The 132,726-nt window shown below is 41.4% G+C and overlaps 3 protein-coding genes across 18 annotated transcripts; 1 reads left to right on the forward strand and 2 right to left on the reverse strand.

The window, feature by feature from the left end:
* Positions 1 to 900: 900 nt before the first annotated feature.
* Positions 901 to 46,775, reverse strand: ZNF268 (zinc finger protein 268). Of its 5 annotated transcripts, none has more exons than XM_036823390.1 (7): positions 46,592 to 46,775; positions 46,194 to 46,275; positions 32,438 to 32,638; positions 20,518 to 20,644; positions 20,138 to 20,224; positions 13,842 to 13,904; positions 901 to 935 (listed from the first exon to the last, which is right to left on the reverse strand). In XM_036823390.1, exons 2-7 carry the CDS (start codon positions 46,224 to 46,226, stop codon positions 910 to 912), a joined length of 537 nt encoding a protein of 178 aa, XP_036679285.1. In that variant the 5' UTR covers positions 46,227 to 46,275; positions 46,592 to 46,775; the 3' UTR covers positions 901 to 909. The 5 variants fall into 5 exon arrangements, with proteins under 5 accessions (XP_036679285.1, XP_036679284.1, XP_036679281.1 ...); XM_036823389.1 differs by lacking the exon at positions 901 to 935 and adding an exon at positions 9,547 to 9,849; XM_036823386.1 differs by lacking the exon at positions 901 to 935 and having other exon boundaries at positions 9,547 to 13,904.
* Positions 46,776 to 54,297: 7,522 nt separating this feature from the next.
* On the reverse strand, positions 54,298 to 121,102 carry ZNF10 (zinc finger protein 10). 12 transcript variants are annotated; one of them, XM_036874432.1, is made up of 8 exons: positions 120,973 to 121,102; positions 120,631 to 120,683; positions 118,924 to 119,050; positions 118,452 to 118,547; positions 64,292 to 64,378; positions 62,597 to 62,723; positions 62,086 to 62,253; positions 54,298 to 58,451 (listed from the first exon to the last, which is right to left on the reverse strand). In XM_036874432.1, exons 3-8 carry the CDS (start codon positions 118,942 to 118,944, stop codon positions 56,989 to 56,991), a joined length of 1,962 nt encoding a protein of 653 aa, XP_036730327.1. In that variant the 5' UTR covers positions 118,945 to 119,050; positions 120,631 to 120,683; positions 120,973 to 121,102; the 3' UTR covers positions 54,298 to 56,988. The 12 variants fall into 12 exon arrangements, with proteins under 12 accessions (XP_036730327.1, XP_036730328.1, XP_036730330.1 ...); XM_036874433.1 differs by lacking the exon at positions 120,973 to 121,102 and having other exon boundaries at positions 118,452 to 118,544; XM_036874435.1 differs by lacking the exon at positions 120,973 to 121,102 and having other exon boundaries at positions 118,452 to 118,544; positions 118,830 to 119,050; positions 120,631 to 120,650.
* ZNF891 (zinc finger protein 891) lies at positions 76,272 to 97,312 on the forward strand. The gene is made up of 2 exons (XM_036874444.1): positions 76,272 to 76,522; positions 95,432 to 97,312. Exon 2 carries the CDS (start codon positions 95,547 to 95,549, stop codon positions 97,182 to 97,184), a length of 1,638 nt encoding a protein of 545 aa, XP_036730339.1. The 5' UTR covers positions 76,272 to 76,522; positions 95,432 to 95,546; the 3' UTR covers positions 97,185 to 97,312.
* Positions 121,103 to 132,726: the final 11,624 nt, after the last annotated feature.

Raw genomic sequence — 132,726 nt, forward strand, 5'->3', positions numbered from 1 at the left:
TGTCCTTTTCAGAAATGTCCTGGCCATTCATGTACTTTCCCCCATAGTGAGTAGCTGAACACATTTTTTAAAATCCCTGATCCACGGAAAGCTGCAAGCCCATCTAGATACAGCCTCCTAAGAACCTCTACTTCACCCTGAACCCTTCTTCCCTCCAAGGAATTACCTTCGTTCCCAGAGGTCCCACTGAGGGAGTTCCTCGCCCACCTGCACTGCCCCATGAAGCCTTCTCGAAGCCCCAGGGTAAGTACCCCCTGGCAGATTTGTCAGATTTGTCTAATCTGTCTGTATATTGGGGTGCTTGTAGCCATTGGAGACCAGTCCTTTGGGCCGTTCGTTGGGTTCACAGAACTACGGGGAGCAGGCTGTCTAGGGAACACCCTTGGGAAACCAATGCCTGACAGAAAAAGAGAGGGGATGTTTGACGTCCTGGGTAGAATGCTGAGAAGGACAGAGGGAACGTAAAGAAGAGCTTGAAAGAGTGACTCAGCTGTCCTTCCTTTCTTGGAAGATGGCAGGTGCAGGTGGGGTAGGGAACAGGAAAACCCTCCCAACATACTGACCCAGAGGCACTAGGAATGCTTCTTTTTTTTCTTTTTTTTTGCTAGAGAAAATATTTAAAAAAAAATTTGTTTTAAATTAATAGCTACTCTATTTCTTTATTTATTTATTTTTAGCTTTATTGGGTCTTCGTTTCGTGCGAGGGCTTTCTCTAGTTGCGGCAAGCGGGGGCCACTCTTCATTGCGGTGCGCGGGCCTCTCACTATCGCGGCCCCTCCCGTTGCGGGGCACAGGCTCCAGACGTGCAGGCTCAGCAGTTGTGGCTCACGGGCCCAGTTGCTCCACGGCATGTGGGATCTTCCCAGACCAGGGCTCGAACCCATGTCCCCTGCATTAGCAGGCAGATTCTCAACCACTGTGCCACCAGGGAAGCCCTAAAAAGGTTTTAAAGATGAGATGAGTATTACCGATTTTTCCTTCTGCTTCAGGGTCAAAGGTGGCTGGGCAGTGGTGCTGTGCCCAAACAAGGCCCACTTCATCTGCTACAAACCTTCTTTCCCTCTGGTGGTAGGTCAGGTGCAGGGTGGGGACAGGGACTCAGAGCCCAAGGTCTATTTACTGAGCATACGGGACTTTGTGAGGTGGGTATTTTGCCATCATTCCCATGTGACAAGATGCCCATCAGAGAGGTTAAGTCACTGGTCTACTCACAGAACTGGTAGGGGGTGGGTTTGAGGTTAGCCCACTCCCATCTGGCCCCCAAGTGTTGGTTTTCACGTCACCCAGCAGCACACTGACTCGGAGGGTGGGAGAGGAGGGAAGCCTCGCTGCGCACTACATTCTCGTTACTCAGTAACCGTGCTTGTTACGCTCCAGGCCCAGGCTGGACACTGACATCACAGATGAGTGAGTGTCCCTGCGTTTGAGGAATCCATCCTCTCAGGACCTGTTGATTGCCTACTCTGTGCAGAGCTGGAAAAAATCAGTCTATCTATTTTTGTCGTTGAAAAAAGCCTAAATAGATATTTAACCAAAAGCATTTTAAATTAACATAATATTACATGTGAAAACTTGCACAGACATACAAGTCCAAGAAAATGAAAGCACATTGTAAAAGTTCTTGATGATTTTGATTTTCTATCCTTGTAAGTTACATAAAGTGCACAGATCTTCAGGGTTTACCTCTGATTTTTCCATACGTGCAGATACTGTGTCCTCACCATTTCCAGCACGCTTCAAGGCTCTCTCGTGCTGGTTTCCAGTCACTACCCCCCCCCCCACGGTGACCACCCTGGACTTAAGTCACCAAATGTTAGCTTTGCCTGTTTTTGCACTTGATCTGCCTTCTCAAATGCTACAAAATTTCCCCCATGTAACCTTCTAGAAGGTCTATTTTTTTCCCCTTTACATTCAGGTGTACAATTAATCTGGAAATAATTTTAACTTATGGTACGAGGTATGGGTGTGTCAACTCCCCCCCCCTCAATAGGACATCCAATTTACCTGATTTATTGAAGAGTCTTCACTATTGCACTACAGTGGCACTTTTTGTCTTAAATCAGATGATGGTACATGTGTGGGTCTGCTTCTGGGCTCTCTGATCTGTTGTTCCATTGGTCTGTTTGTCCAACTTTACACAAAACCATACTATTTTAATCATGGGATAAGTCGATATTCAGTGTGTATCCTTCAGTTTTCCTCCTCTTTGTCTTTGCTATGCTTCACGCTTTGCATCTTCACAGGAATTTCAGAATCAGCTGGTTAATTTTGACAAAAATGCATCTACTAGGACTTTGAGATGGTACTGAATTTATAGATCAATTTGGGAAATTTTTTTTTATATAAATTTAGTTAGTTTTGGCTGCCTTGGTTCTTCGTTGTTGTGCACGGGCTTTCTCTAGTTGCAGTGAGTGTGGGCTACTCTTCGTTGTGCTCTGCGGGTTTCTCATTGTGGTGGTTCTCTTGTGGAGCATGGGTTCTAGGCACGTGGGCTTCAGTAGTTGTGGCACACGTGCTCAGTAGTTGTGGCTCACGGGCTCTAGAGCACAGGCTCAGTAGTTGTGGTGCACGGGCTTAGTTGCTCCGCAGCATGTGGGATCTCCCCAGACCAGGGCTCGAACCCGTGTCCCCTGCATTGGCAGGCAGATTCTCAACCACTGCACTGGGAAGTCCCTGGGAAATGTTTGAGAACAATATTGAGTCTCCCAATCCACAAATACAAAATAGATCTCGTTTATGAAATTTCAAGCAATATTTTGCAGTTTTCTGTATAGAGGCTTTTCACACCTTTCTTTAGACTTATTTCTAATCATTTAATATTTTTGATACTATTGTCATGGTACTTTTAGTTCAATTATCTAATTGTTTTATAATATACAGAAATACAGTTGACTTTTGTATACTGACATTCTACCTAGCCACTCTGCTAAATTCACTTAATTCTAACAGTTTATCTTCAAGGTTTTTTTGGTTTTCTAAGTACATAAACATATTGTATAGGAATGGCTAAGTTTTCTTTCTTTCTTTCCAATGTTGAATTAAAGAGGTAATAGTTGTAATTTTTTCTATTCTTATATGCAAGGAGAGAGCATTAAGTATTTCACCTGAACTGAAATGATGTGTTTGCAACATGAAGTGTCTGTGATAGATTTCTTTTGTAAATATGCTTTATCAGATTAAGGAAGTTCCTCTCTATTACTAGATTTAAGAGCTTTTGCTATAAATACCTGTTTAATTTCATCACTTACTTTTTTTCTGCGTCTCGGGTTGGTTTTTCTCCCTTATTCTGTAACTGTGATGGATCTCAGTGTGTGTGGGTTGTTTGTTTGTTTATTTTGGCTGTACCACGCGGCATGTGAGATCTTAGTTCCCCGAACAGGGATCAAACCCGTGCCCCCTGCACTGGAAGCATGGAGTCTTAACCACTGGACCACCAGGGGAATCCCGTTTTTGGGGTTTGTTTGTTTTTTTAACAATAAACCATCCTTGCATGGATACAATAAACCATACTTGATCATGATATAATTTTTATATATCACTAGATTCCATCTGTTAATTCATTGTTTAGGATTTTTGCATATCTGTTCATGAGAAATAAATGTCCACATTTTCATTTTTTTCTAGTGTGTTTGTTGAATTTTGGCACCAAAGTTATGCAGGTCTCAAAAAAAGTATTGGGAAGCATTCTCTCACTTTTTCTATTCCCTGGAAAATTTTATAGAATTGGAATTATTTCTTCTTTAAATTTCAGAAGAATTCACTAGGGAAGGCATCTAGACTTCAAGCTTTCTTTGTGGAAAGGTTTTTAATTTTGGATTCAATTTCTTCAATAGATTTAGGACTGATTTGTTTTTTATTTCTTCTTATATCCAATTTAAGTTGTGATTTCTAAGGAATTTGTCCTTACTATCTAAACTGTCAAATGTGTTTGCCTATTGCATAACCTTCTTTTACATTTACTTTATTTACTTTCATGTAAAATCTGTTGTGATATCCCATTTCATATTGGATACTGGCAATGTATTTTTTTCCTCTTTCTTGCTTTTTCTTTTTCTTTTTTTTCCCAGTATTTTATTTTAACATCTTTATTGGAGTAAAATTGCTTTACAATGGTGTGTTAGTTTCTGCTTTATATCAAAGTGCATCAGCTATACATATACATATATCCCCATATCTCCCTCTTGCATCTCCCTCCCACCCTCCCTATCCCACCCCTCTAGGTGGTCACAAAGCACCAAGCTGATCTCCCTGTGCTATGCGGCTGCTTCCCTGTCTTGCTTTTTCTTGATCAGAAGTGAATTTTATTAAACAAAGAATCAACTTTCAGTGGCAATTTCTCTTTTGTACATTTGGTTCCTATTTAATCAATTTCTGCTCTTCATTATTGCCTTCCTGCCACTTTCTCTGAGTTTAATTTGCTTTTCTTTTGTGGCTTCCTGAAATAGAAGGCTAGATAATTGGTTTTCAACCTTTTTCTTAATACATTAAAGCTATACATTTTCCTTCACTTTTTACCATTGTATTTTACCATCATTTATGTAAAAATATTTCCTAATTTCTGAAATTTCTCAATCTAACATTACTATTTTTGTAATTAAGAAGTATCTGAGAGGAAAATACTTTGAGACTAATACTTGTTCCTCATAATATTTTTGCTTACAAGTTTCAGTATTCATTACTTCCTGCCTGAAACAATCTTTACTATAGTGGCTGCCTAATGACAATTTTCTAATTTCATCATTTCTTCTGCATTTATCAGTTGGAATTCTCCCGCCATAAATGGTTTTTCTCCAGCCCCCTCCATTATTTCAGTGCAACCTATTTATATTTATTTTTTCTTCTGTGTGGTTCTTTGTTCTTTCAAATAATTTCTTTTGTAATTTAGGCTTCATATTGTTCCAGTTGTTACTTTTATATCTTCTTATCGTGCCCTGAATCCCACTTTTCTCCATCTTTTATTATCAGCCTAACAGTTAAAGTGGTATCCTTTGCTTTCCTCCTAATATCAATGGCAGTATCTTACTTCCCCCAACCCTCTCTTTCCTCTTCTTATGCTCACTTCATATTCTTACTTTACCAGAAAATATCTTTATAAAGTATTCTTCCATCTTTGCTCAACCCTCATTTTAGTCTTAGATGTAAAATTAAATATATTAAATGCTCACCATCAGCCCTTTAGCTGGAAGCTCAACCTCTAGTATATTCCTCAAAAAATTAATTTTTGTATATGGTGTAAGTATAGACCAAGACACATATTTTTCTCAGATGTGCAAGTGTTTCAGCACCATTTTCTTTGTAAAGACTATTCTTTCCAATGAATTGATTTTGTAATTTTGACAAAAATCAGTTCACTATGTAGTGTGTAGTTTTATTCAGGACTCTCTTCTGTTTCACTAATCTATGTCTGTCCTTTCACAATACCACAGTCATAGCTGCTGTAGCTTAATGACAGGCCTGGAAATCAAAGAGTATATGTCTTGCAACTTTGTTTTTCCTATTCAAAATTTTGAGTATTCTAGTTCCTTTGCTATTCCACATAAATTTTAGAATCAGTTTGTCAGTTTTCACAGAAAATCTTCCTGGGAATTTTATTGGAATGGGATTGAGTCTAAAAATCCGTGTGGAGAACACTGACACTTTAACGACATTGAATCTTCCAATCCATTAACAGGGCACCTCCTCCCATTGTCCAGGTCATTATTATTCCCTTCTTCATTGTTGTTCTCAGCATACATTTCATGTCACTCACATTTAACTATTCCGTGGTTTTTGGTGCTATCATAAATAGCTGTGCATTTTAACCCTAATTTTCCATTGTATATTGCAAGTATGTAAAAATAGAACTGATTTTTGAATATTGATTTTACATTTTGCTGTCTTGCTAAATTGACTTGTTATGTTGGCTTTTTTAGTGTGTGTGTAAAGTTTTAAATGGTGTTTGAGTGAAGGCAGTCATGCTGTCTCTGAATAGTTGTCGTTCTTCCTTTCCAATCTGTATCTTTTTAATTTCTTTTTCTTACCTTATGCAGTCAGCTAAGTCTTCCAGTACAATGCTGAAAGAGTGGTGAGAGTGGATATAATTGACTTGTTCTCAATCTTAAGGGAAGCTATTCACTCTTTCACCATTATGACATTAATTGTAGACCAGCGGTCCCCAACCTTTTTGGCACCAGGGACCAGTTTCACGGATGACAATTTTTCCATGGACCAGGGGGCGGGGGGATGGTTCAGGAGGTAATGTGATTGATGGGGAGTGATGGGGAGCAGCAGATGAAGCTACGCTCACTCGCCTGCTGCTCACCTCTTGTGTGGCCCAGTTCCTAACATGCTGCAGACCAGTACCAGTACTATGGTGCCCCCTGGGGGTTGGGGACCCCTGCTGTAGACATTTTTCAGATGTGCTTTATTAGTTTGAGGAAGCTACTTCCTATTCCCAGTTTTCTGAGGTTTTTTATCATGAGTGCTGTGGAATTTGAACAAATGCTTTTACTACACCTGTTGATGTGACCACATGATTTTTATTTTTTAGTTGGACAGGTATGAATTAGTGATTGGATTTTGAATATTGAATCAGCCTCAGCTTTGTATACCCAAGATAAACTCAAATTTGCCTTCATGTATTACCCTTTTATATATTACTGGATTTAATTAACTAATATTGAGGCTTTTTACATCTACGTTCATGAAGAACATTTGTAGTTTTTTAAAATTTTGTAGTTTTTTCTTTTAATCAGTGTGACACTGATTTCATAAAATCGGTTAAGAAGTATTTGTCATCTATTTTCTGGAAGAGTTAGTATAGAATGGCTATTACTTCTTTCTTAAATGTTTGATAGAAATCACCAGTGAAATGATCTGAGCCTGGATTTTTCTTTGTTGGGAGAATTTTAACTATGAATTTAATTTCTTTAATAAATGTAGCACTATTCAGGTTACCCATTTCACATTGTTTTGGTGGTTTGTGTCTTTCAAGAATTTAGTCCATCAAAGTTGTCAAATTTGCGTTTTGTGTTGCTTACCCCTTCCACTGTTTTTGTTTCACTGGTTTCTGGTCTTATCCTTACTATTTCATTCCTATTTACACTGGGCTTTACTCTTCTTTTCCTAGTTCCTTAAGGTAGGACTTTAGATTATTGATGTGAGACCCTTATTCTTTTCTAATGTAAGCATTTAGTGCCATTAATTTCCCTCTACACACTGCTTTTTCTGCATCTCAAAAAATTCGATGTTGTATTTTAATTTGTACATGTTGTATATAATAATTCAAAATATTTCCCATATTTTTTTTGAAATTTCTTGGAGCCATGAATTACTTAGAATTGTGCTGCTTAATTTCCAAGTGTTTGGAGATTTTTCTGTTCTTGTTGCAATTGGTTTCTTGTTAAACTGCACTACAGATGGAAGAAATTTTTAATGGTTTCAATTATTTAAAAAATGTTAAGATTAATGACTTAGGACATGACCTGTATTGATGAATGCTTCACAGGTAATTGAAAAGAATACATACTGTGCTGTTGGATATTCTAGACATGTCTACCAGGTCTAGTTTATTGATGGCATTATTCAGTGCTTCTATAGCCTTGCTGATTTTTGGTCTCCAAGGTATGTTACTGAGAAATAACTGTTGAAGTGTCCAACTAAAATGGTAGAGTATATTTCTCATTTCAGCTCTGTTTTTGCATGATTTTGAAGCTTTCTTGTTAAGTACATGCACATTTAGGATTGTCTTTTTGGTAAAATGATGCTTTTCATTATATAAGGTACCTATATATTCCTGATAATTTTCTTTGCTCTTTGAATATATATTTACTTCCAGAAAAGGGTACATATTTTCTAATGTCAGCTCTTAGGCTGGGAGATAAGGTGGAGCTGAATCAATCTGATCTGTATTTCAGCTGACTGAGCTTTGTTGAAGCTTTTGGTTGAGTTAGTGCAAAACTGCCTTCAGATATTTTGAGGGTAAATCACAATGTTTCCCTCAGCAGGGCCTGGAATCTGAGCATGGAGACATTGTAGAGATTTGCTTGTGCTCACAACCAAGCTGCCAGCTCTCAGAGCTGTGCAAAACAACTCCTTGCCTTACAGCCTGTAGTTTAAATATTTGCCTGTAGTTTATTTTGGTTTTTCTAAATAGACAATCACATGTGCAAACAATAGGATTTTTGTTTCTGCCCCAAACCCCAATTCCTTACAACATTCTGTTCTCACATATTGGCTAGAACTGCCATTATATTGCTCAATAAAATTGATGAGCGTTCTTTTTCTTAAAGGTATACATCTAATGTTTTATCATTAAATATGACATTTGTCAGTTTTTGGAACATACTCCTTGCAAAGTTAAAGAAGTTAATTTCTATCTCTAATAACATTTTAAAATCATCTATGGGTATTATAGCCCATCAAATGATTTATCGACACATACTGAGATACTCATATGGCTTTTTTCTGGTAGTGTGGTTAATTTTACAAAAAGATTTTCTAATATTAAATCTTCCAAACACCCTAATGTGTTTTAATTAGGATCAGATTCAGGTGCACATAACAGAACCAACTCTCCTCCCAAAAAGAAAAGATGCCGTGAACAAGACAGTCCATCTCTCTTTTGTGTAAAAATATACCCAGACTTGGTAGTCCAGGGCTGGCACAGCAGCTCCATCATTACCAGAGAGCCATACATCACTCTTTATCTCTCTACTGCACTCCAGCAGACAGCTTCCATCCTCAGGAGGAATTCAGATTCTAAGATGGCTGCTGAGTCTCCGGACATCCAGCGTGTTGCACATTAAAAAGAAAAGATGAAAGCACACTAGGGGGCTTTCCCCACTTGTTTTCCTTTTGAAAAACCTTCCCATTATCCCTCTCGGTAACTTCTATGTCCATTTCATTACTCAGAATTAGCAGCATGATCACATTTAGCTACAAAAAGAATGGAGAAATGCAGCTTTTTAGCCGGGCACATCACCATTATGAAAAATACAGTGATTCTGTTGGTAATGAAGAAATACTGGGTTCACTACTAACAGTCTGCTACACTTAATAATGTCATGACTTAAAAAAATAAAAACTCTACATTACTAGATGCATTTTTGCTATAATTCCATTTAGGATTTTTAAATCTATGTTCACAAATGACTTTGTCATTTCCCCCCAAAATGTCTACTTCCTGTGAAATATTGTAAAATGTTAGAATTATCTTTCCTTTAACTTTCCTGAAAATTATCAACTATTACTGAAAGTCTCTGGAACCTCTTTCTTTTCTGGGGCTGGGGCAGAGTTAGAGGAACTAGGTAGATTTTCAAGCCAGAAATTCAATTTTAACTTTCCTATTTTGTTTACTGGTTGCTGATCTATTGATTTTTGTTGTTTCATTTATCTGGAAAATTTTCCATTTCATTTAAAATCAGACCCAATCCAGCATTATCCTTTCACACAGTATTTGATTTATGCCTTCAACATTATGTTGACATCTCTGGCTTCTACTGGGAGAGGCTGAATGTGGATTTGTGTCACACAATACAGCACCTTTAAAATCTAATTGACCCTGGATAGTGGTAAACAGAATATATGTTTATTCTTTATTTTGTGTATGTATCTTCCTTGAAACATCAATGACAAAATACATATTTATGATATTTTCCAGGTTTAGGGGATAGACTGAAGCAGATATCTGAAATTCTTTCCTTATGCAAGCCTTCTCTTCCCTTCTGTAAATCATCATTCTTCACCCCAGGTCTCTTGACATTGGATAATAATAATGAGCTGAACACATAAGGACTTGGGATTCAGAAATCATTGACTACGTCCTTCAAGGAAGATGCAGTTTCTTTGGGTAAGAGATGGGATTCCCCACTGAAGTAAAGAGCACAAAGTAGTGGGTGTTTCAGAAATATTTGCAGTTTTGAAGCCTCATATTCCTCCAAGATAGCCTAACCTAATTTTCAGATTAATGCTCATTCACATAAGGTAATTGGTGAGGCTGTGAAAAAAACTGACGTTGTAAGTAAGCAACTGGTAGAATGACTTTTCACCATCCTGAATCTATAGCTATACATACACACTTCAGCAGCATCACTTAAAGGTATCACTTAAATGTACTGAGAGGATACAAGATAGTTCAAATTAACAGAGAAGTGAACTAGGATTAAAAAGGGACAACACCTAAATCTATTCTGGGTAATCTATATAGAAGGAACTAATTAATACTAACAGTAAGATGCTACCTGAGAACAAAAGCTAAGTTTGATTTTCTGTACTAAGGAGTCCATTAAAAATTTATATTCTGGACTATCTCAGCCAACTCCTGGCAGGGCACCTTGAATGATGATCCCATCATGACTGCATACACTGTGAATTCTCTTAAAGGAAATCAAGGTGTTCTAACCAGAGAGGGCAGAACAGATTGCAGATACACAATCACATGAAACGTGCACTATATTGATTATATAACTAAAGAGGTAGCTTTCAGTACCACTTACAAAGGGTACAAAATAATAAAAAAGGTTTAAAGTATTGAAATGCATTTTTAATGCCATATTGTTCTAGTAAGAAGTTGTATTTTTAAATAAGAATGTTGCTATGCAGAGTAGAAACCCCTGGAAAATGGTATTGTTATCTAGCTAATTTATCTATCAAATGTGGCATTCACAAGAATATGCAAAACTACAAAAAACATATTTTATAGTATAGAAAGGAAGATAACACCTAAACATCCCTGCAGGTCTTATGATGTAATCCTTATTGTTATCCTGATTATTACATTTATTTACACAGGTTAAAAAATCTTTATGTTCTACTATGAACATGCCTATCATTGATAGTTGAATACTTTCTCCAATCGTTTCCTAAAAGTTTGGACCATTTGGAACATAATTTCCCTTAATTTGTAAAGGAAATTATTTTTTTCCAAATGAATCAAAATAATAGTAAATAAACCTTCCTGCTGAGGCTTTACCCCATCTGAAATATTCATAGATCTTCATTCATTCAAATATTTTTTTTCTTTTTTTTTTTTTTACTAGAAGTTTGTCATTCCTAGATGAAGAATTTCCCTAACTTATAGCATGGTTTCTCCAAGGTATGAGCTTATGATACCTGCAATTCATTCATTTATGTTTTCTCTCATTAAAATCCTAATTCTTAATAAATTATGAATTTCAAAGGACTATATTCTATATTCATTTGCATTATGGAATTTCCTCTTTGTGGATGTTAGTATATTAAAAAATGACTTTCTGACATTCATTTCATTCATAATGTTCCTCACCTGCACAAACCTACAAGACTTTCTGCTAAGAACTTTCATAGGGTTCACTGAATTCATAGAGTCCCTTGTGCACATGTACTGATATTTTTTGTGTGTATAAAGAACAGTGTTCTGTGGATGCCCCTCCACATGCCACATATACATGGTGTACAATGAGATGATTCCATTTACAGAGTTTCTCTCTTGTACAATTCTGGGAATTCCTGTGAATTGACTTTTGAGAGAAAGTTTCTTACATTTACTTCACCAACATGGTTCTCATCTGCGTGAGTTCTCTGATGCATAATGAGCTGTGACTTCCAACAAAAGGCCTTCCCACATTCACTGCACTTACAGGGTTTCTCTCCTGTATGAGTCCTCTGATGTGCACTGAGAATTGATTTCTGAGAGAAGGTTTTTCCACATTCACTGCATCCATAGGGTTTCTCCCCTGAATGAGTCCTCTGATGTACAATGAGCTGAGACTTCCTAATGAAGGCTTTTTCACACTCATTGCATTCATAGGGCTTCTCTCTTGTGTGCATTCTCTGATGTACAATGAGCCGTAATTTTCCACTGAAGGACTTCTCACATTGACTGCATTTATAAGGGTTTTCCCCTGCATGAGTGCGCTCGTGTACAATGAGTAGCGACTTCCAAATGAAGGCTTTCCCGCATTTGTGGCATTCATATGGTTTCTCTCCAGAATGAGTTCTCATGTGTATAATGAGGTATGACTTGCTACTAAAGGCTTTCCCACACTCACTGCACCCATAAGGTTTTTCCCCAGCATGAGTTCGCTGATGTGAGATGAGCTGATCTTTTCTATTAAAGGCTTTCCCACATTCACTGCATTCATAGGGATTCTCCCCTGTGTGAATTCTCTGATGTACAATAAGTTGTGAATTGAAACTGAAGGATTTCCCGCATTCACTGCATTCATGTGGTTTCTCTCCTGTGTGAGTCCTCATATGTATAATGAGGTAGGACTTGCTCCTAAAAGCTTTCCCACATTCAATGCATCCATAGGGTTTCAATCCTGTGTGACTTCTCTGATGTACAATGAGCTGTGACTTCAAACTGAAGGCTTTTCCACACTGATTACACCCATAGGGTTTCACCCCAGTGTGTGCTCCCTGATGTACAATAAGCTGTGACTTGAAAGTAAAGGATTTCCCACAGTCACTACAACCATAGGGTTTCTCTCCTGTGTGGGTTCTCTGATGTACAATAAGATTCGACTTTGTATTAAAGGCTTTCTGACATTCACTGCATTCAAAGGGTTTCTCTCCTGTATGAGTTCTCTGATGTATCACGAGCTGTGACTTCAAACCAAAAGTTTTCCCACAGTCACTGCATTCATAGGGCTTCTCCCCTGCATGAGTTCTCTGGTGTGAAATGAGCTGGTATTTCCGACTGAAGGCTTTCCCACATTCACTGCATTCATAGGGATTCTCCCCTGTGTGAATTCTCTGATGTACAATAAGTTGTGAATTGAAACTGAAGGATTTCCCGCATTCACTGCATTCATGTGGTTTCTCTCCTGTGTGAGTCCTCATATGTATGATGAGGTAGGACTTGCTCCTAAAAGCTTTCCCACATTCAGTGCATCCATAGGGTTTCACTCCTGTGTGACTTCTCTGATGTACAATGAGTTGTGACTTCAAACTGAAGGCTTTTCCACACTGATTACACCCATAGGGTTTTACCCCAGTGTGTGCTCCCTGATGTACAATGAGCTGTGACTTGAAAGTAAAGGCTTTCCCACATTCACTACAACCATAGGGTTTCTCCCCTGTGTGGGTTCTCTGATGTACCATGAGGTTAGACTTTGTATTAAAGGCTTTCCGACAATCACTGCATTCATAGGGTTTCTCCCCTGTATGAATTCTTTGATGTATAATGAGTTGTGATTTCAAACCAAAAGCTTTCCCACAGTCATGACACCCATAGGGTTTCTGTCCTGAATGAATTCTCTGGTGTGAAACAAGCTGGTCTTTCCTACTGAAGACTTTCCCACATTCACAGCATTCATAGGGATTCTCCCGTGTGTGAATTCTCTTATGTATAACAAGTTGTGAATTGAAACTGAAAGTTTTCTGACAAACACTGCATTCATGCAGTTTCTCTCCTGTGTGAGTTCTCTGATGAACAATGAGGTAGGACTTGCTGCTGAAGTCTTTCCCACATCCATTACATTTGTAGGGTTTTTCTTTTGCATGAGTTCGCTGATGCACCACAAGGTATGACTTGCTGCTGAAGGCCCTCCCACAGTAACTGCATTCAAAGGGTTTTCCTCCCATACGTATTTGTTGGCATATGAGCTGTGACTTTCTGTTGGCAGTCTTTCCAGATTCATTACTTTCACAGTATTTTATCCCAATAACAGCTTGCTCATGTTTAGAATGGAAGGACGATACCCTATGTGCATGAAACCCATTAGGATTCTTTCTGGCATAATTATTACCGAAATCTGTATTATATTTCAAACTCTTTCCATTTGTGACACATTTATGAAGTTTTTGTTTTGAAGAAACATAATCTGTACTAAGAAGACATAGTTTTCCAAATGCAGTACACTGATAGCCTTTTGACATACTTCTTAGCTTGCCTTGATTTTCCTTATGCCATTCCATACGACCATCAATTTCCCAGACTTCGTCTAGAAATGAAAATACTCATGTTATAAATAGTAAAATGATCCTAGTACAGCATAAAATTTGCCTTAAAAATGCCATATCATGAGGTTTTCCTTAGTTTCAGATATCAGTTCTGAATATAAATAAAATCTCAAGTGTAAATGTACCCAAACTCCTGGGCACTGGGGAAAACAAAGCAAATCAAAACATGAAAATAGGCAAAGGGAACTGACAATAAATAAAGGTAGTCTTAAGTTTCAAAATTTTGCAAAATGCCTTCTTTAGAAAGCACAAAGAAAAATGAGCAAAATATGAAGACGTGGGGTCTTCCCTGGTAGCACAGTGGATAAGAATCCGCCTGCCAATGCAGGGGACATGGGTTCGAGCCCTGGTCCAAGAAGATCCCACATGCTGCAAAGCAACTAAGCCCACGTGCCACAACTACTGAGCCAGCGCTCTAGAGCCTGTGAGCCACAACTACTGAAGCCCATGTGCCACAACTACTGAAGCCCGTGCACCTAGAGCCCATGCTCCGCAAAAAGAGAAGCTGCTGCAATGAGAAGCCCACGCACCATAAGGAACAGTAGCCCCCGCTCGCCACAACTAGAGAAAGCCTGCGTGCAGCAACGAAGATGCAATGCCGCCAAAAATAAATAAATTTATTTATTTATTTATTTTAAAATATATATATAAAGAGGTGGGAAAGGATCTCTGAGCATTATCTTCATTCGACGAATAATCATTAAATATCTATTATGCGCCAAACACTGTGCTGAGCTCAGGAGAAAGCAGAACCACTGCAGATTGGTTTACAGTCCTCTTGGGAATAAAGTTCCGCTGAATACCCAAATAGATGAAAATAAACTCACAAGAAACATCATCGAGATGTTTCAGAACACTGACAAGCAGCAGCTAATAAAGCTTCCAGAGAAACCAAAAAAGTTTCATATAATGGGTCAAAATTTAGAAAGGATCTGACTTCTCATTAGCATCACTAGGAGAGAAAAAACAGAGCATTCAGGAGTAAAGTATAAACATTTTCAGAGGCACAGGTCTCAAATTTTATATCAAATGCACCCTTTCACAGGAAGCGACTATGAAAGGTGTTCCTTCCATGGGAAGCTACTATGCAAACAAACCAAGAAAAAAGATGACACAAAAAAATAGAAAAGAAAATCTGAAAGGAGATTCCAGGTTAAAAACTGTACAACCAGGTCTTGAGAAAAATCAGGTTACACTGGAGCAAGTCAAACGACATGGGAGTGATGTCACCAGGAAGATGAAATTGACAGAATCACTAATTTAGCTGAATGTACCAAAAGAATATTTAGACATGTGAAGAAGAGTCTGGGGTTAAATTAATTATAAATACATTATGATAACACCAAAAACTGGGCAGGGAAGTAAAACAACTCAAGAGAAAAAAATTTTTTTTCTCTTATGAACGAAAACTAACCATTGTACACTTGCATGATTTACCTGTGAACAGAAATTACATAGTTGTAAAGATATAAAAACTGAAGACTGATCTAAGTATGAAACAGCTTGATTAGGATGATGGAGGTATGGGAAGAGACAGTGTGTATATCATGGGGAGTATGAGGAGAGGAGGATGAAAGAGAATTAAATCTTTACCCTTCACACTAAGCAATTAGGAGAAAATCAAGGTGCAAGAGAATAAGCTGATTATTTAGAAAACATGGAGGTAAATACCATAAGAAAGAGCTAAAGAGATGAAATTGTTTTTCTCTGAGGGGAATGAAAAACAGACGGGGCAGGGTGGCCAGAATGCTGTTTAAACATAAACCCAACCCAACTCCCACCCCCCAACCAAATTCCAAAAATACAAAGTAGATAGGGAACTAGACACAGGAATAAGTCCTCACTCATAATGACAAATATTTGGAGGTTGAACAGAAGAGAGAATGGGTAGAGTTGACCTAGATGTCCCAAAGTAATATGCTGACCAAGGCAATGGACAGAAAAGAGTATTAAGAGAACACAGAAGCAGGTCAGGTTTGAAGACAGCAACATCACAGGATCTTAATACCTCACTTCAGGTTTCCCTACATCCTAAATCTGAACCCTCTTATTTATTTTGTACACAACCTCCAAATTATATTTTCCCAAACATCAGTTTCCAACTGGGATAGTACCCACCCCCATGCAGTGAGAAATGAACATGAGCATGTTTGACTATTACAGCGGCTCTGGAGGGAGTATTACTGGCTATTACTGGGTTGGCCAAAAAGTTCCTTCGGTTTTTAAGTAAACATAAAAGATACATTTTTCATTTTCACCAAGAACTTTACTGAACAACATACTCACCATTTTGTTCCACTACCTTCTGCCATTTTTCAGGCAACTTCATAATTCCATCTTCCCAAAACTTTTTATCTTTTTGAGCAAAGAACTGTTCCAGGCACCTTTTACCATCTTCCAGGGAATTAAAATTTTTTCCATTAAGAGAATTTTGTAAAGACCGAAATAAATGGAAATCCAAAGGTGCATTGTCTCGTGAATATGGCAGATGAATCAGAACTTCCCAGCCAAGCTGTAATGGTTTTTGCCTGGTCATCAAAAAAACATGTGGTCTTGCATTATCCTGATGGAAGATTATGTGTTTTCCGTTGAGTAATTCTGGATGTTTATTCTCGAGGGCTGCTTAGAATTGGTCTAATTGGGAGCAGTACTTGTTGGAAGTAACCATTTGGTTTTCCAGAAGAAGCTAATAATAGAGGACTCCCTTCCAATCCCACCATATACACAACATTACCTTCTTTGGATGAAGACCAGCCATTGGTGTGGTTGGTAGTGGTTCATTTCGCTTGCTCCACGATCTCTTCCGTTCCACATTATTGTACAGTATCCACTTTTCATTTGCCCGTCACAATTCGTTTTAAAAACGGAACGTTTTCATTACGTTTAAGTAGAGAATCGCATTTGGAAATATGGTCAAGAAGGTTTTTTTCCCTTAACTTATATGGAACCCAAACATCTAAGCAATTAACATAACCAAGCTGGTGCAAATGATTTTCAACGCTTGATTTGGATTTGGATTTTGCATATGTCGGCTATCTCCCTTGTGATATAACGTTAATTGTTCTCAATTAATGTCTCAATTCGATTGCTATCAACTTCAACTGGTCTACCTGACCGTGGAGCATCGTCCAGAGAGAAATCTTCAGCATGAAACTTCGCAAACCACTTTTGACATGTTAGATCAGTCACAGCCCTTTCTCCATATACTGCCCAAATCCTTTTCTGCATTTCAGTTGCGTTTTTACCTCTCTTGAAATAATACAGTATAATAGGCCAAAAATGTTGCTTTCTTCCATCTTCAATATTAAAATGGCTACACAAATATTCACCAATTTTGATAATTTTTTTTTAGTGCACACTGATACGACAACTGTCACAATACAATCTAAAAAACTGTTTCGAATGAAGTTAAAGACAACTAAGCGCTACTAGAGCCATCTTACGGAAAAAACCGAATGAACCTTTTGGCCAACCCAATACATGGTCTTAAAGTCAGAAGTGTTTCCATCAAGAAGACAACAGGCCAGTGAGTAATTAACCTTTGCCCTCAAATCATATTTGTTCATGTTTGGCTGTCAGTGTTGTCCCTGTAGACTCTGAAAGTTCATGGATACTGAATCTGTCAATTTCTCTACTTCACCCTCCCAATTCTTCTGTTGCTGCCACCACACTCCTGCTTATTTTCCCTTGGTTCCCACATCTCTGGCTTCCTTCATTTGATTTCCCAGGAAATCTAATGTATTTGCTGTTGAGCATTTTCTTTACAACAATAATTGCGGGAAATTAGATCATTGCTGGTATCTCAAGGGAGAGCACAAAGAATTCAAGAAATAAGGACAGAATACCAGAGCCAGTGAGTAGAAGACAGGAATTCACAAGATTAAAGATTATTTAAACATGATTCAAGACTGTATTAAACATGATTACTGGCTGTGGCCCATCTTGAGTTTAGCCACAGAAAACAATGGAAGAGGAAATCATGCTAAGACAGCAGAACTCAGGCTCACCACGCCACGGCAGGAAGCCCCAGCACAGCCTGCCCAGCCCGGGTTCCAATGCTTCTCTGTGGTGCCACTGCTGCTGCACTCCCAGAACGACGTTCCTGTTGTACCCACCCTATACTTCTCTCTACCACTCTACCTGTCTGGCTGGTTGTACGTGGATAACTTATCCTTAATTATAGATCACCAGACCATGAAGAACCACCACGTCTGATTAGAAGCAAAGATCCTAGACTTGCATTAATATACTAGAAGAATAACAAGAGGGGTGATAGAATATTTTTGAAGACGAATGGATGGAAAGAAGGGTGTGACTGGATGATGGCTAACCAAAGAGGTAGATGGAGGTGAACAGTGCTGCCTACCAAGCCGTTCTACTGCCCTTTTCGTGGCTGGCAGAAACCTGATTTTATTTCCTACCTCCACTTGTAAGGCCATGTGCTGCAGTTAGGAAAATGGGGACCCACCTCCATACCCCTGCCGAGAGTGAAGCATGATATAGCTGAGCCAACAGTGATAGCCCCGTTTCCCTCACCAGAGTCTTCTTTACACAGGGATATGTGATAAGAATCTAGCCTGCTCAACATGGTAAGTCTGCTGGGGCTTCCTGAAATAGATTTTAATGCCTGATTAAAAGGGCCATGTGGGAAGAAACAGTCTTTCTTATTTCACTGCCCACTGGTATATCTGCAGGTGTTGGCTGGAACTGTAAGAGCCATCTGATGATCATGAGGGGAGGAAATCTGAGAAATACTGACATAGTTAGAATGGCAAGGCAGAGATAGACGTTTGGGGATTTAGTAAGTCAATCAGTCCCACATCAGGACATTTTGTGATGTGTGGTAATAAATCACTTCTGCCTAAATAGTTTGATTTAGGATTAATCAAAAATTGCAGCTGAAACAATCCTAATAATACAAAGATTAACTTGATTTATCCTGCCACACTTATGACGGAATACATAGTTGCTTAGGGAAATATATCTGACAGTAACATCAGGATGAACTAACAGTATTAAAAAGAGTAAAAGGTATAAATTTGGCTAATAAGTAGAACAAGCAAGAAATGAAATAACGGAATTCCCTGGTGGTCCAGTGGTTAGGACTCCATGCTTTCACTGCCAAGGGCCCAGGTTCAATCCCTGGTCAGGGAACTAAGATTCCATAAGCCGTGTGGTGTATCCAAAAAAAAAAGAAAAAAAAAGATAATATTGGGAATTATCTCATTCCCAATGAGAAGAAGGTGGGAATTGAGAAGATGGAGGCCTTAAAAGAGTTATTTTTGAAGGACCAAAATACTAACAGATTATAGCAAGACTAGTGAAGAGAACTGCACAAAAAGGAGATTTAGGCTCACGCCCCAGTGCCAGGAAGAAGAACCAGGAGCATAGCAGAACTAACAAACAGGAAGGTGAGAAGAAGTTATCATACAGCTACAGGGCAGCAGAAGAGACATTCCAATTCCAGTTTCTGAAAAATGAGACAAGGGAGTGGCCCATGCAGGGAAGATGCCCTGTGGACCAATCAAACCCAGTACCAAAGGCCAGATTAAAGAGGGATGGGGCTGTCAGTCACCAATACAGAAAGAAAAAGCTTAAATCTTCAGAGTGGAAGTCTTTTAAAACTTATAACATACGAGGAAAGTGGGGAATATAGGAAAGACCCCTTTGCACTCAGAGGAAAGAGCATGCGAGGGCAGTAAAGCATAAGGAGAATAAGCACTGTGTCGTGCAGTGTGAGAGTGGGTTCCATGGGGTTCACTTGAGTAAGGCGTAGGGGAAAGGCTTCAGGCAAGAGAACTGATATTATCAAATGATGCAGGAATACACTCAGAAAGAATAGTGATGACAAAGCCATTAGGAAGGAGAAGCAGAAAGGGTAGAATCTCCTAACACATAGGTTTCAAGGAGAAGGAAATCGGAACTGTGGTTGTTGAATATGAATGGAAGTAATTTTTTAAAAATAGAAAAAAAGTAGAAGGGGTGTGAAAGTCACATGAAAAGAGGTAAAGAGGAAAAGCTTGCTTAATTGCATAATGAAATGAGTCTAACACCACGGGAAAGTAAGAAGGAAGCTGAGAATGCCACAGAGGAGATTAACTAAGAGACAATGGTTACAAATGACCCAAAAGTACAAACACGAAGGGAACATCATGTCAGAACTCACACCAATTCTGAGTAAGAAGGAAAAGATCTAAATGTCCTGACCACTCACCCGGATGGCCCTCACTTGGAATTTGCATCATCCACAGCTCTTCTTGTTCCAACTGGAAAATGATATTCGGTTTGGTGTGTTGATACCCTGTGAATAGAAAATCACAGACAACCTGGCCCAAACCTGCCTAGGACCCAGGGATTCAGCAGAATGGGGAAGACTCGGTTTAGAGGCAGCGTGATGAAGCTGCCCTTTTGCACTTTGGCAAAGTAAACACCATTCAACCAGCAGATTCTGATGCCAAAGGGGGAATAAGAAAATCTGGCCTCTAAATATAAGCCCGAAATCACCACGCATTATACAAAAGTGCCCCAGCTTTCAGCAACTAACAAGGGGAGCCTGGAGATGACACACACTCCTTTCAGGGAAGTGGTACTTACCCAGGGACACCAGGTTGCTATAGTTCTCCAACATCACACTCCTGTACAGGTGCTTCTGAGCTGGGTCCAGCAGCTGCCACTCCTCCCAGGTAAAGTCCACAAACACATCCATGAATGACAATGGTCCCTGAAACAGCATATCCCCACTGAATTGCAAATCATTTTACTGAGTTTGTAGTAAACAAAAGGCTGCTAAGGGTGTCCATTACTTACATTCTACTTTGGGAGAAAAGCAAACGTTTACTGAAAATATCCCATCAATATACATTAAATCAGTCAACCTCTCATGCAACATATAAGAACACCATGTGCCAGGTATTCAACTAGGTGCAAGTAATATAAAATGGATGAAAGACAGAAGTGTTCAGCATTGCAGAGAACAGCAAAGATTAAACCCATAAAAATGTAACAGGCAGTCAAAGATGCTATGACAAAAGAACATGCAGAGAACATGGGCACAAAGGGGGAAGCAAGCAATGTTGCTTGAATGCACCAGGAGCTACCACTGAAGAGAAGACGTTAAAATTTCGTTAAATAAAAAAGGCAACAGCTGTAAGGAGCAGCCACGTTGTGGGGCGACAGATCTGAACATGAAGATACACAGATGGTAAATCAGCATATGAAAAGATGCTCAACATCATATATCATTAGGGAATTGCAAATTAAAACAGTGAGACACCATTACACATCTAGAATGGCTAAGATTTTCAAAAATGGACACCAAGTTTGAAAATGAAATTCCAAATTTGATGAAGCCATGAATATAAACATCCAAGAATCTGAACAAACTCCAAAAACGATGAACTCAAAGAAACACACATGCTCAAATTTTCAATAGACAAAGAGAACCTTGAAAGCATCAAGAAAGCAATGACTTGTTTCCTACAAGGGCTCCTCAGTAAGATTATAAGTAGATTTCTCACCAGAACCTTTGGAGACCAAAAGGCAATAAACCCATATATTCAACGAGCTAAAAGAAAAAAAAACTACCAGCTAAGAATCCTGTATCTGACAAAACTGTGCTTCAAAAGTGAGGTAGAGGGCTTCCCTGGTGGCGCCGCAGTTAAGAATCCGCCTGCCAATGCAGGGGGCACAGGATCGAGCCCTGGCCCAGGAAGATCCCACATGCCGTAGAGCAACTAAGCCCGTGGGCCACAACTACTGAGCCTGTGCTCTAGAACCCATGCCCTGCAACAAGAGAAGCCACCGCAATTAGAAGCATGGGCACTGCAATGAAGAGTAGCCCCCACTCGCCACAACTAGAGAAAGCCCACATGTATCAACGAAGACCCAATGCAGCCAAAAATAAATAAATAAATAAATAAATAAGTGAGGTAGAAATGAAGACATTCCCAGAAGAACAAAAGGTAGTTTGCTACCACTAGACCTGCTTGGCAAGAGATGCTCAAGGGAGTCATGCACGTGAAATTAAAGAACACTAGACAATATCTTGAAGCTGTTTGAAGAAATAAAGATCTGAATAAAGGTAAATATCTGGGCAATTATAATGGTAGTATATTTGTGCCTCTACATTTCATTCTCTACATAATTATAAGAGACAAATGCATTTGAAATAATTATTAGTTTACATTTCGGGGCACACAATGTATAAAGATGTAATTCTGTGACATCAGCAATCAAAAGGGGTGGGACAGAGCTGTAAAGGAGCATAGTGTTTGTATGTTATTGAAGTTAAGCTGGTATAAATTCAAATCAGAATGCTATAACTTTAGGAAGTTAAATGTAATCCCATGACAACCACAAAGAAAATAGTTATAAAACTTACACAAAAAGCAAATGAGAAAGGAATTTAGACATTTCACTACAAAAATTCAACTAATCACAAAAGACAGTGACTGCAGGAACTTAAGGACCAAAAAGCAATAAGATATATAGAAAATAGCAAAATGACAGAAATAAATCCCTCCTTATGAGTAATTACTGTAAGTGTATATCAATAAAATTCTCCAGTGAAAAGACAGTTTGGCAAAATGGATTAAGAAACATGACTCAAATATGCTGTCTATAAGAAACTCACTTTAGATCCAAAGACACAAACAGATCAAAAGTGAAAAGATGGATAAAGATATTCCATGCAAGTAGTAACCGAAGTAGAGCAGGGGTGGCTATACTAACATCAGACAAATCAAAAAGGTTATAAGAGACAAAGAAGGAAATTACATATTATTAAAGTTTCAGTACAGCTAGAAGATAGACAATTATAAACAGTTACACCTAATAACAGATCATCAAAATATATGAAACAAAAACTGACATAATTGAAGGGAGAAATAGTTTTATAATAATAGTTGGAAATTTCAATATCCCACTCCCAATAATGGATAGAACAATCAGAAAGAAAATAAGTAAGGAAACAGAATTTAAATAAACTAACTCTAACAGACATATACAGAATATTCTACCCAAGAACAAAATACACATTCTTCTCAAGTACACATGAGACATTTTCCAGGACAGACCATATGTTAGGCCACAAATTAAATCTCAATAGATTTAAAAGATAAATATCATACAAAGTATCTTCTCTGACCACACAGGATGAAGTTAAAAATCACTAAAAGCATCAGAAAAAAAGGAAAATTCACAAATTTGTGGGAATTAAACAATATGGTCTTAAACAACCAATGGATCAAACAAATCAAAAGGGAAATTAGTAAATACTTAGACATGAATGAAAACAAAACACAGCATAAAGTTGTTGGGATGCAGTAAAAGCAGTGTTAAGGGGAAATTTTACAGTTAAAAACACATATTTAAAACAAGAAACATCTCAAATCAATAATCTAACTTTACAACTTAAGGAAACAGAAAAAGACCAAATTAAACACAAAGGTAGCAAAAAGAAGGAAATAAGATTAGAATACAAATAAAATAGAAACTAGAAAAACAATAGGAAAAAAAAATCAATGAAACCAGAGCTTAGTTCTTTGAAAAGATCAACAAAATTTGATAAACCTTCAGGTAGCTAGACTGAGGAAAAAAAAAGAGAAGACTAGAATTACTAAAATCAAGAATGAAAGTGGGGAAATTAGTACTGATTCTACAAAAATAAAAATGATTATTGGAAAGTACTATAAACAATTGTATGCCAACAAATTGGATAACTTAGTTGAAAGGAATGAATTCCATTTGTGTTTCTATCAAGATCAAATCACAAAGAAATAGGAAATATGAATAGATCTATAACTAGTAAGGAGATTGGGTCTGTAATCAAAAATCTCCCCCCAAAGAAGAAAAGCCCAGGCTTCACTGGTGAATTTTAACAAATATTTAAAGAAGTAATAACATCAATCTTTCTCAAGCTTTTCCAAAAACCTAAAGAGGAGGGAACACTTCCTAAGGCTCTGATACCAAATCCAGACAAAGCCACTGTAAGAAAACTACAAACTAATATTCCTCATGAACATAGATGCAAAAATCTTCAAAATAATAGCAAATCAAATTCAGCAGCTTATTAAAAAGATCATACACCATGACCAATGGGATTTATTCTTGGAATGCAAGGATGGTTCAACATTTGAAAATTGCTCAATGCAATACATCACACTAACAGAATGAAGTTAAAAAAATGATTATCTCAATGCAGATTATCTCAATTGAAGCATGTGACAAAATTCAACACTCTTTCATGATTAAAAACACTCAACAAAGTAGAAATAGAAGGAAAGTACCTCAACATAATAAAACCCACATCTTAAAAACCCACAGTGAACATCATACTCAATGATGAAAGACTAAAAGCTTTTCTTCTAAGATCAGGAATGAAGCAAGAATGCCTGCTTTCTAGACTTCCCTGGTGGTCCAGTGGTTAAGAATCTGCCTTCCAATGCAGGAGACATGGGTTCAATCCCTGTTCAGGGAACTAAGATCCCGCATGCCACAAGGCAACTAAGCCCATGCACTCTAGAGTCCACACACCACAACTAGAGAGAAGCCTGCGCGCCACAATGAAAGATCCCACTTGCTGCAACTAAGACCCAATGCAGCCAAATAAATAAATAAATTTTTTTTTTAAAAAAGGAATGCCTTCTTTCTCCACTTCTATTCAACATAGTGCTTCAAGTTCTTGCCAAAGCCATTGGACAAGAAAAAGAAATAAAAGGCATCTAAATTAGAAAAGGAGTAAAATTATCTCTGTTCATGGACAATATCTTCCTATATTATATAGAAAATCTTAAAGATTCCACACACACACACACACACACACACACACACACACACACACACAAAACCTAGTTAGAACAAATGAATTCAGCAAATAACAGGATACAAAGTCACACACCAAAATCAGGTGCATTTCTATACACTAACAATGATCAATCTGAAAAACAAATTATGAAAATGATTCCATTTATAGAATCATCAAAAAGTAATAACTGAACCTAGGAGATAAATGACTTGTAGAATGAAAACTGAAAATCTTGCTGAAAGAAATTAAAGAGCACATAAATAAATAGAAACATACCCTATGTTCCTTAATATTAAAATGTTAACACTACCCAAAGTGATCTACATATTCAATGCAATTGCTAATAAAATTCCAATGATGTTTTTTGCAAAAATAGAAAAACCCACCCTAAAATGCATATGGAAGCTCAAGGGACCCTGAATAGCCAAAACAATCTTGAAAAAGAACAAAGCTGGAGGACTCATACTTCCTGATTTCAAAACTTACTACACGGGACTTCCCTGGCGGTGCAGTGGTTAAGAATCCTCCTTCCAATGCAGGGGATGCGGGTTCGATCCCTGGTCAGGGAACTAAGATCCCACATGCTGCAGGGCAACAAGGTCAGCACACCACAACTACTGAGCCTGCACACTCTGGAGCCCACGCACCACAACTAGAGAGAAGCCTGTACACCGCAACTGGAGAAGACTGCATGCCACAACAAAAAGATCCTGTATGTCACAACGAAGATCCTGCATGCCACAACTAAGATCCAATGCAGCCAAATGAATAAATAAATATTTAAAAATAAACTTACTACAAAGCTACATTAATCAAAACAATGTGGTATTGGCATAAAGGTGACAATGGAATAGAACAGAGTCCAGAAATAAACCCCTGCATATATGGTCAAATGATTTTTGACAATGGTTCCAAGACCATTTATGGGGAAAGTCTTTCCAACAAATACTACTGGGAAAACTGGATATCCACATGAAAAAAATGAAGTTGGACCCTCATCTAACATTATATAAAAATTAACTCAGAATGGATCAAAGACCTAAATGTAAGACCTAAAACTATATAAACCCTTAGAAGAAAACATAGGGCAAAAGCTTCACAATGTTAGATTTGGCAATGATTTCTTGAAAATGACACAAAAGGTACAAGCAACAAAAGAAAAAACCAACCAATTGGACTTCATGAAAATTAAAAAATTTTTTGTGTCAAAACACAACATCAACATAGTAAAAAGGCAACTCCCAAAATGGGAGAAAATATTGGCAAGTCATATATCTTATAAGAGATTAATATCTAGAATATATAAAGAACTAAAACTCAACAACAAAAAACAACCTATTCAAAAGTAATCAAAGGATTTGAATAGACATTTCCCCAAAGAAGATATACAAATGGCCAATAAGCACATGAAGATGCTGAACATCACTCATCATAACAAAAATGCAAATCAAAACTACAATGAGGGACTTCCCTGGTGGCGCAGTGGTTAAGAATCCGCCTGCCAATGCAGGGGACACAGGTTCGAGCCCTGGGTCAGGAAGATCCCACATGCCACGGAGCCACTAAGCCTGTGCACCACAACTACTGAGCCTGTGCTCTAGAGCCCAAGAACCACAACTACTGAGCCCGTGTGCCACAATTACTGAAGCCCGCACGCCTAGAGCCCATGCTCTGCAACGAGAGAGGCCACCACAGTGAGACGCCCATGCACTGAAACGAGGAGTGGCCCCAGCTCGTCACAACTAGAGAAAGCCCATGCAGCAGCGAAGACCCAACACAGCCAAATTAATTAATTAATTAATTAAAAAAAAAAAACCCTATGAGAGTCCGCTCACACTCATTAGGATGGCTATCAAAAACCATGAAAATAACAAGGGTTGGCAAGGATGTGGAATAACTGGAATGCTTGTACACTGCTGGTGGGGATACAACATGGTGTAGCTGCTGTGAAAAACAGTTTGGTGGCTCCTCAAAAAATTAAAAATTATTATTACCATATGGTCCAGCAATTTCATCTCTGGGTATATCCCCAAAGGAAGTGAAAGCAGGGTCTTAAAGAGATATTTCTACATCCATGTTCACAGCAGCATTAATATTCACAGTAGCTAAAACGTGAAAGCAATCCACGTGTCCATGGATGGATGAATGGATAAGCAAAATGAAGTATATACATACAACAAATTATTATTCAGCTTTAAAAAGGAAGAAAGTTCTGCAGTATGCTATAACAAGGATGAACCTTGTGAACATTATGTCAAGGGAGATAAGCCAGTCACAAAAAGACAATTACTGTATGACTCCACTTATATGAGGTAACTAGCGTAGTCAAAATCATAGAGACGGAAAGTAGAATGGTGCTTGCCAGGGGTTATGGGGGGGGGAGTTATTGTTTAATGGTATAGAGCTTCAGTTTTTCAAGAGGAAGAGCATTGTGGAGACAGATATGGTGGTTATGATTGCCAGTGTTATGAATGTATTTAATACCACTGAATTGTCACTTAAAATGGTTAAGATGATAAAAGAAAATATGTGTGCAGAAATACGTATGCTCCAAAATACAAACAGTGGTTTAAAAAATCAAAGATCTAAAACATGGAACAATATAGGGTGTTCATGGATTGGAAAACTCAGTATTGTTAAGATGTAAATTTTCCCTAATTTGACTCATGGATTCACTGTAATTCCAATCAAAGTCCTAACAAGTTTTTTTGTAGCTATCCACAAGCTCTTCTATAATTAATACGGAAAGGCAAAAAACTAGAACAGCCAAAACAATTCTGAAGAACAAAGGTGCAGCACTCCCACTAGCCCACTTTAAGACTTTCTATAAAAGCAAGATAGCATGATACCGGTAAAAGATTAGACACAAAAATCAACGGAACACAAAAGAGAGCCTAGAAATAGACCCACATAAACACTGTCTCTTGAAAAAAAAATTCTTTTTTTCATAAACACACAAAAGCAATTCAATGGAGAAAGGATCACCTTTTCAACAAATGGTGCTGGAACCCTTGCACATCCATACACATAAAAAATGAACCTCAACACATACCCCACACTCTATACAAAAATTAACTAAAAATGGATCACAGACTTAAATGTGAAAGCTAAAACTTTACAAATTCCAGAGAAAAAAAATTTTTAATTTGTGCACTTTTGTTTGGGCAATGAAATTTTAGATATGACACCAAAAGCAAAACCCATTTTAAAAAATTAAAATTCAGAAAATAAACTTTATCAAAATTAAAACATTTTGCTCTGTGAAAGTTGGTGTCATGGAAATGAAAACACAAACCAGAGACTGGGAGAAAATATCTGAAAATCACTTTTCTTATAAAGAATTTAAATCTAGAATAACACAGAATTCTTAAAAATCCATGACAACAGATGGCCAAAAAGCACATGAAAAGATGCTCAACATCACTAATTACTAGAGAATACAAATCAAAACTGCAATGAGGTATCACCTCCCACCAGTCACAGAATGGCCATCATCAAAAAATCTATAAACAATAAATGCTGGAGAAGATGTGGAGAAAAGGGAACCCTCCTACACTGTTGGTGGGAATGGAAATTGGTACAACCACTATGGAGAACAGTATGGAGGTTTCTTAAAAAACTAAAAATAGAACTACCATATGACCCAGCAATCCCACTCCTAGGCATATACCCAGAGAAAACCACAATTTGAAAAGATACACGCACCCTAATGTTCACTGCAGCACTATTTACAATAGCCAGGACATGGAAGCAACCTATGTGTCCATCAACAGAGGAATGGATAAAGAAGGTGTGGTACCTCTATGACATAAATCACAGCAAGATCCTTTTTGACCCACCTCCTAGAGTAATGGAAATAAGAACAAAAATAAACAAATGGGACCTAATGAAACTTAAAAGCTTTTGCACAGCAAAGGAAACCGTAAACAAGACGAAAAGACAACCCTCAGAATGGGAGAAAATATCTGCAAACAAAGCAACTGACAAAGGATTAGTCTCCAAAATATACAAGCAGCTCATGCGTCTCAATATCAAAAAAACAAACAACCCAATCCAAAAATGGGCAGAAGACCTAAACAGACATTTCTCCAAAGAAGACATACAGATTGCCATCAAACACATGAAAAGATACTCAACATCACTAATCATTAGAGAAATGCAAATCAAAACCACAATGACGTATCACCTCACACTGGTCAGAATGGCCACCATCAAAAAATCTACAAACAATAAATGCTCAAGAGGGTGTGGAGAAAAGGGAACCCTCCTGCACTGTTGGTGGGAATGTAAATTGATACAGGCACTATGGAGAACACTATGGAGGTTCCTTAAAAAACTAAAAACAGAACTACCATATGACCCAGCAATCCCACTACTGGGCATATACCCTGAGAAAACGATAATTCAAAAAGACATATGTACCACAATGTTCACTACAGCACTACTTACAATAGCCAGGACATGGAAGCAACCTAAATGTCTACTGACAGATGAATGGATAAAGAAGATGTGGCACATATATACAATGGAATATTACTTGGCCATAAAAAGGAACAAAATGAGTTATTTGCAGTGAGGTGGATGGACCTAGAGACTGTTATACAGAGTTAAGTAAGTCAGAAAGAGAAAAACAAATACCGCATGCTAACACACATATATGGAATCTTAAAAAATGGTATCGATGAACCTAGTGGCAGGGCAGGAATAAAGACGCAGACAGAGAACGGACTTGAGGACACAGCGGGGGTAAGGGGAAGCTGGGATGAAGTGAGAGAGTAGCACTGACATATATACACTACCAAATGTAAAATGGATGGCTAGTGGGAAGCTGCTACATAGCACAGGGAGATCAGCTCAGTGTTTTGTGACAACCTAGATGGGTGGGATAGGGAGGGTGGGAGGGAGGCTCAAGAGGGAGGGGATATGGGGATATATGTATACATATAGCTGATTCACTTTGTTATACAGCAGAAACTAACACAACATTGTAAAGCAATTATACTTCAATAAAGATATTAAAAAAAAAAAAGAATAAGAAAGCATGATTTTGTAGCCCCAAATCCTGAAGAGCCGTATGTAATATCTTAATGTCATGCCCATCAAACTCAGTAAGTTTGGCTTCTGCCCTCTCAAGACAAAATAAATAAGTTAAAGAATAAAAAAAAAATTTTTTTAAATGATGCGGTACATATATACAATGGAATATTACTCAGCCATAAAAAAGAACAAAATAATGCCATTTGCAGCAACATGGATGGACCCAGAGACTGTCATACTCAGTGAAGCAAGAAAGACAAATGTCATATGATATTGCTTATATGTGGAATCTAAAAAAATGGTAGTAATGAACTTATCTACAAAACAGAGACAGAGTCACAGATGTAGAAAATAAACTTATGGTACCAGGGGATGGGAGGAAGGATAAACTGGGAGATTGGGATTGACATATACACACTAGTATATATAAAATAGATAACTAATAAGAACCTACTGCACAGGGAACTCTACTTAATACTCTGTAGTGGCCTATATGTGAAAAGAATCTAAAAAAGAATGGAGGGACTTCCCTGGGGGTCCAGTGGTTAAGACTTCACCTTCTAATGCAGGGGGTGCGGGTTCAATCCCCGGTTGGGGAGCTAAGATCCCACATGCCTAGGGCCAAAAAAAAAAAAACCAAAACATAAAACAGAAGCAATATTGTAACAAATTCAACAGACTTTAAAAAAAATGGTCCACATCAAAAAAAAATCTTAAAAAAAAAATTAAATTAAAAAGAGTAGATATATGTATAACTGATTCACTTTGCTGTACACCTGAAACTAACACAACATTGTAAATCAACTATACTCCAATAAAAAAATTTTTTAAATATTAAATTAAAAAAAAATCAATGACAAGAAAACAGATACTTCACCAAAGATACAGAAAGAATAAAACACATATAGAAATATACTCAATAACACTAGCTAGCCATTAGGGAAATGCAACTTAAAACCACAGTAAAATATCACCTCACATCTATTAGAATGGCAAAATTTTTAACAACCTGACAATACCTAGAACTGGTCAGGATGAGGAACAGGGACGCTCATTCACTGCAAGTGGGAATGCAAAACTGCAAGGCACTCTGGAAGACAGTCTCTTAAAAAGCTAAACATAGAATCGCCACACAATCCAGCAACCATGCTCCTAGGTATTTACCCAACTGATCTGAAAACTCACGTCCACACAAAAACCCACAGGTGAATGTTGACAGCATTCATAATCACCCAAAACTGGAAGCATCCAGATATGAAGACTTATTATAAATCAAGATAGCGTGAAACTGGCATAAGGATAGAAAAGTAGGCCAATGGAACAGAATAAAGAGTTGTGAAACCAAACTATATTTATGGGCGCCTGATATATGACAAGGTGGCACCGCAGAGCCATAGGTAGAGGGTCAATCACTTCAGTGGCACTGGGGCAATTAGGCAACTTGATGAAAAAAATAAAGCTTGACTCCTACTCACACTAAACATAAATATTAATTCTAGATGTATTGTGAATCTACATGTGAAAGGTAAATGTGAACAATGAAAACTGTCTTCATGAGCTTTGGATAACAAAAAAGTTCTTAGATTGGACACAAAAAACACCAGTAATAAAAGAAAAAATTTATAAACTAAATTAAGTTAAAATTAGAAATAGCTGTTCATCAAAAGGCAGCACTAATTAACAGAATGAAAAGGCAAGACAGGAAAAAAAACCCAGCTTGTAAACAAATACTGAACAACAGTTAATGCTGTGCATACTGAAGTATTTAGAGGGAAGCATGCTGATGTCTAAAATATATTAAGAAATACAGCAAAAATAAGATGGGGTAAGAGAGGCAGAGGGATGGAAAGATGGATCATGTGATAAAGCAAGTACAGTAAAATGTTAAAGGTAAATTCAAGGTGATGAGTATACAGATGTTCACTGCAAAATCCTTTCGACTTTGCCCTGCGTTTGAAAACCATCATAACAAAATACTGGAGGTAAGAGAAGCACCCCAGGTAAAACCTGAGTATGGATTTGGTATCAAGTTTGCTTTAAACTTCAATGTGCATGAATCACTGAATCTTGTTAAGATGAAGTCTTGATATAACAGGACTGAGGTGCGGCCTGAAACTCAGCATTTCTAACAAGCTTCCAGAAAATAAATAACTCCTTTCAGTCAATAAGAAACAGACAGAAAACACCCACAAAAGGTAACAAAATGTCCAAAAAGCATGCTAGCAGGAAATGCAAAGTAAGCCCATACAGAAACACCACCATACCAGAATGGCTCAAATAAAAAGAACAACAGTAATTAAGAGCTGGCAGAGAACATGAGGCAAGTGGACACCCAGACACTGCTGATGGCCGTACAAGAGGACGGTGCTTAATGAAAAATATAAGCAATACAGCAGGATACACATGTGTACACGCCACCAACATAAATTAAAAATGCATTCACACCAGAAACAATACACAGTTTGTAAACACATATAAACAGAACAATATCCATTAAAAAATTTGGGGGGGGGGCGTGGAAAAGGAGCTGAAAATTGAGTCTGGGGAAACCAGGAAACAGGGACCTCAGGGACCTTACACGACCTCCCACCTGAGGACCTCCATCCCTCTCCCACCAAAAAAATGAAAAAGAAATAAAGAAAAGAAGTGGAAATGAACAAAGCAGTAACTCACCCAGGTCTTCTTCGCTTTCGGCTGCTCCTGGGAAATAAACAGCCACTCTGGGACCTGCTCCGTCCCGGGACTCTTGTGCCTCTGCCGGGGTCCTCCAGGGAGAGGCCTCTGGTCAGGGGTCTTTTGACCCAGGATGGATCCCTCCCCTCGGAGCTTTCTGACGCCATCGTGCGTGCTGTCTCGCTCCTGGAGAGGTGGGACCTGCAGACCCAAGAGCAAGCTCACTTTTGCGAGCACTTTTCCTCTGGGCCCCGACCTTGGTCTCCTTTGCTGGAGAACGCGCTCACCCAGGCTGGGCTGGGGGCTCTGCAGACTGTGGTCAGTGCGGCTGGGGGGGGGGGCACAAGAGAGAGGAAACGGAAATGGGGAACCCAGCACACGACCACAGCCACCCCCCACCGCCAAGACTCTGCACAGGCCCCCAGGAACCCTGGAAGTGCAGCAACCACCCAGAGATTTATTAAACAACTTCGGGCAGACACTCAAGAAGAACATGATGCCAGATGGTAAGGAGGGAACGACCCTGCTGGAGGCGATGTACACGAGAAATAGGCTGTGGACAAAACAGTCTGTTTCAGTAGAGCTTCTTCTCTCAATATCTGGATGTCCATGAACAATTCACTTCGTCTCTCTCACTGAGTCTTATTTTTGTTGTTAAACATTGAGAGTAGGATGAGATCAGGGGAACAGTGTAGTCTTTTAATCTCCCAATAAAAACAAAAGAGGCCTACCAGAATAGCAAGAGAAGAAGCCCAGAGATGTCCACAGACAGACAAATGGACCCAGGTGACAGGGCTCCTCACAAACCTAGGATCCAGGCAGATGTGACCTAACTGCAGAACTGGGGCGGGGGACCGGGGGCCACATGCTGCCGATCTCCAAAGTCACCCCCGACAGGAGAGCACCTCCCGAGGGGAATCTGAGCCTCTCAGGCTCAGAGGTGCAGGTGACTAAAAAAGATGTTCCCAAAGTCGCTAAGTGACCTAACAGTGCTGTGGCCACCTAGGAACACAAAGGTCTGAGAAATAATGGGCAAACCGTCCCTTCTACAAGGACGGGTCTTCACTGCGAGGGAAAGCTGCTGGAAATGGAGCCCAAATTTATCAGCACAAGTGAGAAAAAAAAGATTCAGGCAAAGAGAGGGACAAGAGAAAGGAGATTCTGAGAATGAGAGGGGAAGGAGAGAAAAGGGAAGAGAGAAAGGCACTCGGCAGTCAGGGGGAAGGGTCCAGAGGATGCTCATTCCAGAAGCTATTATAACAACAAAATACAAGGGGTAAAACTGAGAGAAACATGTTAGGATACAAGGCATGCTGAACTCTAGGAAACACAAGGCTAGAGGCAGAAAAAAGCCTTCCTGACAAGGCTTAGCGTTGAGTCAGGTCAGATATGTGTGTATGTGTGTTTGCTTATATTTCCAAAAGAATCACTGAGAGGATGAACTAGAAACTGTAAAAATGGTTCCCTCCAGGGGAGGGAGGGAAGGAACAGAGCAGGAGGGATGGAGGCTTGTCTGAATGACACTACGTACTTTCTACTTTGAATCATGTAAATATTTCACATGATCTAAAAGAGGAGGGAGGGCAATCCCTAACGCTGAAAATAAATGTCAACAAATACATTTATTTATACAATTGGAAACAAAACTACAACGGACAACCATTTTACCAACTGACTTAACATGCGGTATTTAACTGTGTATTCTTTGGATAAAATGGGCTACAAAGACAGACTGAACCTCATTTAGTACCCTTGTTAATGGTAACAAATTGTTGTTTTAAAACCATCTTATGTATGCTATAGGACATGACAGTTATATCACTCTTTTTAAGAACCAAGATATCTAACACATGACAAAAAGTTGCAAGAATAAAGTTTTTAACCCTCACGCACAGCTGGTGGGAATGTAAAATGGAGCAGCCACTTTGGACCCAGCTTGGCAGTTCCTCAGTGTTAAACCCAGAATTACTGTATTACCCGGCGATCCCATTCCTAGGTATCCGCTCAACAGAATTAAAAGCCTACATCACAGAAACGCTTGCACACAAATGGCTCTAACAGCCTGATTCCTAATAGCCAAATACCCGTCAACGGATGAAGGGATAAACCATATGTGATCTATACATACAAAGGCACGTTATTTAGCCATGAGAAGGAATGAAGCACCAAAAAATGCCACTACATTATGAACCTTTGTACTATAGGTACCTGACAGTTAGCTTCTTTTGACTGTAATGCAAGTGCCTGATCGTACTGAAAGCTTCTGATTTCTGAGGCGCCACTTCAAAGACATCCGTCTTAGATAAGCGCACTGCCAGCCACACGGCGGGATAAGGAGTCAGGCCGCCCCACCTGACGTTCCCCTCCCAGAAAGCCCTGGGTGACCTAGGTAACTGCTCACTGGAGTGACCCCGCTCTTCCCTTCCAGTGCCTGAATTCTCAGCCTTATTTTAAATTCACCAATAAATAATGAACCTGCAACCCCCCCTTGACCCCAATAATAAAGGCAGAACCTCAACCCCCCTTGACCCCAGTAAAGGCAGAACCCCAGGTCCACAGTCTCGTCCTCTCCCTCTCTCTGCTGTGTGGCCCCCCGTGTGCCACGTACCCCGCAGGGTCTGTGAGTAATAAACCTTAAGTTTTCAGAGTTCCCGACGGTTGCTGAGGAGATGCGCCTTGCAGTCACAGTAAGAACCACAAGGGCTGGCCCAGCCATGACGCTGGCTCCAGTCAGGGAACCGTCTGTGGGGCTGCCACAAGCAGCACGGTCCCGGCGAGCCCCGCCCCAGGCGCTCTGCGTCACAGCGTCATTCCTGCCAGGCTGAGACCTTGAAAACACTACGCTAAATGAAAGAAGCCAGATGCACAGGGCCACCTCTGACATGATTCTGTTTACACAAATGTCTAGGATAGGGAAATTCTTGAACACACCAAGTAGATTAAATGGCTGTAAGGGGATAGGGGGAGGAGGGGATGGAGAGTGGCTTGTGAATGGGGACAGGGTTTCTTCTGGAAGTAATGATAATGTTCCGAAATTGGATACGGTGATATTTAGGCCGCTCTGTGAATACTAAAAATGACTGAAGGCACACCTTAAAAGGGTAAATTTTATGGTATATAAATTATACCTCAATAATGCTTCTATATAAAGAGTAATTTTTTTTAACTTCAATGACTTTTAATAAATTGAAAGTTTTGCAACAGTCCGCTCATGCAGGTTTACAGCGTTCCTACTGCCTCAGACGCTCCTCCGGAGCTGAGGCCCACGCTCACGCCCGACGCCCAGACGCCCACTGCTCTGCTCCTGTGCACAGACCTGCCTGTTCCGGACATGTCACACGACTGGGGCCACACGAGGTACTGCGTCTGACTCCTTCCGCTCAGCACAATACTTTGGAGGTTTATTCTTGTCACACCAGAGGCTTGCTCCTTTATTGCTGACTAGTGTTCCATTTTGTCCATACGTTCACCACTTAATCCACGTCTAGATTCTTTTTAGTTTTGAGCTACTATACAAGTCTTTGTGTGAACATGTCTTCCTTTATCTTGGGTAAATTCCTAGAAGTAAAACTGCTGCACTGTACAGTAAGTTTATATTTAACCTTTTAAAGAAACTGCCAAAACCTTTACAAAGCGACTGTACCACTTTATATTCCCACCAGCAGTCTACAGTGGTTCCAATTTCTCTACATCCTTGTCAACACTTACTGTCTGCCTTTTTGGTTATAGCCATTGGGTATAAAGTGGGACTTCATTATGATATTAATCTTATTTCCCTAGTGACTCATGATGTTAAACATCTTTTCCGGTGCTTACTTGCCATCTATACATCTTCTTTGGTGAAGTGTCTGTTCAGATCCTTTGCCCATGTTTTAAATTGGGTTGTCTGTCTTCCTACTGAGTTGTAAGCATTCTTCATATATTCTGGATATATCCTTGTTATCAGGTACATGATTTGCAAATACTATCTCCTGGACTTTAAATACTTAAAGTCCCGGTCTGGGACTTGTGTTTTCATTTTCTGAATGGTAACTCTGAAGTTCAAAAGTTTTTATCTTGATGTGGCCCAATTTCTATCTCGAAAAGCACAACCTATAAAAGAGCTTTCTAAGAACTTTAGCCTAAGAGAAGGTCATGAATATTTTCCCCTATGATTTCTCCCAGGAATTTTATAGCTTTTGCTCTTGAAGTCTACGCTCCAACTGGAGGTCATCTTCTGGTATTGGGTGAGCTAAGAGTCACGGCTCATCTTCTTAGAAGATTTTTACTTGTGAAAACATAAAATACATAACATAAACTTAGCATCTTAACCATTTTCAAGTGTACAGTTCATTGGAATTCAGTACCTTCACAGTGCTGTGTAACCATTCCCAGCAGGTCACATTCATCTCCAGAACTCTTCATCTTGCAAAACTGAAACTCTGTATCCTCTGAGCAGTAACTTCCCATTCTCCTCCTACCACGGCTCCCTGACAACCAGCGTGGACCACACTTTCTATGCTCTTGACTACTCTAGGAACTGAAACCATGCTCCACAGGGTTAACAAACAGTGGTGACTAACAGAAATTCTCGAGCTCGTCTTACAGAGCAGCAGCCAAGGGGCAGCTTGTTAAACCCCCCACCTGAACCCGCCCTCAGTGACTAAGCTTGCCTGAATTACTAACTGTCCCCTAGAGGTAACACCTCTGACGTATGGGTCACTATATCAATGGGCACTTAAGCGGTTTTCCAGAAACCTAGAGTCAGCTCTTGTCCAGTGCAAGGCAGCCAAGACCGGTTGGGACCGCTGACCCTAAAAACCGGGCCTGCACACATGTCTGATGAATGACCGCCTAATGTCAGAGGGCCAAAACCTCCACCCTCAGATCATGCTAAGTGTCTACATTTTTGAACACGTATCCCACGAAGAAGCATGTACCCCGATACGCCTGCACAGAACACAGATTACCTCACCTTTTCCCTACTTCCAATCACTTCCCCACACCTAAGACTTCCCTACTTCTTTATCCCGTGAATATCTCAAGTCCCTCACCTGCGAGGAGACAGATCTGACATTTGTTCTCCCATCTCCTCACTTGGCTGTCTCGTGAATAAACTCTTTCTCTGCTACGAACTGCAGCGCCTCAGCGTTTGGCTTGCTGCGTGTTGGGCGAACAAACCTGGTTCAGTAACAGAACCTCACGTAAGTAGAATCTTACAGTATTTGTCCTTTTGTGACTGGCTTATTTCACTGAAAACAATGTCCTCAAGGTTCACCCATGTTGTAGCATGTGTCAGAATTCATTTCTTTTTAAGACTGAATATACACATACACACCCACACCCCATTTTGTTTATCCATTCATCTCTTAGTGAACAACTGGGTTACTTCCACCCAAAAAAGAGTAATTTCAAAAAAATAAATCTTTTAAACTCTGTAATTTGAATTGGAAATATCAAAATGAATCATAATTTTTTTCCTTTCCAAAGATCCCTAGGTCTGCCTACTGAAACAGCCCAGAAGTAATGACATTCCGGTATCAACTGTGGTCCCTGAGCACACTCCCTACGAAAAGACACAGGCTCCTGGAGAAAAGGTTGATTCCAGATCTGGGACGGGAAATACGCAAATGAGCGGAGAATACCTTCTTGGGTCCAAAAGCAAGGAAGCCAGGAAGCCAGCTAAGACTAACAGAGTCTTTCCAAAAAGCCTCAGAGCCAAGCTGAAAGGCTCCCTTTGGCTAAGGCTGGGACAATGAAACCCTCTAAAAGAATACTGACTGCAACTGATTGAAACTAACTGTGAACAGTATTAAGATTTACGAGTTTCTTAATCATACTCAAATTAACAAAAAGAAAAAAAAATCAAATGAAAAACTCACTGCTGTCACCAATGGATGTAACTAGGGCATCATCTCCTTAGTGAAAACTGGCAATTAAAGGGAAAGAGTTAAGCATGGATCTGCCATCCCTATACAAATCGTGTCTCTGGGTAACCAAACGGTTCTGTTGATGAAGAAATGTTCTTTTTTAGAGAAGCATTCTGTAAATTCTTTCAGAAAATTCCTGCTACAAAAATGGAAAGAATGATAGAGTTAGAAAGTCACCACTTTGTAGATGCTGTGAAATAACTGGCTGAGGGGAAGGTCATAATTGATGAAACCGTTAGAAAAGGCTGATGGGAAACTTCACAACAACAATACCACACCGTCACCCCTGACCCCACCAATCGATCTTTGCATCACCTAGAGCGAGTCAACCAGACAAACGTGCCTCCTGAGGTGACAAGACAAAGCACTATCAAGTATTCTTGCCAAAAACATTAATAAATGAATCTAAAGTCTCTAAAGATAAATTTCAGTTTACCAGAAATACTGGTGACAGGAAACATGTTAAATGTGACCACAAGGAAACAGAGATAAATCTAAAATGAAGGACATTCTAAAGGACAAATGGCCCAGCATCTTTAAAAAGTCAATGGGGGAAAAAAAAGAAAGAAGGATGGGTTACTCTGGATTAAAAGAGACTTAAAGTATGTAACAGTAAGAAGTGTGTACCTTGTTTGGATTTTGATTTGAACTTGCCAACGTTAAAAAGGAAAATGAAATCTGAACATGGAATAATTCCACGATACCAAGGAATTATTCTGTTAGGTGTAATAGTGGTAATATAATTATATTAGAAAATGTATGTCTTTTAATGCCTAGTGATGTACGGATGAAATAACATGAGAACTGAAACTGCTTCAAAATACTTCAGAGTATTTTGGAGTAAGGTACCTTTATCCTACGCCTTAAATTTTTCCTTTGAAGAATTTTTCGAGAACAGTGACCACCACACAAGAAAATAAAGCTTTCAGAAAACAAGACAACATGAACAAGAACCAATGAAAATCAACAAACAACAGAAAGAAAACCTTGTAGCCAACAGACAGTGCAATTGATGGACACTGGTTATAAATCAAATATTATATTCAAGGAGAGAAAGGCAAGGCTTATGACTTGGCAAGGACTTGGACAAATAACTTAGCAAGCACATTTGAAAAAGAACTAGAAAGAATTTATAGGAATGATAAAAACACATCAACTGAAGTCTCTTTAATAGCAGGTTAGGAAGAATTAGTAAACGAAAGGACTAACCGGAAGAAATTATCTAGAAAGTAGTATGGAGAGACAGATGGGCAAGAGAGGAGAGCAGTGACACACAGACTGAGAAGGTCTATCATAAGCTGCACTAGAGTCTAAAAGGAAACAACAGAGCAAATTTTAAAATGGGGGGTGGGGCACAGCTTTCTGACAGCAGGCAGGTATCTAATGAACGTAGAAAGAATAATGAAATTAGATAAAACTCATTTGTCAACTAGCATAATAAAAACGCACACAAGAATCACCCATGCAGGCTAAATGAGTGGGTGAAAGTTTGAGGACTAAACGGTATTTATTTCATCCCAGTATCTCCCAACAGATACTGACTTACAAAGGGAAGAGAGAGTGACTACAGGGGAGGGAACACAGACACCACCTTCACCAAGTGAGGCAAGTTCACATCAGCAGCCACGAGTGCCCCTGACGTGACGCAGGGAAGAATGCATCACTTCTGAAACGGATCAGGAGGAGGAGCAAACAACCCCAAACGGAGGGATACTCCACAGGATGCCCTGGACTCCAGAAACACGTCATGACAAAAAAGACTGAGGAACTGCTCCAGGTTAGACGAAAGAGCCAGCATAGCCCATCGCAACACATGATTCAAGTTACTCTTTCCCCATAAAGGACAGTATTTCCAAAATTTCTACAAAGAAACAATTGGCAAAATCGCAATAAGACCTGTAAATGAAATAACAGCATTGTATTGATGTCAATTTTCTGATTCAGTGGTTATGTAAAAAACTGTTCTTGTTTGTGAGATGTACTGCAGTATTTAGGGGTAAAGGAACATCATGTCTGCAAATTAGTTTCAGTTAAGAAAAAAAAATGTGTATGTATGAGGAGAGAGAAAGAGGAGAGGAGCTGGGAACAGAGAGTGAGAGAGAAAATGATAAAGCAAGTGCAGTAAAATATTACTAATTGAGGAATCTGGATGAAGGTATAGAAGAACTTTTGTATTATTCCTGCAACTTTTTTAAGATCTAAAATTATGTCAAAATAAAAACTTAAATTAAAAAAACTTTACAGCATAAATAATGTGTATAATGCCCAAACATCTCTACAGAAAGAAAAAGAATAAAAATTATCAGTCAAAAAAGAGCCAAGAGAAAAAAAAAAACAGATCAGGTACAGCAAACACAGTATAGAAAAAACACAGTAAGATGGTAGATTTAAACTCAAATATAACAGTAATTACGTTAATCATAACGGACAAAGTGTCTAAGTTAAGTACAAAGATTGACAGACTGATTTAAAAAAATGATGCTATTTAAAAAAGACACATCTAAAAGATAAAGATACAAAAAAGTCAAAAGCTGAAGAAAAAAAAAAAAAAGCTAAAGAAAAATATATGACAAGCAATTAACCAAAAGGAGGCTCCTACACCTATAAAAATATAAAACAGACTTTAAGACAAAAAAAGGATTCCTGGACATAAGGTGACTCCACAATCGTCAAAGCCTCGAGTCACAAGGAGAATGCAGTGTCAGCTTGTCTGGAAGGGGTGAGCAGCCTGCTCAAAGCCAGCCAAGCGGGTGACAGGCCGCCGCATTACCTGGCCGCCACCTAGCCCGACAGCCGAGCGCTGAGCCGGCTCCAGAGGCCTGATGGCGGCCGGCCACTCCCCGCCCACTGCTGGCAGCGCACAGGGCTGCCTCTGCCCGCAGCCTCCTTCTCCCTCGCCTTCGCACGGCTAATTCCACAGGTCCTCTGAGAGCAGCTGCCAAGGTCACTTCCTGGGCTTCCCTCTGCCCCAGCGCGAATCCCGTGGCCACCTGGCCTGCCCTCTGTCCCCTCTCTCAACTCCCAGGGCTGCCTTTGACCCGTGTATCCTCAGTGCCTAACAGGTACCTGGAATATATAAACAAGGGTGCATGAGGGTTGTTAGTTTTGAAAGAGTAATTCATGAACACTGCCACATTTTAACAGGAAATTATCGGGGCTTCCTTGGTGGTGCCGTGGTTAAGAATCCGCCTGCCAGTGCAGGGGACACGGGTTCAATCCCTGGTCCGGGAGTATCCCACATGCCGCAGAGCAGCTAAGCCCGTGCACCACAACTACTGAGCCCGCGAGCCACAACTACTGAAGCCCGCGTGCCTAGAGCCCGTGCTCCGCAACAAGAGAAGCCACCGCAGTGAGAAGCCCGCGCACCGCAACAAAGAGTAGCCCCCGCTCGCCGCAACTAGAGAAAGCCCGCGCACAGCAACGAAGACCCAACGCAGCCAAAAATAAATAAATAAAAATTTACATATAAAAAAAAAACCTGGGAATTATCATTTTAACCTTTAATTCGCCAAGAGGGTCAGTCTGGGCGCAGCTGAAGACATTCAGCCTGGTATGCACGGGAGCGCTGGCCAACCTTCCTCTGAAAGGCCCCGTCAGGCAGAATTCCCTTCTCTCTCCCACACCCCCTCGCGTCAGTCTTGAAGCCCCAACTCACTGCACTGCAAACTATGCTATTAGCATGTCGTGGTGGTGACCGTGGTGACGGTGTTTGGCGGTGGTCCATGGGAGCAGAGGCCCTGCCCAACTCCGGAGAAAAAGGGAAACGAGGTTCCCTGGTTTAAAATAAGTCAACTCCTACATGAGAGGAGGACACGGAAAATCTTTCCAAGCCCCTAGGAATGCAGACTCCCTGAAGTGAATTTGTAATGACACATTTAAGGGAGGGAAGTGTCAACAGCAGAAAGTAGCCAAACTGAAAAAACAAAACCTGCCAGTAAGTGCCCAGCATCCTCCGAGGAAAGAAACAGAGACTTAGGGGCTCACAGGCCTCAGTGCTACGTCACCGCCAAGGACCACCTCCCTCTGTTCTGAATTTGCACTCATCTACAGCCTTCTAATTACTAGGTATCACCCTGGATACCCAGGAGGGGACACCCAGAATATGGGTCGAGGATGTCACCGGCCACGGGAAAGGGACTCCTGTGTTGCACGGTTTTAAAATGTCTTGCATATGATATCCTTTCCGCTTTCAGCGCACCCCTGAGTGGGGTCATCCACATCCTATCATTCCCCAGCGACTGGGCCACACACACCCACTGCGTCCAGGGCACGGCAAGGGACTTAACTGCTCCTGAGTCCAAGGAGCAGCTGATAAGTGACCTATTGTGGGTAAACAATAACTACTATTAGGGCCCAGGAGTCTAGAATCTCTGTCTCTTGAGAAATTCTCAGGCTACACCCTGAGGCAGTAGAGTACACTGGCTAGGGAAGCAGGTGTAGGGCCATCCCATCCAGGTTCAAATCCTGACTCTGCACAAACCAGCAGTGTAACCTGGTCCCAAGAAGAGGCACTGATGAATACCTACAGCAGACGCAGCTCAGAACCCCACGCACCGTGAGCGCTGAGCATTCACGCTGGGCTGGAATGGTAAGAAGTACAGGACTACTTACACAAAATCTAAACAGTGACCACGGACTAGGTGAAAAGCATAAGCTGGCTGTCAGAAAAGAGGACTCACCTTCCAAACACCCCCAATTCTGTCTAGTCTCTCCGTTTCCACTGCTCCAGGCAACACCTCCTCCGCCTCTCGTCTGCACCGCTGCAGTCGCCCATTCTCCACTGAGCAGCCAGAGGGTCTCTGAATAGCCCAACCCCCTTTCCTAACACAGCAGCTTCCCAGCCTGATCGGGCCTCTGGCCCCCTCCGTGTCTGTCTGCTCCCCTCCCCTCCCCGCCAACCCGGGCCACACAGGCCTTCCTTCCCTGCTACAAAGGCACGGACCCTCCCCCACCTCGGGGCCTTGGCGATGGCTGTTCCCACCCTGCATGTTCATGCACCTGCTCTTCCCAAGGCCGGCCACTCTGGTAACTCAGACCTGCAAACGTCACCTCCTCCATGGAACCTTCCCCAAACACCCAATCTTTCACATCAACCAATATTAATTTCATGTACAACACGACAACGACGTTTCCTGTTCACTTGTAAGTAGTTTCTCCATCATTTACATGGCATCTGCCTTCCTCCACCAGAGTACAAACTCCCCAAAGCATGGATCCTGTCAGTCTCGTTCACCACCACATGCCTGGACCTGGAAGGGGGCCTGGCACATAGTGGGTGCTCAATAAATACCTGGAGACTGAAAACATGATGAACACTTCAAAGACCAAAGCCTGGGATTTGCATCTATCAGTTCACTCTTCCGCCCAAGAGGGTGTATGCTGTCCTGTTAAGAACTCAGAGCAGGGAGGGCTTCCCTGGTGACTCAGTGGTTAAGAATCTGCCTGTCAATGCAGGGGACACGGGTTCCAGCCCTGGGCCGGGAAGATCCCACATGCCACGGAGCAACTAAGCCCGTGTGCCGCAAGTACTGAGCCTGAGCTCTAGAGCCCGTGAGCCACAACTACTGAGCCCACGTGCCACAACTATTGAAGCCCACGCGCCTAGAGCCCGTGCACAGCAACAAAGAGTAGCCCCCCCTCACCACAACTAGAGAAAGCCCGTGTGCAGCAACAAAGACCCAACGCAGCCAAAAATAAATTATAAATAAATAAATAAAAGAACGCAGAGGAGGGAGCGTGAGCCCCTGGGTTTGAATTCTGTCTTCTGCTGAGTGATCCTGGCCGACCGCCTGCCTCTCTTTGTCACCTTTCCTTGTCTTTAAATGGGGCTAAGAGTCCTACCTTCCTATGAGGCTGCTGTGAGGATCAGTTTGTATCTGTAAAGTGCTGAGACCCAGGGCTAGGGAGAGTAGACACTGTAGAAATGTTAACTAGTATTACTGAAGTTGTAAAGTTTTCTTTATACAAGTCCTCTGCATTGCTCAGGTTTATAGTACTTTCACCTGTTTTACTGCCATTGCAAATAGGCTAATTTCCCTCATTATAACTTCTAAACAGATACAACTTATAAACAGGAAACGTACTGACTTTTAGACTGATTTTGTACCAAGGAATCTTACTGGATTCTCCTCAAGCTACCACTCTCTTCCCACAACCACAGGGCACACTGATTCAGTCCACATGGCTGTCTTCCTGCCTCATTCCCATTTCTGCAACCAACCGCTGCTCCCTCTACCCCACTCCTTCCTCTCCTGCCCAACAAACACCCACACTCACACTCTGCTCTGGAAATATCACAGCGAAACCCACCACCACCATCACCACCAAGTCCGATTTGAACTTCTGTGACATAACAGTACTTGACCTCCCTGGGGCATCTCACATGGCAACCATTTTTGAGGTTTCTTTTTCTTTGACTCTGAAACACAAGTCTCTCCATTTCTCTCATTTCTATGGGGCTGCTCAACCTTCAGCCCCTCCTCCACCACCTCCCCTTGTCCATCCCCTGACCACTGCCCTCAGTGCTCTTCCCAGGAAACATGTGCTCCTTGAGCTAATCTGGCTATACCTACTCAGTGATACCTGTCCAGACCTTTCTCTCGAGACTGGTGCCTACCCACCTGCCCACCAGCACCCGCAGGGTCCTACCATATCTAAAGGAAATGTCCACCAGCCCTCCATAACAACTCTGATGGTCTTCCCTGACTCAGGGAATGGTAGCACTCCCAACCCAGGTCCACAGAGCAGACCTCCAGCAGTTACGCCTGGCTCTTCTGGCTTGCTCACCACCAGCACCCAACTAGTTACCAAGTCCAGTTGCTTCTGACCCTACCGTCTTTCTCCCTAGAGGATAAAATCCAAGTGTTTTTTTTTTTTTCTTTTTTTTTTTTTTGGCCATGCCGTGCAGCTTGCGGGATTTTACTTCCCCGACCAGGGATTGAACCCGGGGCCATGGCAGTGAAAGCACCGAGTCCCAACCACTGGACCACCAGGGAAGTCCCCAAATCCAAGTTTTTAATGTGATCCTCAAAGCTCTCTACGATCCAATCTCTGCCTATGGCTCTGGCCTCATTTCTTAATACACACTCCACCACCACCATCACCTACAAAACTCTACATTTCAGCAACTGTAAAGTGTTCCAAGGTCACCAACATACTACATCACTTTAAGCCTCTCAAATTTGCACGTTGCTTCCTTTCCCTAGGCTGACCTTCAGTCCCTTGTTCACCTCATTCACCTTTCAAATCTCAGTTTAAGACTCCCTTATTAATCCCTGAAGCATTTCTTGGGGTGTCCTTACTTCCAAAACTGGCCCTGTGCTGTGTGTCTCCATACACTTCCACGGCCGGCTCTCGGAGGACCCCTAACGTGTCACTGTGCTCATACATTTTCTTGCCCACAATTCCCACCAGACCATGGCTCTTCCAAAGCAGGAACGACCTATCTTCGCACCTTTAGCACCTGCCCCAGGGTCCAGCAAACAAAAGACAATAAACAAAACTGTTGAATAACCAAAGGGGCAAATGCATAACTTCCCAAATGAGGCCCCAAAATCTTAGACACGGAAAGAAAAAACTAAGAAAATATTTGTCGAAGAAATTGGAAAATGGATGATGACCCCTCGTTTAACTCAAGGCTCAAGGTACAGAATTGGCAGAAAAGAGACTGAAAGAAAGAGTAAAGTAACAGTCTGACAACAAGAAGCACTTCTGGACGGCCCAACGTCATCTAAAGGAGGTGCAGTGGCTTGGAAGCCCCACGCAAGCTCCGACCCTGGAAAAGATGGATGAGCACACGTCGGTGTTCAGGGCGCTTTTTAGAAACGAGAGAAAAACCCCCGACTCACCCAGACGGCAGCCGTCCGGACCCTGGTGGCCATCCTCACGGCCAGTTTTGTGCGCCCTGCGGGGGGTGGCAGGACCCGACGGCTGCGGGAGAAGAGAACCGTGAGGGAACCGGGAACCGGTCTCCCCGCCGCTCCCACGCCCACGCGGGACCCTCCTGCCCCCCCGAGGACCCGCCCCTCCCTTCCCACGGCCGGGCCTCCTTCCCTCACGCAGCGGCGGGGTTCCCCATTTCCGCCCCCACCTACACACACGCGATCGGCTCAGGGCAGGCGCGGGGGAGGCCAGACTAGTCTGCACGGTCCCGCCGCCCTGACAGGGGAGGGACTCGGCGCGCGCGGCTCCCCCAAGCCCTGAACCGGCAGCGGGGGATGTGGGGGAGACCGGCTCCGCAGCCGACCTCCCGGATCTGCAGCCAGAGCCACTCGGTCCTCGCTCTCGACTGTGCGGCGCCCGCTCCGGGTGCTTCGGCGACGGCCTTCGGGCAGACGAGGTCGGCGCGCTCCAGCTCAGGTCCCCACGACGAGCAGGGGACGCACACCGCCCACCAGTGCTCTCCCGGCTGGGGCCGAGCCGACGGCGGCCGCTAGGGACGCACAGGAAATGCGTCAGGGCGACCCGAGAGCAGGACGAACTACAACTCCCGGAAGCCTCTGCGGGCGTTCCTCCTGCGCGGGGCGGCTCCAGGCGAGGGCCGCCGGGACGGGGCGCTGCGGCCGCGAAGCGCAGGCCCTTCCCGCCCCACCCCTGGGCGCGGGCGCGCAGACTTTCAGTGATACAGAGGATTAAAATAATTGACAGGAATAGCGCAAAGGCAGGAGGCGTATAAGTTCAGTTAAAAGTGTTCTAAGTTTCCTGCTTTTCCAAATGGTAAAAGTCCTAATTTATACTTTAATAACGCAAAGATTCGTTCCGTTGTATAAGTGACATTTATTTTCCAGGAAAATTAGGAGTGGCATTGTCTTCCTTTGGGGATGGGGGTGGGTGAATCCTTTAAATGTCTGGCTTAATATAAAACAGCTGGAGTCTCATATGTGCTTCTGCGTTCACTCTGTTGCATGTGTTGCTTATGTGGAAGTATCAATATATAAAAAAATCTGGCCTCACATAGGTATGTGTCAATAGTTGGAAAAGGACAGGGTATTTTAATATACTTAGATGACTGCATATTCTTTGTAGTAAAAGTTGAACAAGGAATAGGTCAGTTTCAGTGTACGATCTGAAACCAGAGAGGTGAGCTTTTTCTACTCTATTAAAACCCATTGGTCTGTCTTGCACTTTGAATGCATAGTTTTATCAGGCATGATTTTGTAACAACATGCATTGGTCATTTGGAAAATATTGGTTCACTGACTAATGCAGATCTTCCAAACACTGACACCTCTCCTTATACAACATGAAAGCTCGTATTCATCAATATCATCATTGATCTTAAGTACTGGGAATCTGTGAAGTTCACAGTGGCAGATACAAGATTTCCAAAATTGTTTGCACTTGAAAACTCTAGCTTTGTATTGGCAGACAATGCTGGCACTTGTTCCCCTTGTGTGACAGCTCACTTGGTTGGCAGTTGAGAATGTGTCTGCCTCACCCACGTTTGCCTCACCTTTCAGTCCTACTTTCACGCAAAGTTCAGCTCCCAACTCAATCACACAAGTGCATTTTCTGGAGACAGTTATGGAACTTCAGGACGCAGCACAGAATATTTGTTGCATAGATACTAAAAAGATACGGACTCAAGAGTTGAGATTTAATAAAATTAGTTTTCACTGCTCCATCAAGGACATCCAGAAGTGAAATTGGTCCTTTTCTCTTCTTTTTTTAACTGTGAATGTGATGATGAAGAACATAATGGCGACTAATAAATGTCTTTGGTGCCACTTCCTAGATGCATGGGGAGTGCCCACAGTGGTACCCCTATGGCTTTTGCACCATCAGAGCAAGTTCAACACAGTAGGCAACATCTTGAGTTTGGAATATCAGTTCTCGCTGTAAAATTCTTTCAACTTTTCTGTATGTTTGAAATTTTTCATAATAAAATATTGGAGGAAAATATTGTGGAAGAGACAAACTTTTCAATAAATTGTGCAAGCCAAAAATAAATAAATAAATAAATAAATAAAAATTGTGCAGGAACAATGACATAGCTATACAAGAATAGGAAAAAAAACTGCTGTCTCACAATATATTTAAAATAAATTCTAAATAGATTAAATATGGGACTTCCCTGGTGGCGCAGTGGTTAAGAATCCTCCTGCCAATGCAGGGGACATCAGTTCAATCCTTGGTCCAGGAAGATCCCCCACACGGTGGAGCAACTAAGCCCGTGCACCACAACTACTGAGCCCGTGTGCCACAACTACTGAAGCCTGCGCACCTAGAGCCCGTGCCCCGCAACAAGAGAAGCCACTGCATGAGAAGCCCGCGCACCACAACAAAGAATAGCCCCAGCTCCCTGCAGCTAGAGAAAGCCCGCGTGCACAAACAAAGACCCAATGCAGCCAAAAATAAAAATAAATAAATTTATTTTTAAAAAGTAGATTAAATATTAAACGTGGAAAGGAAGGCTCTACAGGTTTTAGGTTGAAATGTAGAGTTAGCATCCTTTGCCCACTGATTTGTTAACCAATCCCTGTTATCTGCTAAGTTCTCATGTTGTGTTAGTTTTCTGTGCTGCTGTAACAAAACACCACAAACTTGGTGGCTTAAAACCACACACATTTATTATCTTACAGTTCTGAAGGTCGAAGGTCCGACACAGGTCTTCCTGGGCTAAAGCAAGGCATTGGCAGGGCTGCATGCCTTTCTGGAGGCTGCTGGGGAAAACCCTCTCCTTGCCTTTTCCAGATTTTAGAGGCCACGAGCATTTCTTGGCTCAGGCCCCCGTCTTCCACCTTCAGAACCAGCAACAGAGGGCTGAGTCCTCCTCATGCTGCGTCGCTCTGGTCTCCTTTTCTGTCTCCCTCTTCCACCTTTAAGGACTCGTGTGATGACATTAGGCCCACACAACAATCCAGGATAATCTTTCTATTTTAAGGTCGGCCGATAGCAAACTTGGTTGCCCTTTGCCCTGCAAGGTAATACATTCATAGGTTCCAGGATTGGGATGTGGACGTCTTCCAGGAGCCATTATTCTGCTGTTCTGTTTCTCGTCTCTTTATTTTGTTCCATTGATATTTGCCTATAATGGGGGTCTGCAAACTTTCTCTGTAAAAGGCCCGTGTATTAGTTTTCTAAAGCTGCTATAATAAAGTACCAGAGGGTGGCTTAAACAACAGGAATTAATTTTCTCACAGTTCTGGAGGCTGAAAGTCTGAGATAAATGTGTCAGCAGAGTTGGTTTCTGCTGAGGCCTCTCTCCTTGGCTTGTAGATGGCCATCTTCTCCCTGTGTCCTCACAGGCCGTCCCTCTGTGCAGGTCTGTGTCCTAATCTCCTCTTCTTTGTAAGGACGCCAGCAGTCATATTGGATTAGGGCCTGACCTAATATTCTCATTTTGACTTAAAATGTTTAAACTTTAAAGACCCTAAACAGTGACATTCTGAGTTACTGGGGATTAGGACTTCAACAAAGGAATTTTGGGGGACATAATTCAGCCCATAACAATCAGTTAGTAAATATTTTAGGTTTTCTGGGCCATAGTCTGTCATAACTACTGAACTCTGCCATTGTAGCACAAAAGCAGCTATAGATATTACATAAAATGAACATGGCTGTGTTCCAGTAAAACTTGGACAGCAGGCCAGATTTGGCCTCCTGGTCCACACTATGGGAATCCATCATTGTCTTGTTATGTCATCACAGCAAGCCTTGACAAGTAGTGGGTCAAAGCCCTTTTTTATTGTCATTCTTCAAAAAGGCCTCGGTTATTTTTCCTCCTTTGGTCTTGCATGTACATTGTAGGCTTTGCTTGCCAAGTTCCATGTAAAAGCCTTCATAATAAAGGGTGATACGTGCCAAGCTGTATCTCCACGGGGCAGGCACTGCCACTTCACTGTACAACACTCCTCCCGCCTTCTTTGCTGAAAGAACACTGTATATGCTCAGGTGCTGGTTGGCCGTACGTTTGTGGTTCAGTGGGTGGGTGTTGGCTTCTTCATCAATTCATTCAACTAATATTCACTGAACGCCCACTATGAGCCATACTTCACTCATTAAAGTGAAGCATTCATTCTGGTGGGGAAGACAGGTAGTAAACAGGTAGGTAGGTAGGTAGATTGAAAGGTTACAAGCACTGTGGAAAAAATGAAAAGAACAGGGTAAAGGGGATTAGCAGTGCCCGTGGGGTGGCTGCACGTTTAAATAAAGCAGCATCTTAGATTCCTAGGCCTGCTGTAACAAAGCACCACAGAGTGTGGGCTTAAACCACAGAAATTTATTGTCTCACAGTTCTGGACCCTAGAAGTCCAAAATCAAGGTGTTGGTGGGATCGGTTCCTTCTGAGGACTGTGAGGGAAGGACCTGTTGCAGGCCTCACTCCTGGACTTGTAGACCCTTCTGCCACCTGTGTCTCTTCACCTCACCTTCCCTCGATCTGTATCTCTGTGCCCAAATTTCCCCCTTTTCTACATAAGGACACTAGTGATACTGGATCAGGGTCCACCCTAACGACCTCACTTTAACTTGACTACCTCTGTAAAGACCCTTCCTCAAAGTAAGGTCACATTCTGATACTGGGGATTACAACTTCAACACATGAATTTTGGGAGGACACAGTTCAATCCATAACAGGCAGTCTAGGTAGGACTAATTTGTAAGGCAATACCCTCTAAATCTAATCTCCTTCCACAGGGCTGTGTGACAAGGGAACTTTGTCACTAAAAATATCTAAAACTTAATTCCTAACATATGGAGCCAAAGGCAGTTGGCTTTTCCAGCCCTCTGAAGGCCCACATCTTTGGAATCTCTGTTCCCTTCCATCTGTCACCTAAATTTATCTCATAATTGGAACGTCTTGCCGACCTCAACCACTAGCTGTTTATACACACCATTGCTTTCTTTTCAACCAGTACAGCTGCTGAGACACTAGACACATGGCCACCTTGCAACTTATTTACGGACAAAGGTAACTAAGTCAATTTTTTTCACTTCTTGCCATTAACAAGAAAACAGATTTAATCAATATGTGCTTAATTCATGGATGAATATAAAGAAAATATTTTCTGATTCCCCATGGCCTATAGCGTTGGTGATTGAGATGCTGGGCCTTTCTTAAGATTCCCCAGTGGTTTCCCATTACCCTTAGGAGAGCGCCAGGACCCTTAGCCAGATGTGCAGGCAGTAGGAGCGGCAGGAAACCAGCAGACGCTGGAGCCCAAGTGATCTAGGCGCCTCCACTTCTTACTGGGCCACCGGGACAAGTCACTCTGAACTCACGAGATGGAAGGAAGGAAACGCATTAACAGAACTGGTGTGAAAACCAAATGAGAGGGTGCCTGTAACTCATGTGCCACACGACACTTTAACATAATTAGTTTACTTTCTTCCCGTTAGGACCTGGTTTCCACTTAGTAGCTGTGTCATTTTAAGATATCACGTCACTAACACAGTGACAGTATAAAGAGGGAGACCTCTAGAGGTCGTTGTTTGAGCAGGGTCTGAGTGAATTTGTCTCAGGAGAGGACAACAATGGTAGTGCGTATTTGTGTTTTACATTAGAATAGCTGATTTTATAAAAACCTCTGCTATGTCAGACTATCTTATTTCAGATCTGCCACAGTTGCTGGTTGTTTTTCTTTCTTTTTTGGTTTTTTGGCTGCATTGGGTCTTTGTTGCTGCACGCAGGCTTTCGCTAGTTATGGTGAGTGGGGGCTACTCTTTGTTGCAGTGTGCGGGCTTCTCATTGCAGTGGCTTCTCTTGTTGCAGAGCATGGGCTCTAGGAATGTGGGCTTCAGTAGTTGTGGCGTGTGGGCTCTAGAGCACAGGCTCAGTAGTTGTGGCGCACAGGCTTAGTTGCTCCCTGGCATGTGGGATCTTCCCGGACCAGGGCTAGAACCCGTGTCCCCTGCATTGGCAGGTGGATTCTTAACCACTGTGCCACCAGGGAAGTCCCTGTTGGCTGTTTTTCAAATGAAGCTCTACCATTTACTAGCTACATGATTTGGGGCAAATTACTTAAAATTTCCAAACTCTAGTGCCCTTAACTGTAGGGGAATAATATTATGCTCCTCATAGGACTATAGAGAGAAATAACTTAATGCATTAAGGGGCTTCACAGATTGGCTATCTCATATCAAGCTGTCTATGATGAAGATGCGTTACAAAAATAAAAACCACCACACATTCGTTATTAGCGTTCGTTTGGAGCTGCAGGTTTTCTTGTTTCCCAGAAATCCTTGGTTTTCCGATTTTTTAAAAACAACTTTATTGCGGTTAAAGGTTACACACAACAACCTGGATCCAGCTAAAGTGTCCAGTTCAATGAATTTAACAAATGAAGACAGTCATGGAACCACTACCACAACCAAGACACAGGTCACTCCCAGTGGTCCCCTTATGGTCCTGTTTGCAGTCAATTGCTCTCCCACCCGGGCCACAGGTGACCCCTGACCTCTCTCCTTTATCTATTACGCTTTCTAGAATTTTATACATGGGAGTCATATAGTATGTACTCCTTTGTGTCTGAATTCTTAGAATGCTTTTAAGATTTAACCATTTAGCCTTGCAGGGCTAGATTACAATGTGTTTATCTACTCACATGCTGTGAATTATTATACATGACATCTGTTGAGTTTACTGTATTTGTGTTTGTTCTGGTTTTAGGCGATCACAGTGCTTAACATTCAGGCACACATTTTTGCATGGACATATTTTCACTTCTCTTGGTTATTTACCTAGGAATGGAATTGATGGGTCACGTGGTAACTGTATGTTTAGCCTTTTGAAGACAAGCCAAACTGTTCTCCAAAGTGGCTGTACTATTCTGTAATCCCACCAGCAACGTGTGAGGGTTCCAATCTCTCCAATCTTCAATAACTAGCCTTATCTTTTTTATCTTAGTCATGCTACTAGATGTGAAGTCCTATCTCCTCCTGGTTTTGACTTGCATTTCCCTATGACTGACGCTGTCGAGCATTTTTACAAGGGTTTACTGGCCATCTATACACATTCTTTTGTGAAGCATCTGGCAAATCATTTTGCACATTTTTTTGTTCACCTTCTTACTGTATAATTTATGAGTTAGTTATGAGCATCCTTTGTATTCTGGATACAAGCCCTTGTCAGATATACATATTGTTAATATACCAGTCTATGGATTGCCTTTTCATGTTCTTTTCAAAAGAGCAGAAGTTTTAAAATTTTTATTAAGTCCAATTTATCATTTTTCTTTTATGATTCATGCGTTTTGTTCTATCTTTGCTTAGCCCAGGGTCATAATCATTTTCTCCTATGTTTTCTTCCAGATATTGAAAAATTCTAGCTTTTGCATTTAGGTTTGCAATGCATTTTGAGTTATTTATGGATGTGATGTGAGATAAGGGGAGGGTTTTTTCCATACAAATATCCAGTTGTCACGCCACCCTTCATTTAAAAGAATGTCTTTTCCACATTGAGTTATTTTGGCTCTCATGTCAAAATTTAATTGACAGTATATGTGTAGGTCAATTTCTGAACTCTATCCTGTTTTACTGATCTATATCCACCCTCATGCCAGCATTTTATTAGTATAGTTCTATAGTAAACTTTGAAATTAGGTATTGTAGGCCCTATAACCTTATCCTTTTAAAAAAATTTCTTCAGTTATTCTAGGTCATTTGCATTTCCATATAACTTCCTGATTAGCTTGTCAGTTTCCACACAAATGCCCCTGAACTTAAAGATTAGTTTGCGGAGAATTGCTCTCCTACTATATTGAGTTTGTCCATCCTTGACCATGGTGTATTTCTTCACTTATAATATTTATTACATGCTCTCTATTATGTGTTCTTGAATTTCTTTCAGCAATGTTTTATACTTTCACTGTACAGATCTTGCTCAATTCATTAAACATATCTAAGTATTTCATATTTTTGTATCATTGTGAGATTTTATTTCTGATTTCATTTACAAATTGTTCACTGCTTGTACATATCAATTTTTCTATATTGATCTTGTATCCTGCAACCTTGCCAAATTCCCTTATTAAAGTTCCAGTAGCTTATTTGTAGACAAGAACTTTTGAAGAGAAAATATTCCATCACTGAAAAGATTGTTTTCCTGATCCTAAAAGTAATACATATTCTCCGAAGAGACTTTGAAAAGTACAAAAAAAAAAAAAAAAAAGAAAAGAAAAGAAAAGCAAACACCAATTCTCCCAATATGTAGGTTAATTGCTATTGATCTTTTGACAAATCTCCTTAGAGTTTTGAGCAAGATTCATTTCCGTTTTTTGAAATTCATTTATTTATACATATCTGAGCTTACTCGGTATTGACAATTATTTATCATGCTTTTTTTGTATACCACAAGGACATTTTTCATGTTACCAAGCTTTCTGTTTGTGTAACCTTAATGTCTATAAATAAAAAATTTTCTATTATACATTTTTAATATTGCAAATTTTGCAGTATTATAAGTACTGTTTCAGTGATCATCCACAGACGTACATTCCTTAGGGTGTTAATAATAGTAATATTATTATTATTAATAGCTAAGACATACAGTACTTCCTATGTGCCAGGCACTGTTTCAAGTACTTTACACAGTATCTCACTTAATCCACACAACTATCCTCGGACATAGGTACCAGCAGTATCTCCACTACACAGTTCAGGAAAACTGAGCCATAGGTTATCGGAAATTCTAAGAGGCCCAGCTACGGGGCTCCTCTTTTACGCCCACAGAGAACCACTGCTTGTAATGAAAACCACTTCTGGTAGGAGTACGTTACATACGTGAATGGTGTGTAATCACTGAGGAGTTACTCAGCCATAACTGAGGCGCCAGGAGGTTCTCAAAACGTGAGGCCTTCATCCCAACTGTGCCAGAAGAGTGAGCTGTGGCCTCTTGCTCCTGCAGTTCTCAGGTCTCTCGAGTCTAACAAGCATTTCTAGATTAGTCCTGGGAGAGACAGCAAGGTCGTCGCCCTGTTATTCTCAACAATCTTTATATCATTCAACAATCAGTGAGCATCTAACGTATACACATTGTTTGCTGGAAAGTGGCAAATAATGGTCAGTCCCTACACACACAAGATCCATTTACAGAATGAAACAGAGAATTAAAACAGATTCTCTTTCTAAATATTTTTTGGGTCATGGACTTACCAGAGAATCTGAAGATTAGGTTCCTCTCTCTTAAAGGGAAAACCTCCATACAAAGAGAATGCTTTTGCATGCAATATTAAAAGCTGTTTACTGATCCTCAGAATGCATCCATATACCCACTATGGGTCAGTGATTTCCTTGGTTGGTAAGTTCTGATGCAGGTAAAAGGGAAGACATGTGTGACTGGAAGGGAAGTGAGAACTCCATCAGTTCTTACTGGCAATTGATCAGTTTAAAGTGAATGACAGACACTAGGGTGGGGCAATAATGTAATGTTAACAATCACATCTAATGTAATAAAGCACTTCATACATATGAGGCATGTTCTTCTTTATGTGTTTGTTTGCTCCTCACCACGATCCCATGAGGTAAGTAATGTTATCCCTAATTTGCAGAGGAGGACATCTGTAAGTTAGGCACAGAGCAGCTAGGCAGCATGCCCAAGTTCACCCAGCAAGGGAAGGACAGAGGTGGGAGTTCAACTTGGGGAGCCCAGCTCAGACGTATACTCTTAACCACTGTTTTCTTCATAAAGATACAGCAGTGCTGTGTCTATTTTAGGAGCATACTTGCTCCAAGTATTGCCCGGGTACCTGCTCCCGCTCAAATGGAGCCTCTCCCTGGCGTGTTCAAGTACTCAATGCTCCTTTAGGTCCCAACAGCCAGAGGATCATTGTGTTTAACCTCCCAAGAGTCTTTAGCAGCCTGTCCCAAGAAGCACAACTCTATGACCCCAAACAACTTAGAATTAATGGGAAAGTTTGCTAGCAGGAGGTTCTCAAGCTTTCTTGATGGTAGAATAGGAGAAACTGGATATCCTTTTTTAATATTTAAAAGCGTCTTCAAATAATTATTACAGTGACACCTAATAGACTATAAAACTCACTCATAATTCCCTTATCTAACAAGTCAATTCTGTTCATTTATCCATAGATACGTTTTCAATTGTTACCCACATGCAAATATATTTAAACTGGGTACTAATAGTAGTAAATGTGTTCTTCCTTCTCTGCCTCACATGATAAGATTTTCCCTGCTGCTAGCCAAAATGTGGTTTATATCAGACACATAAAACAGACTAAACACTACAAAGTGTCCCAGGAGAGAGGGACAATCAAGTAAAAAATGGCATCTTAACTCACTGCAATATCATTTTCCATTGTTTGTTACAATAACTATACCCATTTTTTATTCCCCTCAGCAGCAACTCTCATTTATTTGCCTTTTTAAGGTAGCGCTCTCATTTATTTTTTTGAAGGAAACAAAGCTGGATCATCTATCAATAACTCACTTACTTAATGGTTCCTTCTCAGATTTTAGCATTTAACGCTGGGTGAAGAAGGCTCCCAGGCCAACTACTTTTGCGGGAATTTGGGAAAAGAAGACAATCTGATATACTAAGGTGAAATTTGTGTGTTTTTCCCCCTCCAGGACCAATTCTCTAGTGCAAGAAAGGGTAGTAACAAGACTGAAAGCAGCTCTTCTCCAGAAGGAGTTCTCCAATGCTAAAAAAAGTTATTGCTCTTTGTGAAGAATTCCATATTTATTACATTAATATGCATTTTCTCTAATATGATTTGTCTGGTATCTAATAAGGTTAGGGCTATTAACAAGTGCTGTCCCACACTGATTACATGTTAGGAACTGCTCTCCGGTGTGAGCTATTTGATATACTATACGTGGAGAGTTCTGGCTGAAGATGATCCCACACTGATTACATTTATAGGTCTCTTCTCCAACATGAACCCTCTGGTGCTTAATAAGGTCATTCTTCCGAATGAAGGCTTTCCCACACTGACAGCATTCATATGGTTTCTCTCCAGTATGAATTCTCTGGTGCACAATGAGGGCAGAACTCTGGCTGAAGGATTTTCCACAGTCATGGCATGCATATGGTTTCTCCCCAGTATGGGTTCTCTGATGTGAGAAAAGGTGAGAGCTTCGACTGAAGCATTTTCCACAGTCTTTGCACTCAAAGGGTTTCAGTCCAGTGTGAGTTCTATGATGGACAACAAGGTGAGACCTCTGGCTGTAAGACTTCCCACAGTCACTGCATTCGTAGGGCCGCACCCTAACATGGGTTCTCTGGTGCAGAATGAGATGCGTGCTCTGTCTGAAAGACTTCCCACATTCGGCACACTCATACGGTTTCTCTCCAGTATGAGTTCTCTGGTGCCGAATAAGCCTGGAGCTGTGAACAAAAGACTTTCCACACTGATTACATGTGTACAGTTTGTCTCCTGTGTGAGTCCTCTGATGGGTAACAAGGTGAGAGAACCAGCTGAAGGACTTCCCACATTCTTTACATTCATAGGGTTCCTCACCAGTATGAGTCTTTTGATGTCCAATGAGGTGAGAACTCCGGCTGAAAGATTTTCCACATTCTTTACATTCATAGGGTTTTTCTCCAGTATGAATAAGCCGGTGCCTGGTAAGATTAGAGCGCCAGCTGAAGAATTTTCCACATTCCTTACATTCATAGGGTTTCTCTCTATGCGTACCCTTTGATATACCAAGGGATGTACCATGAGTAAGAGAGTTGTTATCAGGGCATCTGTACGATTTATCTCCTGCTTGAGTTCTTGCAAATTGAAGAAGGTGAATGTTTTGACAGAAGGTTTGACCAGAGTCATTACTGTTGCTTGCATAACTTTCCTGATGACCACTGAAAACCAAATCATGTTTTAAACTTTTAGGATGTGAGTCATGTTTATGGAAATACTCTCGCAGTGCTAGCTGAGAAGGAAGAAGACAGTTTCCCCCATATTTCCCATTTTCACAGACTCTCTCCTGACGAAGTGCTTTCTTTTGGGTGAATGCCACTTGCCTCAGATGTCTCTCCTGGCTGTCCTGGGGCCTGTCCAACTGACCTTCACGTGTCCAGACTTCTTCCAATGACAAATACCAGAGATCACTCTTTGCCATTCTTTTCATTTTAACATCACAGGAGTGTTTATCTTTAGAAATGCTCTTACTGGAAGTTGATGATTTAACTTCAACTGCAGTCTCCAAATCTGAAAGAAATGGAAAAACTTTGCATAACTTAAAACAGTATTAAGGTCAGAATGGTAGGATGTATGTAGAAAAAAGTATGTAAGTCATGCAGAGTTGCTTTTAAATATGGTTTTGTAAGCTTGACAGAGAGTGAGAAAGGGAAGGAAGGCCCATTAACAGGAAATGGGCCGGGCTATAATATGCACATAAAAGGAGCAAAGAGGGTAAGAGAAGCCACAGGACTGGCTACGACACATGGGATCAGGATGTTCAGTGCTGGGGTGGCAATTAAGGAAACCCAGAAAGCGCTGCACTGCCACGATGTAACCCAACTATTAATGATACAAGAACCTGACATGCCTCCTTGCTGCCAGGCCCTTCCCCCACATGAATTCTTCACATTCCTAAACCATGAAAGCAGCCATGTGGCAGGAAATGGCTTCTATCTATGTCACCAAAGCAGTACAGAATGATTACATGTGACTGACAGAGCAAACCTCTCAGAAAGGTCATGGGGTCGGCTGGCAGGGCGACTGCACAGAAGGGACCCAGATACAGGTTCTAACCTACGCTTTGCTACTACTAGTGGTGAATTTAGACAAGTTGCTAAACTTTTCAAAAATCATATTGCTTCTCTGTCATCTAAGGACCTATAAGGTTATCCTAAGTATCGTATAAGGTGGGAGCTCATAACCGATATGCTCACTGTTATCATCATCCCCGTCTTCTACTTTGATTCCTTTGTTCTGAGACACCAAGACTTAATTAAAACTGACAGGACTAACACAGGACACTAACTCAGAACCTGAACCTTAACTCACATTCTCCTGGACTTTTCGCCCTTCTGTTTATATGCATGCATATTACTGCAAATTATTTTCCCTGGTTCAAAGCCTGCGTTTGTTTCTCAATGCCTTTCAGCTAAAATGTTTGGTTCTGAAATCTAGAAAAAAATCCACTATTTACCCAATACCACCTCTTCCTACATAAGTGGGGCAATACTCTACTCTTACTTGGTGTATGGGGTGAATTGTGTTCCCCAAAGAAGATATGCTGAAGTCTTAACCCCCAATATCACAGGTTATGACCTTATTTGGAAATAGGATCATTGCAGATGTAATTAGTTAAGATGCAGTAGTACTGGTGTAGGAGGGCCCTAATCCAGTCTGACTGGTGTCCTTACAAGAAGAGGAGAGAAGATACAGAGGCAGACACACAGGGGAGGCGGCCATGTGAAGATGGAGGCTGGGTGAGGTGATGTGTCTACAAGCCAAGGGGCACCTGGGGCACCAGAGCTGGAAGAGGCAGGAAGGACCCTCCTCTGGAGCCCCAGAGGGCACACGGCCTGCCCACACAGTTCTAGAGACTTCTGACCTCTAGAACTGTGAGACAATAAATGTGTTGATTTAAGCCACCCAGTTTGTGGAACTCTGTTTTGGCTGCCACAGGAAACAATCCCTGGTAAACAATCCCTGTGCCAGGCTCCTAACTGCCTCCTTTGTACAACCCAAACACCTTTCCCAGTCCTCATTTTCATTCCCAGCTCTGTTAGTTGCTAGTTTCTTCCCCATCCTGATTTCTTTTTTAAAAAATTGTGATTAAAACAATACATATAACATAAAATGCACCATCTTAACCATTTTTAAGTGCACAGTTCAAGTATTAAGTATATTCACATTGTTGTACAGCCATCACCACCATCCATTTTCATCTTGTAAAACTGAAACTCCATACCTATTAAACAATAAGGACCCAATCTCCCCTCAACCCAGCTCCCAGCAATCACCATTATACTTTGTGTCTTTATAATTTTGGCTACTTCAAGTACCTTACATACGTGGAATCATACACTATTTCTCCTTCTGAGACTGGCTTATTTCACCCAGCATAATGTCCTCAAAGTTCATCTACGTTGTAGCAAACTGCAGTATTTCCTTCCTTTTTAAGGATAAATAATACTCCATTACATATACACACACCTCTACCTTGATGAGTTTTGACAGGACGTATACCATCTTTTCCCTCTCCTCCACCCAGTGCATCAGAATCCCATGGAGAAGTTTTTCAAACTACTAATGCCAACTGGAAAATTCTAGAATGAACATGTGTGATGAGGGGTAGGGCTGGGTATGGAAAGACAAGTCTGGAGAAAGCGACAGAAAACACGGATGCGTTAAAGTCCTAAAAATCTTCCATGTGTTCTGTAACGTGGAAGATAACTCAGGTCCGTTATCTTCAAAATCTGCAGCATCCATTAATCAATTCATCATCTGAGTTTTTAAGGCCATCACCCGTTATACTTTTCATTTTGATAATGAAGTTCCCATAGCTTGTAGATTCCCTTAAATTCCAGTCGTTTAAGCACATACATGGAATTTCAGTATTTCTTTTGACAACAAATTTCCCATTAAAAATGTAAACTGCTGGTTATAGTCAGTTATTTTTGGATACTTGTCAACAGACATCCAGGAAAGCCTGCAAAACTGAACACATGAATGGAAAAAATAAGGACAGGAAGAAATAGGGAAATGAAAGGAAACAGAGAACAGTCTTTCCTGCCATGGCCCCAAAGCAGCTGACTGATCAAGTACTTCCCAGTGTCTGAGGGACCTGCCCTGAGACAGGTACTGGCTACAGTCACCTACGAGGCCCAATGTAAAAAAAGTCAAAAACAAAATTTATGACATTTAAAAGTAGAAACAAAGTGGAAGCTCAGAAAAAGAAGGAACCTGTACTTAATAAGCCAAAAGGTTTCACAAAAAAGGACTGGAGGCGAAACACAGAGGACGACTGAGACACTGGCGACTTCATTCACATCACACTCACAGCCTGAGGTGCAGGGAAATGCCTGACATGAGTGGACGTGAGTGCCAAAGGATTACGAGGTGCCTAGACTGCACTGGGCCTGGGAGGCCATGTGTCCCCAGGAGCCCACGTGGGTCACTAGCACATGGAGTCGGCCATCGGCAGCAAGATCCAGACAGCAACCCCCCAGATGGCTGGGCTAAGGAGAAAGACATCAGAGCACTGAGCTTAGAGACAGGGGTCAGAGAGAGCATTGCTCAGAGAGAACAGAGCAGGAGGAAGATGAAGCACTGCCTTCGTTTCTTAACCCAGAAGGATGATCTTCTCTACACAGGGAAGCTGGGGAAAGGACTGATGCTAGGAATGCACACAGTGGTCTGCATTTTACAGATATTAAGATTAAAATGAAAAAAAATTAAATAAAGAGCTAGATTATAATGAGAAAACATGTGTTTTTGAGAGCAGCAATTCTGGAAAGGAAGGAGGGTTAAGTCAACAGGGATTGGTGAGGCCTCTGCTGCAATTTGCTAACCGGCAAAAAACAAACTCAGAGCAGGGGCAGGCGATGGGGTCCCATGGCAGAGCTTACACAGAGCAGCAGATCAAAGGCTGTGGGAAGGGACACAGGACAGGGAAAAGACAGGCAAAGATAACAGAATAATTCTATGAAAGATAAGAGAACGCAGATGCTTGAGTTAGTAGTAATTATCAGGAAAGCAATATGAACAGGGCTGGAACCAAGCACTGAAACAGAAAGATAATTTTCATGAATGCAAATGGAAGTGTGACAAGACTGTAGAAAGCAGACTAGCAATGGGGAAACCGAAGCTAAATAAACCCAGTCCTCACCTTCGAAATGCGGAGAACTAGTGACCACTCTCGCCAGGGACTCCTGCCCGGAACGGGCGGTCTGGTCCTCACCTGGATGGGTCTCTTGGTGAATCCCTCTCTCCACCAGCCACGGCTCCTCCCCCTTCTCCAACTGCAGGATCACCTCTGGCTTGGGAAGCTGATGCCCTGTTCCCAGTGAAAGATAAAGAACTGGGCGAGGGTTGGGCGCTCTGGGCTGGACACAAAGAAGCATCCCAGTTCAGCCCCAACCCCCGGCCCCTTCAATAGTCCTGGGAGGCTCTGAAGAGTAGACAAGGTAGGGCTACAGAGGCAGCAAAATACACATTTCTTAAAATTCAACAAACCAATTTTTTTTTTCATAAAAGCAGAAGGAGCACGAAAACCCTGTTCCATGCCCCAAAGAAATTAGGTCCCTGGCCCCAAGCTCACACTCCAGTGTATGCTTCAGGCTCTCCATACCTTTTGATCAATGAGGAACCCAAACCCCCCAAACAGAGGTCCATCTCACCCAAGGACATCAGGTTTCTGTAGTTCTCCAACATCACATCTTTGTACATGAGCTGCTGAGCAGGGTCCAGCAGCTTCCACTCCTCCCTCGTGAAGTTCACAAGTATGTCCTTGAAGGTCACCAGTGTCTACAACACAAAGCAAATTTGAGCCTGATGTATATCTCTGCTCTCCCTTTCCCGAATATTGACAGAAAGAGAGATTAGGCAGATAGCACTTGGGTAGGGAAACAGGATAGAACAGAATTCATTTTAGGAGTGAGTAGTATTTACGTTGAATTCTGGACAAGCCCTAAAAGGAATGGTATTAAGTACGTACTGTCTAGAAACCAGTTCCATGTTATGCTTTCAGTTTATAAACTGTCAGAAACACTTTCATTTAAATCAAGTATGTTGTAAACGGCTAAAGCAAGGAGAATCAGTTAATCTACACTTATGTGAAATAATTAGAACCTAATACAAGTCAGGAGAAGAAGGGAAAAACAGTCTTGAGCTCAAGTGCAACTTTACACTTAAGAGACCAACCTAGTCATGTTTTATGACCTAAAATAAATTTCCAAAACATTTTTCCTAAATATTGGTAGGCATTTAAAAAATGGAAAAGAGATTATATTTTAATAGTAACAAAACAATAGATACAGAAGCAAGGCCTTTATTAGATACATCAAAAGGATCTATAGATGACACACAGAAAAAAACCCATTTGAATAACTGAGCATTTCTCATCAAAGACTGTGAAGGTAAAACGACAGTGGAATAATGGGGATTTTTTAATGCTGAAAGAAAAGAACTGTCATGCTAGAATTTCAATTATTAGGTGAAAATATCTTTCAGGAATGATGAAAAATACATTCTCAAAAAAGTTAAAGAAACAGGATTTGTTACCAGCAGACCTGCTCCAAAAAGAATGCTAAAGGTAATTCTTCAGGCAGAAGGGAAATGATACAAGAGAGAAACTTTAAATCTCAGGAATGATGAATGAGAAAGAAAAAGAGTAAATATCTGGGTAAATACAATAGACTACTTTTCTTCTCTTAAATCCTTCAAAATATGTAGGACAAAAAATAAATAAATAAATAAATAAAAAAAATAAAAAAAAAAAATATGTAGGACAGCCAAAAGCAAAGACTATGCTTTCTGGTGGGGTTTTGAATACACGTAGAAGTAAAGTATGAGGGATCATCTAGGAGCGAAGCTCAGTGAGTCTGAAGGAGGGTCCCCCACCCATCTCTCTGTCCCCAGAAGACCCACCCTCCCCCGGGGCTCTTCCTGTCTTGGTTGCAGTTACTCCTGGATAATTACCTAACTTGTCCCCAAGCTCCTCCACAGGCAGTCCCCAGGGAGGAATTAACACACCAGACCCACACCCAAGACCACCAGGGACCAGGGAATCCCTCAGAAAGGCACCAACATCCCAGTTCTGTCATCATCTTGAAGGGAGAAAGCTTGCTGTGTGCTCAGTCATTCCTCACTGTGGACGAAAGAGCATCTCATCAGAGTCCTCAATATTTCACACATTTCTGTTCCAGTTGTGTTTCTTTGATATGAAAGGAAATAAAACTACAGCTATAAATAAAGCAAATAAACAGTGCTAGTCTATTGGAGGAAGTGTCTGAGATATGGACCCCTTAAGAACCCTTAACTAAAAAGGGATTCTCAGCCGGAAAACAAAGAAGAATGAAGGCAGCCCAACTTACGTGAGACCGGACAGTTAGCAACTCGGCCTCCATGCCCTCCTCGTTCCTGACGCTTCCTGAGTAACAGGAGATCCCGAGCAGGTGAAGCTGCGGAAAAGGCAGAAACTTGAGGAAAGGTGCTGTGACCTGGGGCTCATTAATCGCGAGCCTAGATTCCCTCAGACCAACTGCTGTACCTATACATCCACACATCCAGACGACATCTGACTGTTCCAGAAATACACCTATAGTGCCCGAAATCCCCAGGAGTAGGAAGAAAAGAGCTCCGAAGACTGCCTCTCCCGCACCCTGCTATCTCTACAGTTCCATGCTAAATTTCATTTGGAACTGAATGGTTCTAATACATCAAATCCTCTTATTTTTTAAAAATCCTTTTTATTACTGAAGTATAGCTGATTTACAATGTTGTGGTAGTTCCAGGTGTACAGCAAAGTGACTCAGTTTTACATATATATATATATATATATTCTTTTTCAGATTCTTTTCCCTTATAGGTGAAAAGGGAATCATACGATATTTGCCCTTTCATGTCAGGCTTATTTCACTCAGCATCATGCTTTCAAGGTTCATGCATGTTGTAGCCCGTATCAGTAGTTCACTCTAATGGCTGAATAATACTCCATTGTATGGACCCACCACATTTTGTTTATCCACTCATCTGCTGACGGGTATACCTAGGAGTGGAATTGCTGGCTCATCCGGTAATTTTACGTTTAGCTTTTTGCGGACCCACCAAACTGTTTTCCATAGTGGCTGCACCATTTTACTTTCACACAAGTAATGTACAAGGGTTCCAACTTCCCCACATGCTTGCCAACACGTGTTGTGCCATCTTTTAAATTATATAGCCATCTTAGTAGGGGTGAAGTGGTATCTCACTGTGCTTTTGATTTGCATTATTTTCGTGTGCTTACTGGCCATTTGTATATCTTCTTTGGAGAAATGTATGTTCAAGTCCTTTACCTATTTTTAAATTGGGTCATTTGTCTTTTAGTTGTTGAATTGTAGTTTTTTATCTATTCTGGATAGTAAACCCTTATCAGATAATATAACTTCCAAATATTTTCTCCCATTCTGGAGGTTGTCTTGCCTTTGTTGTTGAAATATACTTTTGCCAAATATAGAATCCTAAGCAGACAGGTATTTTTCCTTTCAGTGCTTCATATAGCTCCACTCCCAGTGCTCCAGGAATCAGAAGAGCTTTCCAGCCTGGCCAGCAGTAATGGCCACAACCCCCATGTGAACACCACATGCTGTTCCCTGCAGCTTCCTCCCCCTTGTGTGCTTTGTGTGATCACTCAGGGGCACCCTCTGCACTCTGTGAAGGCTGCTGCCCTGCCCTTCGCAGCCTCAGCTCTGCATTCTGGACTCAGGGTCTGCTCAGCCGCTCTCAGCTTCCCCTTCCTCTGCTGTAACCTGGAAACCCTCTCAAGGCAATAAACCAGGGCAGTCAGAGGGCTAATCTGCTTGGTTTTCCATCTCTCAGGGATAACTGTCCTTTGTGGTCTGATATCGAATGTCTTTAAACGATTGTTTCATGTATTTTGTCTTTTTGTTGTTGTTGCTGTTTGTTTGGGCAAGAGGATAGGTAAATCCCCTCCCTGTTACTCCATCTTGGACAGAAGTAGAAGTCTATAAACACTGCACTTTTAACTTGTTTTAAATTTAGATTGTATCTTTAATTTCCACCCTTTGAATACTAGATTTGAATATTTTCCATATGTTTATGTTTATGGCTCTTTTGTATTTGCTTCCTTTTACATTGTTTGCCCCCTTTGTCTTCTGGAGATCTTAAGGATTTCCATTTCAATTCTACCCATACTTATTGTACATGAACAAAAGCACTAGGGTTTCTGACCCCTCACCAGTGCTAAACTGGTTTTCACCAATGACACCTGTTATAGAGGCACTGCTGGCCTCTCAATTGTTCTTGAACCTCTTTATTGACTTTGCTAGCCCCTCACCTAGTTTTCCTCTATATATCTTGGTACTTCTTAGTCTTCTCTAATGACTTAAAAAATTATGATTAGATGCAACTAGAGACTACCATACTAAGTAAGTCAGAAAAAGAAAGACAAATACCATACGATATTACTTATGTGTGGAATCTAAAATATGACACAAATGAACTTATCTATGAAACAGAAAAAGACCCACAGACATAGAAAACAGACTTGTAGTGGCCGAGGGGGAGGGGAGGATTGGGAGTTTGGGGTTAGCAGATGCAAACTATTATATATAGAATGGACAGACAACAAGGTCCTACTGTATAGCACAGGGAATTATACTCAATAGCCTATGATAAACCATAAAGGAAAAGAATATGAAAAAAGAGAATGTACACACACACACACACACACACACACACACACACACACACACATATAACTGAATCACTTTGCTGTACAGCAGTAACTTTTTTTTTTTTCTTTTAGCCACATCGCACGGCTTACAGGATCTTAGTTCCCCGACCAGGAATTGAACCCACATCCTCAGCAATGAAAGCACAGAGTCCTAACCACTGGACCAGCAGGGAATTCCCTGTACAGCAGTAATTAACACAACATTGTAAATCAACTATACATCCATTTTTAAAAATTAAAAATACTAATAAAAATTAAAAATTATGATTAGCTTAAATGTAGGTCACCCTTTGTTGCTTCTCCGTCTTTCTCAGTCTCCGCCATATCAATGGCCCCCTGGGCACTTCCAAGGCATGGAGCACACCTACTTGTTTTACCCCATGGTCCATCCCATTGTTGGCTCACGACAGTCTCAGTGTTGGGCTAGAATGAACAGATCACTCTGTCCTCTGCCCCTATGTCTTCCCCAACCTCAAGTGCATATTCCCAACTGTGGTTAACAGCATGGCTTCTGCAGCCAGACAGCCTGGGTTCAGACCCCACTCCACTGCTCACAGGTGGCTTCTTAACCTTTCAGTATCTCGGTCTCTTCATCTGTACAGTGGGGACTAAATAGTGCCTACCATAGGGTTATTACGAGAATTAAATGAGTCCATATTTGTAAAACACAGAAAACAGTGCCTGACACACGGTAAGGATTATCTGCTTGTTAATTAAAAACATACACGACATCTAGGGACAAGTAACGCAAGTATCTTTCTGGACTCTGTCCTCTTAACATCCAATCAGTTACTACAACCTGTAAATCCCCTCCTAGACGTTTCTCTAGCCCACCCCTCCAGATCCCACGGCCTTGGCTCAGGCTTGGCTTCCCCGCCTCTGGTCTTTCTCACTCCGATGAGTGTCCACATCAGCATCATCTCTGTAAAACACGTAAGTTGCGCTTCTTGATTAGAATTCTCTGCTGATCTCCCAGTACTCACAGGAAAATGGACCAAGTCCTCAGCAAGGATTTAGGGTTCTTTGTGGCGGGCCCTTTTCTCCCTCACTAGCCCTAAATGTCTCATCAAACTACCACCCACCCCCCCACATCCATGCTGCACCACCTGAACTACCCAACCTCTTCACACGCCCTAGTCCTAGGCCAGGAAGCCTCTGCCCTTTCGTGCCGCTTGGTAAAATCCTACCCATCCTGCAAGATCAAACATCACCCTTTCCTATGTCATTCCCTAATTTCTCCAGGAAGGTTTAGTGTTCTTTCGCCTCTGTGCTCCCACAGTCCCTAGGACAGGAAGCAACATGAACTGAACAAAAGTACAGCCAGAGAGCACAGCTACCTGCCCAAGGTCATGTCTGCTTGGAGTGAGGTCACTGATGCCAGGCACGGGTCTGTCCTTACTGCTTTTAACCCTTCCCCAGAAACTTGAGTAACTTTAGCTGAACACACCAGCTGTGGGAGTTAAGACACAGAAGCGGACACGTGTTCTCTGTGGGGTATCATCAGAGGAGCACAGGCTCATTTCCAGGAGTCAGAATCCAGTCAGCAGGATGGAAAGGTGGGATGAACGCGTGTGTTCCTTGTTCACACCTTCTTGCTCCAGATGTTTACCAAGGGCTCACGAACCACATGCCAAGTACTATTCCAGGGGCTGAGCCCAGAGCAGCAGCTGTTCAGACAGGCCCCTCCCTCACTGAGCTCAGGTGAGTAAAGGCTGAAATAACCAGGGACGTCCAGCCTGCATAAGAAATTACTTGGGTGAAGCAAGAGAATGGTTTTCACACATTTACAGATCCTGTGGAACAGGGATAATATATATATTTTTAAACATTTTGTGTTTTATTTTTTTGGGTACGTTGGGTCTTCGTTGCTGTGTGTGGGCTTTCTCTAGTTGTGGCGAGCAGGGGCTACTCTTCGTTGCGGTGCACAGGCTTCTCATTGCGGTGGCTTCTCTTGTTGTGGAGCACGGGCTCTAGGTGCACGGGCTTCAGTAGTTGTTGCACACGGGCTCAGTAGTTGTGGCTCGTGGGCTCTAGAGCACAGGCTCAGTAGTTGTGGCTTGCAGGCTCAGTAGTTGTGGCTCACGGGCTCTAGAGCTCAGGCTCAGTAGTTGTGGTGCATGGGCTTAGTTGCTCTGCGGCATGTGGGATATTCCCAGACCAGGGATCAAACCCATGTTCCCTGCATTGGCAGGCAGATTCCTAACCACTGCACCACCAGGGAAGTCCACAGGGATAATATTTATTATGAGTTGTTCCAGAGGGCAGAATTTGGAAAAATGTGTGGAGTCACAAAGAAGTCAATTACAAGTCAATATAATAAGACACCATTAATCAAACGACACCTGGTAACAGATCAGGTCACGGAAAGAGGCAGGAAATTTCTAGTCACTGATAAACTTTCAATAGTATCTTATTTAAAAAGAAAAAAAAAAACTATATACAGCCTCCAGTTTACATGGACATCTAAGGTTCATTCCAGTGACTCTCCTGTTTTATGATTTAAAGCAAATAGTCTTATGTCACCCTAATTTCCCTTAACGCCCACTTCTAGATAATTTATTTAAAACTTTATCTAAACTGGCGGTTTATAGCCCTGACTGCACACTGGACTTTCCCCCTATATTAATAAATTATTAATACTTGGGTCCCATGCCACCCTTCCCCACCAAGAGAGTCTCATTTAATTTTCTGGGGAGGGAGCACTCCAGGTGGTTCTGACGTGCACCATGGTTGAGAGCCACTGATCCACGCTCTCATGGAGTCTATTTAATTCTCAGTTTCTACCATTTCTTGGGGGTAATCAGATCCTTTCATCAGACACCAGATTTACAAAGGATCTTCTTATGCAACTGACCAAAACTGACTTCTCTAACGTAACAACAGATATTGCCAAGGGAGGGACACCGGGATGAGTTTTCATTTGTATTTAGGGAAACAGCAGGTAAGCTGATAACTATTGTGATCTTCTGTCATTTTTCTAAATCATTCCTGAACACTTTACTATGATCCCGGCTGTGTCCCAGGCCCAGGGGATAAAACGTGAGTGAAGCATTTATCCCTGCCCTCAGCAGCTAAGTCGAGCTGAAGAAACCGACCCCCATGGAGCACAGATGGCAGCCAGCACGAGCTGGGGGTCTCAAGGCTGAGTCTAGCACGAGCTGGGGGTCTCAAGGCTGAGTCCAGAGCACAAGCTGGGAGTCTCAAGGCTTAGTCTAGCATGAGCTGGGGGTCTCAAGGCTGAGTCCAGAGCACGAGCTGGGGGTCTCAAGGCTGAGTCCAGCATGAGCTGGGGGTCTCAAGGCTGAGTCCAGAGCACGAGCTGGGAGTCTCAAGGCTGAGTCCAGAGCACGAGCTGGGAGTCTCAAGGCTGAGTCTAGAACGAGCTGGGGGTCTCAAGGCTGAGTCTAGCACGAGCTGGGGGTCTCAAGGCTGAGTCCAGCACGAGCTGGGGGTCTAAGGCTGAGTCCAGCACGAGCTGGGGGTCTAAGGCTGAGTCCAGCACGAGCTGGGGGTCTCAAGGCTGAGTCCAGCACGAGCTGGGGGTCTCAAGGCTGAGTCCAGCACGAGCTGGGGGTCTAAGGCTGAGTCCAGCACGAGCTGGGGGTCTCAAGGCTGAGTCCAGCACGAGCTGGGGGTCTCAAGGCTGAGTCCAGCACGAGCTGGGGGTCTAAGGCTGAGTCCAGCACGAGCTGGGGGTCTCAAGGCTGAGTCCAGAGCACAAGCTGGGGGTCTCAAGGCTGAGTCCAGAGCACAAGCTGGGGGTCTCAAGGCTGAGTCCAGCACGAGCTGGGGGTCTCAAGGCTGAGTCCAGCATGAGCTGGGGGTCTCAAGGCTGAGTCCAGCATGAGCTGGGGGTCTCAAGGCTGAGTCCAGAGCACGAGCTGGGGGTCTCAAGGCTGAGTCCAGCATGAGCTGGGGGTCTCAAGGCTGAGTCCAGAGCACGAGCTGGGGGTCTCAAGGCTGAGTCCAGCATGAGCTGGGGGTCTCAAGGCTGAGTCCAGAGCACGAGCTGGGGGTCTCAAGGCTGAGTCCAGAGCACGAGCTGGGGGCCTCAAGGCTGAGTCCAGCACGAGCTGGGGGTCTCAAGGCTGAGTCCAGAGCACGAGCTGGGAGTCTCAAGGCTGAGTCCAGAGCACGAGCTGGGGGCCTCAAGGCTGAGTCCAGAGCACGAGCTGGGAGTCTCAAGGCTGAGTCCAGAGCACGAGCTGGGGGTCTAAGGCTGAGTCCAGAGCGCATCTGAGTTCAGGCAGATAAGCGAGGGTGGGGAACCATGAACAAAGGCAGGGCCTTCGACAGTGACGTGGGGGGAGAAGCTCGACGTGTGGCCGTCGAATGTGGTGCAGGGCAGGGAGCAGGCAGAAACAGGCCAGGTCGAGGTCACAGAGGCCCAAAGTGCCATCCTCAGAAACACAGACTCTTGCCTACATGCTGTCAGCTGGGCAATGACAACAGATGTGTCTGCCTTTGAGGTAGTTGTGTGATGGACTAGAGGGGGATGAAACACCTGCAAAACCAGGCAGGAGGGAAACTGTGATCTAGAAGACAGGAGCACAAAGGAGGGCAGCAATGGAATTGATTAGATGTGGATGGGAATACAGGTTAAGGGTTCAAGGTGACCCCAGGTATCTGGGTGACAGAATGGACAATAATGTCTGGGGGTAGGACTGGCTGTGCACACGGTGCATGAGCCAGAGAAGCAAGAGGGAGAAGGACACGTTTAGATGTGAGGGTTATCCAGCTGTATCACCCGCCATCCACATTTCTCTTCTACCTGGATCTACTCAAGCTGCACAGCTATATTCTCAAACAGGACAACTTCTTGAGGGGGAGTGGGGGTGGATCTTTAGTCACAGATTTGGGGGTGATGTATTCATCTACTCTGATGCGGGTGAAGGAGACAGATGAGGTCTAAGGGAGATTATACATCCCTTGGACATGATTCCTATAAAGCCCACCAGGAGACAGAATATCTGGTAAAGCTGGGTAATGGCATTATCAGATGACACCATGGCAGTGTATAAAATCAACCAAAGATACCATGGAGAGTAGAATAAACTGTAGGACCAGAAAATTGTGGGATAGGGACTTCCCTGGTGGCGCAGTTGTTAAGAATCCGCCTGCCAATGCAGGGGACATGGGTTCGAGCCCTGGTCCAGGAAGATCTCACATCCCGTGGAGCAACTAAGCCCATGCACCACAACTACTGAGCCTGTGCTCTAGAGCCCGCGAGCCACAACTACTGAAGCCCGCGTGCCACAACTACTGAAGGCCGCGCGCCTAGAGCCTGTGCTCCGCAACAAGAGAAGCCACCACAATGAGAAGCCCGCGCACCGCAACGAAGAGCAGCCCCCGCTTGCCGCAACTAGAGAAAGCCCGCACGCAGCAACAAAGACCCAATGCAGCCAAAAATTAATTAATTAATTAATTAATTTTTAAAAATCATGGGGATCTAAAAGGAATAAAAATTGTGGGATAAATTAGCATCTAGGAAGAAAACAGAGGAGAAAAGGAATCCCAAAAAGGAAGCAGAGAAAGATCCACCAGAGAATGAGAAGATCTACAGACAGATCTATAGAAGAGCTGTAGAGATGTATATCAGAAGCCAGAAGAGAGAATTTCAAGGAAGGGAGGATTAACAGCGTTCAGATGAATTAGGCATTCTAGTGCCCTGACTGGCTAGATGAGGGTTCACTAAAGCGGGAACAGCAGACAAATTCCACAATAGGGCTGAAAAGTTTGGAGGCGAGAACAGCAACGAAAGGGCGGAGCTAGAAGAGGTGGTAGGATCAAATGGGGACCTGGGCGTGTCTGTGGGCGTGAAGCAGGGCAGGGGTGGGCTCAACAGCTGGGAGGGAGGGACCAGGCTTGCAGGCAGGAAACCCGCAGCAGCAAGGTCACTGCCCTCTGTGCCCTGCTGCCTCCGCTGTCACAAGTCCTCCGACCCTCACCCTCTGTCCCCCTGTCCTACCCACATAACCCAGGGCAGGCTCCCCGTTCCAAGGTCCTCAGCTGAATCACATCTACACGGTTCCTGTTGCCAATAAGCTGATGTAGCCACAGCTTCTGGCAGTTAGGAGGCAGATGTCTTTTGAGAGCTGCTATTCTGCCCACCACTAGGGCAGAGATGGCCTGAAAGAAGCTTCCAGCACCAGCAAGAAGGCTATGGAAGTTACGATCTGAGGCACAGAGGTTCCATGCACAGCTCTGATCACAACCATCCACATTCTGGGCCCTGACAACCTTTCAACCTTCAATCCTACTGCACTTGCCCCATGTTCTCTAAGCCTCATTCACATGCCACCTTTTCCAAAAACCTTCCCATCGTCCCAGAGAAAATCCCTGGAGCCTTTTGCCCACGCTCCTAGCACTTCAACACTTGGCTCATTTGTCCACCTCCCTGTAAGATGAAGAACCACTTGAGAACTGGGATAACCTCACTCTAAAACCTGGAAAGAGGCCAGCACAGTGCTTTGTGCTTCGTATTTGTTCACTCAGCATTTGTCAAACACTAGGCGATAACTTGTGGTTTGTACATATGTCTGCCCTCAGGGCAGGCAATGGAGACTGGAATACCCAGTGCTTGAGGACCAGCGCCCATGGACCGGCGAGACCTTCTCGGGGATAGCGTTTCGCTTGGGCATATGGAGTATGTAATTCTTAATAAAAGAGAACAGATCTCTTAAGGTTCTGAATAAGCTCACTGGTATTTGGCATCTGTGAAGGACAAGGGATCATCAGCAAAAGGACCCAGCAGCAGAGACAGCAAAGACATACTCAAAGATACAAAAGGCAAAGATTGTGCATCTGTGAAAACTCAACAAATGGACACTCTCAGGTTGTGCATTTCTTTTTATGTAAATTTCACATCAAAAGCAAAAGCGAAACAAACATTAAATTCTGGTTAACAATGCACATGCATTCAGAAGTATTTCAGGAAAGCATACTGATGGCTGCAATTTACTTTGAAATGCATCCCAAAAAAGAGGGACTGATGAAGAAAGGGACAGACAGATATATGTTCAAATTAGTATAGTAAAATGTTAATGGTAGAGTCTAGGAGGGGAGGTTATAAGTATTCACTGTAAACTTCTTTCAGTTTAGCTGTATGTTCAAAATTTTTCAAAATAAAATATTGACCAGAAAAGGTAAGGATGAGACAGCAGAAAGGTATTGTGTGGAAAGAGGCAAAAATTATGCTCCTGGTGTTGGTTCTAAGCCAGAGATGCATATACAGCCGGTGACACACCAGTCCTGACCTTGCTTCAGAGCCAGAAGATTTAAGACCCTGGCTGATCTGAGTCATGCTATAAGGAAAAGTACAGGTGAAAGTCTATTGTAAGCAAAACGGAGATATCACACAATGAAACTCCTTTTTCCTTAAAACAAAAATTTTTTAAAACTAAAATTTTTTTAAATTATATGCTACTAAGCCTTCAGTGCTTGAATTATGTGATGAAAACCAAGGGAACTCATCATTTCTAGGAGTATTTTTCCTTTAACAGAAACATTTTCTCATCTAATTAAAAGGAAAAGGAATGAGTCACTTTCATAACATTTTTAAGAAGATGGAGATATAAAAGAAAGAAAAAATTGCATGGGGTTCTTTAAAAAAACAATCCTAGTAATATTTTCTTGGCAAGTGCATTTAAGCCATGAACAGAACTGTTCTCATTCCTACTCATCCTTTATTCTTATTTATGACTCCTAGGATTATTTTAAAGTTTTCTCTTATTATTCAGATACATTTCTAGTTAATATTACTAGGTATCTTCTTCCTGTTGTGAACAGACTTTCTTTTACAAAGGTATTTGCAAATTTGTTACTGAGGACAGTTAAGCAATCTGTTTATATGCTCTTTCCAGTCCCTTTACTAAACTCATTGATATTAACTAAATCTCTTGTACATGCTGGGGATGTAGTTAATTAATAAGATACTGTGTCACCTCTTTCCCAGAAGGTACACCTTGTATCTATGTAAATACTATTAATATCTTTTCCTAAACAAAAGTTCGAGATGTTTATATAAAATACTGAGAAGCAGACTTCATAATTTAACTTATGATATATATCTCAAATACTGGCCCTGTGACTGGCACATGCTAAGAGCTCAAGAAATATGTGTTGAGAGAGGGAATGAAAGAACAAATGAACAATTTTCAAGAAGGGCAGGAATGTGTGCCATCCACTGTCCAGGAGGCTTTGTAAGAGAGGGACAATTTTAATGAAACAAGAGAAGAGGCGATTAGTTAGGTCACCGAAGAAAATTACTGCAGCGTTGAGGTAGTTTAAAAAGGGGCAGGGAGGGGTTGTGCTATTTATGTCCCAGGTTAACTTTAGTCAACACCGCTAAGGTGACTAATATTTTTTAGCTAGCACTTTGGATGACAACCTGTCTTCCCTTTTGCTTCTTTTTTTTTTTTTTAACAGTATATTCTGTATATGAAGTAAAGATAGAACTTAAATTCTTCACCTTCTCCATATACTTTGGGTGGGATCTATGTAATTTTGATGTCAACCTCATCTTTCACATTCATACCAGGTGTTAGTTTATGTACAAATTTGATTCGTTTAACTGTCAAGGGAAAATAAAAATATAATAATTATGAGCTATCTCTGAAAAGTAAAACTAGGTTAAACACATACACACCCTCAATTAATCTATTTGATTAAAAAAGAAAACCCAACAACTGAAGATCAGGAAGCCAGGAGCTAGAGATGCCGAACCTGCTGGATCTTAAACACTGATAAGACAGGCAATTCTGAGGAAAATAACTGCCAAAATAAGTCTCAATAAGTAAAAAGTTTTTTTAATGAATATTTTTAGACTGGAGCAAGAAATAGAAATCGATCCAGCCCTTTCTGCCACCAAACTTCTTAAAAGTAGACCTACTTCATCAATGTTTGCAGCATATAACTTCTACAATATCCACGAATAGAATCCAGAAGTATATGTTTTTTAAAACCAGTATAACCACGTTGGATGTCTTTTAGGAACGTTAGGACATTTACTGTAAAGAAATTTCCCATTCTAACAAAAAAGAGCATGATCACGTTTAACAGATGCTGGAAAGGCCATATGCAAAGTTTTAAACATCTAGCCCCAGTTGGGAAGGAAAAAAAAAAAAGAAACAGGAACAGACGAAATCTTATTTTGCATCGCTGAGAATATGTGGTTCAAACGCCCCACCACCGCCCGGCGCGTCCGGGCGTCAGGGTCCCGTCCCACCAACGCGAAGGCGCGCTAATCCAAGTGGCAGCGGGGGTCACTCAGGCCGGGAGACCACAGGGAAAAAAAACCATTTGTTGGTGAAAACCGTCCGCCTCGGCGAGGAGACGAGGAAACGGCGGCGCCGCCTCCCGCTAGGAAGAAACCACATCCAGCCCTCTCGCGTGTACCTGCGATCGGCACCTGCAGGCGCAGCACCGGGAGCGTCGCCGGCGGGGCTGCACCGTCACAAAGGCAGCGGCTCGGCGAGCGCGCCCACATCCGGGCCTCCGCGTCCCGCGCGGGTCCGCAGGGCGGGCGGCGGCAGCTCGGTCCCCGCCCGGCCTCCTGCGCCCGCCCGGCCCCCACAACCCACGCCGTGCCCCGGGCCCTCGCGCACGCGCACGCGCTCCACGTCCACTCACGACCCGCCGAGAAGCGCAGCCGGACGCAAAGCCCAGAATCGCTCCGCGGGGCGGCGCGGGGGCTCCTGGGAAGTGGAGTCCCGGCCCTGGCTCCGCGGGCCTGGGGAGCGCAGTGCGGCTCTGCTCCTCGCCTCCCAGCTGAGGGCCCTCGGCGCCGCCGCCTGCTCCGCGCGCTCTCGCCTCCCTTCCCACTGCAGCCCGGTCTTTCCCACGCGAGAGGCAGGCAACCCGAGGACAGGTGAGCGCGCAAGCGCGCGGACGTTGAGGAGACGCGGGAGGGGGGAGGGTGAGGGGCGCGTGCACCCGAGCGGTGGGCCCTCCTCGGAGTTCTCCCCAGCTGGGGGGCGGGGGCTGCCGGGAGCGCCGGGCTAGCGGGCGGAGGCGGGAGGCTGCGTTCCTGGGGCCCTGGGTTCCCTGGGGCGGAGCGGGCGCCGGGGGGTGAGCAGGCCAGGCGCAGGTAGGGAATCTGACTCTACCCCGTGAGTGAGAGGAGCAGGGATGTCCTGCTTGTACGTCTTACTTTATCCAGGACCTGTTCTTCCATCTGTCTTAACTCCGGTCTATTGAAAAAAAAAAAAAAAGCACAACCCAGAAGTTGACCATTCCGTTACGTTGCGCGTACTTTCTGAGGCCGTAGCCCGGGCTCAGCCTCTCCGAGAGCTCTGAGGGACCGCTCCCCAGAGGTAAAGGGGGAGCAGGGTATACAGGAGGCTTGCAACAGAAGCCAGGTAATCAGAACCTCGGAAGATTTCTGTCAATTAACGAGAACCAAACACCTCAAGTTAATGACCTTAGCACTTTTCTATGTGGGAAGATGCAAGAGCTTGGGCTCATTGAAGTCATTCTTTGATAAGGATCTTAACTCTCCAGGGCCTAGTATCCTGCCTGTCTCCACCCTGAATCCCCTCAGGGTGTAGTCAGGACGGCTGCAGTGGCTGAGGACTTGAAGGCTGCAAACATCCTTTGTTTGCTGATGTGGCAGGTGACATTCTTCCACAGTGCCTCCTCTTGGTCATAAATTTGTTTAATATTTGGGAGGCATTTCATGACCAGTTTTTTGGTTTTGGGGGGTTTTTTGGCTGCGCTGCAGCATGCGGGATCTTAGTTCCCCAACCAGGGATTGAACCCGTGCCCTATGCAGTGGAAGCGCGGAGTCTTAACCACTGGACCGCCAGGGAAGTCCCCATGACCAGTTTTGTCCCATGGCACTAGGAAGGCTCATTCCTAGATCAGGCAAAGTTTCTGTTGATAGGCCATTCGATGCGCTGGGTTTTTTGTGTTTGTTTTTTGTTTGTTTTTTGGATTAGGCCCTGTTGAGAATCTAAAATTCTCTGGATTGCTTGTCTTACTAGTTTATATGATCCAGTAGATGTTTTCCCTTGTTGCTTCTAACCGTATTTAGAGTTGTACTATTACAGTTATTCTATGTAGAGTTAAGTATATGGTTAATTTCTTGAGACATCATTAATTTTGTTGGAGGCCTGCTAACACATTGGGTAATTCAAGAGACAACAATCTTAGAAAACAAACAGAATATAAGACAGCTGGTAACATTAATAAAGTTATAGTGTAGCGGAGAGAGACACAAGGCATAAATAATTTGAAAACGAGAGAGAGCAAATTAAAACAATGATTAGTATAACTAGTTGTAATCTGGTCACAGTAGGCCATCAAGTCCACAGTGCAGCCAGCTGGAGAAGCCAAATTCTGGAAGGATCAGGTAGAAAGAAAAAGATAAATGTTTCATCTTTGTTTACAAAGGCATACTTTATCAACTTGTAGGTCATAGCATAAGAGGAAAGTTTTTTCTGGAAAACGAAGATTGAAAGCCAGTATATTTCATTAAAATGTCATAAAATTATGAATCATATTTATCAGTTCATTCAGTCCCATGTAATTAATTCCTGTTATTCTGGATGAAGCCATCAGGTTTTCCATTAGAGTTTTGTAATTCCTTACCCATTTCAGTGGTATGATTTAAAAGTTATACTTGTATTTGTCAAAAAATCCTTTTTATGAATCTTCTTGAAGATCTTCATTTTATAAAAGCATCAGTGTAAAATAATGATTGTCTATAAATGACAAAAGACTTAAAATGACATGGTCAAAGATCTGATTCCAAGGCAGTTGACAAGAAACTTGGATATTTCTGTGACATACAACATTTTAAGATAATAACTAGAATTATGACTGATAACATTATACCAGGACATACCACATTTTTAGGAATTCCATATAAATTTTGGAATATCTATATTAATGACATTTACCCATACAATATAACCTAAGGTTTATCTCCAAACTCTTGACAATGCTTCTCAAGTAATTTAACATACCAAATAAGACTAATTAGTTTAATATTCCTCTCTGAGATGTCTCAGGGCTCCTTTGAAGCATCCCAGAGTTGGCGGAAGGTCCAAAGAACTTTAGTTAGAATTTGATATTTGAGAAGTTTGTCAAAAATATCAAAAAGGTTTCAAAGCACTTGGTCAAATAGGATCATAGGACACTGTGAAACAATGCTTATTCACTTAACCAAAGTGACAAAAGATTTCAAAAACAAATACAGATCACTTAAAGGCAAAGAAATTCACGCAATGTGTTACCAAAAGCACTATTCCAAGAAAACTTTGTTCTCTTAACAGAGAGGAACCAAATCAAGTCTCGCACCAGCCTACTTTTTTTTTTTTTTTTTTTTTTTAATTTATTTATTTATCTTTATTTATTTATGGCTGTGTTGGGTCTTCGTTTCTGTGCGAGGGCTTTCTCCAGTTGTGGCAAGCGGGGGCCACTCTTCATCGCGGTGCGCGGGCCTCTCACTATCGCGGCCTCTCTTGTTGCGGAGCACAGGCTCCAGACGCGCAGGCTCAGTAATTGCGGCTCACGGGCCCAGTTGCTCCGCGGCATGTGGGATCTTCCCAGACCAGGGCTCGAACCCGTGTCCCCTGCATTGGCAGGCAGATTCTCAACCACTGCGCCACCAGGGAAGCCCCAGCCTACTTTTAATAACAAAATCCGTTTACCTAATTAAATTTAATCTAATCCAATCCTAACCATGTACAAAACTACTTTTTCAGGGCTCCCTTAACCACTGTGCCACCAGGGAAGCCCTCCTTTTGTATGTTTAATTAATATTTCCTGAGGAGCACATCTACATGCCTTGTCTTATAATACCAATACCAAGCAGGGGAAGCATTACTCATTGGTCACCAACATTAAAGGACCCCTATCAACAAGTTTTGGTCTTATAAGGAGTCCTAGAAACTTTCCTTTCATTTATCCCTCAACCATTTTATCTATTTTGTATAAAATGCTCTGGGGTCCCCAGTGAGGGGTTGAACCAAGGGACTCAGGCCCTTTTGTCAATCTTTTAACTTGATTAATTGGCCTAACTGTTGCCCCAAGTAATTGTTGGTCAGCTATCTCAGTGTAATTTTCTTCCACCCCTTTACTTTATTTTTTTTAAACAAGTTTTTTTTTAATTAATTAATTAATTTGTTTTTGGCTGCATTGGGTCTTCATTGCTGTGCACGGGCTTTTCTCTAGTTGCGGTGAGTGGGGGCTAGTCTTCGTTGCGGTGCGCGGGCTTCTCACTGCGGTGGCTTCTCTTGTTGCGGAGCATGGGCTCTAGGCACATGGGCTTCAGTAGTTGTGGCACACGGGCTCAGTAGTTGTGGCTTCCGGGTTCTAGAGTGCAGGCTCAGTAGTTGTGGCACATGGGCTTAGTTGCTCCGCGGCATGTGGGATCTTCCTGGACCAGGGTTCGAACCCATGTCTCCTGCACTGTCAGGCAGATTCTTATCCACTGCGCCACCAGGGATGGCTGAGCTCTTTAAACATATATATTTTAACTGGGGTAAATAGGGTGGACTTGTATGGGTCCCTTTGGCCCATCCAACCTTAGGTAGTATTGTACCAAAACCTTTTGTTTTAATCCCATTAACATCTGTTTTTTTTTTTTTTTTTTTTTTTTTTTTTTCCACTGTAACAGCTCCTTTACTTTGCAGTGAAAATTGATTTGTATATTCTTTGCCTCTGAGTCCTTGTGGGATTTTTTTTTTTTTAAATTCAGACAGAAAGTCACAAAAATTATACTCATCCTCATCAGTTCACTCAGTCCCATGTAATTAATTTTTTTTTCATCTTGATCTTTTGTTAGCACTTTTATGAGTTCATCAGTTTTTCATTAGAATTCTGAAAATGCTTATTCATTCAGTTCAGCAGTACAGTCAGTTACCAGAAACCTGTACTTGTCAGAGTCTTTTCCATGAATTTCTTGAAGATGAAACCCTTTTATAGGAACATATTTGCAAAATCATCAGAGTACACCCAGAACTGTCTGTAAATGACAAAAGACTTAAAAATGACCACGGTTAAAGATTTGATGAAAGTTCATAATAATGCAGTTGACAAGAAAATTAGTTATTTCTGAGATATACATTTTAAAGTAATAACTAGGATTATTACTTATAACATTATACCAGAACATATAAGATTTTTAGAAATTTCATGTAATGTCTGAAACATTTATATTAACATATTTCCATACATATTTCCATACAAATACAAATATAAGATTTTTAGAAATTTCATGTAATGTCTGAAACATTTATATTAACATATTTCCATACATATTTCCATACAAATACAAATATAAGATTTTTAGAAATTTCATGTAATGTCTGAAACATTTATATTAACATATTTCCATACAAATAACCCAATGAAAGTTTAGTATTAGTTGTTTTGTTTGTTTTTTTATACTGCAGGTTCTTATTAGGCATCAGTTTCATACACATCAGTGTATACATGTCAATCCCAGTTGCCCAATCCAGCACACCACCATCCCCACCTCACCGCAGTTTTCCCCCCTTGGTGTCCATATGACCATTCTCTACATTTGTGTCTCAACTTCTGCCCTGCAAACTGGCTCATCTGTACCATTTTTCTAGGTTCCGCATACATGCATTAATATACGATATTTGTTTTTCTCTTTCTGACTTACTTCACTCTGTATGACAGTCTCTAGATCCATCCATGTCTCAACAAATGACTCAATTTCATTCCTTTTTATGGCTGAGTAATATTCCATTGTATATATGTACCACATCTTCTTTATCCATTCGTCTGTTGATGGGCATTTAGGTTGCTTCCATGACCTGGCTATTGTAAATAGTGCTGCAATGAACATTCGGGTGCATGTGTCTTTTTGAATTACGGTTTTCTCTGGGTATATGCCCAGTAGTGGGATTGCTGGGTCATATGGTAATTCTATTTTTAGTTTTTTAAGGAACCTCCATACTGTTCTCCATAGTGGCTGTATCAATTTACATTCCCACCAACAGTGCAAGAGGGTTCCCTTTTCTCCACACCCTCTCCAGCATTTGTTGTTTGTAGATTTTCTGATGATGCCCATTCTAACAGGAGTGAGGTGATACCTCATTGTAGTTTTGATTTGCATTTCTCTAATAATTAGTGATGTTGAGCATCTTTTCATGTGCTTCGTGGCCATCTGTATGTCTTCTTTGGAGAAATGTCTATTTAGGTCTTCTGCCCATTTTTGGATTGGGGTGTTTGTTTCTTTGATATTGAGCTGAATGAGCTGTTTATATATTTTGGAGATTAATCCTTTGTCCGTTGATTCATTTGCAAATATTTTCTCCCATTCTGAGGGTTGTCTTTTCGTCTTGTTTATGGTTTCCTTTGCTGTGCAAAAGCTTTGAAGTTTCATTAGGTCCCATTTGTTTATTTTTGTTTTTATTTCCATTACTCTAGGAGGTGGATCAAAAAAGATCTTGCTGTGATTTCTGTCAAAGAGTGTTCTTCCTATGTTTTCCTCTAAGAGTTTTATAGTGTCCAGTCTTATATTTAGGTCTCTAATCCATTTTGAGTTTATTTTTGTGTATGGTGTTAGGGAGTATTCTAATTTCATTCTTTTACATGTAGCTGTCCAGTTTTCCCAGCACCACTTATTGAAGAGACTGTCTTTTCTCCATTGTATATCTTTGCCTCCTTTGTCATAGATTAGTTGACCATAGGTGCGTGGGTTAATCTCTGGGCTTTCTATCTTGTTCCATTGATCTATGTTTCTGTTTTTGTGCCAGTACCATACTGTCTTGATTACTGTAGCTTTGTAGTATAGTCTGAAGTCTGGGAGTCTGATTCCTCCAGCTCCATTTTTTTCCCTCAAGACTGCTTTGGCTATTCGGGGTCTTTTGTGTCTCCATACAAATTTTAAGATGATTTGTTCTAGCTCTGTAAAAAATGCCATTGGTAATTTGATAGGGATTGCATTGAATCTGTAGATTGCTTTGGGTAGTATACTCATTTTCACAATGTTGATTCTTCCAATCCAAGAACATGGTATATCTCTCCATCTGTTGGTATCATCTTTAATTTCTTTCATCAGTGTCTTATAGTTTTCTGCATACAGGTCTTTCGTCTCCCTAGGTAGGTTTATTCCTAGGTATTTTATTCTTTTTGTTGCAATGGTAAATGGGAGTGTTTCCATAATTTCTCTTTCAGATTTTTCATCATTAGTGTATAGGAATGCAAGAGATTTCTGTGCATTAATTTTGTATCCTGCAACTTTACCATATTCATTAATCAGCTCTAGCAGTTTTCTGGTGGCAGTTTTAGGATCCTCTATGTATAGTATCATGTCATCCGCAAACAGTGACAGTTTTACTTCTTCTTTTCCAATTTGTATTCCTTTTATTTCTTTTTCTTCTCTGATTGCCGTGGCTAGGACTTCCAGAACTATGTTGAATAATAGTGGTGAGAGTGGACATCCTTGTCTCGTTCCTGATCTTAGAGGAAATGCTTTCAGTTTTTCACCATTGAGAATGATGTTTGCTGTGGGTTTGTCATATATGGCCTTTATTATGTTGAGGTAGGTTCCCTCTATGCCCACTTTCTGGAGAGTTTTTATCAGAAATGGGTGTTGAATTTTGTCAAAAGCTTTTTCTGCATCTATTGAGATGATCATATGGTTTTTATTCTTCAATTTGTTAATATGGTGTATCACATTGATTGATTTGCGTATATTGAAGAATCCTTGCATCCCTGGGATAAATCCCACTTGATCGTGGTGTATGATCCTTTTAATGTGTTGCTGGATTCTGTTTGCTAGTATTTTGTTGAGGATTTTTGCATCTATATTCATCAGTGATATTGGTCTGTAATTTTCTTTTTTTGTAGTGTCTTTGTCTGGTTTTGGTATCAGGGTGATGGTGGCCTCATAGAATGAGTTTGGGAGTGTTCCTTCCTCTGCAATTTTTTGGAAGAGTTTGAGAAGGATGGGTGTTAGCTCTTCTCTAAATGTTTGATAGAATTCACCTGTGAAGCCATCTGGTCCTGGACTTTTGTTTGTTGGAAGATTTTTAATCACAGTTTCAATTTCATTACTTGTGATTGGTCTGTTCATATTTTCTGTTTCTTCCTGATTCAGTCTGGGAAGGTTATACCTTTCTAAGAATTTGTCCATTTCTTCCGGGTTGTCCATTTTATTGGCATAAAGTTGCTTGTAGTAGTCTCTTAGGATGCTTTGTATTTCTGTGGTGTCTGTTGTAACTTCTCCTTTTTCATTTCTGATTTTATTGATTTGAATCCTCTCCCTCTTTTTCTTGATGAGTCTGGCTAATGGCTTATCAATTTTGTTTATCTTCTCAAAGAACCAACTTTTAGTTTTATTGATCTTTGCTATTGTTTTCTTTGTTTCTATTTCATTTATTTCTGCTCTGATCTTTATGATTTCTTTCCTTCTGCTAACTTTGGGTTTTGTTTGTTCTTCTTTCTCTAGTTTCTTTAGGTGTAAGGTTAGATTGTTTACTTGAGATTTTTCTTGTTTCTTTAGGTAGGCTTGTATAGCTATAAACTTCCCTCTTAGAACCGCTTTTGCTGCATCCCATAGGTTTTGGGTCGTCGTGTTTTCATTGTCATTTGTCTCTAGGTATTTTTTGATTTCCTCTTTGATTTCTTCAGTGATCTCTTGGTTATTTAGTAACGTATTGTTTAGCCTCCATGTGTTTGTCCTTTTTACGTTTTTTTCCCTGTAATTCATTTCTAATCTCATAGCGTTGTGGTCAGAAAAGATGCTTGATATGATTTCAATTTTCTTAAATTTACTGAGGCTTGATTTGTGACCCAAGATGTGATCTATCCTGGAGAATGTTCCGTGCGCACTTGAGAAGAACGTGTAATCTGCTGTTTTTGGATGGAATGTCCTATATATATCAATTAAATCTATCTGGTCTATTGTGTCATTTAAAGCTTCTGTTTCCTTATTTATTTTCATTTTGGATGATCTGTCCATTGGTGTAAGTGAGGTGTTAAAGTCCCCCACTATTATTGTGTTACTGTCGATTTCCTCTTTTATAGCTGTTAGCAGTTGCCTTATGTATTGAGGTGCTCCTATGTTGGGTGCATATATATTTATAATTGTTATATCTTCTTCTTGGATTGATCCCTGGATCATTATGTAGTGTCCTTCCTTGTCTCTTGTAACATTCTTTATTTTAAAGTCTATTTTATCTGATATGAGTATAGCTACTCCAGCTTTCTTTTGATTTCCATTTGCATGGAATATCTTTTTCCATCCCCTCACTTTCAGTCTGTATGTGTCCCTAGGTCTAAAGTGGGTCTCTTGTAGACAGCATATATATGGGTCTTGTTTTTGTATCCATTCAGCCAGTCTATGTCTTTTGGTTGGGGCATTTAATCCATTCACGTTTAAGGTAATTATCGATATGTATGTTCCTATGACCATTTTCTTAATTGTTTTGGGTTTGTCTTTGTAGGTCCTTTTCTTCTCTTGTGTTTCCCACTTAGAGAAGTTCCTTTAGCATTTGTTGTAGAGCTGGTTTGGTGGTGCTGAATTCTCTTAGCTTTTGCTTGTCTGCAAAGCTTTTGATTTCTCCATCAAATCTAAATGAGATCCTTGCCGGGTAGAGTAATCTTGGTTGTAGGTTCTTCCCTTTCATCACTTTAAGTATATCATGCCACTCCCTTCTGGCTTGCAGAGTTTCTGCTGAGAAATCAGCTGTTAACCTTATGGGAGTTCCCTTGTATGTTATTTGTCGTTTTTCCCTTGCTGCTTTCAATAATTTTTCTTTGTCTTTAATTTTTGCCACTTTGATTACTATGTGTCTCGGCGTGTTTCTCCTTGGGTTTATTCTGTATGGGACTCTCTGCGCTTCCTGGACTTGGGTGGCTATTTCCTTTCCCATGTTAGGGAAGTTTTCGACTATAATCTCTTCAAATATTTTCTCTGGTCCTTTCTCTCTCTCTTCTCCTTCTGGGACCCCTATAATGCGAATGTTGTTGCGTTTAATGTTGTCCCAGAGGTCTCTTAGGCTGTCTTCATTTCTTTTCATTCTTTTTTCTTTAGTCTGTTCTGCAGCAGTGAATTCCACCATTCTGTCTTCCAGGTCACTTATCCGTTCTTCTGCCTCAGTTATTCTGCTATTGATTCCTTCTAGTGTAGTTTTCATTTCAGTTATTGTATTGGTGATCTCTGTTTGTTTGTTCTTTAATTCTTCTAGGTCTTTGTTAATCATTTCTTGCATCTTCTCAATCTTTGCCTCCATTCTTATTCCGAGGTCCTGGATCATCTTCACTATCATTATTCTGAATTCTTTTTCTGGAAGGTTGCCTATCTCCACTTCATTTAGTTGTTTTTCTGGGGTTTTTTCTTGTTCCTTCATCTGGTGCATAGCCCTCTGCCTTTTCATCTTCTCTGTCTTTCTGTAACTGTGGTTTTTGGTCCACAGGCTGCAGGATCGTAGTTTTTCTTGCTTCTGTTGTCTGCCCTCTGGTGGTTGAGGCTATCTAAGAGGCTTGATGGGAGGCTCTGGTGGTGGGTAGAGCTGACTGTTGCTGTGGCGGTCAGAGCTCAGTAAAACCTTAATCCACTTGACTGTTGATGGGTGGGGCTGGGTTCCCTCCCTGTTGCTGTGGCGGTCAGAGCTCAGTAAAACCTTAATCCACTTGACTGTTGATGGGTGGGGCTGGGTTCCCTCCCTGTTGGTTGTTTTGCCTGAGGCAACCCAACACTGGAGCCTACCGGTGCTCTTTGGTGGGGTCAATGGCAGACTCTGGGAGGGCTCACGCCAAGGAGAACTTCCCAGAGCCTCTGCTGCCAGTGTCCTTATCCCCACGGTGAAACAGAGCCACCACTCGCCTCTGCAGGAGACCCCCCAACACCAGCAGGTAGGTCCGGTTCAGTCTCCCCCAGGGTCACTGCTCCTTCCCCTGGGTCCCGATGCACACATTACTTTGTGTGTGCCCTCCAAGAGTGGGGTCTCTGTTTCCCCCAGTCCTGTCAAAGTCCTGCAATCAATTCCCTCTAGGCTTCAAAGTCTGATTCTCTAGGAATTCCTCCTCCCGTTGCCGGACCCCCAGGTTGGGAAGCCTGACGTGGGGCTCAGAACCTTCACTCCAGTGGGTGGAATTCTGTGGTATAAGTGTTCGCCAGTCTGTGAGTCACCCACCCAGCAGTTATGGGATTTGATTTTACTCTGATTGCGCCCCTCCTACCGTCTCACTGTGGCTTCTCCTCTGTCCTTGGACGCGGGGTATCCTCCTTGGTGAAGTCCAGGGTCTTCCTGTCAATGATTGTCCGGCAGCCAGTGGTGATTCTGGTGCTCTCGCAAGAGGGAGTGAGAGCACGTCCTTCTACTCCGCCATCTTGGTTAATCTCTAACATCTGTTTTATTTATCCCATTTCTTAATAACCATCTAGAGATTTCTTTATCTTTTGGAGATGAGTCACTTTAAAATTTCCACCTGGTTGGGAAAAAATCTCTAAACTTTCAGTTTTATTTTTAATTTCCCTATTAATCAACCTAATTAACATTAATTATTCCAATGTTTTTATTAGCATCTGTAAGACCCATTGAGGGGAAGCATAGACCACAAATAAGACTTCCCGAGCCAGTTTTTTGTTTGTTTTAAATTAAAGGAGTTCTTAGATTAACCATTATATATATATATTTTCCACTGTTTAATGTGTTTTTCCCCCCCATAGGTACCAACAAAACAGCTGTTTATAATGAGTGCTCTCTAAAAATTTACCAATTTAGAAGTTTCTCCCATTTGAAGGATCCATCATCTGGCCATTAATGAGATATATCATAATAGTGACTCAAACCAATAAGATGCAAGAGGCTTCCCCACAAGACAGTGTGAAGGATACCACCTAAACAAGACCCAGAAAGTTTACTCCCAAAAATAGTTCAAGAAAGTAAAGGCCTTCGTTGTACAGGCTGACACAATGAAGGTTAAGGTGGCAAAAAGCCCCTGCGAATTGGTACAGTCAGACAAATGACTGCTCAGAATCCCAGTCTATTCGATTGCCTCCAAATGTACACAATATGTGTACCTTTTGGATGGCAGAGACCAAGTTCTCAAACCACACACACACACACACACACACACACACACACAGAATACCCAAGGAGATCAGATAGAACATTAACATTTCAAAGACACAGGAAGAGAAAGGCAAGTTACCCCTAGAAGGGCTTTTGTTTCTTTGAGATCAGAATTCTGAAAAGATGTTTTATCAAGCTAGCTTTCTCTAACTTAACTGTGTATGCAGTAAAAGAGCCCCATCTTAGTCATTTTCTGGGTGAGATTTCCTTTAATTCCCAATTAAGTAGATCCTTGCAAGTATGAGCTCTATACGTACATGCATCTGGCTGGGGTGTTAGTCGGAGGTTGGCTTTCTGATGCCCCTAGTTTATCTGAGAGAATCTATTTCCGATTTTAAAGTTGAATTCGTTGGAGATAAAATTTACTAGTGAAATTGCATGGTGGCCCAGTGTGCTGCTTGTGAGCTTGACTTCTCTAGGTTTTTACCCTAGAGTCTTTTCAGCTCGTCTTATGTGTCTAGGTTCTCCCTCTGGTAGTATAAGACCATCGTGGATGCTTGGATCAGAGTGGCCAGTTCTTATCTGTGTCCCAAGCAGAGCAAGTTTTTTTAAGTTAAATTGAGTGGGCTTCCTTATAGGGATGTCTGCATGGTATGAGGACTTGCCTTTACCAGTCCTGCAAGTTTCTCAGTTGCCTGAGAAAAAGCCGTTGCTGGCCATGAGATTCCCTTCTTCAGTGCTGAAAGCTCTCATGTAATATTTTCACTTTTATCCCGACAAATTCTTGTTAAGATAGCCATTTGAGGAAGAATGCCAGGTCAGCCTCCTACCTAACCACTCAGCCCAGACCGCTCAGTGTCTTTCAACTGTTGCAAGGGGGTTCATTTTCCCAGGATCTGTCACCTGGGGAGCCAAGCACCTGTTATACACCACCAAATAAAACACAGGATCATCAACCAATAGTTGGGAGATCCAAGAACCAGGAGAGACTCACCCAAATTCATCTGAACTCTCTGAGGAGGCAGACGGACACAGGAGGCCTCTACCAAGGCTCTTTCATTGTAGAGTTCATGCGAAGGAGCAAAGTCAGCTCTGGGTCCCTTCATTGTTTGCCAAAACTGTCGACTGAAAAAAAATGCACAACCTGAAAGTTGAGAATTATGTTTTATTCAGTGGACTTTCTGAATAGCTCTGAGGGACGGCTCTGAAACCATAAGGGGGGAGCCAGGATATACAGGAGTTTTTGCAGCAAAGACCAGGTGGTCACAACATCGAGAGATGACTGTTCATTAAAGAGAACCAGGCATCTCAGATTAATGAGTTTAGCACTTTTCTATGTGTGGGAAGATGCAAGAGTCTGGGCTCATTGAAATCATTCCTTTGATACACATCTTAACTATCTAGGGCCATATTCTGCTTTTCTCCATCCTGAATCCCCTCAGGGTGCACAGTCCGGAGTGGCTGCAGTGGCTGGTGGCTTGAAGGCCACAACATCCTTTACTGATACGGCAGGCGACATTCTTGGTCTGCACCCCTTAATCTGTTAATGGATTGCATCACAGTAACGAGATATCATTTCTCTAAGGCAAACCTTAATACATCATTCCCAGATCTGCTTCAAAATAGAGTGATGGATACAAGAGTGTTCATTATACCATGACATTATAATAACAGTAATAGTTTTTCTGCTTTTTAACCATCCTGCATTCCTGGTTAAACCTTGCTTGAATGTGACATTGTATTATTACTTTAATACTCTGCCATACTCAATTTACTAATATTTTACTTAGGACTTTTTCAGTGTTCAGACTTAAGATTGCACCTTAATCTTTCTTTGTACTATCCTTGCAAGATTTTACAAGTCTCATGAGTAATTTGAGAAGCATAACTTTTTTTCTTCTACCTGGTAAAATAATTTTTCCCTTGAAAGTTTTGGGCTCAAAATCTTTCAGGGTGGATATTTGACTTCTGATTCCATTTTAAATGGTAGTGATTAATTTCAGTTTGTAGTTCTTAATTGAGTCAATTTGGGGCACATGTTTTTCTAGAAAATTGTTCATCTCATCTAAGTTTTCAAGTTTGTTGACACAAAGTTGTTCATACTATTCTTTTTTAGTGATTTTTTTTTTTTGGTGTTTTGTTTTTGTTTTTGCTTTTTTTGGCCTCGCTGTGCAGCATGCGGGATCTTAGTTCCCCGACCAGGGATTGAACCCACGTCCCCTGCATTAGAAGCGGAGAATCTTAACCACTGGACCACCAGGGAATTCCCTTTTGGTGATTCTTTAAATTGCTGTTTGTTAGTGATATTTTAAAATCACTGCTCTAATTGTAGCTATTTTTTTCTTTTTTGAGTTTAATATTTATTAGGGCCATCTTTTTTCTTGATTGGCTCTGCAAGATATACATCTACATTAATCTTTTCAAAGAAGCAGATTTGGGTTGTTTTGGTAATCTGTGCTGTGTTTTGGTTTTGTCTTATGTTCCTTGTTTTTGGTTTTCAGTTAGAGTAACATTTGCTCTCTTTTTAAATTTTCCTTTCCTTTTTGCTATTTTTCTACTTCTTGATTTGATTGCTTTACTTTCTCTGTAATTTATTTACTTTCTGAAAAATGTGTATATACATTTTAAAAAGTCTCATATATTAAAAGGCTCATAATAAAAACAGGAGTGTTTCTTCTCAGTAGTGTTGACCTAAAATAAATAGACTGCCATGTATTTCTCCAGCAAAAATGGCTTTTTGGGGATCAGCGGAGAATTGCAATTCAAGGTCAGCTACCATAGAAATCCCCCACAGCAAGGGAAGAAGAGCGCTTTTATAGAGAGGAAAAAGGAAGTTGGGAGGGTGATAGTAAACAATCAGTCTGTGGCTTTTCACTGGCTGAGTCCTCACCAGGAAAGAAGAGGAGTCTGTCTTCTTCCTGTTGGGCTCTGCTATGATCACAGGACGTGAGAGCTCCCGCTTCTGGTCTCCCAACTCTATTTAATTCATGTTTCTGTTTATTAATTTTATGGTGGCAAACAGTTTAAAATTTTTAAGCAGTTTGTCAATTTGAGACATTTTTTAGTTCCTTAGGCATTAAATGAGAATCTTGACTATTATACCTGCCTTCCTTCCTACATCCTTAAATCAATGTGATTATGTTGCAAGTATTGTAATGTAGTTCCTCTCAAAAATTTTGGCTGAATTCATGTTCAGTGTTTTCATTGTGATGACTATATAAGTATTCTTTATTGCTGAGCCATAATAAGTTTCTTTCTTGTATAAATTTTACTTTTCCTGTTTTGAATAATTGCCTTTTTACTTATTTGCTTTGTTTTCCCTAAACCTATGTAAAATGTCTCTCAATTCCGTTTTCCTCAAGATCAAACCTGTCACACAATCTAATCATTTTTCTCTTTTCCTGAACACACATCCCCAGGAGCCCTCCATCATGCTGCAGTGTAGATTGATCAGTTATTCTCTAGGCTACAGCACACTGGCAGGCTGGGACTTCCCTTTATCCTCGCCAATTCCCTCATCTCATCTCTGTGTTGGATCTCTTGTTTCCTGGAAACTTCTTTTTTCCCTTTTTAATGGATGATAAGCTTATTACCTTCCTGAAAAGGGGTCTATATTAAGGTTGTGTATGACTAGAAATTATTTTACTTTGTCCTCACATTTGCATGGTATTTTGGACTAGTATAATTTCCTGGATAAGAAATTATTTTCCCTCAGAACTTTGAAATCTGGCAAAGCTAGGTAGAAAATGGAGTAGTGTTACTGTTGAGAAATCCCATTCCATTGTTCTTTTGTATGTAACCTGTTTATCATCATTGAAACCTTTACATTCATCAGTTTATCTTTGGTATTCAAATTTTTCATGATGATATGTTTACTCCCAGTCTTTTTAAGAAATTACCCATTTGATGGATCAGTCCCTGGATAGTGTTATTTTTAAGAATTTTCTCTTTGTTTGATTCTGTTTTCTTCCCATTTTCTCTTTTCTTTCTTGAGCTCTGAATAATCTGGTGTTGAACCTTTGAAATTGTTCATATAATTTTCTTACCCTTTCTGTCTCATTGCTTATCTTTTTTTTCGGGGGAGGGGAGGTCGGCTTTCTGGAAAAGTTCTTCAACTTTATCCTTAAACCTTCAACCTTTTTTGGTTTTTGTTATTAAAATTTTAAATTTCTGGGACTTCCCTGGTGGCACAGTAGTTAAGAATCCGCCTGCCAATGCATGGGGCACGGGTTCGATCCCTAGTCCGGGAAAATCCCACGTGCCGTGGAGTCCGTGCATCACAACGACTGGAGCCCACGCACCTAGAGCCCATGCTCCACAACAAGAAAAGCCACCGCAATGAGAAGCCCGCGCACTGCAACGAAGAGTAGCCCCCGCTCACTGCAACTAGAGAAAGCTTGCACGCAGCAGCTGGAGACCCAATGCAGCCAAAAAAATAAATTAAAAAATTTTTAAATTTTCTAAAATTTCCTAAGACCTCTCATTTTGTGATTTAAAAAACTGTAACATCTTAAAACATCATGTTTTACAAATGAAATATCTCTCTGGTGATTTTAAAATTTATGTTATGAAAGTTTCAAAACATAGAAAATCAGAATAGTATAATGACCACATTTGTACCTGTCACTGTATGTTGAAGTAAATCTAGGACATGATTCATTATTTGTAAATATTTCAGAATTTATTTCTGAATGATAAGTACTCCTTTAAAAATCATAACCAGGAGATCATTATCACACCTACAAAATTAGAATTAATTCCTTAATATCAAATATATAGATAGTGTTCACATTTTTCTATTATTTCAACAAAGCTTTTTTTAAAAACAATTTCTTTGAATCATGGTCCAAATAAGGCTTATGCAAATTTAGACCTCTTTTAATTTAAAGTGTGCCTTAGATTATGTCTCAGTGTTTCAGTTTGCATTTCTCTTATTATGAGCATCTTTTGAGGATGCTATTGTTACTTTGAAATATGTCAGTGTCTTTTTATTGTTCTCACTCTTTAGCACACTATTGAATTCTGGGTTTATATTGTTTTCCTTTAGTACTTTGAATATATTACTGTGTGGTCTTCTGGCCTCTATCTTTTCAGCTTAGAAGTCTGTAGTCAGTATAATTGGTATTCCTTTGTAGGTAATTTGCCTTCTCTTTCCAGTAACTTTAAATATTTACTCATTATCCCTGGTATTCTGCAGCTTTTGCTCGTGTATCTGGTGGATTTAAAACATTTATTCAGTGTGGCATGTGGTGTATACACTTGCAGATCAAGGACTTCTATCTTTCAGCTTTGGATAAAAACAACCATTTTCTCTAATATTGGTTTTTTTTTTTTTTGTATTCTCTCTATCTTCCTCTTCTAGAATTCCTGTCAGGTACATATTTATGTCTTTCATCCATCTGGGAATGTGAATGTGTGAAGTAGGGTTTATGCTTTTCCCTAACAGCCATTTGTCCTGATGCCATTTAATGACTAGTTTATCCTTTCCCCCACTGATTAATAGTGCTGCCTTTATCATGCACTAAATGTCTAGCTACACATGAATCTGTTTCTGAAGTTATTCTGGTTTTTTTTTTGTTTGCATTGGGTCTTAGTTGTGGCTCGCTGACTCCTTTGTTGTGGCATGCGGGCTCTTTAGTTGTGACATGTGAACTCTTAGTTGTGGCATGCATGTGGGATCTGGCTCCCTGACCAGGGATCGAATCCAGGCCCCCTGCATTGGGAGCGTGGAGTTTTAACCACTGCGCCACCAGGGAAGTCCCTGAAGTTATTCTGTTTTATTTTCTCTTTTTGCCCTATTATCATTCTGTTTAAGTTAACAGAGATTTATAATGCATTTTGAAATAATATAGTAGAGCAAAGCATTACTTTAATAACTGCCTTGTTATTCATGTCTTAATTTTTCTATAAAAGTTATAAAACAAATTGTCATGTTTCAAGAAGTTCCTATTGAATATGTAGGAATGAATTTAATGAAAATCCCAGTGCAATTCTAGTTTGAGAAAAATTTAAATCTTTTAATACTGAATGGTATTAAAATAGTGAATCTCTCCATTTATTCAGATATTTTTTCCTGTTGTTTGGTAAAGTTGTTTAGTTTTTTTATTAGTTCTGTAACTAGGAAAGAAATAAAACTATGAGCAATGAAGAAATGAACCCAGAGTACAATTCTCAGCTTAACAGTTTTAACCAGAAGGCAAACTAATGTTCTTTTTTGAAGAGGAAGCCTAACTTTCTGATTTTGTGGGGGTTTGTTTTCTATAAGAAGAGTATAGATGTGAAAAAAATACTTCTTCCACAAAACCTTAATTGACATAGAGTCATTCAATTTATTCAATAAACATTTTTTGGGTGTCTGCCATGTGCTGGGGAGTGTTCTAGGTATTCAGAATACATGCAATGGACAAATCAGACAAATATTTCCATCTGATTTACACTAAGTGGCAGGCTTATATACACTTCTGCATTAGGGGCATAAAATCTACCTGTTGAAGATATTTCTCTAAATAAAAATGCCAATTCTCGGGGCTTCCCTGGTGGCACAGTGGTTGAGAATCTGCCTGCTAATGCAGGGGACACGGGTTCAAGCCCTGGTCTGGGAAGATCCCACATGCCGCGGAGCAATTAGGCCCGTGAACCACAACTGCTGAGCCTGCACGTCTGGAGCCTGTGCTCTGCAACAAGAGAGGCCACGATAGAGGCCTGCGCACCGCGATGAAGAGTGGTCCCCGCTTGCCGCAACTAGAGAAAGCCCTAGCACAGAAACGAAGACCCAACATAGCAATCAATCAATCAATCAATCTTTAAAAAAAAAGGCTATGTGTAAATAGGCCAGAAATTTTTAAAAAAAGAATGCCAATTCTCTAATTTTGTCCATTAAACCTGAACTCTATTGAAGTATAATACTGAGATAGAAGTCTATATTGAAGGTTATCAACTAATCTTAAAAAATTGAGATCTGTAAAAATATTAGCATAATACATTACTGCGTGATTTGTTGTAGTCCTTAAAGTCTCCAAGCATTCCTCTTTTGTTTCACACTGTGTCAATTGTTTTGATATTTATATTAAAGCCATTATGAAAATTATTCAGGAAAGTATTATACCATCTAAAATTGTAAAGGCCTCAGTCTCAAAGCTTAGAACTTAGCTCATGCCTCTTTGTTGATCCCATTCAAGTTTTAGATAGAATGAATCATCATAAGGAAATACAGACTTTGAGGATAGAGATTAAATTGGAGGTAATCAAATGAACGTTTGTTTCAAAGTCACATATTTACCTTTAACAACTCCAATAAAATTCCTAAGTAGGGTAGCAGGCAAATCATCAGTCCTATTAATTATATGTGAGGTTATTTGGGTAAATACCAAGTTACATATACAATAAATAAATTTACCTAAAACAGTTGTAAATAGCAGAAAAAATTTTTTTATTCTAAAAAGTAAACTAAAAAAGCAAAGTACGCATGAAATTCAAACAACTATGCCTTTTTAAACTTGTTCTTTGACTTTAATTTTTAAAAATAATGCATGCTTTTTCTACCCAGGGCTGAGTAGCAGTCTACAGGAGAAGCCAGTATAAATAACCAAGATAACAGTAGAGGGCCAAGGATGACTATATTGCATGTCAGTACAAATCCCAATAAATATTTTAAGCAGGTGAGACCTTGCTGGAAGGTACAAGAGAGGGTCTACAATTTTTTTTTTAACCTTGCCTCCAAAGGGACCCTATTTTCACCTTTCTTCTTTTACCTGAACCTGCCTCTTTGGCTACAGGAAGGACACCCAGTGAAATGCATCCCTGACGTGATTGGATCAGAAAAACAAGAAAAGAAGTATCCAGCTCTCTCAGCCCTATTGTGCAGGCGGATGTCACGTTCAGGCTCTCAAGATGGCAGCCATTGACCTATGCCCGATATGGGCTCTGCCTACACAAGACTCTGCCTGTTTCTATGTGAGAAATACTGAGGGGGAAAGGATAGTGCCTGGATTCCCAGCAACCTGGTTACAGGGACCAGTGTCCTTTAAGGATGTGGCTGTGGAGTTCACCCAGGAGGAGTGGATGATGTTGGACTCTGCTCAGAGAAGTATGTACAGAGATGTAATGTTGGAAAACTATGTAAATCTCACCTTAGTGGAATATCAATTATGCAAGCCTGTGATCTCCCTGTCGGGTCAAGAAGACATAAGAACTGTGAAAAGGAGAATTCCCCAAGGCACCTGTCCAGACTGGGAGAGTCAACTGAAAACCAAAGAATCAACTTCTAACCAGAATATTTTTTGGGGAAAATCATCTAGTGGCAAGAAAATGATAAGATTCACAATGGATGATTGGTCTCCCACATTAAGAGCAGACTGGGAATGCCATAAAGTCAGAAAACAGCACAAGATCCCAGAGGGGATCTTGAGGCAAGTGACATTTACTCAAAAGAAGGGAGCATCTCAGGAGAGATTGTATGACTATCATGAATTAGAGGAGGACTCTAAACTCAGATCAAAACTTGTTTTTTCAAAGAGAGTTTCCATCAGTAAACATTGCCATAAGTGTTACTTAGATATTGAGTGTTTGAAGCATAATTCAATCCTAAACAATTATGAAAAAAACTCTGTAAGTGAGAGGGTCTGTGAAAGTCATGAATATGACAGAGCTCTGTGGCATCTTGAAAGAACTCAAACAGCACAAAAAGAGTACACATGCTCCAAACATGGCATACACTTTAAACATAATAATATGCTTCCTATATGCAACAATTATCATATGGGGGAGAATTCCTATGAGTGTAATAAAAACAAAACCTTTTGTCATCATTCATCCCTTAAGCAACAGGAGCAAACTCCTACTGAAGAGAAGCATGAATGTAATCAGCGTGGAAAAGCCTTCAAAAGGATTTCTAATCTTATTTTGCACGAGAGAAGTCACATGGGTGAGAAACAATATGAATGTAAAGAATGTAGGAAAGTCTTCAATGATTCCTCAACCCTAAGGAGACATGTAAGAACTCACACTGGTGAGAAACCCTATGAATGTAATCAATGTGGAAAAGCTTTCAGTCAAAAAACATCTCTTAAGGTTCACATGAGAACTCACACTGGAGAGAAACCTTATGAGTGTAATCATTGTGGAAAATCCTTTGGCACAAGTTCTTACCTTACAGTGCACAAGAGAATACACAGTGGGGAGAAACTCTATGAATGCCGTGACTGTGGAAAAGCCTTCAACACAAGCTCTCACCTTAAAGTTCACAAGAAAACACACACTGGAGAGAACCTTTATGAATGCACTGACTGTGGGAAGGTTTTTAGTGGTCTCTCATCTCTTAGAATGCATGTGAGAACTCATACTGGGGAGAAACCCTACGAATGTAAGGAATGCAGGAAAACCTTCAGTGTTTCCTCTTCCCTTAGGAGACATGTGAGAACTCACACTGGAGAGAAACCCTATGGCTGTATTCAATGTGGAAAAACCTTCAGTCAGAATTCTTCACTTACTATACACAAGAGAATTCATACTGGGAGAGAAACCTTGTAACTATTAAGAACGTGGAGTTGCCTTTTTCATTGTCTTAAGGTGGATTCCAAGCTCATTATTTCAGTCTGTGTTCTCTAAAATAAGCATTTAAGGCTATAAATAGTCCTATAAACACCCCTTTAGTTATATAACACATTTGGTGTATGATAATTTATTTTGTTTTAACTCTAAGTGTTGTCTAATATTTATTATGACTTTATGACTTTCAGATCCATAGCTGTTTAGAGTTATTTTAAATACGTTTTCAGTTACCTTATTGATTTCTAAGTTAATTGCATTATCTGGACAATATGATATTACTTTATTATTTTTTTTTCTTTTTTTTTAAATGCTACTCAATTTTACAATTTATTTGTAAGAATCTTAATTTTTTCTATTATTTTCTTGAGAGTTGCTTTCTGATCTGGTGTGACAGGTATTGTTAGTAGCCAATCGAACATCCAGTTCATTCCTCCCTGTAGGGAACGGACAGTATCACTGGGAACAGACCTATCTAGTGTTTTCTCTTTGCCTTTTGCACTTTGTCTTTCTGCCTTCCCCAGTCTTCTCCCTTTGGATTTTGCATTCATAGAGCTGAATGAGCCATCTTGTGACCATGAGGATGACAAGGATGGTGTCAAAGAGATCCTGGTTTCCCAAAGATATCTTCAAATAACTGTACCAGCACTGCACTGCTTATATCTGTGCATCTTTTTATGTGAGAAAAATAAGCTTCTTGATTTTTTAAAAACAGTATGTAAATAGTCAATACAGTAACCTCGTTTTAAAAAAGAAAAAGATCACAAGGTATGTAGACTTAAATATTTTACGTTGGACGTACAAATTTGGATAAGAACATGGAAAGGGAGGAATGGAAGAGGAATATTGATAGAACTTCTGTGCTTAGGCTAGAGAGGATGGAGCTGAGGTCATTGAAAGCAGGTGTCAGAGAAGCAGGAGGGAAATCCCAACATTTCAGCATGAGAAAACCAAAGAGTCTTCAGGTAGAGGGGAAGTTACCAATTTTAAATGCTGAATGAAGCCCTTGAGATTTTGCTACTTGGTTTTACAGATACTGAGCAGATTAGCTCTAATTTATTAAGAAACAAAACATGGAAGGAGGAAACTATGATGGAAGAAAGAGGCAATAGTTGTAGTTTTAGTCCTGTTAAGTTTATAGAGTTGTGAGATATCTAGATGAATGGGCTGATGTGTAGTTTTGAACCTGAAGAGGTGTCTAGGACAGAGATATAATTTTTAGCAACATCAGGAGATAGAGTGTACTGGGTTTTGTGGAGGTGAGTAAGATTGTATAGGGAAAATGGATGGTGTGAAAAGAGAATGTCTACCACTGACCATGGAGACCTCCTATATTTAAAGTAAGTAAAAATGGAGTTTTACTAAACCAAGACAAACTAGTGTTTGAAGAAGGAAGGTAAAATCGGTTGTTTTAAATGCTACTATGAGGTCAAATTAGATGAAGTCTTCAAAAGCAAACATATGGCAACGTGAAGGTTATTGTTGACCTTAGGTGGAGATAATGATATGTTGAGGATTGGTGGTAGGTTGGGATGAGTTTCATAATAAAGGACGAGGAAGTAAAGAGTGAATACAGACAAGCTTGAATAGTAGGAGAAAGATGGGGAAGTAGCTGGAGAAAGATTTGGTCAAGGGAAAATATTTTTTAAATAATGAGAAACTAGAACATGTTTAAATCCTAACGTGATGTATCCAGTATGGAGAGATTAAATGTGCAGGCATAAGAAGAGGGACAGTCAGTACCATAAAGTTCCTGAGAAGGGGATGGAGGTATCTGGAGCACAAATAGAAGGACTGATGTTTGCTGCAAGAAGGGATACTTCCACCATTCTCTCAGAAGGAAAGGAGGACTGTGTGGGTTGGTTTTAATTACCTCTTTATTTACTTATATCTAAGTTACTTGAGCTAAGAGTATCTGAGCTATACAATACTGATTGTTTGGTTTCTTTTGTTTTTTAATATAAATTATTTATTTATTTATTTTTGGCTGCGTTGGGTCTTTTGTTGCTGCGCGCGGGCTTTCTCTAGTTGCGGCGAGCAGGGGCCACTCTACGTTGCGATGCAAGGGCTTCTCATTGCAGTGGCTTCTCTTGTTGCAGAGCACAGGCTGTAAGTGCGCAGGCTTCGGTAGTTGTGGCTCGCAGGCTCTAGAATGCAGGCTCAGTAGTTGTGGTGCACGGGCTTAGTTGCTCCACAGCATGTGGGATCTTCCCGGACCAGGGCTCGAACCCGTGTTCCCTGCATTGACAGGCGGATTCTTAACCGCTGAGCCACTAGGGAAGTCCCTGTTTGGTTTCTTAAGAGCTACTTTCTGGCCCAGTGTGGCAGATACTGCTAGTTGCTAACCTAATACATGTTCCCTCCTTCTCTTTTACTAATAGTACCTCAGTTTTGCTTAGAGTAGCAGTGTGTCTAGTTACAAAACTCTTTATCCCAGGCAGGCTCCATGGCCAAGATTAGTCATCCCCCCTGTTCTTGGCCAACAGAATATAGACATGAGACTGTAGGTTTCGTGCTAAGATTATCTGCCAAGAGTAAGATGGATGAAAGACTGGTCAGAGGTTTTACTGGAGAAGACTCTATGCATGTGAAAGTCCCCCCACGTTACCGGTAGGGCCTCCTGTGAAGACAGCAAAGCAAATAGCAAAGTCTAAGTGAATGAATAAGGAGAGTCCAGTTGAATAGAAGATAGCAACAAAGAAGAGAGTTGGAAAGTCGAAACTAGCTGGTATGAGCCTCAAAGCTTTTTGTTTGTTTGTTTTTACAAGAGGCTGCAATTGGTTAGAGGCAATATTGGTAAGCAAGGGGGACATTGATCCTACATGCCAACCTATAGATATGGAGTGCATGCGAATAGACAGCCCTTGTTTGATGTGACTATTGTCTAGTAGGTTTTTTCCAGGGGTAGCCAAGTTTAAGTTAGTGCAAAGAAATGAAGGGAATTTTTAGGGAAAAAGGACATAAAGGAGTTTGTCACTCAGGGAAATCTCAGAGGGCACCATGGAAACAGTTTCCATGGGGTTTGTGGCTGGGGCATGAGGAATACAGAACATTGTTACGATGGCAGTACTGACAGAGAACATAAGATCAGAGCAGAGGGTGGGCTGAGACTAGGCTGTGACCAGTGAAAACAAAATTTAGAGGGAGCCTAGATTAAATCCCAGGAGGTTCTAAGATGCTAGATTCTTAGTCTAGTAAGATTCACACGTAGCTTGGAAAGGAGCACGTGCAGTCATGCTATGGCACCAAATATTCCCGTTGTTCATTAGGTGTTTGCGGCCCTCCAGGGTACAGCAGTAGCAAGCAGCAGTTAGAGAAGGATCCCAAATGCGTGTGGCGTTTCCACGAGAAGATCATCTTGAGTGGCATTCAGGAACGGGGTGTGCTCTGCTTGGTTGGGTGCTGGCATTTATGCACTAGTTTTGGCTCACCAGTGACTTGGCACACCAGCAGCTGTGGGCTCAGGCAGTCTCACCCGGCGTCTCACCTGGATTTTACTGCAGCAGCCTCGTTATGGGTTTCTCTGACTCAAACCTTACTTCGTTCCAGTATGTTTCCTGTGCAGCTAGCTCAGTATCCTTCTATTATTTTTTATTATTTATTACTCTCGGTGGTTTTTTATTATAAAAGTAATACATGCATATGAGAAAAAATGTAAACAACATCAGCCCTACACAAGAGAAAGTCCTCCTCCTTCACAGATCCTCCTGCCTTAGAAATTTAATATTGTGGATGAGTGCACTTTCTGTACATTCCATGTACATACAAATATAGATTTCTTTGTACAGAAATTGAGTCATAACTTTCATTCCATATCTTTTTTTAATCATATCTATGTCAGTATATGTCGTTCTGTTTCATTCTTTTATTCATTTCATTGAAATAGTTTAGTATTTGATTATGTGGATGGACTATAATGTACATTTAATCCATTTTCCCCTCCAGATGTTTCATAATAACAACCAACACTGCATGAGCAATATTGTTAATATATTTTGCTTTCCTTTCATCTGTTCTCCATACTGCTCCCAGGGTGATTCGTCTCAAGTACTAATCTGGTTATATTACATCTCACTTTTAAATCCTCAGCTGGACTTCCCTCCTTTTACCTTAAATGTTCTACAAGACCCTTCATGCTAAACTCTTACCTGTCTTTTCAGGCCACAGCCCTTGCTGCTCCATCTCTTCACTCTCTCTGGACCTTAACCTGGCCTGTTCATCCTTTAGGTATTGTATCCTACATCTGCTTTAACATGCTTTTCATACCGTCACAGTATTGCCTGGTTAATTATGTGTCTTGCCCTCTAAACTTTAAGCTTTGGTAAGGTGGGAACTCTAAATTGTTCATTGTTTTATTCCTAGTACTTGGCCCATAATAGGTACTCATTTAAACGTCTATGGTTTTTTCCAAAATTTTGTGCCTTTTCTTTGTTTACTTAGTATTTCAGTGGAGGCTGAACTTAAAATAAGAATTGGGTTTTAAGTGATTGTATAAGGCAAAAATTGCATAAAATCAAAATTTCTTTTTTCTAAGCGCTGGAGTCACACTCAGCATAGCAAGATATTCTAATAATTGACAGGCACGCAGAAACTGAGACTGTTAAGTGAGGTTTAATTATTCATATACCCTGCCCTGCCTCTACCACCCTCAAGTTCATATACCTTGTTTGGCCACTGTTCATATGCTGCTACAGTGTGTATTACATTAAAAGGAGTGAAATGACCCAGTACTGGTGAGGGTGCCATGTTCTTTAGGCTACTGATGGAAGCATAAATTCACACAACCTTTCTGGGGGACAGGTAAGCAGTATGTGTCCAAAGCGAGAATATTCTAAACCTTTAACCTAGCAATTTTTTCTTAGCTTTTATAAAAGAACCCTTCATTCAAAGATGTATAAGTAACAATAGTCATCTGAGTTTCATACTCTAGTGAAAAACTAAAATTCCTAAATTCCCAATAATAAATTGGTTTTTAAAAATTATGTATGACCATAAAATGGAATATAATGTGATCTTTAAAATGTTATTATGTATTTATTGGCAAGTGGGGATGTATCTAATATACAGTAAGTCCCCTACATACGAACCTTCCAGTTGTGAACTTTCAAAGATGCGAACCTACGTTCGCATGTCCAGTCACGTTAGTTCATGTGTCTAGTGTACATTGTCACGTGCATGCATCCTCTACAAGTGGTTGTGCTTTTGTGTACTTTACAGTACTGTATAGAATACAGTAACAGTGTCTTTATTTCAAGCCCAGGATGTCCGGAAGCAAGGATAAAAGCAGCGGTGATGTAGCTTGTACTACTGTATTTTTCAAGGTACTGTACTATAATGTTAAAAACTTCTACTTTTTGTGTTTGTTTTTTATGTATTTGTGTGAAAAGTATTACAGTACAGTACTATATAGAAAATTGTGTTAGTTGGGTACCTAGGCTAACTTTGTTGGACTTAACGAACAAATTGGACTTAGGAACGCGCTCTCGGAATGGAACTCATTTGTACATAGGGGACTTACTGTACTGTGATTTTTAAATACAGTTATAAAATATCAGAGTATAACCATGTTTTTATTAAAATATATATTGTAAATGTGTGTGTATGTGTGTGCATTGAAATATCCTGGAAGATTATATACCAAAATGTTATCAGTGGTCATTTCTGAGTCGTAATTTTTTTACTTGTTGCTAAATTTTCTAGTTTACATAGTAAATAGATCTAAGTTATCTATTTTTTTAAATAGTAAACAATTCCATCATGAACTACTTAAATAATTTTCAAAAGCATGATTTTAATATCTTCAAAGTTTTATATAGATTTGCTCAGGCTATTGTTAGATATATAGATTCTAGCCATTTTTAAAAATCAGATAATTTTTTTTTACTTTTTAAGCCAACTTTTCTATCTACAGCTTTTTAAAGGCACTTTTTGAAAAGGTTGCTAAAGGCCCTGAGCTCTTTTTAGACTTCATCTAAATTGACCTCTAGGCAAAATTCAAAATATGAGGGAAACAAATAAGGTGCTATGATTAGAGGAACATATGTTCGATAAGGCAGTCAGGAAAGGCCTCCATAAGAAGGTGACATTCAAGCTGAAATCTGAAGGAGTCATCCACAGAGGATTGGAGAGGTGGAGGGACACAGAGCTTTATAAGTAGAACAGCAAGAACAAAAGTCCTCACTGAGATCTTGACATGTTTGTTTAAAAAAAACAAAAAAGTCCTAGGCCAGTGGCTGGAACGTGGGCAGGCAAGGTGGTAAAGAGAAGAATATATGAAACCAGGCTGGAGAGTAGGCCGGATTTAGAAAACACCTTACCAGCTCCGGCACAAGTTTATATTTTATTTGAAGAGCCATCAGAAGCTCTTTAAGAATCTTTCATAGGAGATTAAAATTATTCTTTTTTTGAAAATTACACTATTGTATAGAAAAATCTTCGGAGACCAGTTTAGGAGGCTACTGTAGCAATTCATGTATGAAATTTGGATTACAGAAAATTGTCATTTCCTTAGCATACAGAGTTCTTTTAAGACAACAAATAAAATATTTACTTAACATGAACAGGGAATTCACAGACTAATAAATGTCACAACATAAACTCACCTGTAATTTAAGAAAGGCATAGCAAACAGATAAAATTATATTTTTTACCTGTCAGCAAAGTTTCACATTGAATCTGAAATTTCTATTTTCTGATCAATTTCCATTTTCCTACATAATATTGTTCTCTGTGATATTGAGAGTACTGGTGATGCAGTATTTCTTAATACTTAAAAAAAAATTAAAATTCATTTCTTAAAAAATTGTTTTAAATATCAGATAACTAATTTGTTTATCCTTTTCTTTACTACCTTTTCTCTCTCCCAGCCTTTAAAGGCAGACTTTTTGAAAGTGTTACTGAGAACTTGGCCTCTTCTTCCAAGTCATTCACACCCAATCTGCAAGGTTTGCTGCCTCTCTGCTTTGAAATTTCTTCCATCTCTTCAGAAGGATTTAACAAAGTTTCCTGTCCTGAGATGCACTGTATAATATTCAATAGAAAATTCTTTGGGGTCATTTCTCAGTAACAAAACTTGACCCAGCCTTAACTCTATGTGGGTATCTTATTTTAAGTCCCCTGAAGCACCGGTTGTTGCTTTCTAAGAAAATATAGAATTCTGATTGTTCTTGCAACAACTAATATTTACATCACTAGTACTGAATGTACCTGTTGCTCCATCTCCTTATCCTTCTGCATTTATAGTAACTTCTTGTTTTAATGTTGAAGCGTAATAATCTTTTGGGAAACTTGTAAAAACTTTTTTTTATTGAAGCATAATACATAGAGAAATGTGTACAGCTTAATGAATTTCCCCAAATAGAATACACCTATTTAGTCGGCCTCTAGATCGAGAGAACCAAATGAGTACTTTCACTGATGCTACTAGAATCTTACACTCAACTCCATTCATCCCCTCCTATCAGGTGTTACTGTCATGCTTCTTTAGTTTCATGTATATTTTAAACTCCAGCTGATATTATAATAATTGTTGTGTTGACAATATTCATTTATATTTCTTGTGGAGTCATCTTTTTAACAGCCATTTAAAATGTGAAAACCATTCTTAGCTTTCAGGCCCTGATATAGCCCATGGGCCTTAGTTTCCCAATACTTGACTTATATTTACCCCTTGTGTTCTTTACTGCCTTCTGCACTGCCAGGTTTCCATCTAGGACCAGGTCATACTGCCTGAAGAACTCATCTTAAATGTTTCTTTTAGCACAGGAATGCTATACAAGTTCCCTCCATTTTTGTTTATCTGAAACATCTTTATTTCAGCTTTATCTCTAAAGGACTTTTAGCTTGGTATAGAAATCTAGATTGGTCGAGTTGTTTTTTTCCTTGTCAACACTTTAAAGGTGTTGTTTCATTATCTTCTGACTTCCATCGTTTTATTTGAGATGGAAACTTTCAGTCTTCCTGTTGCTGCTGTGAAAGTAGTCTCTCCCCTACTCTGTACCAGCTTCTGATAACCAGGCTTTATCTTTTGTTACAATGTGCATAATTGCAGTGATGTCCCTCTTTAGCCTGCTTGGAACTTGCTGAGCTTCCTGAATCTGAGGGCTGATATCTTGCATCTCTTTGCAAGGTTCTTGACTAACTCCTCAAATATTTCTTCTGTGTCATCCTCTTCTTAAAAGACTAACTACACACATTAGAACTTTTGAGTTTGTCCTAAATGTCTATGTCTTACACTCATCTTTTTTCCCTTCTCCCTTCTCTGTTTTAGTATGGATAATTAGATAATCATGACAACAGGGTAATAAAAATATTATAACTTTCAGAGCTATAATGGTTTCCTTCCTATGTTTCACACAAACTTTTCACAACTTGAATATGCAAACCTAAGACAATTGTGTGTCTGTAATACAAACTCCTTATAAGTTTATTATATTATAAACTCCTAGGTCAAAATGTTCAAATTGGATGTTTACCCCTTCACATGTATTGAGATGGTCACACTATGTATCGCCATTATCTCTGTCAAACAAATTGGAACTGAAATAATGTATTATACAAGTAATTTAAAGTACATCATATACTTTATTCCCACTGTTTGCTTTTATACCTTAATGTGTCTGGCTGGCTATTGCTACTGAATTTCATCTTGAAAAACAGGAAGCTTTTCTTTTGGCCTTCTGCTGCCTCTGAAAAGTGCCACCCCTTATAAATGTTAAATACAGAAAGATATAACACAGACTTGTGTGCTAAAATTGACTGAAAGCAACTATGAACCTTGCCAGCACTGACTTGCTATGACAAAGAAAGCATACTGTATAAATGAAAACATCCACAAACTATTCACTTTGTTTTTTCAGTGGCAACAGTGTTTTGACATATCTTTTACTGTATAGCCTAGGAATTAACTGTATTTTAATTTAATGTATTTAATACATTATCTGTATTTTAATTAAATTAAAAATAGCAGCATAGTTCTTATTTTGTGAAATATTTTACCACAAATGAACAAGAGGACTTTTTGGGTGAGTTACATAGTTCAGAATGATGTTGCATGAATTTTAGGGGAAATTTCTTATTTTTGATAAAAATGATTCAAGCAACATATTTGGTGAGCTACCTGCAAAGGCACTCCCTTTCCTGCGTGCCCCTCACTCACCTTATCATAGGCCTTTTCCCACTTTTTTCTCCATCATTCTTCACTCTCCCTTGCTCCATTAAGGAGGTCACATTTGCTTTAGAAATAAAAGTCCTGCTTACTAGAAGAAAATAGATAATTCAAAATATTATGGTTTTCCTAGACCCTAGGGAAGAGAAGCTATTACAAGAAGAATCAAAGCAGAAGAATGCATGCCATTTCCTACTTGTGCCTATTTTAAAACATTCCCTCAAGAACATGGAGTACAAATTCAGCCAGGCAACTTACAGCCCACCCCCTGATACTTCCTATGGAGAAGGCAGATACCTACATTCAGATTCTGAATTTGGAAGAATGGTAAACTCCTTAGGCCAGATTCCCATAGTTCTCCATCATTACATTCCCATATAAAAAATTGGGGGCAGGGTCTGATCAGCCCCATTCTTCCTGCGAGAAGTCTATGGCCACACCTCTGAATGTTACACACCTCTGAGATGACAAATACATTCTTGTTCACCAAAGACTGCCACAGGGTGTGAGGGAAATTAATAATACTGGCCACCACTATAGGAAAGAGGGGATTTATACAGTGGAGTTGTTGTGACAGTTTGAGGCTTTGAATGGTTCTAGGAAAGTAAATATTAGGCAACAGCTGTGTGTTTTGTTGTTACATTGAATGGAAAAGTAATATGCCAGCCTCTCACTTTGTGAAAGAACAATTATATATGCATGAAAAAATATGCTTAAATGAGGCACTCATTCAAGTTCTAAATTACATATTTCATGTACTAAACGCAAGGGAAGTTCTTGAAAGGAGGCAATCAGACGCTTTAAAGATAACCTTTACAATGGGAAAATAAAGGATGGGCAGGTGTACATGGAGATGAAAACAATCTGATTTATTTGGACAAATATGTGCTTACAAAAGAAATGTTCTTACTGAAAATGGAACAAAAGAGGAAAACAACCTTGACATTTTCCTGTGATGTACCTTATTTACATTTATTTCAGACTAAGACATCTAGTCCGATTCAAGGGTAAACATGAGTTAGCATAACCTTAAGTCCAAACTCTGTCTCAAAATTAAAACCATAATATATCTAAAGATGTTTCTATAATAATGTCTGTATGTTTTTACAAAAGCATGCTCATTGTTGTCAATATTGTGATAGCTGCATATTCAGAATCACACATGCTGTAGGAAAAAAATTCAGCCAGTACTACATTAATTTACTATGAATCAAAAGATTTATTCGTAGCTTTTCTGAATTTGCTTCAAAACAAAACAACAAAAAACAAAACCCAAACAAACATCCCCCTGTAAAAAATCCTCCCACACCGATTCTCTCCAGTATAACTTCTCAGAACTCTTATGACTTTGCCACGCTCATTACAATGGTAGTTCTTGCCCAGGATAATTCTGTAGGTTTGAAATACTGCAGAAAGTCACCCTATGTTAAGTTCATTTATAGGGTTGCTTTTTCTCCTCAGAAGAGTATTTAAAAATTTAATAAATATTGCATGGTACATGAAGGCATTCCCAAATCACTGTTTGTATGACTTTCCTTCATTATGAATTTTCTGGTGCCCAGGAAAAAGTACACCCTTACCCATGCATTCTGTCCTGTCCTGAGCTGACAGATGCAGAATGAGACCTAATCTCTAAAAGTTTTCTCACATTTATTGGACATGTATCCTTTCCTGGCAGGAATTTACAAATGTAGATTAAGGGAATCCTACCAGGTGAAGAGTCTTCTCAATATTGTTTGATTTCATCTTCTGGTATTACAAAAAGAATGAGCAGGTGTTAATGGCTTTCCTATACATTCCTTGGGTTTTTCTCCAGAATACTGAATAGAGCAGAGACCACATTTCATCACAATCAACACATTCACATAAGGCTTCTTTCCAAGAGTTCTCTGAAGTCAAAGTAAGGCATTAGCTGCTTTTTTTTTTTTTTTTAATCCATACATTCTTAGGTTTTCTCTACAGTGTGAATTCCCTGGTGTTCAGCAAGGAATGAGTGGTAGTTAAATGAATTTTCATATTCATAGGGGTTCTCTAGAGTGTGTGTTCTCTGATGTTTAGCAAGGTTTGAGCTCCAGCTGAAGGATTTATTGCATACCTTACATACATAGGGCTTCTCCCCAGTATGAGTTATCTGATGTAGAATGAGGGAAAAGCTCCGACTAAAGGTTTTGTCACATTCAGTACATGCATAGGGCTTTTCTCCAGTATGAATTTTCATATGTTGTGCAAGGGATGCGTGCCATGTGAAAACTTTACCGCATTCATCACATTCATAGAGCTTTTCTCCAGCATGAATTCTCTGATGTTTAATAAGGAATGAGTGGCAACGGAAGGCTTTACTGCATTCGTTACATTCATAGGGGGTTTTGGAGGTATGGACACTCTGATGCCGGGTAAGGTGTGAAGAACGGCGAAATGCCTTCCCACACTCAACGCATTCATAAGGTTTCTCTCCAGTATGTGTAATCTGATGGCGAATGAGTTCAGAGCCACTGCTAAACGCCTTCCCACATCTCCTACATACATACTGTTTCTTTCCTATGTGAATTCTCTGATGTCGAGTGAGGTTTGAGGCACGGCTAAAGGCCTTTCCACATTCGGTACATTCATAGGGTTTCTCCCCAGTATGTGTTCTCTGATGTTCAATGAGGAATGAAAGGTAACTGAATGTTTTATTACAGTCTTTACACTCATGGGGTTTCTTTCCCGTATGTATCATCTGATGTTTTACGAGGTTTGAGATCTGGCTAAAGGTTTTCCCACATTCCTTACATACATATGGTTTCTCTCCAGTATGAGTTCTCTGATGTAACACAAGGGAAAAGCGCCGACTGAAAGTTTTTCCACATTCATGGCATCCATAGGGTCTCTCCACAGTACTAACATTCATATGTTGAGACAGGGCTTCTTGATGGGAAACTGTCACTTGCCTGATATATCCCTGATTTCCCTGCAGCATCTCAGTATCACCCTCACATTTCCAGCCTTCTTTAAAACTGGAATACTCAAGGCCTTGGCTTAGAAATCTTTCCATTATCAAATACTGGGATGAATCATCTTCGTATATGACATTTTTTGGAGAAAACTCTTTGATCTCACCATTTGACTCTGAAGCTGAAAAAACAAAGCAAATGTTTCTTACTTTCTGTGTTGAGTAAAATAAAAGCCACTCCTCCATTTTTTAATGAGAATTACATTGAAAACAAAAATCTTAGCATTGCATTGCTTTTACAGTTATCATATATGACTCTGAAATCTGAGCAGTAGATCCAGAAATTCAGAAGACATCAAACAGAGGAGAGCTGTAGGTGAATAAGGAGAAGATTAAAATTAAGTAACTGAAGGTGAGGGAAAAACAGAACTATCAGAAAGATAAGTAATTGTAAAGGATAGGTGGTTAATCTTCCTCACCTCCATTTAAACTTTATTTGCTGCCAGAATGACTTGAAAATGACAATTTCATAGTGCTGCTAATAGACTACAAGCGTCCCTCAGGTCCCACAAAGAAATGAGATTGTGTTCACTTAGTGCCTTTGGAACATCTTACAGTAACTTATTCTGAATGAATGAATAAAAAGGTTTCTCTGAATACCTTCCAGCATCCTCACTCTACCTCTACCTTCTAAACGGACAGGTGAAGCTCAATTTAGGGATAACAGTGTCTTTCCATCAGATGCTTTTGACAGATAAACACAGGATTTTCTCCAGGCTAAATTTCAGTAAGGGATTTTATCATTTTGGGAGAACAGAGTTTTATAATAATACAAAGGTTTAAAAAACATATATTCTCACATATCTTTATTCTTAGGAAATATGTGGAGTTAAAGGCTATGATGTATACAATTTATTCCCAAATGTTTCAGGAAAAAAAATCATATACCAAATGACAAAACAAACAGGGCAAAATATTAGCCATGGGTGAATGTGAGTAAAGGGCATATGGGTATTTTTGCACTATTCTTACAACTTTTCTGGAAGTTTAAAATTATTTCCAACTTGGTATATAGATTCAACAAAATCCCAATCAAAATCCCAGCAAGTTATTTCACAGATCTCAACAAACCGATTCTAAAGTTTATACAAAACAGAAAATGACCTAGAATACCTAACACAACACTGAAGGAGAAGAACAGTCAGAGGACTGACACTTGACTTCAAGACTTCTGTAGCACTACAGTAATCAAGACAGTGCAGCACTGGTGAAAGACTAGACAAGTAGATCAATGGAACAGAGTACAGAGCTCAGAACAGACCTGCATAATTATAGTCAACTCATCTTTGACAAAGGAGCAAGGACAACACCAGGGAGCAAATACAGTCTTCTCAACAAATGGTACTGGAACAACTAGACATCCACATGCATAAAAGTGAATCTAGATACAGATTTACACTCTTAACAAAAATTAACTCAAAATGGATCACAGACAAAAACGTAAAACAAAAAACTATAAAACTCCTAGAAGATAACAAAGGAGAGAACCTAGATGATGTTAGGGAGTGATGACTTTTTGGGTATAACACCAAAGGCACAATCCATGAAAGAAATAATTGATAAGCTGGACTTCATTAAAATTAAAAACCTCTACTCTGCAAAAGCCAATGTCAAGGGCTTCCCTGGTGGCACAGTAGTTGAGAATCCACCTGCCAATGCAGGGCACACGGGTTCAAGCCCTGGTCAGGGAAGATCCCACATGCCGTGGAGCAACTAAGCCCGTGTGCCACAACTACTGAAGCCTGAGTGCCTGGAGCCCATGCTCCGCAACAGGAGAGGCCGCCGCGGCGAGAGGCCCACACACCGCAACGAAGAGTAGCCCCTGCTCGCCACAACTAGAGAAAGCCCGCACGCAGCAACAAAGACCCAACACAGCCAAAAATAAATAAAATTAATTAATTAATTAATTATTTTTAAAAAAGCCAATGTCAAGAGAATGAGAAGACAGGATGAGAAGACTGAGAGAAAATATTTGCAAAAGACACATCTGACAAGAGTTATTACCCAAAATATACAAAGAACTCTTAAAACTCAACAATAAGAAAATGAACAATTCAATTTAAAAACAGGCAAAAGACATGAACAGACACCTCACCAAAGAAGATATACAGATCCAAATAAGAATATGAAAAGACCTTCAACATCATGTCATTAGGGAACTGTAAATTAAAGTGAGACACCACTTCACACCTATCAAAATGGCCAAAATCCAATTCACTGACAACAACACATGCTGGTGAGGATGTAGAGCAGCAGGAGCTCTCATCATTGCTGGTGGGGACCCAGAATGGTGCAGCCACTTTGGAAAACAGTGTGTCAGTTTCTTATAAAACTGAACATCCTCTTACCATACAATTCAGCAATCACATTCCTTGATATTTACCCAAGTGAATTAAAACTTACATCCACACAAAAACCTGAACATGGAAGTTTATAGCAGCTTTATTCATAACTGCCAAAACTTAGAAGCAACAAGATGTCCTTCAGTAGGAGAATGGAAAAGTAAACTGTGGTACATCCAGACCATGGGCTATTACTCAGCACTAAAAAAAAAATGAGTTATCAAGCCATGAAAAGATATAAAGGAATGAGCCTCAAATGCATAATATGAGGTGAAAGAAGCCAATGTGAAAAAGGTAAATACCCTATGAATTCAACTATATGACATTCTGGAAAAGGAAAAACTATGGAAACAGTAAAAAGATCAGTGGTTACCAGGGGTTAGTGGGGAGAGGGGGATGAATAGGCAGAGCACAGAGAATTTTTAGGGCAGTAAAACTATCCTGTATCATACTAACATATGGATACATGTCATTGCACATTTGTCAAAACCCATAGAATGTATGACACTAAGAATGAAACTTAAGGTCAACTCTGGACTTTGGGTGATAATGATGTGTCAAGGTAGGTTCATCAATTGTGAAAAATGTACCACTGTGGTGTGGGATGTTGACAGTGGGGAAGACTGGGCAGGGGTGGAGGTGGGCAGGGGAATATATAGGAACTCTCTGTACTTTCCACTCAATTTTGCTGTGAACCCGAAACTGCTTGAAAGAAAATAAAGTTTATTAATTTAAAAAAATCATTACAGTATTTGCAGGGAAGGTTTAGAGTATTTTCATTGCTACAGTAAAGACTGAGAGATATAAATATACAAATTCACTAGCATTCCTATAGAAAAGCAATATAACTTTTTAGAAAAGAAACTAAAGAAAGTTGCTTAAGAATAAATTCAACAACAGATGTACAGGGATTTTACAAAAAAAATTTCAAAATCTTAAGCTGTGCAGATAACTCCTAACTCCTACTTTAGCTCAGCATCAGCATCACCTGGGGAGCTTGTTAAAATGTAAATTCTTGAGTTCCACCCCAAACCTAATGACTTAGAATTTCTGGAGTGGGGCCTGGGAATATGTATTTTAAAACGATCCAAAGGACTAAACTTTGAGAAGCACTGTGATATCTCTCTTAAGCACCAGAATATGATACTCAATTGCTTACTGAATTTATATACTCGACTATCCCAGAGACCCAAAACTCAGTAAGTCACAAATTGATATAATCTTTCCCTCCCCTTCAAACTTGCTCATCCTTTTTTTTTTTTTTTTTTTTTTGAGATAATAATACCAGCAAAAAGAGTGGTGTCAACCACAATTCCTCAATCTTCTTTAATGTCTTTTATCTAGTCATCACCAGGTCTTTCTGAGTCCACTTGCTTACTTTGTTACCGTCTGTATACCTTCTTCCATTCCCTGGACACCTCCATGGTTCAGGTGATGATTACATCTAGCCTACGTTATGGCAACAACTCTTAAATGGCTGTGCTGTTTCCTAGTCTCGCTTCCAATAAATCTGTTTTCCAAACTGCAGCTAGAATGACCTTACTAAAATGCTCGCCTGCCTGCCTGAAATCTTTGGATGACTCCTGATTAGCCTACAGATGAACTCTAAGTTCATTAATATGACCTATAAAACACCTGCATGATCTGACCAGTGCTTTCCCTAACCATCCTTAATTCCCACCATTTTCCTCCTTACACTTTATACTTTTGCTCAATCTAGACTGAACCTCATACTCTCATTTTATTAGTATGATCTTTATACATGCTGTAACTTTGGGTTTTGTTTCAGTTATAAAATATGAATGGCTCCAGTCCTGTAAAGGTGGAGTAAGTACACTCCAACCTGGCTCTCCCACTGAATACAAGTGAAAACCATGAACAGAATGCATAAAGCAGCTAGCTGAGAACTCTAAAAAGTAAACGGGGAACTTCCCTGGTGGCGCAGTGGTTAAGAATCCGCCTGCCAACGCAGGGGACACGGGTTCGAGCCCTGGTCCGGGAAGATCCCACGTGCCGTGGAGCAACTAAGCCCATGAGCCACAACTACTGAGCCCGCGCACTGCAACTACTGAAGCCAGCGCACTCTAGGGCCCGTGTGCCACAACTACTGAGCCTGCGTGCCTAGAGCCCGTGCTCTGTAACAAGAAAAGCCACTGCAATGAGAAGCCCGCGCACCACATCGAAGAGTAGCCCCCGCTCGCCACAACTAGAGATAGCCTGTGCGCAGCAGTGAAGACCCAATGCAGCCATAAATAAATAAATAAATAAAATTTTAAAATTTAAAAAATCTATTTAAAAAAAAAGTAAACAGTAGCAAGCTGCTTGCGGAAGGAAGCCAGAACACAAAGTAACACTGAACTGGTGGTGAGTTTCTTGGGTTTTTTCCCCCGCTCCAGTCTCTCCAGGCCTAAACTCAAATGCAGCCTGAAAGCAAGAACTGGGCAGCTGGTGTGAGGAGAAAGAGCTCCATGAGAAGCCTCTACTTCTGGTCTTAGGAATGGGAAAGGGGAATCCATACTGGTCAGAGAAATCATATTGTTTGTTCATTTCCCATTCTCTTCTGCCCAAACCCAAAGCATGTTGCAGCAGCTGTGGCCATACAGGCAATTAAACCTCTAAGACAGGGTAACCTTCCTCCCTCAGCAAAAAGATCTATGGTCCCAAGAGCAGAGGGGTAATACCCCCTTTTTTTCTTTTTCTCTCCATCCCCTCGCTGCATGGCTGCAGAGGCAGACAAACTTGCAGGAAGTGCAGAGGGGAACCTACAGGCCTGCCTTTCTATCCAGAAGACCTGAAAGAGGGGGTCCAGGGAGCCAAAAAGGAAAGGGGAGATGGTGAAAAAGGGAGCACAAGAAGGTGATCCCATAAAGTTGTGTATGAAATTCTGGGCTCCTCCCTGAGCTGTGCATGCATGGATCTGACCCTGAATAGCACACCTAAAGCTGTGAGAACTGAAACAAAGGGGAACCCGCTGCCTAAGGGGAACCCAGTGCCTAACACCACTAGGAGGTGCATATGGGGACAAATAAGAGACCTGCGAAGGCTTTGAAAACTGGACTGTCATTGGAACCACATGCATAGAAGACAGGTTAGAACTGTGGCTTCAACTTACGCATATCGACAGCCTGCTTAAATAAAGTTAACATCTCAACAGGATTTAAATAAGACCCAAAGTCTTAATATTTAAAAAAAAAAAAAAGTTACAAGTCAAAGCTATAGGACATACAGAGAAACAAGAATTTCATCATCCCACAGGGAAAAGACAATCCAATTATAAAACACATTTATGGAGTATTTATACATGGACAGTGCATTAAAATGAAATTAAGTGAAACTATTATTTTGATGTGAAAATATTTCAATGATGTAGAAAATATCCCTATACTTTATACATGATAGTGAAGTACTGTGTAGTGAAATATCAAGATATCTGTAAATTACATTATTCAGCAAAAAAAGGGATGAGGTGAGGCAAATACAGTAAAATGTTATCCATTATTAAACCCATAACGAAGACTGTATAGATTTATGCAAAGATAGAAAAATAGAAAAACAAAAAATAGAGAACCCAGAAACATATGCAAAAACTGACACTTAATTTATGACAAACCAGTGAAGGAAAGGACAGACATGTCAATAAATGGTGCCTCGAGAACTGGATGTCCATGCAGAAGAGACCAAAATTGACCACTAAGTCACATGACATACAAAAATAAATCCAAAGTGGACCATGGATCTAAATGTGAATGCAAAGTGACTTTTTAAAGAGAAAATCTAGGAAAATGTCATCATGACCTCATGGTAGGGAAAGATTTCTTAAACACATCAAAAAAAAAAAAAAAATACTGGGACTTCCCTGGCAGTCCAGTGGTTAAGACTCCGCACTTCCACTGGAGCGGGCAAGGGTTTGATCCCTGATCAGGGAACCAAGATACTGCATGCCGCACAGCACAGCCGCAAAAAAGGAATACTAATCATAAAGGAAAAGACTGACAAATCTGACTATACTAGAATTAAGAATCTCTGTTCATTAAAAGAGGTTTTAAAGGGGAAAAGTAAGCCACATGTAAGAGGAGACATTTGTAGTGAATATAAGTACAATGATTTGTATCCAAAATATACAACTCCTGCAAAACAAGAAAAAGACAGAGAATCCAGTAGATAAATGAGCAAAAACCTTCAAGAAGCACTTCATAAATGAAGGTATCTAAATACTCAATAAACATACGAAAAGGTGGTCAACCTCATTAGTAATTGGAGAAATGCACGTTTAAACCAGAATAAGCTACCACTGCACACTCTCCTGATGGGTGAAGAGTATGATGCCTGGCAGTACAGGGCATCTGGTAAACATGGGGAGCAAAAGGAACCCACTTACTGTGTCTGTGGGAGTGTAAGTCAGTAAAAGCACTTTGGAAAACATTTTAGCATCATCTAATGTGTGAAAGAGATACATTATCCTCTGACTCAGCAATTCCAGTCCTAGATATAAACCACAGGAACCCTGTGCCAGGAGGTACCAGGACCCAAGGACAAGAGCAACATTGCTTGCAACAGCCCTAAACTGCAAACAACCCAAGAAGCCATCAATAACAGAATGGATACAAACTACTAGACGAGTATGCAAAATGCATAAATATTAAAAATAATTTTGAGAGAAGCAAATTACAATATAATATATACATTATGATCCCCTCTATATAAAGTTCACAAGCGTACAAACCTAAACTAGTGATTAGAGACACCAACAGTTGATAAAGCTCTAAAGAAAACCAAGGAAGTTACTACCATTAAAGAAGATTACCTTTGCAGGGGGCGAGGTGGGGGTGGGGGGTGACTGGGACGAGCACCCAAAGAGCTCTTAGGGACCTGGCAGTGCTGTGTTTACTGACCTGAGTGGTGGTTACATGGGTGTCTTATAATCATTTAAGCTGCACGTTTATGTTTTATGCATTGTCTGTGAGCTATTTCCCTTTTCAAAAAAGGTACTGGAAGAAACACACAAAAATTCTAAGAGCTATATTAAAGTAGTGGAATTAGAGGCAATTTTTCCATGTTTCCCCTTTACCTCACTTCCCTTGTACATAGTTTTATGGGTTTTATTACTTTCAAAACATTTAGAAAAGAACATTTTTCTTCAACTCATCCTTTCACGAGGAAGTCTCTGGGCACTTGTCCCACCTCGTGACTTCAGCTCACACAGGGCTCTTTCCACGTCCTTCCTCCTGAAGGTCTCGCTCTCACAGCCAGAGCTTGGTTTTCAAGGCATCCTCTGTTCCCTCACTAGTCCTTCCATTAGCTGCTTCTCCATAAACATAAGTATCGCCCTGTTATCTCAAGAGGACCACTCCCTAAAGTCCAGTATACTTCCATTAGAGGTTTGCTTCAGAATCAACTATAGAATTTATGGAAATTGTCATAAACACATATAATTTAGGCTCCAAAGATCTTCTATGTCAGAATCTTCAAGGGCGGTGCATGGCCATATTTATTTTTAAAGAGCTTCACCAGCAATTTTATTTCAACCTAAGGTGAAGAAGGCTTTCAGAGCCCTTCTCAATCAACCTCATTGCTTCTGTTTTTCTTTCTTAATATAAGATTCCCACATCTACATCCCTATCTTGAATTTTTTTCTAAGATATATTCCAATAGTTTGTTGCACCTCTTCACTTGGAAATACCATCCTCTACTCACACCATGCATATCTCAAACTAATTCACCACGTTTTCTTTAAAACTGACCCTCTTCCTGTCTTTTATATTTCTGTTACTACTATCCCTATCCACATTACCCAGGTCTATAACACCAACTGGAAATTCCTTTCTTCTCATCGTTGAACTGCCAACTTGAGGACCTCTAACAAAGTTATTTACAGACCCAATTTATCTCACTATGCCATGCCTTCTACTCTCTGAGGCATACCACCTAAGAGAAAGTCTTAACAAGATTAAAACTTCGATAAATATCATTAAAATAGGGACTTCCCTGGTGATCCAGTGGTAAAGAATCCGCCTTACAATGCAGGGGACGTGAGGTTCGATCCCTGGTCAGGGAACCAAGATCCCACATGCCGCGGGGCAACTAAGCCTGCGCGCCACAGCTACTGAGCTCACGCGCCTCAACTAGAGCCCACCTGCCGCAAACTACGGAGCCCACGCGCTCTGGAACCCACGCACCACAATGAAGATCCCACGCGCTGCAATGAAAGATCTCACATGCCTCAACGAAGATCCCGCGTGCCGAAACTAAGACCCGACACAGCCAAAAATAAATAAATAAATAAATAAATAAACCTTTTTAAAAAATTGTTAGAATAACATATGACTGAAGGAATAAGCCCATCAATTAACCAAAGTGTAATGAATCACTCTTTCAAGAGGGTTAGAACAACAGTATAATGAAAAATATATATACCTTTTAACTTAGACAATGGAAACATATATGTCAATTTTTAAAAAGAAAGGGAAGAGAAACCAAAGAGAAATAAAATTCAGAGCCCAGACAGAGCTAATAATGAAAAGAAAGGACACAGCTATCTGTGAGAAAGTGAGGAAAGGATGAGAACTGAAGGCAGACAGGTAAGTGGGTGTGAGTGGTCCCCTTGCTGTGGGCAAGACTTCACAGTCCCTGTATCTCTGGTACCTTTAAAGGAAAACTTTCCATCCAGCATATAACAAAGTACTGCTTTCTCATTGACTGGGTGGGTTGTTATTTTTAAAAACTTCCCCACCAGCTTCTAACTCACTCACCTGAAAACAGACCTCTGCTCGCATCTTTCCCCAGCCAGGGCTCTTTCCCTTGCTCCAGTAAGGAAACCACATCTGGCTTAGAAATGTTAAGACCTGCTTGCGGAAATGAAATAAATTCACAATTAGTCCCTGAATCCTTACGAAAGAGGGGCCGTTATTAGAAATGCCAGATGTAAGTATGAAAGATTTCTAAAGATTAGGTGAAGTTCTAATCCCCCTCTTAAAAACTAATAAAGGACTTCCCTGGCTGTCCAGTGGTTAAGACTCTGCACTTCCACTGCAGGGGGCTCAGGTTCGATCCCCTGGTCAGGGAAGTTCCCATGCCATGCACTGCAGCCAAAAAAAAGAAAAGCTTATAAAAAAAAAAAAACAACTTACCTCCCTTGGGAATGTTCAGCCAGGTAATCAAGATTCGCAACAGCCATCCTAAAGGTCAAATTCTGACTGAGGGGAGATGAGAAGAAATACCTACCCAGTGAGACCAGGTGGCCATAGTTCTCCAACATTACATGTCTGTACAAATCTCTTTGAGCAGGCTGGAGCCATTCCCACTCCTCCCGGGAGAAGTCTACGGCCACATCTCTGAATGTCACTGACCCCTGAAATGACACACAGACATCTGCACAACCAGCACTCATGCTCCCAAAGGCCCTGATCAAGGAGTGAAATGAGTCCCACTGTGGAGGGTGGACATTGTATACAAGTAGCGCAATGACAGTTTTCAGGATTCTGAGTAATTATTAAGAGTACAAGTAAGAGACTAGCTGTTTTATTTTATTATATAATTGGAGAAAAAAAAAAAAAATACATGCTTTGTCCTGAGATAATTTACAATTTTGTGAACGATAAAGGACTATACATGTGAACAACATGGATTTCTGGCTTTGGTTGTAAAAATTCTTAAGATCTCACCACGCTTTATGAATAATGAAGACAATCCCTTTATGTCTAATAAGGAAAGTGTATTTTCCTTAATACCAGCCTATTTTAATATGATCTGGCAAGAATTTCTTCGTAGGCACAACTGGCTGTAGCAGAAAGCAGCAGCTCCCGATTAAGGGGCACACACTCAAGTTTACCACAGCTAACCCCGTTTCTGAAGAAATAGCTGTGATACTTAGCAATGTCGCCGAACAAGACGATGAAGGCTACAGTACAAGGGCCTCCCAGGATGGAACCTGCAGCTTCTTCCCTCAGGGTTAGGAGGAGTAATAAGCCCCTGCTTTTCAGCCTGGTTTTGCAGCACTTGAGTGACCCACATAGCTGTTAGGCATGAAGAGGGATTTTTAAAAGTCCCAAACTAGTAACAGCCCCAGAGGTATGACAGAATTATGTTTTAGTTAAAAAAAAATTTTTAAGTGCCTATAATCTGTTATAGATTATTGACTAATAAAGGAAGCTGTTTCCTAATGTAAACAGTGGGCTCTACAGAACGGAAGGAAACTGGACTTCCAGCAAAAGCTGGAGAGCCTCTGGCTTTGGAGACAAGTACGACAGAAAGTAGGACAGAGAAGTGACACTAAAACCAGACGGACTAATTTGGAAGGGCGGGCCTTCTTATCCCCGACCTCTGTGAAGCACAACTGCCAGCCACGCATTTACCCTCCACCAAAACAACAATAATCAGTGTTCCTTGCTAGAGAAACTTCACGTCTTGCCCGAAAAATGAGCTCGGTGAGTTCGGAGATTTTGTTTTGCTCCCCGCTGATCCCCAGGACCTAGGAAGCGCCGTGCAGGAGAATCACGTGGAGGGACTGTTCACATGCAGACTGCCAACCCGCACACGCACAGGTTCGGGTTCACAAGGCTGGGGTGGGGCTCGCGAATACCCAAGTCCAGCAGGTTACCAGGTGATGCCAACAGAGCTGATCCAGGATCACGCACTGAGACCACTGATGCAGGCGTGGAAGCAGACGCCCAACGGAAGCAGGAGTCAGCGAATGAACGGCAGCAGGGGCGAGGGGCAGAGCGAAGCCCTCCTCGTTCCAATTCCGGGGAAAGGAGGAGCAGGACAGCCTGCTCTAAGACCCGGCCGCCCGGTCAGCGCCCGCCCCGCGCCCGGCCCCGCCAGCCCTCCCACGTCCTCTTAGGCGCCAGAAAGGCGGCAGGGGGAGAAAAGCCTGTGTCCCACGTCCGGAAAACACAGCCGCGCTGAGGAAGAAAGGAAACACCAGCTCACCTGAGACATGGCTCACGGCAGGGCCCGCGGAGAACCGAGCGTGGAAGGCGGAGCTGGCGGGGAGAGCGACGAGCTGACGCGCGGGCCGGCGCCCGGGCTCCGCATCCACCGCCCTCGTCACGAGGGTCAGGGACGCCCGCGACAGCTCCCTCCCCGCCGCGGCGGGGGCTCCGAGCCTGGGCGCGCCCCGCGCCCCCAGCGCCGCCGCTTTAACAGGGCCGCAACTGGGGCGTCTCCTCCGCGCTGCTGGCCGGGCAACCAAGGCTTCCCGAGCTCGGGGCAGGGCCACCGCCCCCGGCCCCCGGCGGGGACAGGCTCGGGCAGGGCGGGCCCTTCTCCTACCTCGGCCCGCGCAAGCAAGGCTCTCGGCTCTGCGACGGGGACCCCGCGCCAGCGTCCCGCAAACTGCGCCTTCCGGAGCCTCAGAGACCGACCGCGACCAGGCCGCGGGCCTCAGACAGCTCTCCTTCCCAGGACCCACCGCGGCCTCGGCGCGTCGCGGGCAGAGTGCCCGCCCCACCCCCCTACAACTCCCAGGACGCCCCGCGCCCGTGACAGGGAGAACGGGGGTCTCAGACAACTACACTTCCCAGGGTCCACCGCAGCCTCAGCCTGCGGCCTAGCCTTACACGCTCGGACTACAACTCCCAGAACCGACTGCGGCCCCAGCCGTTCCATTCAGGACCTCCAGCCCTGACCACGGCAGTAGTAGGACCCGCAGCCCCGCGGGGTCACTACTCCAGAGCCTGGAGCCCCGCGGGGCGGCCCAGCCATGGCGGCCTGGACGGCGACCGCCCGCACGCTGAGCCTGGACTGGCGACCTGTCTGCGTGAGCAGAGGAGGCAGTCGGGCTCCCCCTGCAGCCCTGCCGTGGGAGCCCGCGATTCCTGGGGGCTTCTTTCTCCCTGCGCTGGTGGCTCGGTCCCGAGCACGTGGGGAGGTCTCGGGACTCAACACCTACAGAGCTCCAAGCCCAGGGGATGGGAGGCCGGGTGCAAGTTTTGTATTGAAATGGGAGGGTTAGGAGAGAGAGTGGGCCCGCTGAATCAGGGAACATTGTTCTAAGTGGAGCCAACAGTTTATGAGTTTATGAAAAAAAGATTAGAGACAACAAAGGAAAATGGTGTGTTATCAAACAGAACTTGGGTCCACTCACCTGCCCGCAGTAAAGCCGATCTACTGACACTGGGTTGTGATGAAGGAAAGCGCAGCGTTTATTGCAGGCGCCAAGAAGGAGTCCAGGGAACTAGTGCTTAAAAGGCCGGAACTCCCCGAAGGCTTTCAGGGAAAGGTTTTTAAAGACAGGATGAGGGAGGGGGGTTGTGTGGTGTGTGATCAGCTCGTGGACCTTCTGATTGGTTGGTGGTGAGGTAATCGGGAGTCGGCATCATCAACCTTCTGGTTCCAGCTGGTCTGGGGTCTACGTGCTTGCGGGCAGTCTACAGTTTACTTCTCCCACCTGGTAGGGGTTTCAGAGCTGCAAAACAGCTCAAAGGACACGGCTCAGAATAGTATCTACAGCCCTTGAGGAGGAACTAAAGGTCCTTGACTTTGTTTAATGGCTAAACTATTATTATTTTGTCGTGTTTGACTATTTTCCTTTCTTTCTGCATTTTCTCACTTCTCTGATTAAATTTGTTCTTTGGAACTTGGGGAAGACCTAGGAGGCTAAAGTTTTTCTACAAATAAGAGGCAGGTGGAGAATGAGGTTGGGGGAGAGTCTGTCCTGGGAAGGCCCCATGGGATCCTGCTTGGTTACAGTCCACTATAAAAACTGGAAGAGAAAAAAGGAAGAAAGAAATTCACTGGCCTGGTGAAAAGAGGTCAAAGGAGAGGTGGCTTGAAAAGAGAAGAGACTGAAAAAGTAAGCATCCTTGTGAAGGAACGTGCATGCTGTGAAGTGACAAGACAATGAAGAGTTTTAAAGAGGCTGTGATGTCTCATGTGCAGTGTGGTGCAGAGTGGTAAGAGTGAACCAACAGGAAGAAGGACTTGAGCCAGGAAGGCCACTGAAGGCAGTGCTTCTGTATCCTGTGGCCCGGGAGCTGGGGCTAAGGAAGACTGATTCAGGAAACAATTTAAAAGAAGACTGTAAAGGACCTGGTAATGAACTGGATAGATGGAGGAACTAGGTTTCTTGCTTGGGTGAAATGCTTCCAGAAGTACATTCTTTAAAAACGCTTCTACCACTGTTATCCACTCTCATGACTTCAACTTCCACTTATACAACTTGCCCAGATATTTTGATTAATCATCATATTTCACTAAGACGATAAAACACAGGAAAAGACAAATTTAGGATAGAAGAAATGGATTTGTTTGGGACATGTTGAGATCGGCGTGTCCGTGTTTAATCTTAACTACTAATCTTGTCCAAACTATTATTTCTCACCTGCAATCTTGCTGTAACTTCACATCAATTTCCTCCAAATCTTTTCTTTATACAGAAGTCAGCCTCATGTTTATAAAAGCAATTCCAAATATATTCCTCTGCTTAATATAATTTGATGGCTTTTGATTGCTCTGAAGTAAAGGCAAAAGTCCTTAACATGGTCCTCAATACTCTGCATGATCTTACCCCTGTCTTTTCAAGCTCTTCTTATGGTATTACCCTCCTCTCTGACTGTGCTAACCTTCTTTCCCTATATACCATACATCGCAGGACCTTTGAGCATGTTTATTTTCTCTACCCCTGAAAAGGTTATCTATCCCTTCATACAATAAAATAATTAGTACATTTCAGTTTTTCCTTCATATTTCAGCTCAAGCAACTCTTACTCAGAGACGTGTTCTCTGATCCCAGTGTGATCTCCAAATAAGGTTCCTTTGATTGTAAACTCTCCTTGAATCCTATACTTATTCTCTTTATCATTTACAATAATTTGCAATTGTATTTGTAATTATTTATGTGTATTTGTGATTATTTGTTAGTAATTATTTTTCTCACTAGCCTATAAGCACTATGAGATATGCCCATAACTAGCACATTGCTTGCCACAGAGTGAGGGCTCACTGAACGACAAATGGACAGCATCAAAATTTAATATTGTCACATGGTGAGTGAAAATATCTTGCTTTAATGTACTTTTTGTGAGACTAAACAACTGTGTTTATTGACTAGGTCTTATTTATCTTGTGTGAAATACCTGTTCATGTCCTTTGCCTATTTTTCCATTAGGATCCCTGTGTTTTTATTATTGATTTGTAGGAGTTCTTAGTGTGATGGGATTTTATAACTTTCATATGTATGTTTCAGATACAGCATATTCTCAAAAGTCATTACTTGTATTTTCCCTTTGGGGTTGTGTGTGTGTGTGTGTGTGTGTGTGTACATGCTGTATTTTGAAATTTTTATGCAGTCAAATCTATCAGTCTTTTCCCTTCTGACTTTTGAATTTCTCTCATTTAGAAAGGGTAACCACATACCAAATTTTAAAATATACCCTATACTCTTCTAATACTAAATCCCCTTATATCTGCGTCTCTTTCCTCTGTTTTGTCCCACTTATCTGTTCTTCTATTCCTGTACATATCATGTGGTTTTAATTACTACAGCTTTCTGGGAAGGCATGTACCCGCTTTTTCTCTTTTTTAATTTTTCTAGGATAGTGTTATGAGTTTGCCTCTGGATAAATTTTAGAATCATCTTGCCTAATTCCCTATGCAAATTCACTAGAAATTCAGTTGTGACTATTCAATCTGAAGACAGAAACAATGCATTCCCTATAAGGGGACAATTGAATGACGGTGGATTTCTCATCTGAAACCATGGTGGCCAGAAAGAGATGGCACAACATTTTTCAAGTGCTGAAAAAAAAACAAAACTGTAAACCCCTAATTCTCTATCTAGCAAAAATGCTCTTCAGAAATGAAGGGAAAATAAAGACCTCCAGATGATGAAGACTTTCAGATGAAGGAAAGCTAGGAATTTGTCACCAAAAGGCCTAACTGTAAAAGACTGGCTAAAGAGGTTCTACAATTATAAAGGAACTGGTAACAAAAGAAAAAACAACAGTGGAAATAAGGGTAAACATAATGGACTGTCCTTCTCATGAGTTTTCAAAATCACATTTGACGGTTGAAACAAAAAATTATAATACCATCTGATGTGGACTTAAGACAGTTATATTAATGCATGGGGAGGGTAAAGGGACTTAAATGGAGGTAAGGTTTCTGCACGTCAGTCAAAATGGTAAAATGTCAATACCCGTAGACTGTGTTAAGTAGGGTGTATATATTGTAATACCTAGTGAAACCACACACACACACACACACAAAATACATAAAGAGACACACTCAAAAATACTTTCAACGATTAAAAATAGAATTTGGGCTTCCCTGGTGGCACAGTGGTTGGAAGTCTGCCTGCCAATGCAGGGGATACGGGTTCAAGCCCTGGTCCGGGAGGATCGCACATGCTGCGGGGCGGCTAGGCCCGTGTGCCACAACTGCTGAGCCTGCACTCTGGAGCCTGTGAGCCACAACTGCTGAAGCCCACACGCCTGGAGCCCACGCTCCGCAGCGGGAGAGGCCACCGCAGTGAGAAGCCTGCACACCGCAATGAGGAGTGCCCCCCCCCCCGCTGCAACTGGAGAAAGCCCGCACGCAGCAACCAAGACCCAACTCAGCCAAAAATAAATAAATAATTAATTTTTAAAAAATAGAATTCTAAAAAATGTTCAAGTAACCCACAGAAAAGCAAGAAAATGGAAAAGAGGTATGAGAAACAGGGAACAAAAAATGTTAAAAGTCCCAACGTATGTTTATGTACAAAAACAGTACACACACCTATTTAGATGTGATTATACTATATATTTTTTTGCTGTTTTTCCTTCTCTTTCACAAACATACTAAAAATTCTCACCGATTACTCTTTCCTCTGCCTACAGCACTCTGTAGGGTCTCCACTCAAATTATCTTCTCACAAAGTCCTTTCAGAACCCACCCAATTGCAGCTTCTCTCACACTCAACTTATTCTACATCATACTGCCCTGTTTTGTTTTTATCGTAGTATTTATTTTTACTAGATATCTTCTTCTTTAAAAAAATTTTTAATGATTATTGTCTATCTCCCCTCATTAGAATATAAGCTCCTGAGATCAGAAACCTTTTCTGTATTATTTGGACCTTTACCTCATTGCCTAGAACTGTGGTACATGATAGGTAGCACATGGTATGTATAGGCTCATAAAATATTTTTTGCATAACTGAATATATTCAGTAAGTATCTTTTTGTAAATATGCACACTTGCATTGTATCAATTTATCATAAATTAGTCAAATAGATAAAAGACTTAAATGTTAAAAATAAAACTACAGACAAGTAACAGAAGACAATTTTAAAGTCTATAACATTAAATTTATGAGGTGAAATCTATGCTTTATAGTTGATCTCAATATATGTTTGAAGAATCTTCTTCATCCATGATATTGTAAGTATTCATATAATTGTATATGATGCTTTTATTGTTTCTTATATTGCAATTATAAAATTATCCCTTTTGGAATTTCTATTTTTTAGTGTGATATAGGGATGCAGTGTTATTCTTTTGTCCAAAATGTTTGGTTGTAGGTCCCAAAAACATGTATTGAATAAAACGTCCTGCTCTTAATTTTTAAATCAAATTTCTTCAGTGGCCCAGAGATCACATAGGGACAAACCAGAAGTCTTCTGTTCAAACGGGCTCCCAGACTCTGTCACATGAAGCTAACTTCTGAACATATTTTTAAGAATAAGAATATAAATACATCCCCCTCAGGTTTCTCCTTTTATTGACTAACTTTTTCCTGTTCTATGACCACAGTTTCAGCAGCAGGGATCAGAAGCAAGAGACAAACCAAACCTTATGAGCACGGTGTACAAGTTTTTATGGACGTATGTTTTCATTTTCCTTGGGCATGTACTGCTGAATCCTGTGGTCAGTACACATTAAACTTTTTAAGAAACTGCCAAACTGTTTTCCAAAGTGGTTGTACATTGTTTTACATTCCCACCAGCGACGTATGAGCGTTCTGGTTCCTCACATCATTGCCAACACTTTGTACTGGAGTCTTTTATGTCTGGTCATTCTGATGAGTGTCGTGTGGTATCTCAGCTTAATTGTTTCTTCTAAAAACATGAGACAATCCGAATGTCCATCAATAGGTGAATGGATGGACAAACTGGCATAACCATACAGTGGACTACTCAGCAATTACAAAACAGACTACCGATACACACAGCACCATGCACAAATTTCAAAAACATCAGGCTGGCACAAAGGATTACTTATTGTATAGTTCCATTCATATGAAATTCTAGAAAAGATAGAAATAATCTACAGCGTTAGATGAGAGATCAATGGTTGGGGTCAGCGGTGGGAGTGAGATCTGACTGGGAAGAGGCAAAAGGGAACGTTTTGAGTGATGGAAATGTTCTACATCTTGGTGGGAATGGTGGTTATACAGGCACAGATATTTATCAAAATGCATGGAACTCGGGACTTCCCTGGTGGTCAAGTGATTAGAACTCCACACTCCAACTGCAAGGGGCCCGGGTTTGATCCCTGGTCGGGGAACTAAGATCCCGCATGCCGTGTGGTGCAGCCAAAAAAAAAAAAAAAGCATGGAACTTGAACTCTACATTAAAATAGGTACATTTTATCAGTAAAATTTATTTTTAAAATGTGGTTCTGAAGAAAGAATGAAGATAGATAGACTAAAATTTGTTAAAGGGACAATCTTTAAAATAGCAGGTCTAACCCCGTAGAAAGCAGCAATTGATCAGAGCCTGGGCCCTGTGGAGGACAGATCTATTGTGTTTTATAAGAGGTAGCAAGTACCCAAGATGCCCTGATAATGCACACATGCCCCAAAAGGTGTGAGGTAAACCCCCCCAAAGACTTAGGAGCCTGATATCAATGACGTTTTTAGAAGTTTAGTGAACCAGCAATGCTGGGACAGCCCTCTAAAGTAAGGGATGAGGTACTAAAACTCACACCCCACACCACAAAGATGTACAACACTTTGAATCTGGAAGGCAGTTTGGGACACACTTGGAAATTCTACTGTGAATAATTTGTGGGTATCTTGGAATGCTTCCAGTTTTGAGCGGAGCCCAGAGCAAGAGCTTGGCAGCAAGGCCCAGGGCTTCATCCTCCGGATGAAGCCACATGATGCCGCAGCTCTTGCCGTGTTAGGACCCGAGGCAGATGGGATGCTGTGGGGAGCCTACTTCAGTCTCCAATAGAGCTACAAAGCCCTCGGATTCAGTAGCAAGGCCATGACTTCTGTGGCAGAGAACGACTCTGCATTGGAGAAACAGATTCCGGTGTGCCACACGCTCTAAGAGACCAAGCCTCACCGCTGTGCAGTCATTGACCAGTGACGGCCATCCTCAGGTGGATTATCGGGTTCGCTGACTGCTGCTGCAATTCATCGTGTTGTGGAAATGATTTATTTGGGACCGCGCCCTGGAAAGTCCAAAAGTAAAATGTTTGAATGGGGAGTCCAGACCCCTATGTCCCTCGTGGGGGGCTCCCTACGACCACTGGCCGAGGAGGAGACAACTCAGGCCTGGCTCACAGATGCATCAGCACCATCTGGAAGGGACCAATGATGTGCAGCCCCCATTCTGTGAAGACCCTAAAGGACAGTTTTAAGGGAAACCTTCCCAGTGGTCAAAGCTGTGGGCAGGACGCTTGGAACCCTGCTTCATGTGGGAGGAGGGGTGGCTGGGAACACGGATATGGACCAATTTCTTGGCGGAAGTAACTGACTTGGCTGGTTGTTAGAATCCGGACAGGAACAAAACTGGGACAGCAGGGACAAGGAAATATGAGGGAAAGGCCATGTGGTTGAGCTTGGCACTTTGCTCGTGGACATCAAGCATGTGGGGTTTTGTGTTTCACACTGATGCCGAGAAGAGGCAGAGAAAGAAAACGGGACAGGGTGACTCATCTTGTGCAGATCCAACGACCCATTTTAAGCAAAGATAGTGTAATAATGGGATGGTGATCATGGGTAAGTCCACCGGTGTTAACATTTATCTGCTTACCCAGAAACAGTCAGTAAAATGGCCTGTAGACGGTTCCTAAGTTTTACAGTATGTACTTGTGACCCAATGACAGGGTCTATCCTCAAGGATATCCAGCTTCTATATTTTTTATTACAAAGGTAAGACCTTCATAAGCTGTCCCTTTATTTTGGACCTTAAGATCCCATGAGCAGTTAACCACTTCCAAAGGTCTCTATAGGTCCAGCAATTCTGATTACCATCATGGCCTGAACCCACTGCAGTTATAAGAGGGGCGGGGCAGGTGAGCAGCCATTAGCGAATGACCGTAACGGAGGGACCCTTAGCTCGGGACCGTTAGCCTGGCGGTTAGAGGTCCCACTGGGTCAACAGTCAGACTCGCAGGGGTCCTGGGTCAGAGAGTGCAGTGAGAGGTGGATGGCAGCCTTCTCCCCAGGGCCCTCCGGGTCCTCCAGCCTTGGGGCTGGTGGGTGAGCTGAGGGCCGGCTGGGTCCTGGGAGCCTGGCTCCCTCAGTGATGATGGCTGGGCAGGGTCTGGGGACCTGGCCCTGAGGGCGCCACCAGCTGAGATCTGCCTCTTCAGCTGAGCCTGGGTACTGGCGGGAGGACCCAGACCGGGTGCTGGACGAGCACTCCGAGGCAGGGTGACCAGCCCGTGCAGGGACCCTCTGCTCATAGGCAGGACCTGGACCTTGGGGGCGAAAGTCAAGCCTTGGGACTTTGAACAAGTAAACGAGGGGTAATGATGTTGCTTTGCTTATGGGATTTGTTAAGTGTTAAAAGCCGCCAGGAGGCTTGGAAACAGAACAGAGAGTAGCAACTGTTTTGTTAGAGGTTTACAGGAACATCATGACCTGACGGTGACCTGACCTCAAGAACAAAGGATCTGACACCAAGAAGTTTGCAACAGCTACCCAGGCCCCTCCCTCACCTTTCCTATAAAAGGGCTTTGGGGAAAGCTTTCCAGGAGTTCAGGGTTTTTAAGGCATGAGCCACCCGTCTCCTTGCTTGGCCCTGCAATAAACCTTCCTCTGCTCCAAACTCTGACATTTTGTTATTGTTTGGTCTCACTGTGCTGTTGGGTACATGGACTTACGTTCGGTAACACAGTAACCATGCCCACCTGGCCTCTCAAAACTAAATTCTGCTACCAGGACTTCTCCCTCCCAGAATCCTACACTCCCCTCTGATAGCAGGGGTCTCACTTCAGTGGCAGCATCTTCCCTCTTCACCCTTAGCCAATAAGCACATTTTCTTTTATAAGATTCAATTTATCAAAAATTCTAGACCTGGCATAACGTAAAAGCAAGCAGATCCGTGGTTAAGGCTGGTATGGGGGGCAGTTTGGAAAACAAGCACATTGTTATAGGATGCTGAGACTCCCATCTCCCCGTAGTGTCTCAGTGCCCGGGTAAAAGAAGTGTCTTCTGGTCCCTCTTGGGGGTCAAAATTGGAGGAATTGGTGAGTGAATTACTCATGATAAATCTAGATCAACAATCATATTTCTTTAAATACTTATGCCAAGGAATTTCTGGTGCCTTAGGATTGGCCTCTGCCATGTCCAGCTTTCAGCTAGTTAACTGAACAGAAACAAAGGTACTGACATATCAACAAAATCAAAATCTTGTTCACTGTAAAAGCTAATAAATAAACTTCTGCCAAGATGGAACAAGAATAAAAGGGAATTTACTAATATTATTAATGAAAAATTCAGGACTTCACTGGTGGCTCAGTGGTTGAGAATCTGTCTGCCAGTGCAGGGGACACAGATTTGATCCCTGGTCCAGGAAGATCCCACATGCCTCAGAGCAACTAAGCCCGTGTGCCACAACTACTGAGCCTGTGCTCTAGAGTCCGTGAGCCACAACTACTGAGCCCGCGTGCCACAACTACTGAAGCCCACACGACTAGAGCCCGTGCTCCGCAATACGAGAAGCCACCGCAGTGAGAAGCTCACGCACCACAGTGAAGAGTAACCCCTGCTCACCGCTACTAGAAAAAGCCTGCGTGCAGCAACGAAGACCCAACGCAGCCAAAAAAAAAAAAAAAGAGGAATTTTTCAAAAAGAAAAATCAACATAACTACAGATACAGAGAAAATTCCAAAATTAGTAAGAAAATACCTATAACTTGATGTCAATAAATGTGTAAATGACTAGAAAACCAGCCTCCCCAAACTTCCTGAATAATCTATAAAGTAGTGTGCAGCAATGTGAGTCCTATGCTACCTTTGTGGTAAGTTGCTAACCCTTCACAGGGTGTCGCCCAGCCTCTGGGATGCGTGTAGTGCATCAGGTCCCCAGGCTGCTGGCCACCTCATGTGCATCCTGCTTGACCGGAGTGATTTCACTGCCTCAGTGGAGCACGCTGATGCTATGCACGTCCAGATAGTCTGGATCTCTTCAGACTATGACAGCCCTGGGATAAAACTGTGAATGTGTAATGCTGTCTGCTCCACGGTAATGCAAACATTTTCTGATCCTTTTTCCTGAGCAGGATAAAAAGGGTGCTCTTGTCAAATCAAAGGCTGCATGCTATGTACCCAAGGGCACGTAAATCTGCTATAGAAACAAGGCCATGTGTGCAAGTTGGACCACTACTTGGCTATGGTCTAGCCTAGTGTTTAGCCTATAGTCATTCTCTAGGATACGTCGGGCTTCTACCCGGGCTATGTACCGAATCAAACAGGGACATGATAGGGACACCCCCCAGGCACCCTTCAGGTCTTTAAGAACAGCACTAATCTCTGCCACCCTCCCTCTCAGCCCCTACCTGGAAGGCAGTAGTGTTTTTTTTTTAATAAATTTATTTTATTTTTATTTACTTATTTACTTATTTTGGCTGAGTTGGGTCTTCGCTGCTGCACGTGGGCTTTCTCTAGTTGCTGTGAGCGGGGGCTACTCTTCGTTGCGGTGCGCGGGCTTCTCATTGTGGTGGCTTCTCTTGTTGTGGAGCACGGGTTCTAGGCGCATGGGCTTCAGTAGTTGTGGCACGCGTGCTCAGTACTTGTGGATTGCGGGCTCTAGAGCACAAGCTCAGTAGCTGTGGCTTGCAGGCTCTAGAGCGCAGGCTCAGTAGTTGTGGCGCACGGGCTTAGTTGCTCCACGGCATGTGGGATCTTCCTGGACCAGGGCTCGAACCCGTATCCCCTGCATCGACAGGCGGATTCTTAACTACTGCACCACCAGGGAAGTCCCAGTATTGTTTTTATTTACTATCTTATCTGGGGAGTAAGTTTCAGAGCCATCCATCTGGCCTTCCCCACCATGGTGGCCCTTAACCAAAGGCCAGGGATCCAATGCAAGCATTACTCTAATTGCCAAGAATGTCCACACCATCCAACAGCACAGAGCCTCTCTCACCATGGCTGATTTGGCCACTACGGAATGTCTAAAATAAGAGACCAAGACTGAGCCCCAGTACAGCACCATTCCTTGGGGAGACCAACTGGCACTTGACTATGGTGGCCCTCAAAAGTCCGGTGTGTTTCTCACAGGAGAGACACATATTCCAGGTATGCGTTTTCTTTCCTGCCCACAGGGCCTCAGCCAGCACCACTATCCAGAGGCTTATGAAATGTCTGATCAGCCGGTATGGGATCCCACATACACTGCATCAGACCAGAGGTCCCACTTTGCAGCCAAAGGGTGTGCAAGACTATGCCCAGCACAAAAGGACCCACTGGGTGCACCCATAGCTGCTTGTGCAAGAGAGCTTTAGAACAGCCTAGTGAAAGCACAGCTGAAGCCCCAGCTCAGAAGCAATATTCTGTCAGGACAGGGTGCCACCCTTCAGAGTGCAGCCTATGAACTGGACAAAAGCCCTTTATATGGTGCTGTGTCCTCAAAGTAGAAGAACCCATGGGTCTGGGTGCTGAAGTGAGGGTAGGCCTCACCTACCACCGCTACCAACGACCCTCCAGGGGCCTTTGTGCTTCCAGTACTGTCCACTCTGGGCTCTGCAGAGTTAGAGGTCTTGAACCCCAAAAGGGACACACTTTTCACAGGGACAGAGCATCTTCCACTTAATTATAAGAAGCCCATGACCTGGGGACTGTGTGCCTGTACCCAGGGACCATCAG

The sequence above is a fragment of the Balaenoptera musculus genome, chromosome 14, assembly GCF_009873245.2.
Source record: "Balaenoptera musculus isolate JJ_BM4_2016_0621 chromosome 14, mBalMus1.pri.v3, whole genome shotgun sequence".
NCBI lineage: Eukaryota > Metazoa > Chordata > Mammalia > Artiodactyla > Balaenopteridae > Balaenoptera > Balaenoptera musculus.

Coding starts and splice junctions, on each gene's coding strand:
- ZNF268 (XM_036823386.1), bottom strand. CDS start 46,226: ATGGCCACCAGGGTCCGGACGGCTGCCGTCTGG. Junction 20,225..20,517: donor TAGCAACCTGGTGTCCCTGG/GTAAGTACCACT, acceptor TTCTATTCACAG/GGTATCAACACACCAAACCG. Junction 13,905..20,137: donor TCCAAGTGAGGGCCATCCGG/GTGAGTGGTCAG, acceptor TTTCATTTCTAG/ACGAAGTCTGGGAAATTGAT.
- ZNF10 (XM_036874432.1), bottom strand. CDS start 118,944: ATGGCCACCTGGTCTCACTGG. Junction 64,379..118,451: donor GAGCAGAGGTCTGTTTTCAG/GTGAGTGAGTTA, acceptor CCTTTTCCGCAG/CTTCACCTGCTCGGGATCTC. Junction 58,452..62,085: donor TAGTTCTCCGCATTTCGAAG/GTGAGGACTGGG, acceptor CATTTCTTTCAG/ATTTGGAGACTGCAGTTGAA.
- ZNF891 (XM_036874444.1), top strand. CDS start 95,547: ATGGCAGCCATTGACCTATGCCCGATATGGGCTCTGCCTACACAAGAC.